The sequence below is a fragment of the Dendrobates tinctorius genome, unplaced genomic scaffold (assembly GCF_039654945.1).
Source record: "Dendrobates tinctorius isolate UK_male_01 unplaced genomic scaffold, ASM3965494v1 ptg000154l, whole genome shotgun sequence".
Taxonomy (NCBI): Eukaryota; Metazoa; Chordata; class Amphibia; order Anura; family Dendrobatidae; genus Dendrobates; species Dendrobates tinctorius.
In genome coordinates this window covers 2390515-2534693 of record NW_027361821.1, presented here as the reverse complement: position 1 = coordinate 2534693, position 144179 = coordinate 2390515, and the positions used below count along the sequence as shown (strand labels likewise).

Genomic DNA, 144179 nt, shown 5'->3' with positions numbered 1-144179 from the left:
TATGGTGAAAATTCACCAATCAGAAACCCTCTTCCATATACTCAGCACATGGCCCAATAAGAACGTAATATGGCATTTGCGCCAAAACAATAGCCAATTACTGCATAGGGTACTAACGGTGTACACCGCAATAGCCACTGATAACTCACATTAACGTTGATGTGGCACCGCGCGGCCAAATGATAGGCGGTGACCGGATGTAGTCTCGCGATGCATCACCGTTCGACATCCCGCCAAGGGGTCCAATGTGGCTCCTACTTATGCTAATATCTATATGGCGGTATTCGAGGACCAGCATGTGTACTGTTCCAACTAATGGCGCCATGTCCGGGACTGGTGGCGCTACATCCATGACATTTTTTGCATCTGGGATGGCAGTATTGGTGATCTATTGAGCTTCCGAGATGAATTGAATGGAATATTTTCCAAATTTACACTGACATACTCTATTGATAGAGTTCAATTTTTGGACATTATGGTGTATAAACATGAGGGGGTCTTGCATACTGATCTTTTCGTAAAGGAAACAGATAGAAACAGTCTTCTTTGTTATAATAGTAACCATCCAAAGAAAATGGTTGAATCCTTACCTTGGAGCCAAATGTTGCGTATTAGGAGAATTGTGAAGGATGAAGGTAGAATTGATTCCAGACTTGAAGAAATGTGTGACAAATTTATTAAAAGAGGCTATCCACCTATAGGTGTCAAGCGCTATAAAGATAAAGCTTTGGCGTTAACACATGATCAGGTCTGTCACAAACATGACAGAGGGACAAACAAACGTGTTCCGTTTGTATCCACCTATTGTCCGGTGAGTAATAAGATTGGTGATACCTTAAATAGTCACTGGAATCTTCTACAAAAAGGTCTAACACAAATTATTGAATTTACTAATAGACCGATTCTGTCATAATTTAAAAGATAAACTTTTTAAATCAGATGTGGGTCCTACCAGAGGTCTTGTCCAGCAAACAATTTCTCCACCAAGGTTGGGGAACTTCCCCTGTTTGGGTTGTACCAGCTGTGATAATATGTTGAAGGGGGACAGCTTTAGACATCCCCATTCTGGGAAAAAGTTTCTTATAAAGGAAAGATATACCTGTTCTTCTTATTCCATTATTTATCTAATTATCTGTCCTTGTGGGCTTTTGTATGTGGGAGAGACGTCCATGGAAATTAGAGCGAGGATCAGTAAACACAAAAGTACAATTAGAACTAAACTTCTAGACTTACCTGTGCCGAAGCATTTTATTGAATGCAAACATTCTGTTAATCAATTGCGCTTTAGAGTGATAGATGGAGTCTCTCTATTGAGGCGTGGAGGAGATAGGGTTAAACTTTTGAAACAGAAGGAACTTAGGTGGATATCCACATTGGATACATTACAGCCGAGAGGCTTGAATGTAAACTATAATTTACATATTTGTACCAATAAATCTTCTCTGTCCTCGTATTGCATTGACTTTGTCCTTTCTAGTCAAGTGTATACTAATAATTGATTTTAATGTTTTATAATTTTTTGTAATTTTTTGTATTTTTGTGTCTTAGGTGGTGCATTGGGAAGGACTGGAAGTCATAGGGACTGAACAGCTCCGGAAGCACCTATATATTTTGTGTGATGTATTGCTTTGTCCGATCCCTGTGCCCTCTGTTTTTTTTCCCTATATACCACTAATGCTATGACTGCTATAATAAAGGATATTATCCATTTATATGTTGTTTTTTACTGGTGTGGCATTGATATCGCCATGGACTTGGCTATATTGTTTCCAGAGATTCTGAGATCCGTGCCTTGGCAGTGTTGTCCTGTCAATGCTGGGTTGCTTTGTTTACTTGGCGGGTCATGTGATCTGTCATGTGACAGGCTTCCCTGTCTGATTGGCCACCATTGTTTGGCCGGTTTCTGTCCAAGTCATGGACTATGCCTTTTACCAGCAGTGGACGTCTGCGCAGGCGCCAGTTTGTAGGATGTGGGCTGGACTTTGCCTCGCTGATGACGTCCCGTCGGTATGGCCACGCACATGCGCGGGATGTCGAACGGTGATGCATCGCGAGACTACATCCGGTCACCGCCTCTCATTTGGCCGCGCGTTGCCGCATCAACGTTAACGTGAGTCATCAGTGGCTATTGCGGTGTACACCGTTAGTACCCTATGCAGTAATTGGCTATTGTTTTGGTGCAAATGCCATATTAGGTTCTTATTGGGCCATGTGCTTAGTATATGGAAGAGGGTTTCTGATTGGTGAATCATCACCATAGTGACAACTATGCAATACAGTGGTTGGGCCATTATCACATGGGTAGTGTTTACAAAGTCTAATGTGCACTGTATTATATATATTTCTGTTTTTGTATACTCACATATTGTTTTATATGTAATGTATTTTTTATTGTATGAGTTTGATTGTTTGTTTGACCATTCTTTATGAATTTCTATGGGGGGCGTAACCTCAATGGTCATTGGTTTTTCCATACCATAAATGACCGCTCCTCTTGCCATGACTTGTACTTGATAAAGGCCTCAATAGGGTTGAAACGTTGTATCTGATGATGGCAGAATAAAAGCTTCAGATTTTTTTCACCTGGAAACGGATGCTGTTCCTTCCTTTTCATTGTGCATGTATTGTTGGACCCGAAGGACCCGGGACCCTTGGAGCGTGCATCCTATGCATCTGTGTGCTGTTGGCTGTTTTTTCTATTTACAGCCATTTCTCAGCGCCTTCCCATTCCATCAAAATCGTCGTACAGATTTGATCGTTCACTGGAAAAGCCTGATGAATCCGTGCTCTTAGGCCCCAAACCTTTTGTCCTGGACTGACTGAGGTTTGGGGGTTTCCTCCATCTGCATTGTGCTTATCATGGCACTCAGCAGCTCGTCTGTGTTACCTCAAGAGGTTCTGAGGTGATCTCGCCCTTTTCCTCCAGGTCCGAGCTTAGTGATTAGACCTCCTCATATGGGGATTGCTCAAACTCCCACCTCAGTATCTTAGGACGGGGTCCTTGATGGGATGAATGAGCAGGTAGGAGACCTGAGACGGAGGCCTGAACCTCTTCTCTGACCATGGTATGCAGGGAAGCTTTTTCGCCTCTGATATCTTTTAAGGGTGCATCCCTCACATAGGTGTTTTGCCCATGACTCTAGTAGCCTGACGGAACAGATGGCACACTTCTTGGATTTCCCCAAGGATTTGCCCGATTTCTTAGACGTTGGTGCCATAGATACTGGTGCCGCATCCCCCTAATGTAAAAGCAAAGGAAAGTTTTTAATAAACTCCTGTCTTTTCTGTCTCCAATAGGTCAAGCCCCTTTAAACACACTTACAGTCATTGGTGGTTTAGGGTGATCACGGACCTCACTGTGTCCTCCATATCCGCCTGTTGTATGCAGTACCCCGTCCGAGGGGTTAAGATAGCTTTATATGTCCTACCTTCCCTTGACTGAGCCGCCTGATCCTCAGTCTTCAGCGGCATGCCAGCTCCTGCCGCGTCTGACGTCACCGGAAGCACCTTCTCTTACTTCCGGTCCTAATGCGTTCCAACCAGAAGTTGCTGTCTGTGGCGCCTGAAAGTGAATCGGCGGCCAGTGGTGGGAGCCGAGAGCCCCCACTGGGAGGGAAGCGGCTCCAAGTCTCAGACAGATTGTCGGCCTCAGACCTCTTGATAGGGAGAAGGTAGAGTTGGAGCCCCCGATCCCCCTGAGTCCGCAGGGTAACGATGGACGCGCCGGAGCTCTTCTCTGACTTTCCATAACGTCTTTCGTGCCAGTTCTTACACGGACAGGAAAAACACTGGAGTTGGGGAGTGGGAGGGGACCTTTTGTGCATTTCCTGTCCCTATAAGGATGGAAGGACAACCTCCATGGTGCTGTCAGGGGGGACGTCCTGGAAAATAGTAATGCTAATAACTAGCAGACAGATGGTGAAAGCTGTCTGCAGACACTCTTTTTATCCCAACAGAGGAGATATATTGACTATACCCCAATAACACTACTCACAAGTTTATCAGGGAAATGATATTAATAATTTGTTTTATAGTCATTAAGAGGACAAAGACGCTCGAAGAACACTCGACGCATTTCCCCTATATCAGGTTCATCAGGAATGAAGATGATGAGAGCGGAACTAATAACAAGAAAATATTACTTAGCTCACAAAGTTTCTGCTGTTGATTAGCCCATTATAACACCACAGATATGGAAGCAAGAGGATCGATCCTTCCTGATGCTGTGCTGGATGATGCATTGCAGTAGTAGTGTTCTTGGGGTATAGTCAATATATGTACTCTGTTTGGGTAAAAAGAATGTCTGCAGACAGCTTTCACCATCTGTCTGCTAGTTATTAGTATTACTATTTTCTGTCACACTGCTGGTTATGACATATCATTAGGTTGCTAATCATCCCTATCCCCTGCCCCTTGTTGACATTTGGAAAGATAGATTCCTACAGGTTTATTTATAGTCTCCATAGGGATAAAAGGGACAGCCACCGAGAGCGGGAGGTGCCATTTTGCGCAGGTTCATAGGGCGCCAACCCCCGCTGACAGGCAGGGCACATGAAGGGTATTCAGACCCTCCCCAATTTTTAATCCTTTTCTTTCATTCCTGCTATTACACTTTATAAAAAATTAAGTGCAATATTACTGACCAAGCTGACAGCAATACGAGAATTCTTGATATTGTATTACATTTAAATCTGGGCCCATAAACTTGAGATCTAACATACATATACATTCTTTTGTCTTTCTCCTCCCTCTGATCCCAAGATCCCAATAGAGCCAAGTATGGGTAGAAGGGACAGCCACCGACGAGCGGGGGCACCAGTGCACAGGTTTTAGGGTGCCAACCTCCGAAGTTAGGCACGAAGAGTACAGCAACCGTATAGGATCAGGCACATTCCTGGTTTCTCTTTTTTAAGGGTCATGGTGGTCCTTTTTCTGTTTGTGGTTTATGTCACGTAACGTTTTATTATTAACTAGCTGAAGAGCCCGGCGCTGCCTGGGCATAGTAACTAACTGTGGTTAGTTATAACAAATTATAATTATCCTCCATCCCATAGTCCCGTGCCCATATACCCATAATACATATCCACGATCCCATAGGCCCGTGCCCATATACCCATCATACATATCCTCCATCCCATAGTCGAGTGCCCATATACCCATCACACATCCTCCATCCCATAATCCCATGCCCATATACCCATCATACATATCCACCATCCCATAGGCCCGTGCCCATATACCCATCATACATATTCTCCATCCCATAGTCCCATGCCCATATACCCATCATACATATTCGCCATCCCATAGTCGAGTGCCCATATACCCATCACACATCCTTCATCTCATAGTCCCTTGCCAATATACCCATCATACATATCCTCCATCCCATAGTCCAGTGCCCATATACCCATCACACATCTTCCATCCCATAGTCAACCATTATGACATCATAATGAGCGGCGGGGCTTGCAACCTATGATGACATCAGCGTTGCCATGGCAACCATTATGACATCATAATGAGGGGTGGGGCTTGATACACACACACTTTTTCCCCATTATGTAGATAGGGGCAAAATTGTTTGGTGAATTAGAACGCGCGGGGTGAAAATTTCGCCTCACAGCATAGCTTAGGACACTCTCGGGGTCCAGACGTGTGACTGTGCCAAATTTTAAGGCTGTAGCTGCAACGATGCGGATGCCAATCCCGGACATACACACACACACACATACATACATACATACATACACACACTGAGCTTTATATATTAGATATAAATGAAGGTTAATATTTAAAGCATTATAAAGTACAGAGGTTAATACAGTGAATTTTCTTTGAAAAATCTGTACAGAGATAACTTGTTTGAAACTGTGAAATATGCAGTTAGCTGAAGAAGCCTACGCCCATGAGAGTGGTGCTCACATTGGTGCTGAGAAGACCTTTCGGTGGTTGCAGCGGCTGGTGTATTGGCCCCAACTGCGACAGGTGGAGGAAGAGGTCTGCTGAAAATGTCACAGGTGCGAGATGAACAAACCTCTGGAAGAGAGAGTCCCTATCAGGGCTGGACTGGCCATTTGGCAATTCTGGCAAATGCCAGAAGGGCCTGTCTGGTTGTGGGCTGCCTTGTCTGCTACATTGATAGCAGAATCTGTGTTCTCAAGACACCCATACTGCTAAGAGTTGTGATGGAACACAAAGTCGCTGACTCCGTCACTTACCAGTAGGCCACGGGTATCATTAGAAATATTGGTCTTATAGTAAATCTTGCTTTCCTCCAAGAAGGGTAATATTAGAAATATATCCCCATCTGGTGCTTGGGGATGGGTTCTACATGGGTCTGTGTGACTTCAAATGCCAGGGCTGAATTTCAGCCCCAGTCCATACCTGGTCCCTATCCAAGCCTTCCAAACCTTCATGTCCCTGGATGTGTTGATGATGGACTACTTGATGATCGATTTCACAATGGGTACGAATATTGCTTGGTGATGACCGACCACTTCACCAATTTTGCAGTGTTGACCCCAATCCAGGACCACACAGCAGAATTGGCAGCCAGGACCATCTGTTGGGACTTCATTCACATATATAGATGCGCGAAGACGATTAATTTCAACAAAGGGGACTGCTTCTAGGGAAAAGTAATGGCAGGGCAGCACTATCTCTTCGGAAATGATAAGTCTCGAACCACACCATATCACTCACAGGAAAACTGGGCTTGCGAACGATTCAATTAGACCTTGGTGCGAATGTTATGAACCTTTGAACATGACAAGAAAAGGAAGTGGCCTGAATTAGTCTCTGAGTTGGTATGGTTCTACAACAATCGGGTTCACAAGACTACCGGTTACATGCCCTAGATGTTGTTGTTTGGGTGAAGAGGACATGCGATTACTGAGCCGGAGCTTGACCTTGGAAGACCCCTACCCGGGTAATAGAATACCTGGATTCGAGAACTTCGGCACCAAGCGGTAGCGGTAGCTGGAATCCCAGCGGCGGTTGGGATTGCAGCGGAGGCCTGGATCTGAGCGGCGGTCGGGATCGCAGCAGGGATCCCAGTGGCGGTCGGAATTGCAGCGGCGTTCAGGATCGCAGCGGTGGCCTGGATCCGAGCGGCATCACTTGGGTGTTCCAAAATGGCGGTCTGTGCACTTCCGGTGCGGTGGATTGTGGGATTCGGGGACATCCAGACGGAAGTGGATGACAGACAATTTAAGGCAATTATATATATAGATGGGCTTTACTTCATGGTTCGTGCCGAACCTCCTGTACCAGACAATACTTTACGGATTCTGTAGGGGATTGGTTGTTTTGTGCGCATAGCAGTTCCTACCTTGGCGGGCAGGAGCCTGTTATGGTGTACCATATCTATTGGCACATTTGTCCTGACTCACCCCAGGGGCTGTGGGATACTCGGTACCGGGCCGGTTAACTTCAATTGGAAATGTCACAGTGGCAGTGACCCGGTCCGTGGCCCCAGGCGGTCATGTAAAAGGGGTAAAATTGAATGGGGATAAAGTTTATGAAGTGATTCGTGTCACCACCTGTAGTTTCTGGTCAGTATGACCAGCGCTGCAGTGTTGCTTTTCAGGGACAGATGTTATGGGCAGCAGTGATGTTAAAGCTCTCCACTGGTAGAGCTGTAGTCCCAGAGCAGTAGAGATGAGTGGGTAGATGGTGAGGTAGTGTAGAGAGGAAGATGTAGCAGAGCTTGGTGAAAGGCGCAGGGAAAGAGACAAGGAGTCAGCTGAATGCAGTTCCAATGGCTTTACTCACAGTTCTGTTCGCGATATAGATGCCCACTTCAGTGCTGTGCTCTCCAGGTGAGGGGCCCAGCCAACTTCCAGATAAGATGAAATGCACCTTTCCAGCTTTCCCTGTCAGTGTGTGCCTTTCCTGGCCGTTTCCAAACAATATGCTGCTTAAAATCCTTCCTTCCACTCCAGCACTTCACAGTTATCGTTCTGGGCCAGCAGCTGTGAATCCTGTTCAGACAATGCCTCACCGTTTCTGTGATTCTATTTAGTCGCCTTTCCAGTCGGACTAACCTTGGTAGGGGCGATGGTCCATAAAGTAACCAAAGCTATCAGCTTGCTAGTAGCACTCTGAGGAATGGGAACTAGGCTAGGGTCTGTTCCCTTTGTTGTGGCCTGGTTTCTTCCTCCACCTGATGGCGGTCAGCGTGGAATGTTCCCCACGGGATACACTTTCCAACCGTGTCTCTAGAAGAACCAATACTTCCAACGGAGAACCTTCCGTTTAAGTCCGCTCAGTCCAGCAACTCCTGGTGCAAGTCAGGAGCTGCGCAGAACACGTCCGCCTACTTCTCTCCCTCTGAGGGAACTAACCTTGCTCTTAATCCTAGGATTCTCCCTCCTAACTACGCTCTGCCCACCTCCCAGAACTCTTCGTGTTCCAAGCAGGGAGCCATAAAGGGTGCTCTGCTACACTACTGGTGTGTGTGGGATGTGGGTGTTGGAATCTGGTCGGGTGCACTCACCTTTCCTGGTTGTGGGGTACCACACCTCTGGGTGATGTGCAGTAGCTCTGTCGCAACTGGACCCTCAGGGGCGCCACAGTCCCTTATGTAAGGAATGATGGAGCTAAACCGACGTTGTACGACCAGTCTCATTGAAAGATTTACCTGTTATTCTAGCCCTGCTGGTGCGCTTTCATCTTTGGAACACACTCAGGTTTACCACATTGCCCTCCATATTTTGAAGCCTTTGAACTTCACTACAGAACAGTTTATTTTCCTGCTACAATATATGCAATTGCATGACAACTGTTTTGTTAGAAAGACCAAGTTTTATAATCTGCAAATATGTTTTAGAAGCATGCCTCCCTTTGTGAGTAATAGTTCCTGGAATGATTTTCTTGTTTGCTCAATGTCTCTGTAAGCTTTGAATGAGTCCTGGAATTCCATCGATTTTACCCTAAAGACCAAATGGTGCACCATCTATTATTATAGGCACAGCTGTGTGTCCAGTACTCACATTGGTGTCATATTGGATGTATATCTGAGTACTGTAAAAACTAGGGGAATAAAAATTTCATAAAAGACAGCGAAAAAAGCAAATTGTAATTTTTCAAACTTCTGTTGCATCAACTACATAAAAAATGGTGATATCAAAGTACTCACTACCTCACTAGATAAATACATTAGAGGGCATAAATTACAAGAAAATACATTTATGGGGGTTTTCTGTTGAACCACAATGGGCTCTGCAAATATGACAATCCATTCCAAATAGAGCCAAATTTGTGTTCCACAATGCTAATAGTGCTTTTTTCGTTCTGAGCCCTGCTGTTTGTCCAAACAGAAGTTTTTGACTACATGTGGGGTATCACTGAGCTCATAAGAAAGTGGGTAATAAACATTTTGGTGTTACCATTTGCAAAAGTGAAAACAGTGGGCCTAAAGCAACATTTTTGTGAAAAAAATGAAAATTTTAAATATGACCTAATGTTCTCACGTTCTTTGTAGTACCTGTGGGTTTAAAATGTTCACTATACCCCTGGATAAAATCCTTGATGGGTATAGTTCCACAATGGGGTCACTTGTGAGCGGTTTCTGCTGTTTAGGCATCTTAGGAGCCCTGCAAAATGTGACATGATGACTACAATCTTGGGACGCCCTCCCAGGGCTGTGGGGTACTCGGTACCGGGCCGGTGTCAGGGAAAGGTGGCACGGCAGCTGTGTCCCGGTCCGTGGCCCTGGTCACCCAAATCAATGGTGGTTTGAGATATAGTCTATGTGATAGTTCGAGACGCCACCTGTGGTGTTTGGCAAGCAAGATGTTAAGCCAACGCTGCGTGCAGATCCTCTGGGGCTTATGGTGTGTTGCAGCATAGATGGTGTAGCTCCCCACAGGTGAAGCTGTAACCCCAGGGCAGTGTATAGGCGCAGGCGGTGTGAGGAATGTTGGTACCCAGATGTAGCAGTGCTGACGGTGTTGGCGCACTAATGAATGGAAGACACCAGGGCTTGCAGTTCCAAAGCTTTACTCACAGTTCGTGGTACACACTGGTGCCTGCCTCCGTGCCGTTTCCTCCCGGGCAGAGACTCAATCAACCTCCCGGTCAAGTCAGGATTCTCCTCTCCAACACTCTGCCAACATGTACCTTTCCTGAATGACTCCTCTATTGCGCCTTGTGGTGTGAAGAGCACCAGTACCGTGGTACTCTGAAGTTCCTCCTGTCAGATGTTCCTAACAACTCTACTTGTATGACAGACAGCTATAGCCTCTCTCGGGGACTCCCTTCTCCGGAGTCCTGGCTCTCTATTCAGTTGCTGTTGTGCCCCAAGTCTTAGATGGGAGTAGTGCATTTACAGCCAACTACTCCACCGGTGTCTGCTGCAGAACCATAAGTGTCCATACAACCTCGGGGACCGGGCCCCAGCCTTGCGCTGAGAACCTATAGGCAGGGTTCCTCTTCCAACCCACAACTCCTCTCTGTTCTCCTACTCCTTCGTTGCGCACTGTTCCTTCTCTCTCTTATGGAAGCTTAGGTTGCAGTTCTACGTCTTTCTCCTTCTGTTCCTTTCCCGTGCCAGCTGGCTCAGGTCTCTGAGGCAGCTGCAGCACTCCTTCCTCCATCCCTTCGTCCAGGGATCCCCACTCCTCCCGAGTGGCTTCCTTCCTCTCTCTGACCCTCTGTCAGACTAACCTGTAATTCTAAAACTTCCCAACCTTTTATATGAATCTCAACTCCACCCACCTCCCAGCACATCTCGTGTTACGAAGCAAGGACCCACGAAAGGTGCTCTGCTACCCTCTAAGCATGGAGCCGCAATGAGGTCCTTTGCTGAACTATCCTGTGTGTGGGGTGCAGGTGTTGGAGTGTGGAAAGGAGTTCCCAACTTACCTAGGTGGTGGGGCACTACACCTTAGGAGAAGGTGCAGTACCTCTGTGGCGACTGAGCCTCAGGGGCGCCACAATCTATTTCATCCAAATTTGTGTTCCAAAATTCTAATAGTGCTCCTTCAGTTCCAAGTCCAGCCCTTTGTCCAAACAGAACTTTTTGATTATATGTGCTCTCACCACGCTCATAAGAAAGTGGATAACAAATTGTTGGGTCCATTTTTTGGTGTTACCTCAAGTGAAAGTGAAAAATTTGGGGCTAAAACAACTTTTGTGAAAAAAAAAATTCATATTTTCAATGTCACCACCTAATGTTCTCAAATTCTGTGTAATACCTGTGGGTTCACAATGCTCACCATACCCCTGGATAAAATCCTCGAGGGGTGTAATTTATAAAATGGGCTTACTTGTGGGGGGTTTCTGCTGTTTACACACCTTAGGGGCCCTTCAAATGCAACATGGTGCCCGCAATCTATTTCAGGCAAATTTTTGTTTCAAAATTCAATCAGTGCTTCTTCCTTTTTGAGCCCTGCCATTAAAGTACATTTAAATCTGAATAGGTCCCTAAAGAAACAGGTTTTGTAAATTTCTTGAAAAATAAATGAGAAAATGATGCTAAATTTTTAACCCTTCTAACATCCTAACAAAATAAAATGACATTTAAAAAATGATGCAGATGTGAAGTAGACATATGGGAAATGTTATTAATTATTTTGTACAACATGATTACAAAATTATTGCCAAAATTCCAATATTTTCACAAATAAACGCAAAAAAATTGACCTAAATTTACCACTAACATAAAGTACAATATGTCACGAAAAAACAATCTCAGTATCACTGGGAAACGGTGAAGGGTTCCAGAGTTCTTACCCCATAAGGTGACACTGGTCAGATTTAAAAATTTGTCCTGGTTATTACAGTAAAAATTGGTTCTGTAACTAAAGTGTTATTATCGGGTTATTCACAGGTTCCCTAATGGATCAGTCCAACATGTTGTATCCAAGCTCTTAGACCTTCATTGGTGTGATCTTCTAAGTTCTAGCATTGTTTAGTTGAATGTAAAAAAAAATAGCTAAAATACTTACACATAAAAATAGTTTATGAACCGAAAAAAACCTGAAATGTAAAAGTGTTAATTAAAAGTTTACATCAGAAAATGAGTTTTTCTCTAAGTTCATGCCATGAAATCAGGCCTTGTATATTATGACTAGAAGCACTTTAATTCCCTCTGCAGTGAGCCATGCATGGCCATTTCTTGCTGAGCACTGCACAGTTACAGCAATCTCTTTAATTATTCAATATAGTATTGAATGCAATTACACAGTAAAAGTGACCTTGTCGTCTTACTAGTTTCAGGTCATATTTGCATAATAGAAATTCATTTTATCGATTTACAGTATGGCTGGATCTGATCTTGCCTCGTTCCTCCACCACTTCAATTAAATATACAACCTATTGGCTCAGTTGAAGCTTAAAAAAATATTCACATTGCAATAAAAATTGCCAAGAGAAGCTGAAGTGGAGATCAGTAATCTTTAACTGTTAATTTGTAAAAATTGCACCCTTGAAAAAATAAGGATGAAAGACCCTTCCATGCTCACTGAGGCTGAACTAATTAACCCAAATTCTACTTCATCTAAGCAAAGATATACCCTCCAATTCATCAAACAGGTATTGCAAGAATTCTGGTGTAAAACTGATTGAAGTGCCACCACCTTGGAGTTGAGCAAAAATGTTGCTGCTTTGCTTATAGCCAGTCCCATATGGCTTTTTGAAAAGTGGGCAGAGCATTGCCTGGAGTGGGTGTGATAAATTACAACAGAAATTTACTCCAGTCCCAGAATGAAGAACATTTCTTGAGATGGCGCACAACTGCTGAAATATACACCAAATTCATTAAAGCACAATCCTCTGAACACATTCCAAAAAGCAGCCAATTTTCATTTTTGAGATGACATTTTTTTCCTCCCCTTCTTCCAAAGACGATAACTTTTTTACTTTTCCAACGACATAGCCATGTGATGGCTTTTTCTCTATTCAGAATGAGTTGTAGTTCAGAATAATACCTTTCATTTTGTCATACAATGTACTGAAAAATGGGAAAAGAAAATTTCAACTGAGATGAAATTGCAAAAAAAGTAGGAATTCCAACATTTTTATGATGTTTTTTATGTAAAAATAACCTGATATCATAATTCACCATATCAGTACAATTACAGTAATACCAAACTTATATATTTTTTATTATTTTATGTGACACTGAGTCACTTCTCACGGCCAGCCGTGAGACGGGATAGTCAGGAGTCCAAGGTCAAAAACCAGGAGGGTACATCATAAACAGAAGGAAGAGACAAAGGTGTTGTCAGGTAAAGTACCAAAGTCAGAATACCAGGAGGATAATGGATCAGAGCAGAAGGGGTTAAGCAGACGGATGTGGGTCGCCCTCCCAGGGCTGTGGGGTACTCTGTATCGGGCCGGTGTCAGGGGGATGTGTCACAGCAGCGGTGACCCGGTCCGTGGCCCTGGGCACCCAAGTAATGGGGGATGTAGTTAATGAAATGGAATAGTTCGTGACGCCACCTGTGGTGTTCGGCAAGGGAGATGTTAAGCCAACGCTGCAGACAGCTCCGCTGGGACAGATGGTGGGGTGCAGCAGTGATGGTATAGCCCTCCACAGGCAGGGCTAGTGTCCCAGGGCAGTGTAGCGGTGGTTGGCACAGTGATGTAGCAGTGCCGTAAGGGTAGGAAGCAGACAAGACACAGCTGTTGTGCCCCCAAGTCTTAAGTGGGAATAAAGTGGTGACAACTTCTATTCCTCCGGTGTCTGCTGCAGGACCATTAGTATCCATACAACCTCGGGGACCGGACCCCGGCCATGTGCTTAGAACTTGAGGAAGGGCTCCCCTCCGACCCTAGTCCTTAGTTCTCTTCTTCTCCTTACGTTCCGCACTAATCTTTCTTCCTTCTGGAGAGTCAGGCTTTCTATTTATCTTTCCTGTGCCAGCAGCTCCAGGTCACAGGTGTGAGGAACGGCGGAACGCACTAAATAAAAATATAAATAAGGTGCGTTCGCTGCTCGGGGTCCACCGTGCAGTAGGTGATATAACCTCTGCTAGATGGTGGCAGAGACAATATGGCGATTATGCACACGGGTTAAACTTCACCCGGAGTGTGCAGGACGGGCTCTGTTCACACCCAGAGGTACCGTAACAAAAAACACAAAACACTGAACCTGTTTGTGACACAGGCTTCAGGTAGAATACACATAGGACGGTAAAAGGTCACTGGAGTAGTCCAAGATGCTAACAGCTGACATGTTGCGGTTTTGAGGTGGCCTCACCGCCGGAGCCCACCTCAAAGCGGGGGACCTTACCGATGACGTACTATTACTTCATCGGTAAGGAAGGGGTTGGGCATAAAAATTTAAATTTTGAAAATTGCTCAAATTTCGCCATATTTCCGTTTTTTTCATAACTAAACACAAGTCATATAGAAGAAATTTTACCACTAACATGAAGTAAAATATGTCACAAAAAAAAATCTCAGAATCAGCAGGATCCGTTAAAGCGTTCCAGAGTTATAACCTCATAAAGTGACAGTGGTCAGAATTGCAAAAATTGGCCTGGTCATTAAGCTGCAAAATGGCTCTGTCACTAAGGGGTTAATTCTGATATAATCATACTAGTTATGAACCCGTTCTACGCCCGGGTGGCGGGCATTTTTATTGGTATATGGTCTCCCCTCCTGGTATGTGCTGCACCCCTCATCCCTATCCTGGTATGTATGGTACCCTCACCCCCCAATCCTGGTATGCATGGTATCCCCTTATCCATATACTGTTATTCATGGTTCCCTCACCCCCCAATCCTGGTATGCATGGCATCCCCCCTCATCCCTATTGTAGTATACATGGCATCCCCCTCATCCCTATCGTGGTATGCATGGTACCCCCTCATCCCTATCGTGGTATGCATGGTCCTCTCACCCCCCAATCCTGGTATGCATGGTCCTCTCACCCCGCCAATCCTGGTATGCATGTTCCTCTCACCCCCCAATCCTGGTACACATGGTCCTCTCACGCCCCAATCCTCATATGCATGGTCCCCTCACCCCCCTATCCTGGTATGCATGGTGGCCTCACCCCCCAATCCTGGTATGTATGGTCCTCTCACCCCCCAATCCTGGTATGCATGGTCCCCTCACCCCCCTATCCTGGTATGCATGGTCCCCTCACCCCCCTATCCTGGTATGCATGGTCCCCTCACCCCCCAATCATGGTATGCATGGTCCTCTCACCCTCCAATCCTGGTATGCATGGTCCTCTCACCCCCCAATCCTGGTTTGCATGGACCTCTCACCCTCCAATCCTGGTATGCATGGTGCCCTCACGTACCTATCCTGGTATGCATGGTCCTCTCACCCCCCAATCATGGTATGCATGGTCCCCTCACCACCCTATCCTGGTATGCATGGTCCTCTCACCCTCCAATCCTGGTATGCATGGTGCCCTCACGTACCTATCCTGGTATGCATGGTCCTCTCACCCCCCAATCATGGTATGCATGGTCCCCTCACCACCCTATCCTGGTATGCATGGTCCTCTCACCCTCCAATCCTGGTATGCATGGTCCTCTCACCCCCCAATCCTGGTTTGCATGGTCCTCTCACCCCACAATCCTGGTATGCATGGTCCTCTCACCCCCCAATCCTGGTATGTATGGTCCTCTCACCCCCCAATCCTGGTGTGCATGTTCCTCTCACCCCCCTATCATGGTATGCATGGTCCTCTCATCACCCAATCCTGGAATGCATGGTCCCCTCACCCCCTTATCCTGGTATACATGGTCCTTTCACCCCCCTATCCTGGTATGCATGGTCCTATCACCCCCCAATGCTGGTATGCATGGTCCTATCACCCTCCCAATCCTTGTATGCATGGTCCTATCACCCCCCCAATCCTGGTATGCATGGTCCTCTCACCCCCTATCCTGGTATGCATGGCCCTCTCACCCCCCTATCCTGGTATGCATGGTCCCCTCACCCCCCAATCCTGGTATGCATGGTTTCCTCACCCCCTAATCCTGGTATGCATGGTCCCCTCACCCCCTAATCCTGGTATGTATGGTCCTCTTACCACCCAATCCTGGTATGCATGGTCCTCTCACCCCTATCCTGGCTTGCATGGTCGTCTCACCCACCCAATCCTGGTATGCATGGTCCTCTCACCCCCCTATCCTGGTATGCATGGTCCCCTCACCCCCGAATACTGGTATGCATGGTCCCCTCACCCCCCAATCCTGGTATGTATGGTCCTCTTACCCCCCAATCCTGGTATGCATGGTCCCCTCACCACCCTATCCTGGTATGCATGGTCCTCTCACCCTCCAATACTGGTATGCATGGTCCTCTCACCCCCCAATCCTGGTATGCATGGTCCTCTCACCCCCCTGTCCTGGTATGCATGGACCTCTCACCCTCCAATCCTGGTATGCATGGTGCCCTCACGTACCTATCCTGGTATGCATGGTCCTCTCACCCCCCAATCATGGTATGCATGGTCCCCTCACCACCCTATCCTGGTATGCATGGTCCTCTCACCCTCCAATACTGGTATGCATGGTCCTCTCACCCCCCAATCCTGGTTTGCATGGTCCTCTCACCCCACAATCCTGGTAAGCATGGTCCTCTCACCCCCCAATCCTGGTATGCATGGTCCTCTCACCCCCCAATCCTGGTATGCATGGTCCCCTCACCCCCCTATCCTGGTATGCATGGTCCTCTCACCCACCAATCCTGGTATGCATGGTCCCCTCACCCCCCTATCCTGGTATGCATGGTCCTCTCACCCCCCCAATCCTGGTATGCATGGTCCTCTCACCCCCCAATCCTGGTATGCATGGTCCTCTCACCCCCCAATCCTGGTATGCATGGTCCTCTCACCCCCCAATCCTGGTATGCATGGTCCCCTCACCCCCCTATCCTAATACGTATGGTCCTCTCACCCCCCAATCCTGGTATGCATGGTCCTCTCACCCCCCTATCCTGGAATGCATGACCTCCTCACCCCCCTATCCTGGAATGCATGGTCCCTTTGCCCCCCTATCCTGGTATGCATGGTCCTCTCACCCATCAATCCTGGTATGCATGGTCCCCTCACCCCCCTATCCTGGTATGCATGATCCTCTCACCCCCCAATCCTGGTATGCATGGTCCTCTCACCCCCCAATCCTGGTATGCATGGTCCTCTCACCCCCCTATCCTGGAATGCATGGCCTCCTCACCCCCCTATCCTGGAATGCATGGTCCCTTCACTCCCCTATCCTGGTATGCATCGTCCCCTCACCCCCCAATCCTGGTATGCATGGCACCCCCTCATTCCTATCGTGGTATACATGGCACCCCCCTCATCCCTTTCGTGGTATGCATGGTACCCCCTCATCCCTATTGTGGTATGCATGGTGCCCTTACCCCCAATCCTGGTATGCATGGTCCTCTCACCCCCAATCCTGGTATGCATGGTCCTCTCATCCCCCAATCCTGGTATGCATGGTCCTCTCACCCCCCAATCCTGGTATGCATGGTCTCCTCACCCCCTATCCTGGTTTGCATGGTCCTCTCACCCCCCTATTCTGGTATGCATGGTCCCCTCACCCCCCCTGTCCTGGAATGCATGGTCCCCTCACCCCCCTATCCTGGCATGCATGGTCCCCTCACCCCCCCCCAATCCTGGTATGCATGGTCTCCTCACCCCCCAATCCTGGTATGCTTGGTCTCCTCACCCCCCAATCCTGGTATGCATGGTCCCCTCACCCCCCCAATCCTGGTATGCATGGTCCTATCACATCCCCAATCCTGTTATGCATGGTCCTCTCCCCCCTTATCCTGGTATTCATGGCCCCCTCACCCCCTATCCTGGTATGCATGGCCCTCTCACCCCCAATCCTGGTATGCATGGTCCTCTCACCCCCAAAATCTGGTATGCATGGTCCTCTCACTCCCCAATCCTGGTATGCATGGTCCCCTCACCCCCCCAATCCTGGTATGAATGGTCCTCTCACCCCCTATCCTTGTATGCATGGTCCCGTCACCCCCCAATCCTGGTATGCATGGTCCTCTCACCCCCCCAATCCTGGTATGCATGGTCCTCTCACCCCGCCAATCCTGGTATGCATGTTCCTCTCACCCCCCAATCCTGGTACGCATGGTCCTCTCACGCCCCAATCCTGGTATGCATGGTCCCCTCACCCCCCTATCCTGGTATGCATGGTGCCCTCACCCCCCTATCCTGGTATGCATGGTCCCCTCACCCCCCTATCCTGGTATGCATGGTCCCCTCACCCCCCTATCCTGGTATGCATGGACCTCTCACCCTCCAATCCTTGTATGCATGGTGCCCTCACGTACCTATCCTGGTATGCATGGTCCTCTCACCCCCGAATCATGGTATGCATGGTCCCCTCACCACTCTATCCTGGTATGCATGGTCCTCTCACCCTCCAATCCTGGTATGCATGGACCTCTCACCCCCCAATCCTGGTTTGCATGGTCCTCTCACCCCAATATCCTGGTATGCATGGTCCTCTCACCCCCCAATCCTGGTATGCATGGTCCTCTCACCCCCCAATCCTGGTATGCATGGTCCTCTCACCCCCCTATCATGGTATGCATGGTCCTCTCATCACCCAATCCTGGAATGCATGGTCCCCTCACCCCCTTATCCTGGTATGCATGGTCCTTTCACCCCCCTATCCTGGTATGCATGGTCCTATCACCCCCCAATGCTGGCATGCATGGTCCTATCACCCCCCCCCAATCCTGGTATGAATGGTCCTCTCACCCCCCCAATCCTGGTATGCATGGTCCCCTCACCCCCCCAATCCTGGTATGCATGGTTTCCTCACCCCCTAATCCTGGTATGCATGGTCCCCTCACCCCCCCAATCCTGGTATGTATGGTCCTCTCACCCCCTATCCTGGCTTGCATGGTCGTCTCACCCCCCCATCCTGGTATGCATGGTCCCTTCACCCCCAATCCTGGTATTCATGGTCCTCTCACCCCCTATCCTGGTATGCATGGCACTCTCACCACCCTATCCTGATATGCATGGTCCCCTCACCCCCCAATCCTGGTATGCATGGTCCTCTCACCCCCCCCCCCAATCCTGGTATGCATGGCCCTCTTACCCCCCAATCCTGGTATGCATGGTCCTCTCACCCCCCCATCCTGGTATGCAAGGTCCCTTCACCCCCCAATCCTGGTATGCATGGTCCTCTCACCCCCTATCCTGGCTTGCATGGTCGTCTCACCCCCCAATCCTGGTATGCATGGTCCTCTTACCCCCCAATCCTGGTATGCATGGTCCTCTTACCCCCCAATCCTGGTATGCATGGTCCTCTCACCCCCCCATCCTGGTATGCATGGTCCCTTCACCCCCCAATCCTGGTATGAATGGTCCCCTCACCCCCTATCCTGGTATGCATGGTCCCCTCACCCCCCAATCCTGGTATGCATGGTCCCCTCACCCCCCAATCCTGGTATGCATGGTCCTATCACCCCCCCCAATCCTGGTATGAATGGTCCTCTCACCCCCCCAATCCTGGTATGCATGGTCCCCTCACCCCCCCAATCCTGGTATGCATGGTTTCCTCACCCCCTAATCCTGGTATGCATGGTCCCCTCACCCCCCCAATCCTGGTATGTATGGTCCTCTCACCCCCTATCCTGGCTTGCATGGTCGTCTCACCCCCCCATCCTGGTATGCATGGTCCCTTCACACCCAATCCTGGTATTCATGGTCCTCTCACCCCCTATCCTGGTATGCATGGCACTCTCACCCCCCTATCCTGGTATGCATGGTCCCCTCACCCCCCAATCCTGGTATGCATGGTCCTCTCATCCCCCCCCCCCAATCCTGGTATGCATGGCCCTCTTACCCCCCAATCCTGGTATGCATGGTCCTCTCACCCCCCCCTATCCTGGTATGCATGGTCCCTTCACCCCCCAATCCTGGTATGAATGGTCCTCTCACCCCCTATCCTGGCTTGCATGGTCGTCTCACCCCCCAATCCTGGTATGCATGGTCCTCTCACACCCCCAAATCCTGGTATGCATGGTCCTCTTACCCCCAATCCTGGTATGCATGGTCCCTTCACCCCCCCATCCTGGTATGCATGGTCCCTTCACCCCCCAATCCTGGTATGAATGGTCCTCTCACCCCCTATCCTGGTATGCATGGTCCCCTCACCCCCCAATCCTGGTATGCATGGTCCCCTCACCCCCCAATCCTGGTATGCATGGTCCCCTCACCCCCCTATCCTAATATGCATGGTCCCCTCATCCCCCTTTCCTGGTATACATGGTCCCCTCACCCCCCTTTCCTGGTATACATGGTCCCCTCACCCCCCTATCCTGGTATGCATGGTCCTCTCACCCACCAATCCTGGTATGCATGGTCCCCTCACCCCCCTATCCTGGTATGCATGGTCCTCTCACCCCCCCAATCCTGGTATGCATGGTCCTCTCACCCTACAATCCTGGTATGCATTGTCCTCTCACCCCCCAATCCTGGTATGCATGGTCCTCTCACCCCCCAATCCTGGTATGCATGGTCCTCTCACCCCCCAATCCTGGTATGCATGGTCCCTGCAACCCCATCCTAATATGTATGGTCCTCTCACCCCCCAATCCTGCTATACATGGTCCTCTCACCCCCCTATCCTGGAATGCATGACCTCCTCACCCCCCTATCCTGGAATGCATGGTCCCTTTGCCCCCCTATCCTGGTATGCATGGTCCTCTCACCCACCAATCCTGGTATGCATGGTCCCCTCACCCCCCTATCCTGGTATGCATGATCCTCTCACTCCTCAATCCTGGTATGCATGGTCCTCTCACCCCCCTATCCTGGTATGCATGGTCTTCTCACCCCCCTATCCTGGAATGCATGGCCTCCTCACCACCCTATCCTGGAATGTATGGTCCCTTCGCCCCCCTATCCAGGTATGCATCGTCCCCTCACCCCCCAATCCTGGTATGCATGGCACCCCCCTCATCCCTTTCTTGGTATGCATGGTACCCCCTCATCTCTATTGTGGTATGCATGGTGCCCTCACCCCCAATCCTGGTATGCATGGTCCTCTCACCCCCCAATCCTGGTATGCATGGTCCTCTCACCCCCCCAATCCTGGTATGCATGGTCCTCTCACCCCCAATCCTGGTATGCATTGTCCTCTCACCCTCCTATTCAGGTATGCATGGTCCTCTCACCCCCTATCCTGGAATGTATGGTCCCCTCACCCCCCTATCCTGGTATGCATGGTCCCCTCACCCCCCAATCCTGGTATGCATGGCCTCCTCACCCCCCTATCCTGGTATGCATGGTCCTCTCACCCCCCTATTCTGGTATGCATGGTCCCCTCACCCCCCAATCCTGGTATGCATGGTCCCCTCATCCCCCAATCCTGGTATGCATGGTCTCCTCACCCCCCAATCCTGGTATGCATGGTCCCCCTCACCCCCCTATCCTAATATGTATGGTCCCCTCACCCCCCTTTCCTGGTATACATGGTCCCCTCACCCCCCAATCCTGGTATGCATGGTCCCCTCACCCCCCTATCCTGGTATGCATGGTCCCCTCACCCCCTAATCCTGGTATGCATGGTCCCCTCACCCCCTAATCCTGGTATGCATGGTCTCCTCACCCCCCAATCCTGGTATGCATGGTCCTCTCACCCCCTAATCCTGGTATGCATGGTTCTCTCACCCCCCTATCCTGGAATGCATGGCCTCCTCACCACCCTGTCCTGGAATGCATGGTTCCTTCGCCCCTTTATCCTGGTATGCATGGTCCCCTCACCCCCTAATCCTGGTATGTATGGTCCTCTTACCCCCCAATCCTGGTATGTATGGTCCTCTTACCCCCCAATCCTGGTATGTATGGTCCTCTCACCCCCTATCCTGGCTTGCCTGGTCGTCTCACCCCCCAATCCTGGTATGCATGGTTCTCTCACACCCCCCAATCCTGGTATGCCTGGTCCTCTCACCCCCCTATCATGGTATGCATGGTCCTCTCATCACCCAATCCTGGAATGCATGGTCCCCTCACCCCCTTATCCTGGTATGCATGGTCCTTTCACCCCCCAATCCTGGTATGCATGGTCCTATCACCCCCAAATGCTGGTATGCATGGTCCTATCACCCCCCCAATCCTGGTATGCATGGTCCTCTCACCCCCTATCCTGGTATGCATGGCCCTATCACCCCCTCAATCCTGGTATGCATGGTCCCCTCACCCCCCCAATCCTGGTATGCATGGTTTCCTCACCCCCTAATCCTGGTATGCATGGTCCCCTCACCCCCTAATCCTGGTATGTATGGTCCTCTTACCCCCCAATCCTGGTATGCATGGTCCTCTCACCCCCTATCCTGGCTTGCATGGTCGTCTCAGCCCCCCATCCTGGTATGCATGGTCCCTTCACCCCCAATCCTGGTATTCATGGTCCTCTCACCCCCTATCCTGGTATGCATGGCACTCTCACCCCCCTATCCTGGTATGCATGGTCCCCTCACCCCCCAATCCTGGTATGCATGGTCCCCTCACCCCCCAATCCTGGTATGCATGGTCCTCTCACCCCCCCCCAATCCTGGTATGCATGGCCCTCTTACCCCCCAATCCTGGTATGCATGGTCCTCTCACCCCCCTCTATCCTGGTATGCATGGTCCCTTCACCCCCCAATCCTGGTATGAATGGTCCTCTCACCCCCTATCCTGGCTTGCATGGTCGTCTCACCCCCCCAATCCTGGTATGCATGGTCCTCTCACACCCCCCAATCCTGGTATGCATGGTCCTCTTACCCCCCAATCCTGGTATGCATGGTCCTCTCACCCCCCCCCCCATCCTGGTATGCATGGTCCCTTCACCCCCCAATCCTGGTATGAATGGTCCTCTCACCCCCTATCCTGGTATGCATGTTCCCTCACCCCCCAATCCTGGTATGCATGGTCCTCTCACCCCCCAATCCTGGTATGCATGGTCCCCTCACCCCCCTATCCTAATATGCATGGTCCCCTCACCCCTATTTCCTGTTATACATGGTCCCCTCACCCCCCTATCCTGGTATGCATGGTCCCCTCACCCCCCTATCCTGGTATGCATGGTCCTCTCACCCACCAATCCTGGTATGCATGGTCCCCTCACCCCCCTATCCTGGTATGCATGGTGCTCTCACCCCCCCAATCCTGGTATGCATGGTCCTCTCACCCTCCAATCCTGGTATGCATGGTCCTCTCACCCCCCAATCCTGGTATGCATGGTCCTCTCACCCCCCAATCCTGGTATGCATGGTCCTCTCACCCCCCAAATCCTGGTATGCATGGTCCTCTCACTCCTCTATCCTAATATGCATGGTCCCCTCACCCCCCAATCCTGGTATGCATGGTCTTCTCACCCCCCTTTCCTGGTATGCATGGTCCCCTCACCCCCCAATCCTGATATGAATGGTCCCCCTCACCCCTATTAAACTGCACACATTTAAAAAAAAAACATTGATACTCACCTTTCTTCCCCGTGTCCTGCACTGTCCTGTTCTGGGCATGTTGTGGTGCCAGTCCTCGCTTTCCGCCGCCATGCTCTTGAAGACACACTGCAGTGTGTCTTCAAGAAAATGTCGGCGGTAAGCGCGGACTGCGCAGGCGCCGATTCATGTCTGCAGTGAGCGTGTTGTGGCACCGGAATCAGCGCCTGCACAGTCCTCGCTTTCTGCCACCATTTTGTAGAAGACACACTGCAGTGTGTCTTCAAGAAAATGGCGGCAGTAAGCGCGGACTGCGCATGCGCTGATTCCGGTGCCACAACCCGCCCTCTCCTGACGTCACATGAAGGTGCAAGACCCCACGGCAACAGCAACACCGGCTCGGTAAGGTGTTGCAGAGATCGCGGTATGCGTAAGCACTGAATGCATACCGCGATCTCTTGGTGGGTCTGCGTCACTGTGTGGGGGATGTGTCACTCTGTGCGGAGCAAGAATGCGCAGTACGCAGCTGCATCGTGCTTGCGCAGTCTATAGAGGCTTCAGACAGAGTGACCCTTAGCCTGTATTATTATAGATATAGGACTGTTAGAAATGCGGCAAAACTGAGCTTTTTTGTCTTTTTTTTGTATTGGGAAAAGTAGGTTAATTTAAACTTTTATATTTTTTGTATTCTTTAATTTTTTTTTAATAACGTCCCCTCATTTGTCCAGCCCACATAGGGAACTTGAACTTACAATAGAGATTGGAGGTAGTACTAAGAGTGTGCAAATTAAAAGTCCTCTAGTTCCCATGGTAATCCACCCCATGAATGGGTCTCATGCACATCAGAACCATATAAATAGTATATAAGACACTGAAAGTGGTATCTAAATGGTTGAATTGTGCAATCAGAGCAAGCGCTGGTGTGGCGCCCCTGAGGGTTCAGTCACCACAGAGGTACTGCACCTTCTCCTGAGGTGTAGTGCCCCACTATCCAGGAAAGGTGGAGACACCTGACCACACTCCAACACCTGCATCCCACACAACATAGTAGTGCAGCAAAGCACCCTTTGGTGGCTCCCTGCTTGGAACACAAAGCGTGCTGGGAGGCGGGTGGAGTTTAGTTTGCACTAAAAGAGCGTGAAGAGGATAGGATTTAGACAGTTAGTCACAAGAGTCTGACGAGGTCAGTCTGTGAAAGGACATCCCCTGAGTGGGATGGATGAAGGAAGTGCTGCAGCCGACCTCAGTGAGCTGGGTCCGCTGGCACAAGAAAGGAACATTAATAGAAAGCCTGACTCTCCATAAGAAGGCAAGAATTAGTATGGAATGTGAGGAGAGGAAAAGAACCAAGGATCAGGGTTAGAGGAGAACCCTTCCCAAGTTCTAAACGCAAGGCCGAGGTCCGGTCCCCGAGGTTGTATGGATACTAATGGTCCTGCAGCAGACACTGGAGGAATAGAAGTAGTGACCACTTTATTCCCACACCAGACTTGGGGGCACAACAGCAATGTGTGTGAGCCGGGACTAGGTAGGAGTCCCCGAAGCAGGCTACAGCTGTCTGCCATACAAGTAGAATTCTTAGGAACATCTGACAGGAGGAACTCCAGTGTAACTCAGTACTGTGAGTACTTCACTAAAAGGCGCTAGGCGTTCAGAAAAGGCACATATGTTGGCGGAGTGTTGGAAAGGTGTACTTCATCTTGCCTGGAAGTTGGCTGAGCTCCTGCCCCGGAGGACACGGCATGGATGCGGGCACCTGTACCACAACAGACTGTGAGTAAATCTTTGGAACTAAATGCGCTGGTGTCCTCCACTTATTCCTGCGTCAACCTGCCCGACACGGCTACATCCCTCCTGCGCCCGACACTACACCATCTAAGTGTCACTTCACCTACTCTGCCCTGGGACTACAGCCCTGCCTGTGGAGGGCTATAACATCATTGCTGCACCACACCATCTGTCCCAGAGAAGCTGTTTGCAGCGTCGGCTTAACATCTTCATTGCCGAACACCACAGGTGGCGTCACAAATCACTTATAAACTTTCACCACCATAAGCATACTGAAACAACCCCTTTTGCAGTGGAGCCCCAGGGCCACGGACCAGGTCACTGCTGCCGTGACAACTCCCATTGAGAAGATCAACCGGCCCGGTACCGAGTACCCCACTGCCCTGGCATGTGAGGGCGCTCCACTGGTGCTGATGTAAGAGGTAAGAGTTGGCTGTATAACGCAGCTGACACAATTTGTACAGCGAGCTCAGTTAATGAGATAGCTCCATGTATCTACACAAATCGGTCGGGAAATGGTTACACTAAAAATTATTTTGCTGATAATGCAGTAACACAGGTAACAATACTTTTACTAAACCAAATAGAAATACCTGTGCGCCTGGTGGACATCCCTGTAACTACCTAGATGCAGGAGTTTTCCAGCATCAGCTATTTGGGTCAGGCTTGTATTAGGTGACCAGGCTCGACACAGTAGTAACGGACAACCAGTTTACAACACCTGTTCATTTGTTGGTAATGGTACTAAGTCACAACGATTGTTGTGACCACAGCCCTGGGAAGAGAGGTTGAAAAAAAATGAATGTTGTATTTGTTCTACAAATGTTCATCCAGATGAATATCCATGGACGCAACCGATTCCAATAACTTCTTTCATATAATCAGAAAGTCCAGATGAAAATGAAAACAGAGGTTGGTCATTCCATTATGAGTGAATATCTCAATGACAAATTCACACAAAACTCTTCAGCAGAGAATTATCTTTAGCATAAGGATTGGATCTTACTTTCCACAAATACATTCATTGTGTAGTAGTCCTAATGCCAAGCGCAAGATTACTGTAAGTTCTAGTTAGTCTGGAGAAAGAGCAAAAGGCCCTAGTCTAAGGACCACCTTGACGCAGGGATATAAGACCCATGGACGTAGTCCGAACTCTGTAACTTTCTTGGAAAGTGGCTAAGTCCTTTAGTTTGACAGAAACCCTTTCTCTGACATATGGAGCTGCTGCTGCTTGGGTTTAAATGACTCCTTGGTGTCAAGGTCTCTCAACATTGAGAATCAATTATGTCTGACTTTACATCTGATCAACCACCACTTAGAGGTGATTCATATTGGTCAGTTATTCTGTTCTTTATCTGTGAACTCATAAAATCTATGCCATGGGTTTACCATGACAGAAAGGAGCCAAAAGACTGCAGTGTCTGATTTCTCCTACACTGATTACAAGCACTTCACCTTCATATTAAACAGTGTTACTTTTAGCAGTGCAGGGGTTAATCTGCTCAGTTGAATGCTCCTGGAAGCTTTCCTGTGTTAAGGCTCTCAGCTGAGCACTGTTAGCCACTTCCATCTTCTAGATAATCTGGCCCTGGCTAGCACTCATTTCCAGAGTAGCTTTTGCTGCACGGCTGGTGGTTGTTGTTGGTTATTGAAGAAGGCGTTTGGTGAATTTATGTGACTGTTGCTAGGTTTTGAGTGTGTGGTAATTCCCTTCTCCTACTTTGGTTTAGCCCCATCCTCCATTCCCCGATGCATTACTCTGTTTTTGTATGTATATTTGTATGATTGGTATATGTTCCTTTATCCTTGTTCGTATTACCTTGTTAGTCAGGTTCGTGTATTACGGTACATGTACACTATTCCCCTCTTTGATGGGTGGGGAAAAGGTACAGACTGAGGGCGGATTGAGGAGCCAAGGCAAGGTACGTGGCCCTGGTGTCTTCACCGTCAGACATAATATGGGGAACGGGGCAAGCAGCTGCTTCATGGATCTTTTTTATGACCACAGATGTGATCCATTTGGCCTCCTGATGAACCTTTTCCAGGGAAACACGTCGAGGCGTTCCATGGGAGATAAGTAGACCCATTTAAACAGTTTAATAGCCTGTTCTGTGCTGAGTTTGGCATCTTTATGTTTTTCTTTCTTACATTGTTTCATTTTTGAGATTTGGCGCATATATGGCATAGGGATGGGGTTTTTTCAAATCAGTAAGCTGCTACCTCCTATATTATAATTGCATAAAGTGTAATGCACTTTGCTCTATATCAATAGATATGCCAGTCTCTAGCAAGCTACTCAGCGATATGCCACTCAATGAAATGATTTGATACTGGACATGCCACTCAGCGATATCTATGTAATTTTATTCAACACTTTGTCTGATATGATGTTATGGTGTTGACAGTGTTTTGGATTCTTTTGCATTAAGCATGTCAGTCCCAATGTTTTCATTAAATAGCATGATATGATATGCATTTACAACTGTGATATGTGAAGGACCATCAATCACATGGTTCCATTTGATATCTCTATGCATGGCCATTATGTCATTTTTATTATAGGGTTTTCTTCCAAATTCCATTCTTTTGCTTAGAATGTAAAGAATATATCATTTTTTGGCTATAAACTGAATCTATTCCCTTTTGCTTGTCTTTACTGACAAGTTCAGGTTATATGGATTATCTGATAGTCTAAACTAGGGACTTTATAGGGTCTCACTCAGGAACAGCTGCTGTGGAGTGGGGGTGCCATTTCTCGTACATCAATAGGGTGCCAACCTCCGCTGTTAGGCAGGCAAAAGAATAGGGGAAATTTAGTATATTAATAGGGTCAGATTTACATGTGTGTGTTTTTTTCTTAATATATTTAATAAAATTGTGGATTTTAAGGTTTTTCATGTATTATGTGTTTTTGGGTTTAGTAAAGGCATTTCATACTTTTTGCTGTTGAAATCATCAAGCTGGTACCTCAGTTAAGATGTAACTAATAAGAGTAATATCTTTTGAAGAGAAAAATAGTCTTTCTTGTTTGCATCAACTTCCTGTTGCTGCAACATTTCTTTTGTGAAAGAGCAGCTCACACCTTAACCTCAATCTTAGGCTAAGCACACACTGTATTTGTGTACTTACCAAAAGGTTTATGTCAAGAGCATATACAGGGTGGGCCGTTTATATGGATACACCTGGGTGGGCCATTTATAAAGATGAAATCCAAAATGGACGCCATGGTCACCACCCATCGTGAAAAGTTTTCCCCCTTCCATATACTAATGTGCCACAAACACGAAGTTGATATCACCAACCATTCCCATTTAATTTAGGTTTAACCATATAAATGGCCCACCCTGTATTTTAGCGTTACCATTGACCCTGTGCCTACAGTGTCTCCCCAATGTGCATTTGCATACTGCTTTGTCTTACAGTATAGAATAGTGGAGCCGGCATATTACATGTTTTTCAACGTTCATGCATGTGCACTTTCCACTGAGCTTGAAGTTAATGGATGTAGGGGGTCGAGAGGAAGTGGTCAGCTGGCAGAGTGTGGCCAGCATTAGGGCTTACGGAAAAAAATGTAATTGCTTCAGTTCCCTGCCTCATTAAGAAACCTACATTGAGACAAGGTATTGAAGCAATAGGAGATCTGTTGAAAAAAAAATCACTATAGTGTGCTGACTCGTATGGCTCTTATAGTGGGAAACGCGGCGGACACAAAGGGTTTTAGTGCCTTAGGCAACCATACAAAATGTATGGTTCTGAGGAAGGAGTCAGTGGACTCTGAAACGTGCCGACAATAAACATGCAGTTTTATCCACTATAACTTGTGTCATAATTCCAGAGAGCGCAGAGACACTTCCAATCCGATTACCTCTATAATCACAGCAATTGACAGACAGTAGCAGCTTTAACTATTTTATCATTTATGGATGGGCCCGAGCGACCGCTGGCTAGCAAGAATGTAGTGCACTCCCCTGAAACAACTAGAGCCCACTGTGCGGCAGCATTACCATCACCACCACCTCCCCTTATGTCAGCGCCACACAAAGATGAGCACAACACTTACAGGACTCTGCCACTCTGATACAGCTGTGAGACTCAGATGCACAAGCTGAATGGTGGAGCAGGGACCTTACAGCTCCCTCCTCCACTCTTGTGCTCAACAGTAACTGTCTCTGCCAGTAATGCTCCAAGTCACTGGTGTGATATAGTGATGTCGTTGTGCGTGCTACAATGAGACTCAGGCACTGAGAGAATGGTTGAACAGGGACCTGAAGGCCCCCACCTCCTCCCTTGTATACAACTGTATCTACCACTAAAGCACCACAGCAGGCATGATCTTGTGATGTCATCGTGTCTGCTGTACTGAGACTCACAAGCTAAATGGTGGAACAAGGAGCTGAGAGCTCCATCCTCCATCCTTGCATACAACTGCATCTGCCACTATTTCCAGCACTTTTGTGGGCCTCAGTTTGTTGAGTACTGTGCTGCTATTTAACTTTTCTCTCCGAAATCAGCAGGTTGAATGGATATTCATCTAAAGTGAAACTGTATCCTCTGTAAGGTGACTTCCGGACACATAGTTGATGGGAGGTATGCATCACGGAGGTGTTTGTCCTCTGTGATATAAACCTGGGGTAATGATCTCGTGCACATAGTACTAAGAGGCTTGTTTTGTGCATCTGGGAAAGATTTTACGGGCAGCCTGAGACATGGGCGGGTCTGGCTGCCCACATACTCCACCTCTGGGTGTGGTTCACAAGGTAAAATGGTGTCTGTTTGACACATGGTCTGTGTGTGAAGGTTAGAAGACCTTCTGTGTGTTATCTCCAGACTGAGTCGGTATACTGGATGCTATTCAGCCTGTGTGATCTGGACCGTCTCTAAAGTAACTTTGTCAAGAACTGTTTACTGTGTTTTGCTTGCACTCATGTTTGCGGCATGATTTATGAAGTACCAATAAACCAGTATGGACATTTAAATGGAAACGGTTCCTGTGGTACCTCACCCACCACGCACCCAAGTGAGTAGCATTCCCACACCCTTAACAATATGTCTTCTGTATAGGTTACCAACTTACCAAAAAATCATGGACAGACAATATTTTTTACGGACATATTGGAAAACCGTAATAAATCATTATGATTATAAGTGATACATGTTTACAGCTAATAATTCTGATATAAAGAAATTATCTGCAATCACTATAAGCTGTAAAGTGATAATAATTACGGTCAAAATATGTAAAAGTTTTGCCCTATTCAAAATAAAACAATAAATAAAAAATACACATATTTGGTATTGCCGTGTTCAGAATTGCCAGATCTATAAATATAAAAAAAGAATTAACCCGATCGCTAAATGGTGTAATGAGAAAAAAAAAGTCAAAACGCCAGAATTAAATTTTTTTGGTCGAAGCAACATTGCATTAAAATGCAATAGCGGGCGATAAAAACATCGTATCTGCACCAAAATGGTATTAAAAACATCAGCTCGGCATGAAAAAAATAAGCCCTACCCAACCCCAGATCACGAAAAATGGTGACGCTACGGGTTTGGAAAATGGCACAATTTTTTTTTAGCAAACTTTGGAACTTTTTTTCACCACTTAAATAAAAAAGAACCTAGACATGTTTGGTGTCTGTGAAATCATAATGACCTGGAGAATCATAATAGCAGGTCAGTTTTAGCATTTAGTGAACATGGTGAAAAAAACAACAGTGGAATTGCACTTTTTTTGCAAACTCACTGCACTTGGAATTGTTTTCCAATTTTTCAGTACACAATATGTTAAAATCAATCAAGTCATTCAAATATACAACTCGTCCCGCAAAAAATAAGCCCTCACATAGCCATTTTAACAAAAAAAGTTATGGCTCTGGGAAGAAAGGGAGCAAAAAACAAAATCATCTCTGATCATTAAGGGGTTAACAGCACAGAGCAAGAAGAGGCATCTAATTTATTTGTTAAAGTTTTGAAATACCGTATTTTTCGGACTATAAGGCGCACTTTTTCCCCCCCAAGTTTGGGCATCCTTGAAATTGTTCCAGAAAATGAAGTATTTCTCCCAGAAAATGTATACAATTACACGTGTTTTGTTACACACGTTTATTTCCTTTGTCTGTGTTGGAACAACACAAAAACAGTGAAGAAAAGGCAAATTGGACATAATGTTACTTTCTGCAGAGACAACTCCTGCGCTGGATGAAGAGCAAAATAAAAAATGAATGAGTTAATTTGGATGAATTAATGGTAAACCTCTGGATTCACCTGTACTATATCCACTACGATCTACAGAAACCCTGTGTATAATGTCACTAGTAGTAATATTAGTGTTAGAACTGTGGTTCTTGATAATAATCAGTATGGTGATATAAGGCTGGAGTCACACTAACCTGCGCAAAATACGGTCAGTATTTTACATGCGTAATACGGATGACAGACCCCTAAATAGTGCTCCGTATGTCATCCGTAATCAAGGTGTGGTCGCGTATTTTGCGCATGTGAGCATCCGTATGTAATCCGTATGGCATCCGTATGGCGAGATTTTCTCGCAGGCTTGCAAAATGGACATATAATGGAGCCCTATGACAGTTTTAATAAAGAAATGAAAGAATAGATATAGACACATAGAATGCATATATATATATATATATTTATATATATATATATATATGTATTCTATGTGTCTATATCTATTCTTATTTATATATATATATATATATATGTATTCTATGTGTCTATATCTATTCTTTCATTTCTTTATTAAAACTGTCAGTGTGAGTTTACTGTATCGTGCACTGAATTGCCGGCTTTGGTAAAAGACACCTGGTGCGTATTTCTCGCAAGTCACACGTGTGTTCCGTGTGTAATCCGTATTTTTTGCGCACCCATAGACTTGCATTGGCGTACTACGGGCGTAGTACGCTGATAATCGCAGCATGCTGCGAGTGGCACGGAGCGTAGGATACTGAGGAGAAATATACGGCTGGTGCGAGGGACCCCATAGAGAATCATTGGTCCGTGTGTAATGCGTGCTTTTAGCGCCTCTCACTCTCCCGTATTCCTCGCCAGTGTGACTCCGGCCTAAGGGTCCCATCACACCAAACGATGCACCAGCGATCCCGACAATGATACGACCTGGTCAGGATCGCTGGTGCATCGCTACATGATCGCTGGTGAGCTGCCAAACAGGCAGACACACCAGCGATCAGGACCAGCGAGGACACTGGTATCCAAGGTAAATACCGGGTAACTAAGCGCGCGGCACTTGGTTACCCGCTGTTTACCTTGGATAACAGCTCCCAGCGCAAGCACGCTGGTATCCAAGGTACACAGTGGGTAACTAAGCGCCGCGCGCGCTTTGTTACCCGATATTTACCTTGGATACCAGCTCGCAGTGTCTACTTACAGCGCTGGGAGCTCGCTGATCGTTGGTTTCCCGCTGCCACATGCCCAGGACATTCCTGCACGATCAGTGATATCCGGCGGGGGGGCCGGTCAGTGATGCGTGCCACACACATTGAGATCGCTAGCGAGATCGCTGATGTGTCACAAAATCAGCGATCTCGCTAGTGATCTCGCTATGCGTGATGGGCCCCTTAGTCAATTACTATGTGGTGTTGTTTTCCTTGCTCTGTCATGGCAAAGGTTAATCCGTTCAGTTGATCTCCTGGAGCGCTCCATCCTGAATTGTCTCAGCTGTTCTGTGTTGGCCACTCCCCTCTAGTATATATGCTTGCTACTGACACTTGGGAGTTGCCAGTGATAGTTCTACTTCCTTGTTTGGTGGTGAAGGAGAAAGTTCGGTGTTTGGAGTTGGCGGGTGGAGAGTTTTTCTGGATATTGCTGCGTGGAGTTGGTTTGCGTGTTTTTCTTTATCCTCTCACATTTAGTTTCCACTTCCTATACCTTCTGTTCCCCCCTCTGTTGTTTTATAAGTGTATTTGTAAGAGTGTAGTTTTCTTTTATCCCTGTTTATTAACCCTGTGTGTTTGGGTAGTGTTTGTCACTCTATACACTTCAGCCCCTCAACTCTTCGGGTGGAGGAGGGATCAGATAAGGGTTAAGATAGGTGCATGTCCGTGAAGTCAACCAATTCCGATCATAGCCTCACCACACCATAGAAACAAGAGGCATGTGACTTCTCATTAGCGGTCACGTAATTCCAAATGAATGAAAATATTGCATATGTCCAAATAAAAGCACATCAGAGAAAGGGGAAAAGGTAGGAGGAGGGGACATAAGTAAGCAGAGAATAGACAAGAGAGTCAATAATTATATCTGCCTCTGCTTGCTTAGTTTTTATCTATGTTGAATATTTGATTCTGTGGGTTGGGTCTTTGTAGTGATTGGTGTAAGCAAGTTTGTAAACCACACTATATAAGCCTGCCCCCATTGCACTATGTCTGTGCTAGGGGGCCGGATTGGGGGGGTGGTCCACTGCTTACTGCGACCAGACGATGCAAAGACGAGACGGAGGCAGATTTCAGTTGTAACAAGTCCGAGTTTATTGGCCGTCCTCCTGACGACCATAGCCATGCACCGCAGTTCCCTTACAGCTCTCCTTTTCCAGGCCCGGGTACCTTTCACCTTTCCTTTAGTCGTGATGACGTCCCTCGCGGATCTTTCGCTGGGGCTGTCCTAGACCAATCTACCGCCAGCGCTTCACCTGCGCGAGGTCATCGTCCAATCTGTACCCCCAGGGCCTCGTCTGTCCTGCGGTACGTCGTGTCAGGGCCACCCCCCTGACTGTCTTCTCCTGTCAGTCCCCAGGTCGAGCTCTTCACCGCTCTCCATCTTCTGTCCTGAGTCTTCTTCTGCTGAGCTCCTCCCGGGAATAACCTCTGGAACCCCAACCAGTCCTATTTATCCCCTCTCTCACTGGGAATTTCCCTCCTGAGTTCCTATCTCCCCGCCCCCCATGACTAAGCAGTTTCTATAGCCATAAGCTGATGTTAAGTCCTGAACTACACTCCCCCCTGCCATGTTGTGGTCAAATTTCGGTGCTGCACTCCCTTTTCTGTCTTTCCCTGCTGTTACCTTTCTGTCATTGCCAATCTCCGTCTGTAGTGCACAAATCGTCCCCTCCTACTTCCAGTCAAGTCTGTCCGTCAAGTCACCTTCCCCACATGTCCGTACTTGAAAAAGACCTACTACAGGTCGGAACATTGTTCATGTTTATGACAGAATAAGCTTTGCTATAATTTAACCCCCTGGACTTGGACTCTGTGTACTGCGCACGTATTGAGATTTGTGGCATGGTGCATGCCACTTTTCAGGCGCGAGGGTACATGTATGTTTTTACAAGATCAGAAGGCTATAGGGGCCCATACCTCTGACCAACATGATGGGCCTCTGCACTAGGGCGCATAAAATTCGGATTATGACTCTGGAAGGGGCCATTTTTGCATGTTATTGGAGGTACTAGTGATGCACAATGGAAAAAAGGATCAATAAAGAATCACCAACCTACGACTCTCCTACTTGGATACATAATACTAAAAGAGCAATCACCGCAGAACAGGGCCGGCCCGAACGTATAGGCGAACTAGGCGGCTGCCTAGGGCGCCGACCCAAAGGGGGCGCCAGAGAAAAAATAGAAAAAAATTATAAAAAATCTTTTCAAAAGGCAAAAAGTTTTAGAGATGGAAAGAAAAGCGTACATATTTAAGGGCAAATATGACGCAAGAGAGGTTGGTTGGGTTGGCAACAATTTCGATAGAATCTGAAGTTGCTAAACAAATTAATCTCGGTGACTTAGTGTCATCCTTTTAAAAAAAAAAAGGCAATGAAACAAAAATTTTAATTACCTATGGTCGTTTTTGTTTTGTGTTATTGATTACTTTGTATATATTTGTCCTATACAACTTCTCAGAAGATTAAAGAGTTAGGAGAGAGTTAATTAATCATTGTTGTTGTGGTTTATTTTGCTCCTAAATTTATATCCCAAGTTTTCATCTACTGCCAAGAATAGTAGGGGCGCAACAAAATAGTTTTGCCTAGGGCGCCGTAATCTCTCGGGCCGGCCCTGCCGCAGAAGGACATCATTGTCGTAAGAATAGATGGTATAAGGAAGACCGCAACTCGATGGTTTGTTACTATCGAGATAACGGAGGAGAAGACCCTGGTGGACCTATCTAGTCTTGCATAAGATCGATTTGTGCTACACATTCCACAGGTTACCGACCACCTCTGCAGTCTATCAGTGGGGTCTCGTGGTGCTTACAAGTGCTACAACATAGCATGTGAGATCTGCGCTGTAGCTGGACCCAGCAATCCCCAGCGCCCTTGTGCTCCTCGGGTCCCATCTGTATCAGACAGCACCCAGCTCAGACCAATGGTGTCAATCACGAGCAGACGCCCCAGCAACAGGAAGCTGGGGGGCAATGGGGCGCTGTGCTGCTGAAGAATAGCCCTATAAGGAGGCACTCCAGGTGCATTTATTTCAAGGCACAATATTTGGTTTAGCAGGCACAATACTGGCAGCCCACCCTACATCACTAACAATCAGTCATGCAGATGCTTTAGGAAAATGTGTTTGGTCATTTTTTGGCACTGCAATTAATCCATTGTGACTGATCTCTCCTGACAGTGCTGCCGGACAAAGCTGCCCTCTCTGCTCCTCAGTTATTCCTCCTGGAAATATCTACAAAGACAAAATGTAAGCAGACTACCACGTCACAACCTTCAGCCTGTCCATACGGTCTGTACTGCTGTGTGCTTGGCCGCGTTCACACGTTCAGTACTTGGTCAGTATTTTACCTCAGTATCTGTAAGCCAAAACCAGGAGTGGGGGATAAATCCAGAAGTGGTGACGTGTTTCTATTAGGCTATGTGCACACGCTGCGGTTTTGGCCGCAGCAGTTCTGCAGACAGTGTACAGTAGCATGTTATCCTATGGGATTTACTATTTTCTGTGCACATGCTGCAGATTTTTAACTGCGGAAAAGCTGCGGTTTTGAATCCGCAGAAAGAAATGACGTCAATTCTTTTCTGCGGATTCTGCTGCGGTTTACCATCTCCTCCATTGTCCAGGTGTCAAACCGCAGGGGAAAACCGCAGACCAGTCCGCAGGTCATTTTACCTGCGGTTCCGCTGATACAAATCCGCAGACCAATCCGCAGCGTGTGCACATAGCCTTATACTTTTCCACTCCTGGTTTTGGCTTTCAAATACCAATCGAGGCCTAACACGGTAATTCTGGATTTTCTTTGGTGATAAAACCATTAGCTCTGGGAAACAGTCAGTAAGGAGGGGAGCGCGCGCCGTCTCATGGGATTTTCTCCCAGATTTGGGGAGGCTGAACCCTTAAAGCCACATCTGCAGCATTATCTGTAATCCTGAGTGACCAGGAGTCACCGACAACAAGCAGAAATCCTGAAGTACCACACAGGTAGGAAACCTGTCTGCCTTGCCCATAGCGACCAGATTGCCGCCATTTGTGACACTGCTGGAGGAGCGGGCCGCCGGCAGGAGTGCCCAGGTGTACAGCCGGCTGCCGTCTCCATGGCGACGCACCTGTGTACAGGAAGTGCTCGGCGTTTCCAGCTGTCGCCACTTTTGTTGTGGGTGGTCACGTGAGGTCAGCTGACAAGGAGGCGGCGGCCAGGAAGATGGCGGGCGCTGTGACAGCACGAGGGGCGTGGGGCGGCAGGAGGTGAGGAGCCAGGGGCAGACGACCATGGAGCACATCTCCACCCCGAAGGTGAGGGCGCCCCTGTGTGTGAGTGGGCAGCGCGCAGTGATAAAGTTCTGTCCCTGGCAGGAGTAGTAGTGATGCTGGCAGAGCTGTGACACACCTAGTGTCTGGTCTCCTCCCTGCTGTGTGGCAGTAGCCCTGGTGCTGCTGTTGGGGGTGATATATACGAGACCCCTCCTGTGTGTGCCCCGATGGCTCCCCAGGTGATGTGGTGGAGGCGCTCATGGTGGAGGTCACCGGGGGAACGTATAGACCTGTCCACTGTCACGGGTCGTGTGTGGGCGAGACCTGGGCACCGGGACTGTACACCCTCCGAGGGCGATCACAGTGTGCGCTCATCACATGCAGTGTGGTAAAGCTGGACGTGCGATGTTGGGGGCTACAGGGGATGCGCACGGGACCCTGAAATGGCAGCGACACCCTGCAGCATTGGATGTGATGACTTCCTCCGGAGTTGTGAGTGACGGAGTCCTGTTTTTATCTGTGTTGGCTTTTCAGTCACTGGTGGGCCAGAACTTACCGGGCGCCCACAGCATGTTGCCTCACTGCGACATACCTGTCCGGAATAGTCTGACCAATATAACGCGTCACCGTGTAGCCCCAGCCTTACGGGGTCTGCATTCTGGAGATGAGGACGGAGCTCGGAGACCATGCACCAGTCCAAACATTCGGATCCCACCATATTGTCATGCGGGGATGTGACGGGAGCGCCGGGATATGTCCCCGGATCTCCAGCTTTGATTTCTCGTCTTCCTCTTTTCCTAGGTGGAGAATGTGAAGTTATTGCACAGATACACAAGCAAGAGGCCTGCCAATGGGACCCTATACCTGACTGCCACCCACCTCATCTACGTGGACGCCACTGCTGGTGCCCGCAAGGAAATCTGGGTAAGTAGCTCAGGCTCTGTTCACATGAGCAGTCGGACATTCTCTTGTCTGCTCCAGTGTAGGGCTCGGTCACATGAGTGTACGATACGTTGGCCATGTTGTTTGTATCCACTGCTGTTGGATACCATTGCAGCCTGGTGCACTAGTCATGTAGGTGGAAGCACAAGGACGCATCGATGGTTTTAAGCTGATTTTTGTTTGGTGTACGTTTTTTTTTAAATGGAAAAAAAAGTGTTAAGAATTTTTTCCTTGTTCTGTAAATGGCACACCAAACGGAACCAGTGTGGACCCCATAACACTCGGTGGGCCCCTCTACATTTACATTACTAGTGCCTGGATATCCTTCCAGGGCCACCTGCTCTCATACAAGTGGTGTCTGAAGGTTTCCAGACCCTAATCGCTGGGAACTCATACTGTTTTTGTTGTGCTCCGTATGACAAGGAGTGGAGAGATGCGCAAATACCATGGGGTAATTCATGAAGACTCGCGTAGTGCACATAGCAATCTTAACCCCTTTACTCCCAAGGGTGGTTTGCATATTAATGCCCGGGCCAATTTTTACAATTCTGACCACTGTCCCTTTATGAGGTAACTAGCTGAAGAGCCCGGCGTTGCCTGGGCATAGTAACCAACTGTGGTTAGTTATAACAAATTATAATGATTATATTGCACATAACATTTCACATCATATATTCAACACTACAGATTTGCAACACAAATTAACTAAATGATTACCCAAGTACTGATAGTATTTTATTTTCAACTCATTCAAGATTTTTGGTTTTTCCTTTCGGTGCAAAGATGAACAGATTTTTGGCAGTTTCAACTCTTGAACAGACCATGTAAAGTTGACCATGAGAAAAGCAGGGAGATTGCAAATCGATCCCTACTACTTTCAAGGACTGTCCCTGAGCATTGCTAATGGACATTACAAATAGCAGTTGAACTGGAAACTGGAGGCGTTTAAAATAAAAAAAACAAATCAGATGGAATGAGTGGAATTCTTGGAATGAAAATGTCCTCTCCTTTGGCACATCCTGTTTCTGAGCTGTGTATCTAATCCTACCCTGTGTGATACTGACTGCTGAGCTGTGTATCCAACCCTATCCTGTGTGATAATGTCTGCTGAGCTGTGTACCTAATCCTCGCCTGTGTGATACACAGCTCAGCAGAAAGTATCTAATCCTATTGTGTTACTGACTGCTGAGCTGCGTATCTAATCCTATTGTGTTACTGACTGCTGAGCTGCATATCTAATCCTATTGTGTTACTGACTGCTGAGCTGCATATCTAATCCTATTGTGTTACTGACTGCGGAGCAGTGTATCTAACCCTATCCTGTGTGATACTGACTGCTGAGCCGTGTATCTAATCCACTCCTGTGCGATACTGACTGCTCAGCCGTGTATCTAATCCTGTCCTGTGTGATACCGTCTGCTGAGCCGTGTATCTAACCGTATCCTGTGTGTTACTGACTGCTCAGCCGTTTATCTAATCCTATCCTGTGTGTTACTGCTCAGCCGTTTATCTAATCCTATCCTGTGTTATACTGACTGCTGAGCCGTGTATCTAATCCTGTGATACTGACTGCTGAGCCGTGTATCTAATCCTATCCTGTGATACTGACTGCTGAGCCGTGTATCTAATCCTATCCTGTGATACTGACTGCTGAGCCGTGTATCTAATCCTATCCTGTGATACTGACTGCTGAGCCGTGTATCTAATCCTATCCTGTGTGATACTATGTGCTGAGCCGTGTATCTATTCCTATCCTGTGTGATACTAACTGCTGAGCTGTGTATCTAATCCTCTCCTGTGTGATACTGTCTGCTGAGCCGTGTATCTAATCCTATCCTGTGTGATACTGTCTGCTGAGCCGTGTATCTAATCCTATCCTGTGTGATACTGACTGCTGAGCTGTGTATCTAATCCTATCCTGTGTGATACTGACTGCTGAGCCGTGTATCTAATCCTATCCTGTGTGATGCTATGTGCTGAGCCGTGTATCTAATCCTATCCTGTGTGATACTGGGCTCCCCCTGCAGTCTGTGTCAGAGGGTGGTCTGTGTTGGCACGGTAATAAATTGTGTTATTTCCAGCTTTACAGAAGGACGATAACACCATAGAAATGATAAGAATAATAGGCCAAATTGTTTGGTGAATTGGAACGTGCGGGGTTAAAATTTCGCCTCACAACATAGCTTAGGACACTCTCGCGGTCCAGACGTGTGACTGTGCCAAATTTTGTGGCTGTAGCTGCGACGGTGCAGATGCCAATCCCGGACACACACACACACACACACACACACACACACACACACACACACACACACACACACACACACACACACACACACACACACACAGCTTTATATATTAGATAACTCTGAAACGCTTCCATGGATCTCGGTGATTCTGACAGTGTTTTCTCGTGACATATTGTACTTCATGTTAGTGGTAAAATTTCATTCATATAACTCGCGTTTATTTGTGAAAAAAATGAAAATTTTGCAATTTTCCAACTTTTTTATGCTCTTAAATCAGAGATATGGCACACACAAAACTTAAGTAACATTTCCCAGATGTTTACTTTACATCAGCACAATTTGGGAACCAAAATTTTTTTTTTTGTTTGTAAGTTATAAGGGTTAAAAATTGACCAGCGACTTCTCATTTTTACACCATTTTATTTTTAGGGACCACATCACATTTGAAGTCACTTTGAGGGGTCTATATGATAGAAAATACCCAAAAGTGACACCATTCTAAACTGCACCCCTCAAGGTGCTCAAAACCACATTCAAGAAGTTTATTAAGCCTTCAGGTGCGTCACAGGAATTTTTTGAATGTTTTAAAAAAAAAAAAATGAACATTTAACTTTTTTTCACAAAAAAAATACTTCAGGTTCAATTTTTTTTATTTTCCCAAGGGTAACAGGAGAAATTGGACTGCAAAAGTTATTGTGCAATTTGTCCTGAGTACACTGATACCTGATATGTGGGGGGGAACCACTGTTTGGTAAGAGCCAAAAGGATGGAGGGCACCACTGTAAGGGATCACCCATACATTCTAGTAACAACATATAACAACAAGAAGAAGATGCATGTACACACCAGGGATCACCAAGCTCTGATAACATTCACCTTTATTAGGACACTACAAAAACACACTGGATTAAAAACATTAAAACTGCAAAAAAGCAATCAGAACAATCCACATACCCACAATAGGGTTACAAAAGGACCCCTGTTTTCACCCACCACAAGAGCAGTCCGTGCACAATTCCAAAGTATATAAATACCACAATTACATCATAAAGATATGCCCATATTGATGAAGTGTAAACCTGCAATTATCACAGGTAAATGAAGTAAAAGAACAGAATAATCCAGCTCACCGCACTGCCTTGCTGGTAGGATCCAAATCCTGCGCACAGATTTGACTAGGCAGTCAATCAATAGTAGAAAAAAGGGAAGAAAGTTCCAGCGCCAGGAATGGAAAATTAAAAATCCATTTTATTGTGCCAATGCATATTAAAATTCCAGCAGGTACAGCATATCAGTCGGATGACTGCAGAACAACGCGTTTCGACGCCTCAGGTCTTAATCATGTTCTGACATTAAATGCAACCAACTTCCTTATGTTGGATTCTCCCACCTCCAATAATCTATGGTAAATAAAAAAACATTTACCATTAAAAATTTAATAAATTGTAATTCCTCCTACATTGTATATTTAATATCATGCAGAATTTGTAACATCCAATACACTGGTTGCACCACGGGACCCCTGAAGGTCAGAATCAGGAGGCATCTCTCAGATGTGTCTAATCATAATGCTGTTGCGGTTTCGGCAGTTTCAAAGCACTTTGCCACAGTTCACAAGGGGGATGTTAGTGGCTTTTACTTCATGGGAATAGAACAGGTGCACAGACCGATTCGGGGTGGAGATCACAGAAGGAAACTCTTGAACAGGGAGTCCTTCTGGATCTTCACCCTGGGCACAAGATATCCAGATGGAATGAATAGCCGACAAGATCTTATATTGCATTATTAAATATGTTTATCCCAGATTTTCATTCAGGGGTTGTAATATATTGTATGGATCGTTTGTTGTGTATTGGTTGGGGTTTTCTCATTTAGAGATTTATTAAATATTTTTATATAAAATAAAAAGAAAGAAAGAGAAAAGAGAAGGGAAGGAAAAAGAGAGAAAAACATTTTTGGAGATTTTTTTTTTTTTTTTTTTTTTTCTTCCCTTCATATTAATCTGATAAATAAAAATAGGATAAAGAAAGGAATGAGGAAAAGAAGAAGGGGTAGGAGGAGAGAAATAGGGAAGAGAAAAGACTGCTCTTTGATACAGTTCAGATGATGTGATTTTTGTGTATCCAGTAGACATCATACTTATTTAATTTGGATAAAAAATCTCTCAGGAATTGCTCCTAATAATGATGGGATGATGTCTTGGTGGATATTGAATTTACCCATATATTTGATTGTGTTTTTTTTTTTTTGTACATATCCTTTTGTAGTATAATTTATGGTACATTATTTATGGGACATGAATATGTGATATGTACTTTAAAATATGTTGTTGCAATTATTGATTTTCATATTCATCTTTTTTATTTTACATTAGGAGTTTTCATATCTCCTTTTAAAAGGAAAAAGGGAGAAAGAGGGGAAAGGAAAGAAAGAGAAAAAAAGATAAAGAATATTATATATTATGCATGTTATTTATGTTATGTTGTCTACACTGACTGTTTTTCCTTCCATTCTGTTTGGCTCTCCTACCATTACCATATCAGGAGCTCCTTTGGAGCAGTCCACACATCTGTTTCTGATTATTGGAGGTGGGAGAATCCAACATAAGGAAGTTGGTTGCATTTAATGTCAGAACATGATTAAGACCTGAGGCGTCGAAACGCGTTGTTCTGCAGTCATCCGACTGATATGCTGTACCTGCTGGAATTTTAATATGCATTGGCACAATAAAATGGATTTTTAATTTTCCATTCCTGGCGCTGGAACTTTCTTCCCTTTTTTCTACTATTGATTGACTGCCTAGTCAAATCTGTGCGCAGGATTTGGATCCTACCAGCAAGGCAGTGCGGTGAGCTGGATTATTCTGTTCTTTTACTTCATTTACCTGTGATAATTGCAGGTTTACACTTCATCAATATGGGCATATCTTTATGATGTAATTGTGGTATTTAATACTCAGTTTCTTCCTGAAAATGATTGCGCAAACAAATTCTTTGTTATTATTATCTTCATTTAATTTGTCTTAAATGAAAAAACACAAAAAGAATTGTCCTAAAGCCAAATTGGATATAATTCCACACCAAACATAAAAAAGAGGGTGGACAAAAGTATTGGCACTGTTCAAAAAATCATGTGATGCTTCTCACGAAGGTCCCCGCCGCCATATTGGATCCGGGGACCTGCAGGGAAGGAGATCCCCGGAGCAGCACAGCACATTGCGCTGCTCCGGGGGTCTCAGGGAAGCATGGAGGGAGCCGCCTCCCTGCGCGCTTCTCTCCTATGCTTCCGGTGCACTTCGATCATATTTGATCGCGGTGTGCCGGGGTTTAACGTGCCGGGGGCGGTCCGTGACCGCCCTGACATAATGTCGGGTGTCAGCTGTGATAAGAAGCTGACACCCGGCTGCGATCAGCGGCGCTCCCCACGGGGGGCACCGCTGATCTCTATGATGTACTATTCCGTCCTTGGGACTTAGGTCCCAGGTCACATGGACGGAATAGTACGTCTAATATAGGGAAGGGGTTAATGAAGAGCTCGCTGAAGTTTGCCAAGTAATGAATCTGGCGCCTCTTGTAGCTCCATCACCGGAAATATGCGCCTGCACTTTAGTGGCTTAACTTATGATGAATTTGACGGGCGGTTGTGGCTATACGCTATTCCTAGCCATGTATTGGTATGACTGGCATAAAATTTCCAAAATTCACAATATTTTTGTGCAGCTGCGGAGTTAAGGTGTTTATGCAAGATTTCTGGCGCCAGCACCTTAACGAATCCTGCCCCATGCGCCTCACATGTAGTTTTCTTGAGGCCAAAAACAGCATGTGACTTGTGTCGTTTGTTAGCTATAGGTATTAATGTAGTCCAAATCTGCTCGAGTGCTTGTTGTACTCTCGATAAAATCAATGTTTTATCATCAGGAGATTATCACTAGAGGACTAGTTGCCTCATGCCATGTATAACTCCTGCTCTGTGTAAAAAGGTCATTGATTGGCAGCTTTCTGCCTATGCACAGTGTCCACAGAAAGCCACCAATCAGTGGTGTGGATGGGGTAATATAGAGCTCAGCGGTCAGAGGACTGCTATATCTGCAGCAGAGAAAACTGTGATTTTTATCAAAACTACAGCTAGCAGCCCAGTAAGTAATACATCACTGGAATTAGCGTCTTTGCACCTACATTGTGCTACTCTCATATAGCAGAAACCTGGTGACATATTCCCTTTAACGTGTGTGGATGGGCCTCCGGCCTCTTCCCTAAAGACAGCAGCTAATTTTATTTATTTTCCTCGCTTCTAAAGGACCATCATATTCATCACCACTGTCCCCATTGGGGCTCATAATTTTGGTTCTATATCAGTATGTCTTTGGAGTGTGAGAGGAAACGGGAATATCAAGAGGAGAACATACAAACTCCATGTAGAGGTTGTCCTTGGTGGGCTTCAATCCCAGGAACCCGGCACTAATCCCTGAGCTACTGTGGTGTCCTGAATTTCTCCCTTTGTCATGTATGTGCAGCTGAGCTGTTTTGTCATTATGGCACCTTGACAGGACCCTATAGAGAAATAATGGTGTGAACCCGGTTCATGGTTTCCCCCTGTTACAATGTTACCTGTAGCTTTCATTATACTGCACTAAAGCTCTTTCTTTCTTGCCTCTCAGATTGCCCACCACCACATTGCCTCCGTGGAGAAGCAGGCTCTCAGCACCAGTGGATGTCCACTTACTATTCATTGCAAAAATTTCCGAGTGAGCCATTTTGTCATTCAACGAGAAAGAGATTGTCATGAGGTGTATTCATCACTGATCAAACTGTCACAGCGAGGTACTTGGATTTCATCTCTGGGTAATCATTACATTGTGTGGGGTGTAAATGTTCCTGTCAAACAGCCTCCTCCAATTAGAAAACACTGCCCATGGAGCGCTGTTTATCGGAGGTGGCTGACGGCCCGATCGGGTCACATTCCCTTCTACCAGCAGTCGTGAGGAAGGAGAAGAATCTGTAATATTGGTATATTTGTAAGGGCCTCGAAATCCTGTTATTAAAGTAGTGTCCAACTCCTTTAGAAAAGCGTACGTGTCATTTCTCCTAATGCCATATTAAAGGATGGTCTTGCTGTCCTCATCCACCACAAGTTTAAATTACGTTTGTGACACATACCAGATTGAAATGTCAAGTTTTTCTTGCACCGTAACTTTGCAGCTACTCTTGGGCTGTTTATTGCTATATATGCTTTCTGCCAGCACCATAGGTACTGGAACTAGTTTTCCCTCACTTCCCAGCATGCAATGCACCTGCTATTGTAGGATTCGAATGCCCTGAGACTTCTAGGTTATACCTGCCTGTTGGCCAGACAGTCAGGCGTACAGAAGCAGAGACATCGCATCTCACTTCCTGCAATCCATCTTGATGTTTTCTGTAGACTGATTACTCTTGTTAGTAGCAGCAGATTGTAAGTTACGCAAAAGTGATACATCTAGTAGCCAGGATTTTGGCATGATTTTTCGGACTGAAAACTACATTTTTTTTTTTTTTTTTTTTTTTTTTTGGTAATTAAAGTACTTGGCCATTATGCCACTGGTCATCAGATGAGCCTCAGTTTATTGAAATGACTCTTGACTACTACTTCATGTGACTGGACTTGCTGGACCATACAGCTGCTTACGCGTGGATTACAAGTCCTTTCCTTTATGCAATCCTATGAATCTCTAATCAATACATAAAGTGACATCCAGTCCACACTAAAAAAAGTATATGATTCTTGTCAGCTTGTGGGTCATGGGGTACAGCAGATGAGCAAAAACAGAGCCTTATACAGACCATACACTGCATTATCCTGTAGGACCACCTATGTTTGATTAGCGTGGGTCTGGCCCCTCTTGTCTACTTTGTTTCACAATACCACAATGAAAACTGTAATAAACTACCATTTCCTTATACGAAGTAAAATAGAAATGATACAAGTCTAAAACTAGCGTAAATCCCACCCTGATAAAGCTGGCTGCATCAGAACTGTCTGCCTGGCCGGGATTTGGAAATATACACACAATTACACTTTTTACTGATATGAGAGTATAGTATGCCATTGTTTTCAGCATGCTTTGTTTGTATGTTTTATCAGTAAAATATGAAGACTTGTACGCCTTCTCCTACAATCCCAAGCCTGATCAGGACGAGCGCCTTATGGAGTGGAAATTAATTGACCTGAAAATGGAATATATGCGAATGGGGATCCCCAATAACTACTGGGTGCTGAGTGACATCAACAAGGATTATAAGGTCTGTATCCTACATAAACCTATTTCTCTTCAGTGTAAAATATTACAGCACAAGTCGGATCACAGGGAGCAATAATTGTAAAAGAGCTGAAGAGTGTGGATCCGTTTATATTTTCCATACCGCTGTGTAAAGTGCTGCATTAATAATAATAATAATATTATTATTATTATTATTATTATTATTATTATTATTATTATTATTTCCATGGTGCCGTACATGAGAAGGGGGGTTAAATACAAAGTTATAGATATCGTTAACAGTAAACAAATTTATAATGACAGACTGGTACAGAGAGGAGGGGACCCTGTCCTTGCGGACTTACATTCTACGGGATAGTGGGGAAGAGACCAAAGGTCAGGGGTGCAGCAGCTCTGGTGGGGATGAGGCGGTAGCTCAGGCGGTGGTGAGGCGGCAGAATGGTTATTGCAGGCTGTAAGCGTTCCTGAAAAGATGGGTATTCAGGTTCCGTTTGAAGGATTCGAGGGTGGTGGATAATCGGACGTTTTGAGGCATGGCATTCCAGAGGATAAGGGATATTCGGGAGAAATCTTGGAGGCGGTTGTGTGAGGAACGAATAAGTGTGGAGGAGAGTAGGAGATCTTGGGAGGATCAAAGATTACGTGAGGGAAGATATTGGGAGATTAGTTCAGAGATATAGGGAGGGGAAAGGTTGTGGATGGCTTTGTAGGTCAATGTTAGTAGTTTGAACTGGATTTGTTGGGGGATTGAGAGCCAATGGAGGGATTTGCAGAGGGGGGAGACAGGGGAGTAGTGAGGAGAAAGGTGGATAAGTCGGGTAGCAAAATTGAGGACAGACTGGAGTGGTGCCAGAGAGTTAGCAGGGAGGCCACAGATGAGAGTGTTGCAGTAGTCAAGGTGGGAGATGATGACATGTACAAGAGTTCTAGTAGATTGAAGACTGAAGAAGGGATGGATTCTGGAAATATTTTTGAGTTGGAGGCGACAGGAGATGGAAAGAGATTGGACGTGTGGTTTGAAGAACAGGGCAGAGTCGAGAGTTACTCTGAGGCAGCGGATTTCACGTGCTGGAGAGAGCATGGTGCCGTTTACCATAATAGATCGGGGAGGAAAGATAATGAGTTCAGTTTTGTCTACGTTGAGTTTTAGGAAGCGAGGGGTGAAAAAGGTGGATATGGCTGATAGACACTCCGGGATTCTGGACAGCAGAGAGGTGACATCTGGGCCAGAGAGGTAGATCTGAGTGTCATCTGCATACAGCTGGTACTGGAAGCCATGGGACTTTGAGTTGTCCTAGGCCAAGAGTATAGATGGAAAAAAATAGGGGCCTTAGGACAGAGCCTTGGGGGACTCCAACAGAGAGGGGGCGGGATGAGGAGGTAGTGTGGGAGTGGGAAACACTGAATGTGCGGTCAGAAAGGTATGAGGAAATCCAGACAGGGCAAGGTCTTTGATGCCAAGGGAAGAATCTGTAGCAGTAGGCAGTGGTCAACTGTGTCAAAGGCAGAGGACAGTTCGAGAAGGAGGAGGATGGAGAACTGTCTTGCTAGCTTTGGCTGTGAGTAAGTCATTAGTAATTTTGGTCGGGGCAGTTTCAGTGGAGTGGTGGGGGTGGAAGCCAGATTGCAGGATGTCAAGGAGGGAGTTAGATGAGAGGTGGGAGGAAAGTTGAGCATGGACATGCTGTTAAAGGAGTTTGGAAGGAAACGGGAGCAGTGATATGGGGCGATAGCTGAGCATAGCAGTTGGGTCATGGTTTGATTTTTGAGGATGGGTGTTATGGTGGCATGTTTGAAGGCAGAGGGGAAGGTACCAGAAGTTAGGGATAGGTTGAAGAGATGGGTTAGGGAATGATCATGTTGTTGAGGTTGGGGAGCAGGTGGGAAGGGAATGGGGTCAAGTGCACAGGTGGTGAGGCGTGATTTGGAAAGGAGATTAGTAAGCTCTCCTTCAGTGATGTTGGAGAGGGAGGTTATTAGGGAAGGGCAGAGGTCTGGTATGTGGAGTGGTTGGGGTGGTGGAACAGTAAAGGTTTGCCTTGTTTGGTCAATCTTGTTTTTGAAGTAGGTGGCAAAGTCCTCAGCAGAGATGAGGGGAGTTGGAGGTGGCAGTGGTGGGCGGAGGAAAGAGTTGAATGTGCTGAACAGTTGTTGTGGGATAATGAAGATACAAGGTTTGTGAAATAGGTCTGTTTAGCAGAAGTGAGGGCTGATTTAAAGGCAAGTGTAGCTTGTTTGAAAGCAGTGAAGTCGTCTGGCAGTCGTGTTTTCTTCCAATGCCGCTCCGCGACCCTGGATGCTTGTCGAAGTTTTTTGGTGAGGTTGTTGTGCCAGGGTTGCCTATTGGTTTGTCGCACTTTGCCATGCATGAGAGGAGCGACTGAGTCTATGGCTGATGTGAGGGTGGTGTTGCAGAAAGCGGTGGCACTGTCCGTGTTCGAGGTTTCTGCGAGGATGTGCTTGTGGCTGGAAATTGGGGTGCAGGTGAGAAGGACAAGGATGAGAAGGTGAGTAGATGGTGGTCAGATAGTAGGAAGGGAGAGGTTGTGAGATTACATAGGGAACAGAGGCGGGTGAAGATGAGGTCTAGTGTATGTCCACCTGTGTGGGTGGCTGTGGAGGACCACTGAGTAAGTCCAAAGGATGAGGTAAGTGACAGGAGTTTGGAGGCTCCTGGGTGGTGGGTGTCAATGGGGATGTTGAAGTCCCCCAAGATGATGGTGGGGATGTCAGCAGAGAGGAAGTAGAGGAGCCAGGTGGAGAATTGGTCGATGAAGGCAGTGGCTGAGCCCGGTGGTCAGTATATAACAGCCATTTGGAGATTAGAGGGAGAGTAAATATGGACAGAGTGAACCTCGACAGAAGGGAGGATAAGGGAGGGTGGGGGTTGGATAGGGTTGAAGGAGCAGTTTTTAGAAAGGAGGAAACCACTCCTCCACCATGTCTGTTGCCAGGGCGAGGAGTGTGGGTAAAGTGGAGTCCGCCATAACTCAGTGCGGCCGGGGAGGCCATGTCAGGGGGTGTCAGCCAGGTCTCAGTGAGGGCCAGGAAGGAAAGGTTGTGGGAGGTAAAGAGGTCGTGGAGCTTGTTGCAGATGGAGCGAGCATTCCAAAGTGCTCTAGAAAGAGGGTGTGGGAGGGAGGGGGTCAATGGCACAGGTTTTAAGTGGGAGGGATTGTGGTAGTTTATCTTAGTGTGAGAAAGATAGGGGTGAGGAATAGTGGGATGTATGAGGCAGGCGGGGCCAGGATTGGGGAATATGTCACCAGCAGTGAGAAGAAGCAGAGAAAGGGAAATCAGGTGGGTGAAGGAGAGTGATTGTGTTGTATTGTATTTTAGTAGGAGAGGTCTGAGGTTAAGGAGTATGTCTGCAGATAAAGCGAGGTGGGGGGGTAAGAGAGAGGAGGAAGATAGTTATTTGGTTCGAGGGTGCAGGGGTTTTGGGGTAGCGAAGGATGTTCTCAAACATTACTGCATAGTATAACAGCTGCACAACATAGCTGAACTCCTAGAGAAGGCAGAGATGGTTTATTACTTTTTCTGCTTTCCTGATCGCTGTATACACAGCGCTGAACCAGAGATCTGTATACAGTAATAGGAATTGCTGACAGTGCTTCCTCCTCCAGACCCTGCAAGGATTTGCTGGGGTCTAGAAGAACCAGCAGTCGCCCCTGCTGTGCAAGCAAGAGTCTGAATTTTCTGTTTTAGTGAGGCTAATATACCAGCCTCTGTTACAGGGGAAATCAAATTACAAAAAGAAAATAGTATTTCAATGTTGAAATGTCACACCCCAAAGAGCTCAACTCTAAGCCAACATTTCTTAAGGGGAACCTGTCACCAGGAATAATGCTGTTAACCTGCAGATATGAGGTTAATCTACAGGTTAACAGTGTTATGATGCTGTCCGATGCCTGCACGTAGCTGAATGCAGCGGGGAGAAAACCACCATGGTTACTTACCGGTAGCCGGTTTTTCCGGAACCCATGACAGCACCACATGAGAGAGGGATCCGCCCCGCCAGGACAGGAACCTACTGAGACATAAGGGGCGGCACCTCTCCCCCGCTTCAGTTGGGTTACAGAGCATTGAGAGGACTTCCCGGTTAGTTACATGTTTATCCAACACCACAACACTCAAAACACCCTACTAATTGTGCACACCATACAGTGAAAAAGGGGGGGAATGTACGGGTGCTGTCATGGGTTCCGGAAAAACCGGCTACCGGTAAGTAACCATGGTGGTTTTCCCTTCACCCATGACAGCACCACATGAGAGATTTTTGGAGACTTCGAAACACCTTAGGGAGGGACCACCGCTTGCAGCACCCTTCTACCAAAGGTTAAGTCAGCAGAGGAGGATAGATTTAATCTATAGTGCTTAAAGAAGGTTGAAGGTGAGGCCCAGGTAGCGGCCTTACAAATTTGTTCGATTGATACCTCTGCCTTTTCAGCCCAGGAGGTCGCCACGGCTCTGGTGGAATGAGCCTTGATGCCGTCAGGAATCGGGATACCACTAGCTGAATAGGCTACACTAATGGCTTCCCTGATCCATCTAGCAATAGTCCCTTTTGAAACCCCATAGCCTTTCCTGGCACCCTGAAAAGCTACGAATAGGGACTGTGACCTCCTCCACTGGCTAGTGGCAGATATATATTCTACAAGAGCTCTTTTAACATCCAGACTATGGAATTTTTCCTCCCCCAGATTTTTTGGATTTTCGCAAAAGGATGGAAGAACAATTTCCTGACCCCGATGGAAATCTGACACTACCTTGGGCAGATAACTGGGGTCTGTTCTTAACACTACCCTATCCTGAAAGACTTGCGTATAAGGAGGATTTACTGAGAGAGCCTGTAAGTCGCTTATCCTGCGGGCTGATGTGAGGGCTACCAACAGGATCGTTTTTAGGGTCAAAAACTTTAGGGGTAGCTGATGTAATGGCTCATACGGTTCTTTTGTAAGGGCTTCTAACACCAGGTTTAAATCCCAGGGGGCTATTCTAGGTATTGGAATAGGTCTAGCTCTATGGCAGGATTTAATAAATCTGGCTATCCACCTATCTGATGCCAGTTTGCAATTGTAGAGCGCCCCTAGTGCCGACACCTGAACCTTAAGTGTGTTTACTGCTAACCCCATCTGCAACCCAGATTGTAAGAACTCTAGGATGTCATTAATCGGAGGTTCTTTCCCTAACGGCTTACCCAAGAACTGTAGGAACTTATCCCATGTTCTGCCGTAGATGTTAGTAGTCACCGGTTTCCTGCTTTTTTGCAGAGTGGCCACCAGCCCAGGGGAGAACCCCCTATCTATTAAAAGCGACCTTTCAAATTCCACGCCGTCAGATGGAATCCTTTGACCTGAGCGTGTAATATTGGACCCTGAACTAGTAGGTCCGGGATTTCTGGCAGAACCCAAGGATCGGAGAGGGACATCTTCCGTAGCAGAGCGAACCAGGGCCTTTTTGGCCAAAATGGAGCTATTAGAATCACCCTGGCTTGATCGTTTCTGATTTTTCTTACCACAGTCGGGATCAGAGCTACTGGGGGGAACGCGTAAGCCAGTCTGAAGTTCCACTGGATGTGCAATGAGTCCACTGCCCATGGGTTTTCCCTTGGGTTTAGAGAGCAGAACCTTTCTGTTTGCCTGTTGTGCTTGTTTGCAAAGAGGTCTATCACCGGTTCCCCCCAAAGCTGAATTAACTTTTGAAAAATGGATCGGTTTAGTGCCCATTCTCCTTGCCTCAGGGTATTGCGACTCAGGAAATCTGCCTCTGTTTTCTGCCCCTTTTATGTGTAGGGCTGTCACGGAGTGTAGGTGATCCTCTGCCCTGCTCAGAATGTTTGTTGCTGCTTCCATTAAGGAGTGTGATCTTGTCCCTCCTTGGTGGTTGATGTATGCCACTGCTACCTTGTTGTCTGACATGATGCGTACATCTTGACCCTGGAGTAGCGGAATGAAGTGGTTTAGGGCCTTGCCCACTGCCCACAGTTCTCTCAGGTTGGAGGATGCCTTCCTTTCTTGAGGTGTCCAGGAACCCTGACCTATGAGGCCCCTTAGGTGTGCCCCCCACCCCGAGGAGCTTGCATCTGTTAAAATTATATCTGTCGCCTGTCTGTCCCATGGTATTCCTAAGGTCAGATTTGTTTCGTTCAACCACCAGTTGAGAGAGTCTCTGGTTTTTAAGGAAAGCTCCAGCTTTCCTTCCAAACGCCCTCTTAGCGATCTTTGTGCTCTTAGTATCTCCTTCTGGAGTTGCCGGGTGTGAAACTGAGCCCACCTGACCGCCGGAATACAGGATGTTAGGGTACCTAGCAGGGACATTGCTTTTCTTAATGTCATACATGGTTGGTTTCGGCCCGCCAAGGCCAGATTTTGCACCTTCTCTATCTTGGACTCTGGGAGCAGACACTCTTGCCTTTCTGAGTCCAGTATAAATCCTAGGAAGGTCTGTTTCTTTAGGGGTTGTAATTTTGATTTTTTGAAATTGACTATCCACCCTAACTCTTGCAAGGTGTTGATCACCTGAGTCAACTGTGCTGTACAGTGGTCCTCTGAACTGCCCACTATAAGAAAATCGTCCAGGTATGGTATTATGACCGTATCGTGAATCCGGAGAAAGGCTGTCACTTCCGCTATGACCTTGGTGAAGACCCTCGGGGCTATGGATATGCCAAACGGAAGAGCCCTGAACTGAAAGTGCCTTAGTGTGCCCTGAATATAAAGCGCTACCCTCAGGTATTTCTGGTAATCTGGATGGATAGGGATGTGGTAATACGCATCTTTTAAATCGACTACGGCCATGAAGCAATCTTGATGTAGCAGCTTCACTGCCGTAGTTACTGATTCCATCTTGAAGGTCGGGTTCTTTATCCATAGATTGAGGCGTCTGAGATTTATGATTGTCCTGAATGACTGATCCGGTTTTTTTATTAGGAAAAGGGGCGAATAAAACCCCTTTCCTTCCTGTAAGCGTGGCACCTCGGACAGTACCCGCTTGTCTATCAGGCTCAGGATTTCTGTTTCTAAGGCCAGTTGTTCTTCGGTCATCTTCCTGATAGGTGTGATGACGACCACGGATTTTGGCTGACGAATAAAGGGGATTTTCAGGCCTTCTTTTAGGATGCTCAGAATCCAGGTGTTGGAGGAGATCTTTTCCCAGGCCTGGAAAAAGAGTGCCAATCTCGCTCCTACTGGAATACTGGCGTCACTGTGGTGACTTTTTGGAGGTGGAGGTGCCTCCACCAAACATAAACCCTGATTCTTTCTTCTTTTTATCCTCCCATCTTCTCCTGTCAGCGGGAGGACGTCCTCTATTGAATCTTCCCCTCCGAAAGGGCTGTCTCCTCTGATCCATAGGGAATCTGGGGAAGCCTTTTTTCTTATCGCCTGCTTTCTCCAGAATATCGTCCAAGTTTTTGCCGAACAGGAATCGGCCATCGCAGGGGAGAGAGCACAATTTGGCCTTGGACTGAAGGTCACCCGGACAGCCTTTAAGCCATAACGCGCGTCTAGCAGCATTTGATAGTGACGCTGCTCTGGCTGTTAATCGCATAGAGTCCGCCGAGGTATCTGCCAGAAAAGCCGCTGCCCCGTGCAAGAGATACATGTCTGATAAGATCTTCTCTCTTGGGACCCTTGACGCCAGCTTCTCTTCTAACTGCTGCAGCCAGATCATGAGGGAGCGTGCCGTGCAGGTGCCCGCTATCGCCGGCTTAAGACCTCCTGCTGTTGCTTCCCATGCGTGCCTCAAATATGAGTCCGCTTTTTTGTCTAGCGGGTCTCTAAGAACCCCTGCGTCTTCCAAGGGCAGGGCCGACCTTTTGGAAGACTTGGACCCCGCTGCATCTATTTTTGGGACTTTGTCCCATATTTCCGTATCCTTGTATTCAAAGGGGTATCGCCTCTTAGAAGCGGATGGAAGGGCCCCCGATTTTTCAGGCTTTTTCCACTCCTTCTCAATAAGCGCCTGGATTTTTGCGTTTACTGGAAAGGTTCGTTTTTTCCTCTCCTGAAGCCCCCCAAACATGACGTCCTCTAGGGTTTTGGCCGCCCTTTCTTCCTGTAGGCCCATTGTGGTTCTACTGGCCTTTAGGAGGGCATCTGTATCTTCTACAGGGAAACATTGCTTACCCCCTGTGTCACTATCTGAGGAGGATGATTTTTCCGCCTGAGATGATACTGATGCGGAATCTGAGGGGGAACTAGGGAAATCCTTCCTGTTTTTTTTCCCTTTTTTCAATAAGGACTTAATTGAGCCTTCCATTTCTGACCTGAGGGCAGATATTAGATTGGCTGCGAAACTAGGCGCTTCCTCCGCCATAGTTCGCTGAATGCATGAAGCACCTAGATCTTTTGCCAGTCTCTTGCTAGGGGAGATTTACATATAGCACAATCCCTATTCTTCTTGCTTCCTGCTTTTCTGGGCCTTTCCTACAGGGTGAAGCATACAATAGAAAAACCCCCTATTAATATACTGACATTCACGAAGATCACTCACCACCCGTAATCAAGGGTACCGGATTTGGAGGCTGCGTCGGAGCACCTGACCCGCGCTCTTTGGACCTTGAGGAGTGCCCCGACCTGCGGCTGGGGCGACTGCTGCTTGAATGGCTTCCATGCTTTCTGCCAGAGGGCTGAGAGGGAGGCAGGGACGCTGAACGTTCCTGCTCGGACTCCATCTTGCACCGCCGATCTACCGCTGTCTTCCCCTTTTAATTTGCATCCCTCCGCCTGGTGAGCGTCTTCCTCCCCTCCCCCCTGCGACCGCCGGCCCAGCGCTTCAGAAAGCCGGCCGGCGTCGCACCCGGCGCCATTACACCGTCGCCTTCTGCTGACGTCAGCCGGCGCACCCAGCATTCCAAGCGCCGCTGACGTCAGCGGCCGGAAGACGCCAGCGTCTCTCCCCTGCCACGGGGATCGAGATGTGGCGTGCGCGAGGGGAGGGCGGCGCGGTGGGGGCTTCCCGGAGCCACCGGGATCCCATCCACGCCCGCACGAACCCGGAGCCCCAGGGACCCCGGGGACTGCGCTTCCAGGACCCGACGGCCGGCGCTACAGGTAAGCTACCTGTTCTTCCCGCGCCGGGACGGGCCTGGGTCTTTTTTCTCTTCGCCCATGACAGGCACCGCCACAGTGGGATTCCTTCCAGGACAGGAACCCAACTGAAGCGGGGGAGAGGTGCCGCCCCTTATGTCTCAGTAGGTTCCTGTCCTGGCGGGGCGGATCCCTCTCTCATGTGGTGCTGTCATGGGTGAAGGGAAAATGATCTTTATTCTCATCAACAGCATTCAGTTTCAGTCGTAGGGGCGGGGTCTGTCAGTTACCGCTACTCAGAGCGGCCGCTGTAACCACACCCCGGACCCTGACTGACAGCCAGGCACAATGTAGAGCCAGTGTCAGTCGGGAGCGCAGTTATATCGGTTGCTCTGTATACTCAGAGCGGTAACTGATAGGCACCGCTCCTATGACTGAATACCGAATGCTGGCGTGGGGATAAAGATAATTTATTCGGACTCCCATGACAGCACCACGAGAGAGGGGATCCGCCCTTTAGGAACAGGAAACCTACAGATACAAAAGGGCGGCACCTCTCCCACGCATCAGTTGGTTTCCTGTTCCTGAGGGGACGGGATCCTACAGAGAAACCGGATCCCAGGCCGGCCGATACAGGTAGCAAGGGGGTCTCCTACCTCGGCCTGGTGCGGAACTCCTGGAGGACGCCACGGTGGGCCAGGATGGGTGGCACGGCGGTGGCGTATGCAGCAGGGAGCGGCGTCCGGAGGAGGTCCGTCTCCAGGGTAAGGCCGCCGCCGGTGAGTATGCGCCCCCCGGGGGGCTCCCGGCTCCGGTGGCGCAAGTGCGGTGGTATCGGGGGGCCGGCGCGGCTGCGGGGTGCTGAGGCCGGGGAGCGCTACATTCCGGAGCGCCCGGGCGTCCCGTGTGACTTCCGGTCACGTCGGGGTCGCGGTGACGTCAGGGGGCGGGCGGAGGATGCGCTTCCGGGTCAGCGGCGCCACTGCGCAGGCGTGAGGAAACCAAGATGGCGGCGCCCATCGAAAACGCCGGTAAGCGTCGGCTCTCCGGCCAGGTGCGGCGCCAGCTGGGGAAGGGAGCCCTATTAAGGGGGGAGGGGCGCGGCAGGAATACTGCTGTCCGGAGGAGGGGTATATAGGCAGGACCCTGGCAGGGTGCCTTGCCTTGGCCTCATTATTGCGAGCAGTAATGGAGAGCGATCAGGAGCAGCGGCAGCAGCAACGTCGGCAGCAGCGACAAGCATCTCTGCCGCCCCTGGATGACCTTCGGCAGGTCAAGCAGAAAAAGAAAGAGTCCCGTGACAGTAAGGAACGTGCGGGACGAAGTGACCAATCCAGTCATAAAAGCTCCTCTAGGCAGACAGGAGCATCGACTGAGAAGAATCCCCCTCATTCTCCGGTACTTGATTGTGGCACTGGTAAGTGATCTTTGTGAAAGTTCACTGTGACGGGACCCCCCTTCTGTGTTTTATTCTAGGGGAAGAAGGCTACAAGTAAAACTAAACACGGAATGCGCACTCTGTGCATGCCCATTACCTGACTCATGCCCCCAAAAATTGTGCCCCCCCTGTATTCAGCAGACAGTGGCGGAAGAGTCGCCCGCGGTAGCGGCGAGTTTAAGGGACATAGTCAGGGAAGAAATGAAGGAAACCCTAAAGTCTTTGTCCCAGCCGGAAAGTCTAAGGGGCGAGGTCCCGGTGGAGTCCGATTCCTCGGCAGAATGGAGGAGAAGTAGAGACTCCCAGGCTTCATCTCCCTCGTCCTCAGGAGAAGAGGGATCGGGGCGGTTTTGTCTGCCACTTGACCGAGTAGTCAAGCTGGTCAAAGCAGTCAGAGGGACAATGGAAGTAGAGGAGCCTAAGCCCCAGTTATCCATGCAGGATGTCATGTTCGGGGGCCTGGAACAGAGGAAGCTTAGAGTCTTCCCATTAAATCAGAAAATCCAGGATCTGATCCACAGAGAGTGGAAAAAACCAGATAAGAGAGAGTCGCTACAACCAGCCCTCAAACGCAGATATCCCTTCGACGATCCGGCAGTGAATACTTGGGACAAGGCCCCCAAATTAGATGCAGCCATTGCGAAGGCATCGAAAAGATCCTCGCTACCCTTTGAGGACATGGGATCCCTTTAAAGATCCCCTAGACAGGAGGGCAGATACCTTCCTTAAGAATACCTGGGAAATGGCTGCCGGGTCCTTAAGACCAGCAGTGGCATCAACATGCACGGCCAGGTCCATGATGGTCTGGTTGGACCAGTTGGAGTCACAATTAAAACAGGGTACATCGAGGCAAACAATTCTTGGGGCCCTACCAACAATCCAAGAGGGAGCAGCATTCTTAGCAGATGCCTCAGTGGATGCAGTAAGAATGGCCGCCAGGGCAGCAGGTCTTTCTAATGCGGCTCGTAGAGCCCTGTGGCTGAAGTGCTGGCAAGGGGACATTCAGTCCAGGGCGAAGCTCTGTGCTATTCCGTGTGAGGGTGAATATTTGTTCGGCGCAGCCCTGGACGAACTGCTTGAGAAAGCTGGGGACGACAAGAAAAAATTCCCAAATCTCTGGTCTGCGTCCTACCGACGTCCATTTGGTAGAAGGAGATTCGGTCAGGGGAGAAGGCGCAATTCTTCGCCTATTAGAGACCGTCCCAGATGGGAAGATAGAAGGAGAAGAGGTACGGGCTACATGTTCAGACGCTCGTCGAGAGATCAAAAGAGACAGAATCAATGACTAGTAATTCCCGTGGGGGGGTAGACTGTCATCCTTCCTCCCGGCATGGTTACAGATTACAAATAGTGACTGGGTGCGCAAGGTAATATCCACCGGGCTTAGATTGGAGTTTACCCAGGTCCCGCGGGATACCGTTAAAGCAACTCCTTTAAGATCTTCACCCCTCGAACAAGCAGCCTTAGAAGCGGAGGTCTTAAGCCTTTGCCAGAAAAACGTCCTCATTTACGGGAAGTGGACATCTTAATTGTTCCATATTTAGATGATTTTTTGATTGTGGGGAAATCAGTGGGCCATTGTATATCCCAGATAGAAAGAGCTAAATCAAGGTTAGAAAACCTCGGGTGGATATTAAACTACGAAAAATCCCGACTCCAGCCCTTAAAGATACAGAAGTTTCTAGGCTTACTATTAAATTCAGAAACTCAGCAGTGTCTATTACCATTGGATAAATTGCAAAAGATACAGCAGCAGGTTCTTCGGGCGATTGATAATCCTTCTATGACCCTCAGACAGGCCATGTCCCTGTTAGGCTCTCTAACCTCATGCATCCCAGCAGTCAGGTGGGCACAATTCCATACTAGAGCCCTTCAGAAGGACGTCCTGGTTAATAGCAGAGCCTTGGGAAGCTCCTTACAGGGTCGAGTGTTGCTAAGCCCCTCAGCTGTTACGTCGCTTAGATGGTGGCTCGATGACAAGAACCTAGCCTCAGGGGTGCCCTGGGTAACGCAGATAACCCGTATTATAACCACAGACGCTAGTCCCTTCGGTTGGGGGGCCCATATGGGGAACATAGTGGTACAGGGACATTGGGATTCTGATGCTGAGATCTCATCCAACCAGAGAGAGCTATTGGCGATAGAGCGGGCAGTCAAAAAACTCATTATGTACCTACAGGGCCATCACGTGAGGATACTCTCGGACAACCAGGTAGCGGTAGCATATGTCAACCACCAAGGTGGAACCCGCTCCGACGCCCTGATGCGGATAACAGAACGTCTCCTTCAGATAGCAGAGGAAAGTTTTCTATCTTTAACAGCCCTCCACATCAAAGGAAAAGACAACGTGAAGGCAGACTTTCTAAGCCGCAAGGCTCTAAAGCAAGGAGAATGGGCTTTGAACAGGGATATTTACCACCAGATTGTCAGCAGATGGGGTCAGCCAGAGGTAGACCTCTTTGCCACCAGAGAAAACAGAAAAGAAAAATCGTTCTGCTCTCTGAATCCCAGGGAAAATCCACTGGCAGTGGATGCCCTCCTGATAAGATGGAACTTTTCTCTGGCATACGCCTTCCCACCATTAAATCTTCTACCTCTGGTAGTGAGGAAGATCAGGGAAGATCGGGCAAGAGTCATATTAATTGCCCCCTTTTGGCCCAGGAGGACCTGGTTCGCATGGTTGAGGACCATGTCGGTATGCGATCCCTGGGTACTGCCAAACCTTCCGGATCTCCTCTACCAGGGGCCAGTCAGCCACCCGCAAGTAGCGGGACTCCATTTGACGGCGTGGTGTTTGAGAGGACACTATTAAAGGATAGAGGGTTCTCCAAGAATTTAATTGATACCCTCCTAAAAAGCAGAAAACTAACTACCACTAACATTTATGCTAGGACCTGGAAGCGATTCCTGTCCACCTTTCAGTTTGATGTCAGAGACGGAATTCCCACGGAACATATTCTGGAGTTTCTCCAGAGGGGTCTCGAATTGGGTCTCTCCACAAGTACATTAAAAGTACAGGTTTCAGCCTTAGGAGCCTTGTTTGCATGTGATATTGCCAATAACTATTGGGTAGCAAGGTTCATCAAAGCAGCGGCTAGATCGAGACCCATACACAAAGACAGATGTGTGCCTTGGGACTTAAACTTAGTCCTTACAGCCATGACAGAGAGTCCGTTTGAACCTTTGGATTCTGCCTCATTAAAGATTATATCTCTTAAGGCAGCATTTCTAGTAGCGATAACATCCGCACGTAGAGTGAGCGACATACAGGCACTTTCCAGATTGCCCCCTTACACAGAGTTCTTACAGGATAGAGTAATCCTAAGGCCAGATCCAGCATACCTTCCCAAGGTAGCATCACAATTTCACAGGACACAAGAGATAGTTCTGCCTTCCTTCCTCCCTAATCCGACCAACCCTAAGGAGCAAAAACTTCAGGCATTAGATATTAGGAGATGCTTACTTAAATATTTAGCAGCCACGGATCCTTGGAAGAAGGAGAATGCATTATTCCTATCCTTCCAAGGTCCCAGGAAAGGTTGTAGGGTATCGAAACGCACATTAGCAAGGTGGATTAGGGAGGCTATCTCTCTTGCCTACACAGCAGGTGGAGGTCCGGCTCCGCAGAACCTGAGGGCGCATTCCACTCGTGCCATGGCATCATCTTGGGCAGAAAGATCTGGAGTGTCAATTGATCAGATATGTAAGGCGGCCACCTGGTCATCTCCTTCCACCTTTTTTAACCACTACCGGTTAGACATGGGTGCCTCCTCAGATCTCACCTTTGGGCTAAGGGTGCTGCAGGCTGTAGTCCCTCCCTAAGTTAGTTTACATCTCTGTAATTCTCTCGTGGTGCTGTCATGGGAGTCCGAATAAAGTATTAAGTTACGTACCGGTAACGGTATTTTTCGGAAGCCCATGACAGCACCCTTAGTTCCCTCCCTTGTTCACATATAGGGGTGCACTCCTTTAGAAGATTGTCCACAGTTTACTGTATGTGGGAGATGGTATAAAATATTTCTGGTAAATAGGGTAGATAGGTTGTATATATTATATGTTGTGTACTAACCATGGTAGCCTCTCAAGCTCTGTAATCCAACTGATGCGTGGGAGAGGTGCCGCCCTTTTGTATCTGTAGGTTTCCTGTTCCTAAAGGGCGGATCACCTCTCTTGTGGTGCTGTCATGGGCTTCCGAAAAATACCGTTACCGGTACGTAACTTAATACTTTTCTCCCTGCTGCGTGCAGGCATCGGACAGCATCGTAACGCTGTTAAACCTGCAGATAAACAGCATTATGGGGACAGGTTCTCTTTAAATGAGTAAGACCTTTAAGGCAGACCCGATTCTCCATGCTCGGCACCACAGGAGCTGTGGATATTTGCATACTCATGAAGATCTCCACTATTTGCTAACTTAATCTTTGATTTTATCTATGGGTGACGACATAAGTCAGTACATTACTATACTATTTGTGATTTTCTATGTATTTGATATTTTGGATTTCTGGATGTATAGTAGTTTACCTTTTGTATTATACACATGTTGATTCTGACATCTGTCTCTGTATTGTTTCGCCCATTAGCCTCCTTAGTGGTATAGCTACCCTCTTACCAGTATAACGTTTATAGATATTTATTGTTCTATTTGCTTCCTTGCTTTTTGTGGTGTCACTTTTTTTTCTTAATTTTAAAGAATTTTTTTCCACTTTGTTTTCACTTTTTATGATATTTTGGTTCTTTTTAGGTTCATTTTGTTTTCTGTAGTAACTGTCTTCTCCTTTCTGTGTAATTGGACAGTCTGTCTTCAATGAATACAGATTTTACCTGTGAAATGAGATTATTTTTTTTTTTTTGGAGTTATCAGTCCTGGCAGAGAAAGATGAAGATTTCTCTGACATATATTATAAAGTTTCTTGTTTTCACACATACTATTGATTTTTGAAATTAAAATTGAAATAACTGTATAACTGTTACTCTTTAAGCTGGACATTCATTTTAGATGGCTGTCGACCTTCCTACCTCTTCATTCACATGTACGCAAACTCAAGGCAAGAATGTATGTGTTCTGCATGGGAGGGCAATTATCTGCTGGCAGACAGCATAGTGGTGGCCCGATCTCCCTTTTTCATAATAGGCACGTTGAAATTACACAGCCCTCATATTTTTTTAATCCCTACATATCCTTTAGGGGTAAGGCAGCACGGTGTCTGTGGTTAGCACTGTAGCCTTGCTGTGCTGAAGTCGTAGATTCCCACTAAGGACAACTTGTGCAAGTAGTCTGTATGTTCTCCTCGCGATCATGTGGTTTTATTCCAGTTTCTTCCCACACTCCAAAAACATACTGATAGTGAATTTAGATGGTGAGCTTCAGTGGGTACAGCGATGGTAATTTCTGTTAAGTGCTGCGGAATGTGATGGTGTTACATAAGAAAAAGGAGTTACGTGTCTATACACTTCATTAAAGATGCACACCCTCTTAATATCTTGCAGTCATATTATATAGCTCTGTGTACTTACAATTGCTCATTTTGTCTTTCTACCCAGCTAATTCTTCTCTTTTCCATTAGGTCTATGACATCATGTGATTAAAAACTGACTATGTGAATCCTTCTAAGCTCTGTCGAAACAGGAGGTCAATTTTTCCTGCATGAGTCATCACTGTAAAAGTCCCTGGTGAGGGGAGGAGGCAGCAGCTGGGACAGGAGGTGAGGAGGGGGATGATAAATGCAGGAACAAGAGACTTCCTGTTTCTACATACAAAATAGTAGATTTATCTGAGTAGAAAGGCAAAATGAGCAATTGTAAGTACACAGTGTTATATAATATGACTGCAATGTATTGAGAGGATAAAACTTTGCTGGGAGGAGGAGTGCGTCTTTAACCTCTTTTAAATCAGCTGTTAGCGATTTGACAGAAGTGATTAGCAACATACAACCATGCGACGGCAGTGGGCTACCATGTTATTCAGGGGGCTTCTGCAGTATTTGGAACGTGGTCAGAGGATCACAGCTTCATATCTTTTGGGAGAATAGTCCATCTTTTCCAGTATGAAATTAAATAAAGCTATAAAAGAATAGATTTGATATGACCACATCCATAAAAGTTAAGTTTTGTGGCTGTTTGGCACAGATGCTGGCTATGTTATATATCCAGCATCAGCCGTGTGTGGAGGAACTCCTGAGCCCTCCCCATACATGGTCACCTCAGTTTAGGATACACAGTTAAATCCATTTGCAAGGTGGGGTTAAAAGTAAAATTCAATCAAGTACGTGTGATAAGTGTGAGATGTCTGTGCACTTACAATATGTTCCCCTCTTTACAGGTGTGCAGTACCTACCCAACTTGTCTGGTTGTACCTAAAGAAGCCTCTGAATCCACAATTATTGGAAGCTCAAAGTTCAGGAGCAGGGAGCGGTTCCCCGTACTATCATACTATTACAGAGACAACAATGTGAGTCACATGCCGTACAAACACCGACTCCCTTATTATGTGGGCTACCACTTAGAAAAGTTAGCGTAGATATCCTGATCACAAAAAACAGGAAACTGATGTCATCTGATATTCTCTGCCAGCTAGTAATATGTTCCAATATATAGCAGAACCTTCATTTCAAGGATATTACCGTGCACGTGTTCTCCTTAAAAATAAGTAACCCCTCGCAGGTCAGATAATTGGCTGAGTGGACTGCCAGGAATAGCAAATGTTTAAGAACAAACTCCCAGTTATTGAATAGTTAAAGGGCGAGTATACAAGTGTCTATTGAGTTTCTGTAGAAAAGTATTTAGAATTGAGTCTTCAGTGGTTGATACCTTTTAATGGCTAAATGAAAAGATGGTCACAGATTGCAAGCTTTCGAGACTACTCAGGTCTCTTCATCAGGCTGAACTAATACAAAATCTGAAGAATCACCTATTTATAAAACAAGTGACGTGAAGCAGAATTGTCATTATGGGAGAGGGAGAAACATAAATATTGGACCAGTTCATAGATAAGGAGTGTGAAAGTTTTATTGTCCTCTGATTGGGGTCTGGGAGTATAAATTTATGACAACTTTTGACACACTCGGTGCAGGAATGAATGTGTCGCATGGATTTATGACTTTTTACATCAATTAAGGAATTTGCTCTTCAGACCTTCTGGGGGCATCACACAACACTGAACCAGACCCCAATCAGAGGACAATAAAACATGCAGACTCCTTTGTTTATCCCTCCCCCATAATGACAATTCTGTTTCACATCACTTGTCTTATCTATTACGTTATTTCTGTGCTGTTTGCGTATAAATGTGATTCTTCAGATTTTGCATTAGTCTAGCCTGATGAAGAGATCTGAGTAGTCTCGAAAGCTTGCAATGTGTTACCATCTTTTCAGTAAAGGGACTGTCACACTAAGCGATATCGCTGTAACGTCACTGTTTTTTGTGACGTAGCAGCGATATTGCTAGCGATATCGCTATGTCTGATACTTAGCACCGACGGCTCTCCCACTGGTTATCGCTGATCGCGCAAGAACGTCCTGGGCCGTTTCTCGTCATCAGCTTCCTGCTGTGGAGACGAGCGACGCATGGACGCGGGCGAGAGGACATCAGGATCGCCTCGTCTGACAGGTAAGTAGCGACCCCTGACCCCTGCTATGTCGCTGGTGAGATCTGCCTGTGTGGCAGCTCACTAGCGACCGCTTAGCGATGCACCAGCGATCCTGGCCGCGTCATATCGCTGGTCGGGATCGCTGGTGCATTGCGAAGTGTGACAGTACCTTTAGCCATTAAAAGGTATCAACCACTGAGGACTCTCAATTCTAAATATTTTTCTATCTACTGGCTAACACAGTACAAAGATATATATCTTTCCTGTATTGACTTTCTGTATCATTGATCAACACACAATAAGGTCAAATAATTTTCCCTGTGTAAAAGGAGCCCTAGAGTACTACGTGTGCGCTTTATATTGCTAACCAAAATATAGTATTTACATTGCAAGAACATATGCAGTGTGTAATATATGGAAAAATATAAACCTAACTTTCCATGCAAAAATGAGGGCAGGGTCATCACCAAATCGTCTTTTATAAAAATTAATCAGCCCATTTGACGAGTTTGGATATGTTTTCTCTCCAAATGATTTTGGAGTGCTGGCAACATTTGTGGAATATACATATATAATTTAAAACAAAATCGTGCAGCAAAAAAAAACCTCTGGAAGTTGACTCGCTTTTAAAGGGGCTATCTGGGCCTTTTTTTTTTTTTTTTTTTTTTTTCCCCTCTTCCGGACTAATCCGTTATTGGCAGATGATTTTTAACTACCTGCCTGTTCAGCCAGGCGATGATGTTTTCTGGGTCAGAGACCACTTCTGCCAGCAATGCTCCTACTTCCTGTGAAGTCAACAGAACAGGTCCTTCTCTCCCGCTCTGCTCTGTCAACATGGCGTCACTGCTGACATCATGTTGATTGACAGTCAGTTCAGCCTAACACAGCGGGGATCGGGCTGTCAATCAACGAGTCAACAGAGCAGGAGAGAGAAGTGCTCCATGAAGCTGACATCACAGCTTGTGGGAGAACATCCAACAGTAGCGGTCTGTGACTGCTCTGAGCCAGGAGAGATCATCAAAGGTCCGAACAGGCAGGTAGACTGCAACTGCCTGCTAGGAAGTCCTTATTCCATATTAAAAAATAAGCTCCCGGATAATCTCTCTAAATATGACCAATTAATGAAGATATTATCTATAGAACCCTTATTTTCCAAATCAGACTCATAGGGACACTTCTGCAAGCAGGGCGGGAAAGCTTCTGGAACAAGTCTGATGCCTGTCGGGTATCATAGACGTGTGCACGGTTCCTGCTGGGTGTCGGCTTTCTCAGGGTGCAGCATCATCCTAACACCCAGCATTGAAATTTTAGGTACTGCACAAACCCCTATAGATCTGTAGAAGTGACTGTGGAAAGCCTGTGGTCTACCACAACATGTAGTCTGCTGTGCACCTCCAGTGTATGATCACGAGGAGGTTTATATGACCTGTAGCTCCAGCATCCGCAGAGTCACATTATTACATTCTCACAAATCACCAGACCATAACTTGTGACTGCCATTACTGTCTGCTCAAAGATCATTCCTGAAGAACTCGCTGCATCCACAAAGTTACTCTTCATAACCATGTAATAAGTAAGCTAAGGAAAGAGACACTGGTCCATTACTTTCGGCCCATAGAGAGAGTCGGGGTCATTTCAAGTCCTAATTGAAAAAGAACCTTGCTGTCTACAGTGATGGAAGGACAGCAGAAAATGGAAACATAGCATCATTAATGTATCTACACCATTATTGTGTTAGAAACATATATACATGTTGTGTTTTGTCCCCAGGCTGTGATTTGCAGATGTAGTCAGCCGCTGTCAGGCTTTAATACTCGCTGTGAGGAAGATGAGAAGATGCTCGAGATAATCAGCAAAGCCAATCCAGCCAGTACCTTCATGTATGTGGTAGACACAAGGCCCAAGGTATCAAAATGCAGAGACTTGATCATGTTTGGGGGGGGGGGGGGGGCACGCTGTTGTCTTGGATAGTTTCAGGAAATTTTTTCTACAAGATTAAATTCCAACCTCTAGGCCCTGTTCACATTGTTACACTTCTACGCCAGACAAGTCCCTGGGGTCTATTCACCTAGAGTAGGCCTGAAGAGTGCTCTTTTGACCTCTGCCAGGCTGGTATACATCAGTGTACTTGACAGGACTTTTTTTTTTTTTTTTTTGAGCAGGGACATACTGCAACAAAAAATTTTCTTTTAGAGGGAGTTTGAGTGAATTCTATACTTATGTCTATACCAACAACTAGATTGTAATGGGCATGTAGAATAGAAGAAAGCTTCTGACCTGCAGTAAGATGGTAGATGAGGATTGATAAATCAAAGTGATCGGTTAAATTGATCACTAATGAGATCTATACTAAAACGTCTTTCTTGACATTTTTAGAATTTAGCAGTTGGATGTGGGATGTCCCTAAGAGAAACATTGTATATGTACCCCTCAAATCCACCCTTTGCTCCAGCGCTGCCACTCATCTGACCCTGCAGTCAATCAGTGGCCTCAGTATTCACATGATTGATGGCCCTGACATCAGTTGTTCTGGGTCCGTGGAGTGAGAGGGCAGAGGGTGAATATGCCTTTTCGGTTGTTCTTAAAAGCATCCTCATTCACTGTCAAATTTAGAAAAGACAGTAAAAAAACCCTTTAAACTTGTAAACTCGTTCCCGCCTATTCAATATTTCAGAAATATCTCAATAAGACTATGAAAATAAAGAAACCTCTTATAAAGTGATTGTTTTAGTTAAACAAACCCCAGTTCATATGCGTAATTATAGAATATGCGGGGATCCGTGGCTTAGGCATCCCTGTATATAAAATACTGAAAGGTAAATGAACATCAAAAAGTAGCCTATTTGTTTAAATCAGATTTTTTTTTTTTTCCATAATAGTAGTAGCAGCAGTAGTAATAGTTATCAATCTGTATTAAAAATTAAATAGAACCCTTCACCAGTTTGAGCATGATAACCTGGCCACATGATGGAATAGTGGTTTTAGAGCTCGTAAAAGGCAGTTTTTATTTGTTACATTTTACAGATCTGTTTGGTGAAGATATTTCACCTTCTTGCTTGGCCCTTACAATCCAGAGAGAGCTGCCAGAATCTATATCTCTTAATACATTTCTACATACCCCCTTAGTACCTCCTCTGTTAAGCAAGAATTCACTATGTGCAGGATTCTCATCTTTTGCCCAGACTACAAAGTGTTCCTGTGTTACCTAGGGAAGCAATTAATTTTGAATGAGCGCTGTGAAAAAGCCCCCGTCACACTCAGTGACACTACACCGATCCCGACAACGATACGACCTGGTAGGGATCGTTGCTGGGGCGCTATGTGGTCGCTGGTGAGATGTCAAACAGTCAGATCTTCCCAACGACGCAGCAACGATACGGCGACCCCTAGCGACCTTTGTAACGATGTCGGCGGTCGTTGGGACCCTGTCACATAGCAGTTACTCTGACGATTCAAACCTCGAATCCACGCCTGTGTCTCGCTTCTGAGTCGCTAACGAGGTCGTTGGTAAGGTGTCAAACATACCGATACATGCTACCCAGCGGGACCTCAACAAACAATGTGCAGGACATTCCGACACGACCAGCGATCTCACATCAGCGGCCTGGTCGCTGCTACCTGTCAAACGTAGTGAGTAGAGTTGAGCGACTTTGGTCGGATCAGGTTTCATGAAACAAAATTTGTTTCTGATGAAACTGGTCCGACAAGGGCAAAAAGTCGGAGTTTCATCCGAAACCCGACCCCAATGCAAGTCAATGGGGAATAAAAGTCGGCATTGAGTGGATGACTGTCATCTGCTCAATGCCGACTTTTATTTCTCATTGACTTGCATTGGGGTCGGGTTTCGGACAAAACTCCGCCTTTTTTTTGCCCTAGTTGGACCAGTTTCATCTGAAACAAATTTTGTTTCATCAAACCCGATCCGACCAAAGTCGCTCAACTGTAGTAGTGAGATCGCTGCTGAGGTCGCTGTTGCGTCACAAAATTTGTGACACAGCAGCGATCACGCTAGCGATCTCGCTTAGTGTGACAGGGGCTTAATGCTAGAAGGTAATCTCTCAGCATGATTTCCCTCCCAAACTAGTTATATGTACATTGTTCTATTGGAAAGACAAGTCCAATTATACCTTTAGCTACACCATCTGTTCCTTCGTTACTGAGCAAGCCAAACTTAAATCCATGTGCAAATGAGGCTTAAGTGCTTTCTACAGAATGAAGCATTTCCCAAGCCTGTGTCACTCCAGCTCTATTCCCCTCCAAGCACTGCCGCCTCTTCCTCTATCTACAGCCTCTATGCAATATGACTTCAAGGAACAGAGCCATCAGTCAAGCAGGAGAAAGCAGTGCTGGGAATAGAGTTGGGGAGACAGATGCTTGGGAAGTGCTTCCATGTGTCCAAAGCACATCGGCCTAATTTGCATATAAATTTTAAATGAGATTTCTCAGTAATGGAGGAACAGATTGTCTAGCTAAAGGTATGACTGGATTTGTCCTAACATTAGTTACATGTGCATATAAGTATTTTGGGGGAGAAATCCTGCTGACTGATTTTCCTTTAAATACCCCTGTGGTGGCACTGCAGGAAAATGTAAACACTACTAGGTTACCCCAAAAATGACTAGTCACTATGTAAGCAGCTTATCACAGTTAGCACAGAAATAGTGCGTGACTTTGTAGATACTGTGTCCACTTGCACGCAATCTTTGCTCATCTGACACTAGACGTCTTATTGAAGTCTATAAATGCCGTCCGTGGATCTGCAAACAGTCTCATGTGGACATTGGTGTGGTATTGGCACATTGTCCCAGGATCTCTGGGACTGCAGTGTATTCTCGCTATATACCATTGTGTTATGTGGTGTGTTAATTACGAGTCTGCTCAACTTCCCCCAACAGCTGAATGCCATGGCAAACAGGGCTGCAGGGAAGGGCTATGAAAATGAAGACAACTACCCCAACATCCACTTTCAGTTTATTGGCATAGAGAACATCCATGTAATGCGAGGAAGTCTGCAGAAGCTATTGGAAGGTATGCACACTGCTCACCAATGATTTAATTTCTACAGGAAAATATGTCTTTGACAATTCAAACACATTAATACAAATCTACAGTTGGTATAAACATTATTATGTAATTTCTTAAAAATGCTAAATTAACCCCTTACCTACAATGGACGTAATATTCCGTCCATGTGACCCTGGACCTAATTACCATGGACGGAATATTACGTCCCAGCGGTCAGCGGCGCCCACATGGTGAGCGCCGCTGATCGCGGCCGGGTGTCAGCTGATTATCACAGCTGACACCCGGCACAATGTGTCAGGGGCGGTCACGGACCGCCCCCGACACGTTAACCCCTTGTACACCGCGATCAAACGCGATCGCGGTGTACCGGGGGTTAAAGGGAAGCATCGGCAGGGAGGGGGCTCCCTCCTTGCTTCCCTGAACCCCCCACAGCAGCGCAATGTGCAGCGCTGCTGCGGGGGTCTCTTTCCCTACAGGCCCCCGGATCCAAGATGGTGACGGGGGCCTGTAGGGAGCTGACTTCCTCACTGCCTGCAAAGTGCAGGCATGAGGAAGTCTGCAGAACTGCCTGTGACAGATTGCTGATCTGTCACAGTGATCTGTGATGTGACAGATCAGCGATCTGTCACAGGACAGTGATGTCCCACCTGGGACAAGGTAATAAAGTAAAAAAAAAAAAAGTGTTAAAAATAATTTTAAAAAAATCGCTAAATAAATTGGTAAAAAAAAATGTTCCCCAATAAATCCATTTTTTCAAAATAAAAAAAACAAAACAATAAAAGTACACATATTTGGTATTGCCACGTCCGTAGCGACCCGCCCTATAAAACTGTCCCATTAGTTAACCCCTTTAGCGAACCCCTTAAAAAATAAAAAACGAAGCAAAAAATGATTTATTATCATACCACCGAACAAAGTGCAATAACGCGCGATCAAAAAGACGCAAATAAATATCCATGGTACCGCTGAAAACGTCATCTTGTCCTGCAAAAAACGAGCCGCCATACAGCGTCATCCGCAAAAAAATAAAAGTTATAGCTTGCAGAATAAAGCGATACAAAAATAATTATTTTTTATATAAAATTGTTTTCATTGCAAAAAACCGACAAAACATAAAAAAAGACCTAAATGAGGTATTGCTGTAACCATACTGACCCGAAGAATAAAAACGCTTTATCAATTTTACCGCACGCGGAACGGTGTAAACGCACCCCCCAAAAGAAATTCATGAAACGCTGGTTTTTGTTCATTCTGCGTCCCAAAAATCAGAATAAAAAGCGATCAAAAAATGTCACGTGCCCGAAAATGGTACCAATGAAAACGTCAACTCGTCCCGCAAAAAATAAGACCTCACATGACTCGGTGGGTCAAAATATGGAAAAATTATATCTCACAATATGTGGTGATGCAAAAACTATTTTTACAATAAAAAGCGTCTTTTAGCGTCTGACAGCCGCCAAACATAAAAACCGCCATAAATAGTAAATCAAACCCCCCGTTATCACCCCCTTAGTTAGGGGAAAAATAATAAAACTAAAAGAAAATGTATCTATTTCCATTTTCCCGTTAGGGTTAGGGCTAGGGTTAGGGCTAGGGCTCAGATTAGGGTTAGGGGTGTGTTGGGGTTAGGGTTGGAGTTATAATTGGGGGGTTTCCACTGTTTGGGCACATCAGGTGCTCTCCAAAGGCAACATGGCGTCTGATCTCAATTCCAGCCAATTCTGCGTTGAAAAAGTCAAATGGTGCTCCTTCCCTTCCAAGCTCTGCCATGCGCCCAAACAGTGTTTTACCCCCACATATGGGGTATCAGCCTACTCAGGACAAATTACAAAACAACTTTTGGGGTCCAATTTCTCCTGTTACCCTTAGGAAAATAAAAAATTGGGGGCAAAAATATCATTTTTGCGGGAAAAAAATGATTTTTTTATTTTCACGCCCAGGCGTTATAAACTTCTGTGAAGCACTTGGGGGTTCAAAGTGCTCACCACACATCTAGATAAGTTCCATGGGGGGTCTAGTTTCCAAAATGGGGTCACTTGTGGGCAGTTTCATTAGTTTAGGTACATCAGGGGCTCTCCAAACGCACATGACACCCGCAGACCAATCCATCAAAGTCTGCGTTCCAAAACGTCACTACTTCCCTTCCGAGCCCTGTCGTGTGCCCATACAGTAGTTTTCTCCCACATATGAGGTATCAGCGTGCTCAGGACAAATTGGACAACAACTTTTGGGGTCCAATTTCTCCTGTTACCCTTGGGAAAATAAAAAAAAATGGGGACTAAAAGGTGATGTTTGTTGAAAAAATACGATATTTTTATTTTCACGCCCGGTCGTTATAAACTTCTGTGAAGCACTGGGGGGTTCAAAGTGCTCACCACACATCTAGATAAGTTCATTAGAGGGTCTAGTTTCCAAAATGGGGTCACTTGTGGGGGGTTTCCACTGTTTAGGTACATCAGGGGCTCTCCAAAAGCAACATGACACCCACAGACCATTCCATCAAAGTCTGCGTTCCAAAACGTCACTACTTCCCTTCCGAGCCCCGACGTGTGCCCATACAGTAGCTTTCTCCCACATATGAGGTATCAGCGTACTCAGGACAAATTGGACAACAACTTTTGGCATCCAATTTCTCCTGTTACCCTTGGGAAAATAAAAAAATTGGAGACTAATTGATCATGTTTGTGGAAAAAATACGATATTTTTATTTTCATGCCTGGGCATTATAAACTTCTGTGAAGCCCTTGGGGGTTCAAAGTGCTCACCACACATCTAGATAAGTTCCTTAGGGGGTCTAGTTTCCAAAATGGGGTCATTTGTGGGGGGTTTCCACTGTTTAGGTACATTAGGGGCTCTCCAAAGGCAACATGACACCCGCAGACCATTCCATCAAAGTCTGCATTCCAAAACGTCACTACTTCCCTTCCGAGCCTTGACGTGTCCCCATACAGTAGTTTTCTCCCACATATGGGGTGTCAGTGTACTCAGGACAACAACTTTTGGGGTCCAATTTCTCCTGTTACCCTTGGGAAAATAAAAAAAATGGGGACTAAAAGATGATGTTTGTGGAAAAAATACGATTTTTTTATCTTCACGCCCGGGCGTTATAAACTTCTGTGAAGCACGGGGGGGGTTCAAAGTGCTCACCACACATCTAGATAAGTTCCTTGGGGGGGTCTATATTCCAAAATGGTGTCATTTGTGGGGGGTTTCCACTGTTTTGGTACATCAGGGGTTTTCCAATCGTGACATGGTGTCCGATCTCAATTCTAGCCAAAAACGTCAAATGACGCTGCTTCCCTTCCGAGCTCTGCTATGCGCCCAAATAGTCATTTACACCCACATATGGGATATCAGCGTACTCAGGACAAATTGCACAATAACTTTTAGGGTCCTGTTACCCTTGGAAAAATAAAAATAGGGGTGAAAAGATCGTTTTTGTGGAAAAAATATGATTTTTTAATTGTACCGCTGTACGTTATAAACTTCTGTGAAGCCCTTGTGGGTTCAAAGTTCTCACCACATATCTAGATAAGTTCCTTGGGGGGTCTAGTTTCCAAAATGAGGTCACTTGGGGGGGGGGTTTCCACTGTTTAGGTACATCAGGGGCTCTCCAAACGCGACATGGCGTCCGATCTGAATTCCAGCGAATTTTGCATTGAAAAGTCAAACGGCGCTCCTTCCCTACTGAGGTCTGCCATGCGCCGAAACAGTGGTTCCCCCCCACATATCAGGTATCAGCGTACTCAGGACAAATTGCACAATAACTTTTGCAGTCCAATTTCTCCTGTTACCCTTGGTAAAATAAAGAAAATTGAACCGGAAGTATTTTTTTTGTGAAAAAAAGTTAAATGTTCATTTTTTTTTTTAAATATTCAAAAAATTCCTGTGACGCACCTAAAGGGTTAATAAACTTCTTGAATGTGGTTTTGAGCACCTTAAGGGGTGCAGTTTTTAGAATCGTGTCACTTTTGGGTATTTTCTATCATATAGACCCCTCAAAGTGGCTTCAAATGTGATGTGGTCCCTAAAAATAAAATGGTGCTGCAAAAATGAGAAATCGCTGGTCAATTTTTAACCCTTATAACTTCCTAACAAAAAAAAATTTTGGTTCCAAAATTGTGCTGATGTAAAGTAAACATGTGGGAAATGTTATGTATTAAGTTTTTTGTGTGCCGTATCGCTGTGATTTAAGGGCATAAAAATTCAAAGTTGGAAAATTGCGAAATTTTCAAAATTTTCGCCAAATTTCCGTTTTTTTCACAAATAAACGCAAGTTATTTGAATGCAATTTTACCGCTAACATGAAGTACAATATGTCATGAGAAAACAGTGTCCGAATCACCGGGATCCATGGAAGCGTTTCAGAGTTATGACCTCATAAAGGGACAGTGGTCAGAATTGTAAAAATTGGCCCGGGAGTTAACGTGCAAACCACCCTTGGTCGTGAAGGGGTTAAGGAAAAAAAACAATCTCAACATTAAATATGCAATTGGCCACAAGTTTCACCTGCATCGGCACAAGCCATAAGGCTATATTGTTGTATTGCTGCCTGAGGAATATAGCCTTGTCCCAACCTGAGGACACCTGCCACTCCTCCCCCTTGGCCCTATGGACACGGTCTCATTGATAGCCCTATGTACAAGGTCTCATTGATATTATATAAAGTAGTTTGTTTGTTTTTGTAACCCGTTGGCCATACACCTTTCATAACTGTCTAAACTAATGTCTGTTTGCCAGCATCTGAACGCATATCTCTTCCATGAGAACAATGGATTGAACATGTTCAAAACCAGGAAAGGTCCCTCTCGAAATTGGTTGTCCACTATTGATGGCATATCAAATCGGTGTGGACAAACCCCGTCGGTGCTCTCGATGTTCAGCTGTTATCATCTGTCGACAGTTGTGTGTTAACAGCTTATGGAGCTGAACGGCACGGCTCCGTACATTGTGTAGTGACTGCTGAAAAACTCAATCTAAAGCACATTAGTGTGAACACAAGCAGATGTCAGACTCCTGCCCCCATATGGAAGTATGCTGATGCTGGTGTTGTAATGTGTCGGTCCTTATTTGGCCATTATTAGGATTATAGCAGTTACAGCCACCATCCCTGACTCTACTGCAGATATCGTGAGGACTTCCGTTCTGTCACCTATGGAAATTACTGGGAGCCTAATGTCGTAGATCGTTCATTGAGAGGTCTGCTGCACAGAAATATACGGTAACACTGTTTTAACCCCTTTCTGCCATCTGACTTACTATCCCGTCCACGGTACCCGTGTATGACCAGGGATGGGATAGTAAGTCATGGCGAGCAGTGGCGCTCACGCAGTCACGGACCACCCCCCCGGCACACTGCGATCAAACATGATAGCAGTGTACCGGGGGCACAGAGAAGAAACACGCAGGAAGGAGGCTCCCTGCGTGCTTCCCTGGACCCTCAGAACAGTGCGATGTGATCGCTCTGTTCCGAGGGCCTCCTCTCCTGCAGGCCCCCGGATCCAGTATGGCCGTGGGGGCCTTCGGGGTCGTGCAGGGAGGCGGCTTCCTCAGTGCCTGCAGATCGCCGATCTGACACTTTATTATATTGTCCCACACCGGGACAATACAATAAAAAAATTTAAAAAATCATATGTAAATTTTTTAAAAAAAATCCTAAATAAATAAAAAATTTCCCCAATAAATTCTTCTTTTTTTTTTTTTTTGTAAATAAAAAACAATAAAAATACACCTATTTAGTATCGCCGCGTCTGTAATGACCCGCCCTATAAAAATGTCCTACTAGTTAACCCCTTTAGTGAACGAACCCCTTAAAAAAAGGCAAAAAAAACAAATGCTTTATCATACCGCCGAACAAAAAGTGCAATAACACGCTATCAAAAAGACGTATATAAATAAACATGGTACCGCTGAAAACGTCATCTTGTACGCAAAAAACGAGCCGCCATACAGCGTCATCAGCAAAAAAATAAATTACACAGGTCAACGAAAAAAATTTTTTTTTCTGGTGTCCAAAATATTTTAATGAATTTGGGGTATTTTTGGGGTGCTGATTCTGAATATGTCATCAGTTTTGCCAGATTGGCTCAAGTTTTTGAGATTTTTGGTATCTTATTTATAGCACTTGTTGGTAAATGCGACGCATCATCTCATTAATTTCTTTGGATTAGTACTTGAACTGAGCAGTTCTCAATATAGTTTTGTGTTAATTAGTGTTCTAAAAGTTTGTTCATAGCTTGATTTTTGCACTAACTTTATGTTGTTGTCTGTTTTCCAGTGAAAAGCATGAACTCATCATGAAGAAGTTGTCTTAACGATCCAGACTCATTCTGTTACATTTGTGGTGAATATACACTGCCAAAACATAGAAGAAACATAACACACTTCGTAAAAAAAGTGTATTTTGCCTATTTTGGGGTTATGCTTGGGGACCAAGACAAGTTTTGGGCACCACACATAGTGTGCAAAGCATGTATCGAATTATTACGAAAATGGAGCAAAGGACAAAGAAAAAGCTTCAAATTTGGTGTTCCAATGGTGTGGAGAGAGCCAAAAAATCATCATGATGACTGTTATTTATGGTAAACACAGGTACAGGCACATCTTCACAATGAGGGACAGGCCTTCTTGCAGATTCCATGTTACTCCCATTTTCGTTTCTTATGCTTATTGAATCCTTGCACTTGCACTGCACAGAAATAACAGTCATCATGATGATTTTTTGGCTCTCTCCACACCATTGGAACACCAAATTTGAAGCTTTTTCTTTGTCCTTTGCTCCATTTTCGTAATAATTCGATACATGCTTTGCACACTATGTGTGGTGCCCAAAACTTGTCTTGGTCCCCAAGCATAACCCCAAAATAGGCAAAATACACTTTTTTTACGAAGTCTGTTATGTTTCTTCTATGTTTTGGCAGTGTGTATTCACCACAAATGTAACAGAATGAGTCTGGATCGTTAAGACAACTTCTTCATGATGAGTTCATGCTTTTCACTGGAAAACAGACAACAACATAAAGTTAGTGCAAAAATCAAGCTATGAACAAACTTTTAGAACACTAATTAACACAAAACTATATTGAGAACTGCTCAGTTCAAGTACTAATCCAAAGAAATTAATGAGATGATGCGTCGCATTTACCAACAAGTGCTATAAATAAGATACCAAAAATCTCAAAAACTTGAGCCAATCTGGCAAAACTGATGACATATTCAGAATCAGCACCCCAAAAATACCCTAAATTCGATGAAATATCTTTGGCACCAAAAATGCTGTTGACCAGTGTTATAGCTTGCAGAATAAAGCGATGCAAAAATAATTTTTTATATAAAATAGTTTTCTCCTACGCCTCATTCGGGGACACAGACAGTGGGTGTTATGCTACTGGCCACTAGGAGGACCTAAAAAAAACAGAAAAAAGTTAGCTCCTCCCCTGCAGTATACACCCTCTCGCGGGCTGAGATTTCTCCAGTTCTTGCTTAATGTCTATAGGAGGCACTTGGGTCTGGTTTCAGACCCCACCGTTTTTATTTTATTTTTTGAATTTTCTGTAAATTTTTTAATTAAGAGTGAAGGGGGCGACGGTTCCTTTCTACGGCCCGCTCTCCCCCGAACCATCAACAGGCAAGCACGCGGAGTATACCTCCCCGTACACTTTCCTGCGATGAATGGGGCTGATTCCTCTGACGATGGTTCCCTTGCGGTCGGTACCCCACGGATACAAGGGCAAGCGCAACAGGACGAAGCACAGGAGTGCATGGAGAAGACTTGAGCAGTGCTTTTCGGATGCCCTGAATCACCCCCAGAGCTCTCCATCCCCCTGCCACAGGGTGGATCGATTGAGCAATACCCCTTTAAGACCTCCTCCAGCTCTGCTACATCGCCCGGAGGATGAGACACCTGCAGCTGGAAACCCCGGATAGCGCGACCTGCCTGAGCACAGGAGTGGAGGTATGGAGTCGGGTCCTTGTCCCCGGGAGAAGCGCTGACTTAGTGTCAGCGGCGCAATTTGAATAGCGCCGCCCCCTCCCTGCCCCCGGCGCCTACCACGGGTAGGCCAAAAATTTAGTCCCCGGCTTTTCCGGCCTACTAGGCCTCAATTTGAGTAGCGCCGCCCGTGCTAACGTCACCGCCCCCTCCTTGGCGCCTCTCATTCCTTACGAGACCGCAATTCTAATCTCGGGGGCCATGTCTTTTACCTCAGCTGCCGTTAACCCTTTCAGGAGCGCTATGCCTGCTCTGGACAGCCGGATACTGGGTGACACTACAGTGCCACCGCTTTCTCCCCGGGGGACACAGCACAGGACCATGGGTAAGCTGCATCTGCCCTCAGATTAAAGCTTAACCCCTTCCCGGCACATTCCCAGCAGCTGCAGACAGACTCTGCCGTTAACCCTTCAGGAGCGCTATGTCTCAATCTAAGGAGGCTAAACGGGCTGCTAAGAAGCACACTGCGTTTTTTACCGTGTGTACCACCTGGGTGGGCTGCGTCCCTGTCACGGTCGGTGGAGTCTCAGACCCAGGCCATATTCTCCTTCCGGGAGGACTCTTTTTAAGTCAGAAAGTGTCCTTGCCTCCCGAGGAGGGCTCTGGTGTCGGCCGGGAACCATACATCAGCAGGGGCCATACTCGTTCAAGGGATGGTTAAGTCTCTAGAAAGCGGGCCCATGACTCGTCCCCTCGTCACGTTCGTGCCTCAGCATCGGCGACTCCTGTCTCTCGCTCTCCCTCTCCTGAGGTTCACAGCGAGCACGACTCTGAATTCGAATCTGACACGTCAGCCCCTCAGAATCCCCCCAACTGATCAAGAGTCGCTTGATTCTCTTATATAATCAGTCAACAGTCCATCAGTCAAATCAGGCTCCAGTACACCCTATCTCATTTAAGAAAACCAAGCGTGTGCGCAGGTTATTTACCAGCCATCCAGTGTTTAAGGAAATTGTCCAGAAACGTAGGGATCGGCCACATAAGCGGTTCACAGGGCAAAAGTTTACTCAGGCTAAATACCCTTTTGCTCCAGACCTAATGAAAGATTGGTTACAGTCCACTTCGGTGGACCGTCCTGTATCGCGTCTTGCTTCTAAAACGCTCCTATCTGTTTGAGGGTTCCTCAGTCAGAAACCCCTCCGATCGTCAAATTGACTACCTTGCCCATTCAGTTTTTTTGAAACTTCAGGAGCAGCGCTTTTTCCATCGTTCACGGCAGTTTGGGTCACTAAGGCAATGGCCGCTTGGGCAGAAGTCTTGATTACTTCCTTCCAGGGCACCAATCTTCCTCCGGAGGCAACCACTGTCGCCAGGCAGATAATTCACGCAGCGGACTTTGTAGTAGACGCTTCTTTCTCCTTCCCCACCACGGAGAGAGAGGGGATTCACCCCACGGGGACAGGAAACCTACCGATAAAAAGGCGGTACCTCTCTCCCGCATCAGTTGGTTTCCTGTCCCCATAAGGAACCGACTTACCAGATGCTGGGGCCGACCAGTCTGGAGGATGGCAGCGGGAGCCCCCTGTCCCAGCTGGGGCGTTTACCCGAGGCGCCACCGCTGGGGTCAGCGGGCCTCCAGGGGTGTGCGGGGGGGAGAGACGACAGCAAGAAGATCCGTTCTCCCTCAGGATGGCGTCCTCCATGACGGCCGGAAGCGGCCCTGGGCCGGAGCAGTTACCGGGGTGGGAGAGCGCCAGCGGGCGCAGGTATCCCCCTACGTGCGCCGGCAGAGCGTGTGACGTCACACACGGGCAGGAGGAGACGCCGCCGCCCACGCAATGCACCACTGGGAGCGACGGTGGTGTGTGGGGCGGAGATTGCGACGTCACACGCCGCAAACCAGTTGGCCAGGTGCAACAAAAAAAATTTTTTTGGAAACTTGCCCTCACTTGGCTTAAAAGTGCTCAGGGTGCATAACGCAGCCAGACACCTGGAGCCATGAGCACCGAGCCAGAAGAGCAGCAGCTGTTGGACTCGTCCTCAGACACATGACACCAGCAGCAGCCACGGAAGTCACCGCTGCAGCACCGTAAGGAGACCAAGGAGCAGTCGTTCGGAGTCCCGACGCAGCAAGGAGTCCGGGGGGGCAGGGGTCCCAAAGGACAAGCCGCGTGCAGATCCGGGGCCCACGTCTGATTCGGCATCCTTCTTTGGTCTGGCGGGTAAGTGGACTACGTGAACGTATATACTGTAATTAGGGCCTGTCCTCCTCTTATAGGGGAAGAAGTGCACACAGAAGTCCCAACCACAAGATATGCCCACTTTGTAAGGAGGAGCTCCCCACGGCATGGGGAAAAAGGCTCTGCCAGTCCTGCATTGAACATACAATATGCAAGGAATCCCCAGGGTTCGCTTCTGACCTTAGAGCCCTAATTGCCTACCAGGTAGAGAACACCGTCAAAACCCTCCAGGGGAAAAAAGCAAAAAGCATAAGAAACCCAAAAGAAAGGAACCCAAGTCAGATCCTAGTGAAAGGGAGAGAGGATTTCTTCATCAGACACAGCCCGTCATCCAGGCTCCTCGTCCTCTGCGGATGAAGGTCGCAGCTGCTTCCCTGTAGAAGAGACGGATAACTTAATAAAGGCTATCAGAACCACTATGGGGCTAGTAGACACCAGGCCTAAAAGAACCATCCAGGATGCCATGTTTAGTGGGTTGGAGCAGAAGAAGAGGAGGTTTTTTCCCATGAACGATAAAATCCAGGCGCTCATATAGAGGGAGTGGAAAAGGCCAGAGAAAAAGGGCCTCCTAGCACCAAAAAAGGAAATACCCCTTTGAGGAGCCAAGCTGCTCGTTTTGGGACAAAGCACCGAAAGTGGATGTAGCCATAGCAAAAGCCTCGAAAAAATTTTTCTCTGCCGTTCGAGGACATGGGGACACTGAAAGACCCTATGGATAAAAAAGCGGATACATTCCTAAAAGGAGCCTGGGAAGCAGCCGAAGGTGGACTAAAACCCGCTATAGCTGCCACTTGCACAGCCAGAGCCCTGATGGTGTGGCTGGACGACCAACTAAGGAACAAAACGCCAAGGGGAGCAATCCTGGACTCCGTCCCGTTAATGAGGAGCAGCGGCATTTCTAGCGGACGCATCCGCGGATTCAATCAGGTTGACAGCCAGGGCAGCCTCATTCTCAAATGCAGCACGAAGGGCTCTATGGCTCAAGTGCTGGACGGGAGACCTGCAAACAAAAACTAAGTTGTGCTCCATCCCCTGTGAAGGTGAATTCCTTTTCGGGTCTACACTGGACAATTTCCCCTTCAAACGGTTTCGGAGCAGGAAATTTATCCAAAGGAAGCCACCTAAAAACTCCCAGGACAAGTGAGAAGATAGAAGAGGCAAAGGGAAGGGGTTCATGTTCGGGAAACCGGCAGACAAGAAGCAACCCCAATGAAGGTGTCTCCCAGGTAGGGGGAAGATTGAGCCTCTTCTTCCCGACCTGGGAAAAGATATCAAGCAGTTCCTGGATCCTAAGCATCGTAGAAACAGGTCTCAAATTAAAATTCCACACCTCACCCAAGCCCTCTTTCGTAGTGACCCCACAGAGGCAGTCGATAGAAGAGCAAGTTGCAGTACAACAAGAGATTCAGACCCTGGTGGAGAAAGTAGTGTTGCAGGAGGTTCCCCACCAAGAAAAAGGAGAAGGCTTCTATTCCCCTATCTTCTTGCGAAAGAAACCAGATGGGACGGTCAGGACGATAGTGAACCTAAAAAGGTTAAACAAATGCCTAGTGATTCCTCCATTCAAGATGGAAACAATAAAATCTGTATTAAAGATATTGTTTCCAGATTGTTACATGACGCTACTCGACTTGAAAGACGCATACTATCACTTCCCCATACACACGGACTACCGCCGGTTTCTCAGAATAGCAGTCACAATAGATGGAGAAATAAAGCACTACCAATTCAAAGCCCTCCCATTCGGGCTGGCCATCGCACCGAGAGTATTCATGAAAATCACATCGGAGGTTATGGCACACTTGAGAGAACAGGACGTCCTAATAGTCCCATACTTGGACGACTTCCTAGTAGTAGGCAACTCCCCCGGTCATTGCAGAGACCAGTTGAACCAGACTATGAAATCTTTGTCCAACCTAGGATGGCTGCTGAACCTACGAAATCTCGGTTAATTCCGAGCCAAGTGCAAGAATATTTGGGCATAACCATAGATTCCATCAGGCAGGAGTGCCGCCTCCCCGAAGGGAAAAGGCTACACATAGAACAGCTAGTAACAGAAGCAATGACACGGACACTAATGACACTCAGGAAGGCCATGTCCTTGCTCGGCTCAATGACAGCCTGCCTACCAGCTGTCCAGTGGGCCCAAGCTCATACAAGAGATCTCCAGTGGGAGATACTAGAGGTGGGAATTTTAGAAGGGCAGTTAAACATCTCATCCGTAACAGCTCGCTCTCTACAGTGGTGGACGAAACCAACCTATCCAGGGGGGTTCCTTGGGTGATACCGGTCTCTCAGATCCTTACTACAGACGCAAGCCCCAGGGGGTGGGGGGCTCACTGGGACAGCCAGGTAGCACAAGGAGCCTGGACAGAAAACGAAAAAACAGCCTCCTCGAATATGAAGGAGCTATTAGCTGTGAAGCGCGCCCTCCTGTTTTTTCTAAACTCCGTCAGAGGCCACCACGTAAGAGTGTTCTCGGACAACAGCACTGTAGTTGCTTACTTAAATCATCAGGGGGGCACGAGATCCCGTACCCTTACGGAAGTGACAGTCAATTTTCCACTTTGCAGAGGGGAACCTAGGCTCACTGACGGCATTACACATAAAAGGGTCAGACAATGTGATGGCAGACTTTTTAAGTCGCACACAGCTGAGACAGGGCGAATGGGAGCTGAACCAGGAAGTTTTCATTTAGATCACAAAGCTATGGGGAGAAACCCTACATAGACCTATTCGCCAACAAGATCGAATCGAAAAGTGAAAACATTCTGTTCCATAGACCCATCCGGGGACCCGATAGCCCCGGACGCCCTTATGATCCCCTGGCACTTTCCCCCTGCATATGCGTTCCCGCCAATAGCCTTAATTCCATCAGTTCTGAGGAAGATTCGGGAGGACAAAGCAAGGGTAATATTAATAGCCCCCTTCTGGCCGAGAAGGACGTGGTTCTCTTGGTTGAGGAGAATGTCCATCTCCGATCCTTGGGTCCTCCCAGATATCCCGAACTTACTCTCCCAGGGCCCAGTACTGCACCCTCAGGCGGAGAACCTACATATGACGTCCTGGAATTTGAAAGGGCTCTATTAATCAACAGAGGCTTCTCCCAAAATTTTGTATCCACGCTACTACGAAGCAGGAAGCCGTTAACCACTAGACAGTACGGGAGGGTCTGGAGGAAGTTCCTTTCAGTATCAAAGGCTAGTTTAAAGGGGAAGGTACCCATATCAAAGATCTTAGAGTTCCTACAAAGGGGCTTAGAGCAAGGCCTAGCTACCAGCACACTAAAGGTTCAAGTGGCAGCCCTGGGGGCCCTATACAACTTTGACTTGGCAGGGAATCGTTGGGTGTCCAGGTTCATTTATGCAGTCAGTAGATCCAGTCCTGTGTCTTCCCTAAACACCCCTCCCTGGGATCTAAACTTGGTACTCTCAGCCCTGACCAAGCACCCCTTTGAGCCTTTGCAGGAAGCACCGCTAAAATTAATCTCTCAAGACCTCCCTCTTGGTAGCCCTCACATCGGCCCGTGGAATTAGTGACATCCAGGCCCTGTCAGCCTTTCCTCCATTCACAAAGATTCTGGATGACAGGCTGGGTCTGTCCTAAGTACCACCCTATCTGCCGAAGGTAGCGTCCCAATTCCACAGAACTCAGGAAATCTCCCACCCCTCCTTTTGCCCCAATCCCAAAAACAAAGGAGAAGAGACCTTGCACACATTAGATGTCAGTAGATGCCTAATGAAATACTTAGCGGCAACCAGGGAGTGTAGGAAGGATAGGTCTCTTTTTGTCTGCTTCCAGGGGCCAAAGAAAGGCATCAAAGAGCACGCTGGCGAGGTGCCATCACCTTGTTGTACTCGTCAAAAGGCGCGGACATCCCAGGCAGAATAACGGCCCATTCCACAAGAGCGGTGTCAACTTCCTGGGCAGAAAGAGCAGGCGTCTCCATTGAGCAGATATGTAGAGCCACTACTTGGTCCTCTCCTTCAACTTTCTTCAACCACTATCAGCTGGACCTAGCCACCTCCTCAGATCTAACCTTTGGTAGAAGGGTGCTGGAGGCAGTGGTCCCCCCCCTAATAGTCTCTGCAATTCTCTCCGTGGTGCCGTCATGGAGGAAGGAGAAAATCGTAGTTACTTACCGTTAACGGTATTTCTCTGATCTCATGACGGCACCCTTATATTCCCTTCCTACACCCGTGGGGTGTGCACTTATTGTAAATATGGTCAGAAAGTCACGTGGTGTCTCCTCTACGCAGTTTAATAATTATAGATATTCCCTTTTCTTAAAGTGTTGTGTTAAGGTACTGTCACACTAAGCGATATCGCTAGCAATATCGCTATAACTTGTGACGTTATAGCGATATTGCTAGCGACGTCGCTGTGTGATACTTACCTACGACCGGCTCCCCTGCTGGTTATCGGTGATCGTGCGAGAACGTCCTGGACCGCTTCTCGTCGTCAGCTTCCTGCGGCGCTTCCTGTGGAGAGACGAACGACGAGCGTGGACGCGGGCGGGAGGACGTCAGGATCGCCTAGTGTGACGGGTAAGTAGCGACCCCCGTCCCCAGCGATGTCGCTGGTGAGAACTGCCTGTGTGGCAGCTCACTAGCGACCACTTAGCGATGAACCAGCGATCCTGACCGCGTCATATCGCTGGTACATCGCTAAGTGTGACAGTACCTTTAGTATTAGGCTGAAGTTCCATTAATGCTCTGTAAAACAACTGATGCGGGAGAGAGGTACCGCCTTTTTCTCGGTAGGTTTCCTGTCCCCGTGGGGCGGATCCCCTCTCTCTCTGTGGTGCCGTCATGGGATTAGAGAAATACCGTTAACGTTAAGTAACTACGATTTTTGATGCCGCCAATTGCGCGGCTCAAACTGCCGCTATTGCGATCTCCATTAGAAGAGCCCTATGGCTCCGCGGCTGGCGGGCGGATGCCACATCTAAAAGATCGTTGACTTCTCTTCCCTTTCAAACGGGTCATCTTTTTGGAGAGAAACTGGACCATCTCATTTCTGATACTACTGGGGGGTGAAAAGTAAATTCCTTCCTCAACAAATGGCTGTTCAGCCGTTTCGCAACCAACAGCCGACGCGTTTTCGATCTTTTCGCAACAATTCCGGTTGGTCCTCCTCTACCTTCTCTTCCAGATCAGGTCGGTCCCCGCGCGGAGACACAGGCTCCCAGGTTTCATACAGACCTATCTGCTCTTGGAAACCCAGGCCTTGGGCTTCTGGATCTAGGGGAGCCAGATCTAATAGATCTACCCAATGACTTGTTGCGGTATCCGGTGGACACTGACAGTTGTCGTTCGCCTACTTTCCTTCAGCCACACCTGGCTTGCGGTCGTCCACAACAAGTGGGTCAGGGAGCTGGTGTCCTCCGGATACAAGATACAATTTTATTCTCCCCCTCCAACTCGGTTTTTCCTTTCCTCTCCCCCCAAGAAAAAGACAAGAGCCTTCCTTCGGGCTGTTCAGGCTCTGCTAAGGGGCAGAGTCATCATTCCGGTCCCTCATCACGAATGGTTCAGGGGATTTTATTCAAACCTTTTTGTGGTTCCAAAAAAGGACGGGATGATGCAACCCATTCTGGATCTCAAACTGTTAAATCAGTTTGTCAGGGTACAGCAATTCCGAATGGAATCTCTCCAATCAGTTGTCGCTTCCATGGAAAAAGTAGAGTTCCTAGCATCCATCGACATCAAGGACGCTTACCTTCGCATTCCGTTCTGCCCGTCCCACCAGCAGTTCCTGCGTTTTGCAATTCACGAGGAACACTTCCAGTTCGTTGCCTTGCCCTTCGGACTCGCCACCGCCCCCAGGGTCTTTACCAAGGTCATGGCGGCTGTCATGGCCATTCTCCACTCTCGGGGAGTGGTGGTGTTACCGTATCTGGACGACCTGCTCATCAAGGGTCCGTCCCTTCCAGCCTGCGAGGAATCTGTGGATATAACAGTAAATACACTTTCTCGCCTGGGGTGGAAGAAACTTCGAAAAGTCTTTCCCAAAACCGGCTCAGCAGACTTCCTTTTTAGGAATGATCTTGGACACTTCCCGCGGGTTGGTCATTCTCCCTCCAGAAAAGACCCAAGCCTTACAACAGGCAGCGCGGACTCTTTCCCGACCGGTTTCTCACTCCATTCGTTTCAGCATGAGAGTTCTCGGAAAGATGGAGGCAGCAATGGAAACAGTTCCATTTGCACAGTTCCACCTCCGTCCCTTACAACATGCGTTGCTGTTGGCTTGGAACAAGAACCCATTCTCTCTGGACCGTCGGATCCTTCTGTCCCTGCGGGTCAGGCAAGCCCTCAGGTGGTGGACACTGAGGTCCTTCCTGAATCAAGGGAGGTCTTTTCTCCCAGTAAGATGGTTGGTAGTAACCACCGACGCAAGTCTTCTCGGCTGGGGTGCGGTCTTTTGTCACCACACGGCACAGGGTCGTTGGTCAACCCAAGAGTCACGTCTCCCCATCAACATTTTGGAGATGCGAGCGATCAGATTAGCTATACGGAGTTTCCACCATCTCCTCGCAGGTCAGCCCATCAGGATCCAATCCGACAACGCCACGGCTGTAGCATATATCAACCACCAGGGAGGTACCTGGAGCAGGATGGCCATGCACTAAGTGAGTCACATCTTCCATTGGGCCGAGACCAACCATTTGCCCATCTCAGCAATCCACATCCCGGACGTAGAAAATTGGGCGGCAGATTTTCTCAGTCGCCAAGGCATTGCCTCAGGAGAGTGGTCTCTTCATCCGGAAGTCTTTCAGCAGATTAGTCATCGTTGGGGGACTCCGGACGTGGATCTCATGGCCTCAAGACTAAACGGGGTTCCTCGGTTCATTGCCCGATCCATGCGCCATCCGAGCGGCCGCCCTAGTTCTGCTATGGCACCGGTTCCCCCCCCCCCCCCCCTCTTCCCTTGCTTCCGAGGGTCATCAAGAAGATCAGAGCGGAGGGAGTACCAGTGATCCTAGTCACGCTAGATTGGCCACGCCGAGCATGGTATGCAGAACTGATACAACTAGTCGCCGACATCTCCTGGCGCCTTCCAGATCGCATGGAACTACTCACAGGGCCCGAGTTACCACCAGAACTCCAGGGCCCTGTCTTTGACGACGTGGCCTTTGAATCCTGGTTTTTAGCACATGCTGGGTTCTCTCACGAAGTGATTTCCACCATGATTAGTGCTAGGAAGCCTGTGTCCATGCATATCTATCACCGTACCTGGAAAACCTTCTTTTCGTGGTGCAAGGATCATGGTCGATCACCTCTGGTGTTTTCCATTCTGGCCATATTGGAATTCCTTCAATCCGGATTAAAATCAGGCCTCGCGCTTAGCTCGCTCAAGGGCCAAATTTCGACCTTGTCAGTGCTTTTCCAACGCAAAATTGCCACCAAACTTCAGGTCAAGACGTTCATTCAGGGAGTTTCCCACGTGGCGCCTCCTTATAGAAGGCCATTGGAATCATGGGACATTAACCTGGTTCTTGAGGCCTTACAGAAGGCTCCTTTCGAACTGCTGCAGGACGAGTCACTAACCGTCCTCTCTTGGAAGGTGGTCTTTCTAGTGGCAATTACGTCAATCAGACAAGTTTTGGAATTGGCAGCCCTGTCCTGCCGTTCTGTTTCTGAATTTTCATCAGGACAAGTTAGTTCTCAGGATGTCCCCCGTCCTTCCTGCCTAAGGTCATCTCCTCTTTCCATCTCAACGAGGAAATTGTTTTGCCTTCCTTTTGTGAGTCCATCGCATTGAAAAGGCCCTCCACACCCTGGATTTGGTTAGGGCGTTGAGATGGTACATCTCGCGGATGGCTCCCTTCCACAAGTCAGATGCCTTGTTCATGCTTCCAGAGGGGCATAGGAAGGGTCTAGCCGCGTCAAAAGCAACACTAGCCAGGTGGATTCGCTTGGCGATTCAGGAATCCTACCATGTCAGGAACACGCCTGTCCCAGCGGAGTTTAAGGCGCACTCTACCCGGTCAGTGGGCGCCTCTTGGGCCATTTGGCACCAGGCCTCGGCAGAACAGGTCTGCAAGGCTGCGACTTGGTCCAGTCTGCATACTTTTACAAAACATTACTAAATTCATTCTCAGGCCTGTCCACAAGGCTGCGACTTGGTCCAGCCTGCTTACCTTTACAAACATTGCCTAATTCTCAGGCCTCTGCGGATGCAGCTCTCGGTAGACACAGCCTGCAATCGGCAGTACCTCAGTGTTGACTCAGTGGTACATGGGGTATTAGCAGATGTATGCTCCCCACCCAGGGACTGCTTTAGGACGTCCCACTATCTGTGTTCCCCCAATGAGGCGTAGGAGAAGGGATTTTTGTGTACTCGCCATAAAATTCTTTTCTCTGAGCCAATCATTGGGGGACACAGCACCCACCCTGTTTGGCCTATTGGCTCACTGTAGCATTCTTAGGTTTTGACATAGTTATGGTTATTGTTGACTGTTTATGCTCCTGCTTTTTTCACCGAACTGGAGAAATCTCAGCCAGCGAGAGGGTGTATACTCAAGGGGAGGAGCTAACTCTTTTTTCTGGTCTACTTAGTGTCCTCCTAGTGGCCAGCAGCATAACACCCACTGTCTGTGTCCCTCAATGATTGGCTCGGAGAAAAGGGTTTTACAGTGAGTACACAAAAATCCCTATTTTATTGTATAAAATCACCAAAACATAAAAAAGATATAAATGAGGTATCGCTGTAATCGTACTGACCCGAAGAATAAAACCGCTTTATCAACTTTACCACACGCGGAACGGTGTAAATACCCTCCCTCTGCCCCCCCCCCCACAAAAAAAGGAAATTCATGAGATGCTGGTTTTTGTTAATTCTGCGTCCCAAAAATTGGAATAAAAAGCGATCAAAAAATGTCACTTGCCCGAAAATGGTACCAATAAAAACGTCGACTCGTCCCGCAAAAAATAAGACCTCACATGACTCTGTGGGTCAAAATATGGAAAAATTATAGCTCTCAAAATGTGGTGATGCAAAAACTATTTTTACAATAAAAAGCGTCTTTTAGTGTATGACAGCTGCCAAACATGAAAACCCGCCATAAATAGTAAGTCAAATTCCCCTTTATCACCCACTTAGTTAGGGAAAAATAATACTTTTTTTTAGTTTAATTTATTTCCATTTTTGGGTTAGGGCTAGGGCTGAGATTAGGGTTAGGGTTGTGTTGGGGTTAGGGTTGGAGTTAGAATTGGGGGGTTTCCACTGTTTAGGCACATCAGGGGCTCTCCAAACACAACATGGCATCTGATCTCAATTCCAGCCAATTCTGCTTTGAAAAAGTCAAACAATGTGCCTTCCCTTCCAAGCTCTATCATGCGCCCAAACAGTGGTTTACCCCCACATATGGGGTATCAGCCTACTCAGGACAAATTGCACAACCACTTTTGGGGTCCAATTTCTCCTGTTACCCTTGGGGAAAATAAAAAATTGGGGGCAAAAATACCATTTTTGTGGGAAAAAAAAAATATATATTTTTTTACGGCTCTACATTATTAACTTCTGTGAAGCACTTGGGGGTTCAAAGTGCTCACCACACATCTAGATAATTTCTTGGGGGGGTCTAGTTTCCAAAATGGGGTCACTTGTTGTGGGTTTCCACAGTTTAGCCACATCAGGGGCTCTCCAAATGCGATATGGCGTTAAGCCAATTTTGCGTTGAAAAAGTCAAACGGCGCTCATTCCCTTCCGAGCTCTGCCATGCTCCCAAACAGTGGATTATCCCCACATATGTGGTATCAGCGTACTCAGGACAAATTGCACAATAACTTTTGGGGTCCTGTTTCCCTTGGGAAAATAAAAATTGGGGATGAAAAGATCATTATTTTTGGAAAAAATGTTTGTTTTTTTTTAATTGTATGGCTGTATGCTATAAACTTCTGTGAAGCTCTTGGGGGTTCAAAGTTCTCACCACATATCTAGATAAGTTCTTTGAGGGGGGGGTCTAGTTTCCAAAATGGGATCACTTGTGTGGGGTTTCCACTGTTTAGGCACATCAGGGGCTCTCCAAACGTGACATGGTGTCCGATCTCAATTCCAGCCAATTTTGCATCAAACTGCGCTCCTTCCCGTCTAAGCTCTGCCATGTGCCCAAACAGTGTTTTACCCCCACATATGGGGCATCAGCATACGCAGGACAAATTGGACAACAACTTTTGGTGTCCAATTTCTCCTGTTACCCTTGAGAAAATAAAAAAAATTGGTGACTAAAAGATCATGTTTGTGGAAAAAATTTATTTTTATTTTCACACCTGGGCGTTATAAACGTCTGTGAAGCCCTTGGGGGTTCAAAGTTCTCACCACACATCTAGATAAGTTCCTTGGGGGTGTCTAGTTTCCAAAATGGTGCCATTTGTGGGGGGTTTCCACTGTTTAGGCACATCAGGGACTCTTCACGTGGGACATGGCGTCTGATCTGAATTCCAGCCAATTTTGCGTTGAAAAAGTCAAACGGCGCTCCTTCCCTTCTGAGCTCTGCCATGTGCTGAAACAGTGGTTCCCCCCACATATCAGGTATCGGCGTACTCAGGACAAATTGCACAATAACTTTTATGGTCCAATTTCTCCTGTTATCCTTGGTTAAAAAAAAAAAAAAAAATTGGACCTGGAGTAATTTTTTTTGTGAAAAAAAAGTTAAATGTTAATTTTTTTTTAAACATTCAAAAAATTCCTGTGAAGCACCTGAAGGGTTAATAAACTTCTTGAATGTGGTTTTGAGCACCTTGAGGGGTGCAGTTTTTAGAATGGTGTCACTTTTGGGTATTTTCTATCATATAGACCCCTCAAAGTGGCTTCAAATGTGATGTGGTCCCTAAAAAAAAAAAAAAAAAAAAAAAAATGGTGTTGTAAAAATGAGAAATCACTGGTCAACTTTTAACCCTTATAACTTCCTAAGAAAAAAAAAATTTGCTTCCAAAATTGTGCTGATGTAAAGTAAACATGTGGGAAATGTTACTTAAGTTTTTTGTGTGCCGTATCTCTGTGATTTAAGGACATAAAAATTCAAAGTTGGAAAATTGCGAAATTTTCTCCAAATTTCCAGTTTTTTCACAAATAAACGCGAGTTACATGAATGATATTTTACCACTAACATGAAGTACAATTATGTCATGAGAAAACAATGTCAGAATCAACGGGATCCATGGAAGCTTTTCAGAGTTATTACCTCGTAAAGGGACAGTGGTCAGAATTGTAAAAATTGGCCTGGTCATGAACGTACAAACCACCCTTGGGAGTAAAGGGGTTAATAACCACTTGTGACAAATTGCCCTTGCAATGAACAGTGAACCCCCATTGCTCGTATACGTGACAAGTGCCAGAGCTCTGATGGTTTCTGTCTGTTGTACAATATTGACTTTGTGCGGCTTGAGGAACCCACGTATTACTTCCCTTTAACCCTTCTACAACTGTGCTAAATAGGCGAGAAAGTATAGGATTATAATGTCCTGACGCTCCCAAAATTCTACAGGCCTTGTCTATACGTATTTTATCTATCGGGCTTGGAAAGTAATGATCATTAGTCAAGTGGGACAAACATGGATATTGATTTTTGTCCTTCCTCTTTACTCACCTGCAGTCTAAAAAATGGATAAGTGCAAGAGTTCAATAGGAGGATAAGTCTAAGAATTATTGCTTAATTATTAGACCGCTATATTGTATTCCAATAATGAGACTTGCTTATTGGCCGTTGGGCTACTTACGTGGTACGTTGCTTAAGAGACAAAGACAAGTCGTCCTGTATATCAAATGCGATATTGATGTATGTTGGTTATGTTTTTAGTTTGTGGGTTTGACGTTTTGCCTGATATGCATGTTTTCGTAATTGTATATCTTTATCATATCCTTTACTTGAACATATGTAGTCTGCGGGAGAATTCAGGCCCCTCTCTCCGAATTAGGCTGTCATTCTGGGTTTGCAGTGTTTGTTATATACACTTTGTTCACAGTTAGTAGGCAATTTGTATTTTGATTAATTTATATTATTGAACAGCTTCAGTGCTGTCTGTCACTCATAAAGGTTAAACCTGAATATTTAAGAAAGTGAAAAGTGAGCTTTTATCTTTCTTAGGAGAATATCTGCGTACAGAACTATTGAGCAACTATCAGGCCTTATTCATGCGTAGGATGTTCTCATAAGAGTGCTATCCTTGATTCACTCGTTCGTCATTTTTCCGGTCGACAGAAAATCGTGGGAAATGTCCCATTTTGATTCAAGCGCCCTGTCCAAAATCTGCAATGCAATTCTATGAGACTGTGAATAAAATAGGACTGCTCTCGGATGCCATTCAAGTGCAATCTGATTTTCACAGGTTGTAACATAGAAGAAAGTGGAGAAGCTTTGTTTCTGAAAAAAGTCATAAACTCCATTCATGGACTCTGTCAGTTTCTCAATCTGTTCACAATCCACTTTTTGGGCAGCACCAACCTCAGCCTCCCAGACACTGTTCAGAGAGATGGACTGTCTTCCTTCACTGTGAATGTCCCATCCATTCATGGAGGCCCAGCAAGTTCTCAATAGGGTTTAGGACAGGTGAGAATGGAGGTTATGCAGGCAAGCAGTGGAGACGTCGATGCTGTGATGAAGCCCTGTTTTTCACAGAAATCATGGCTTTTTTGAAAGATTCAGACGTTTTCCTGTACCACTGTTGAGGAAAGTATCCTACAAAACCTGTCAGTAGGTTTGGGAGTTGATTTTGAGTCCATCTACAACAGGGGTGGGGACCTTTTTTCTTTTTTTTTCTTTTTTTTTTTTTTTTCCCCTTCCGTGGGCCGTTTGGAATTTTATAATAACGTTCAGGGGCCGTATAAAATTATTAACTTAAACATTAGCCAACTATATTTATTCAAACATTTAAATAACTCCCACCTAATGTGATGGCTGGAATGACTTCTCTTTGGTGAGGCATGCGATGTTGGGAGGTATTGATGATGTTGCTACTCGCAACTGGTTTTTTAAGTTTGCATCAGTCAGTCTTGAGCGAATCCTGCCCGGTACCTGCACATTGAACCCCGCTGAACTTTAATTTTCCCAGCAGTGTTATGGTTTCCGTTATGGTTTCCGTCATGGAGGTGGTTCCCTGCGGATTCAGTTACCACCCTCTGTATGGAGAGCAGCGGCTGTAACTGCAGCCTCCTGCACTGGCTGACAGCTGCCCTGTATTGAAACCCTTATGTGGGGGGGCCCAGTTACAGCCGCTGCTCTAGATTTACAAAGCCGTGACTGAACACTGCCGGTAGGATTGGAGTTCATTTCCTCCCAGCAGTGAGGTTTTATATGCAGGAGCCAGGCAGGTTCAGAACGCTACTAACCTGCAGATTAACCCCATTTCTGGGGCCTGAGGTATACAGCACATTGGGAGTACACAGTGCCTGAGGCATACAGCACATGGGTGGTACACAGGGCCTGAGGTATAAAGCACAGGGGAGTACACGGGGCCTGAGGTATACAGCACATGGGTGGTACACGGGGCCTGAGGTATACAGCACATGGGGGGGTTCACGGGGCCTGAGGTATACAGCACATGGGGGGGTTCACGGGGCCTGAGGTATACAGCACATGGGGGGGTTCACGGGGCCTGAGGTATACAGCACATGGGGGGGTTCACGGGGCCTGAGGTATACAGCACATGGGGGGGTTCACGGGGCCTGAGGTATACAGCACATGGGGGGGTTCACGGGGCCTGAGGTATACAGCACATGGGGGGGTTCACGGGGCCTGAGGTATACAGCACATGGGGGGGGTTCACGGGGCCTGAGGTATACAGCACATGGGGGGGGGTTCACGGGGCCTGAGGTATAAAACACATGGGGGGGTTCACGGGGCCTGAGGTATAAAACACATGGATGGTACATCCCTGCTCAGTAGCAGGGTACATCCCTGTATATTAGTAGTTTGCTTCCAACACATTTGTAAATATTACACCTAAGCAGCTGAATTGCTGTACTAGAGACCATGCAGTGGCTACAGCAGAACCTCCACCATCATCATTTCCTCTGCAGTATAAGGTGCCCCCAATTACTACCAGCAGCGTGGCCTTGCTTGGAGGACCTCGGTGATAGCAGGGATACAAGGAGGTGACGAGTACAGATGATCCGTCTTCTGTGGACCAGTCACACTCCGCACCGAGCAGTCACTGCCACAATTATCTCAGCACACCCTACAGAACCGGCGGTTCGGCTCCATTACACGCCGCAGTGCACCGGTTGTGCTCAGCTAGTAGTCCGGCTGCCCTCCCTAGCCCGGCAGCATACCTACAGACTTCCTACTCTCCATCTTGCTTGCTCTCGCTCCAACGCCGAGTCCTCCTACAGCAGCACCTCAGCCTTTCTCCATTCATTCTTCTATGACATGCAGAACGTCAGACATAATACAGCGTGCACCTCTGAAGAATTAAAGGGCCCACGGTAAAAAAAAAAAAGGCAAAGTGGCTGCGGACCGCACCAGATAATATCGGCCCGTGGGCCAGACGTTCCCGCACCCCTGATCTGCAATCTGAAAAGGTCCAAATAGCTCGTCTTTAATACCAGCCCATAGCCATATCCCACCCCTTCCGTCCTGGCATTTGAGTTGAAGTGGAGGTCTGTGCCCGTTACTGATCAGCCACAGCCCCATCCACTGGTTTGTCAAGTCACACTCCACTCCTCAATCCATAAAACCTTTGAACTTTCTGTCTGCAGATATTTCTTGGCCCAGTCTTGACATTTCAGCCTCGGTGTTTCATTCAGTGGTGGTAGGGTTTCAGCCTTCCTTGCTTTGGCCATGTCTCCTAGCACCTTGTTCTTTTCAGCACTCCTGGGGGGTTTCAGTTCTAGACTTTCTAGAAAAAGAAATGGACTGGCACCACCTAAATTGTGGATGCCTACAGAAACTGCAAAGTGGCATTTGTCTGAGTGGAATGCTCCACCAGAAATTATCAACTCTAAATGCCTACACAGGGTAAAGGATCGGTAGGGTAAAGATGAAACACACCACCGCATATGACAAAGAAAGGCAGCCTAAAGTAGTGCAAGCACATATGTCATGTAAGAGCAAAAAGTGATATGCATATCTGAGCGGAGTGCACCATAGAGGTTCTGGAGATTCCATTAAAATAGAAATAATCTTACTACTACATACCCATGTGCATTGAGATATGAGGCATTTTAACAAACAAAACACCTTTTTCCTTACAGTTGTGAAATATGACCGCACTGGAGGAAAATTTGTTTCTGGTCGCTTCACGTTTGAATCTTCAGTCCTTGGCAGTTAATGGGCGTCTTTTTTTTTCTCAACACGTCTTTTCGTCGTGACCCTGTTGACTATTTGCAACAAAATGATAGGTTCTTTGATTCCCCCCCCCCCCCCCCCCCAATATCTTAGCAATTTCAGAGCGCTGCATCCCTCTTCTGAGACTTGTGAGAATTTCTGACTCTTCAGAGTCCGTTAAAGCTCTTTTTAGACCCATTTTGGCCGACGAAAACAAGCTGCCTAATAATTCTGCACACCTTTTATAAAGGGCGTTGTATCCTTAGGCCTCACCCTCTTCATGACACAAATACATCAACTGATCTGCTTCATCCAATATATACAGCTTGGTGATGGAAAATCTGCATAGAAATGAAGCTATGGGAAAAATGCTCACGTGCCTAATTCTGCACACAAGGAATGTCTCCAGTACATGGCTACATAGCTTATCATTCACTAGATAAAAGTCAAGAGTACGGTATTTTTGTTGTTGTTTTGGCCGGTAAGCATTAATGTCACTATTTTTGGTATATGGAATAGTAAATTGGCCTCTACTCCATATAGTTGTAAAATATGTGCACCACACTAATATATTATTTATTTATTTTTTTTTTACAAGGATAAGTCATTGGTGGCATCTGTAAAGTTGAACATTTAGATTTCTTGAGTGATTGCTCTGTGCTACCACTGGGGTATGATCACATTGTGTTTATTTTTTTCCACCATCCATTCTTTGTGCAAAAAGTGCCAGAAGAAAGCACAGCGCAAATTCTCAAAAGGGTTAAAGGATTCTTTTCTGTGTAAAAGCTTTCCATATGTTCATGTTCAGGCTTTGAAAACACAAAGGTGTAAAAGCCTTGAAAAGTCATATGTTTTGCACACAACACGGAGTTGCGCAAATATTTTGCGTGTTTGTTTTTAGGTAGTGCGTGGCCATGTCTGCCTGTCAAATTAAAAGAAATTTTTAACACATTGTACACGTTTTCCCCGACTGGCGTAGCATTTGTGGCACAGAAAAATGCTGCTGTATGAATATTCTCTAATGGTGGTCACTAACCAAGAGCAGAGTTCAGGGGGCCCCCTGCTTATTTTAATTTGCGCTTTGTTAAAATATCTGCAAACTGATTTCTAGAAAGCTAGACCTAGCCACCAAGAATTTAAGATGGAGAAGTTAGAAACCAGAAGTCTTATATCTTTCGATCTCCTCTCTATGTAGGAGTATGTGAATAGTAATTTTGTTTTTTTTAATCCTTTAGCTTGTGAACTGAAGAATCCGACCATGAGCAGTTTCCTTACAATCTTGGAAAACTCCGGTTGGCTGCGGCACATAAAAGCAGTATTGGACGCTGCCGTTTTTCTGGCAAAGGTAGGTTACGTGTTTTTCTTTTGTCATATGTGTTACCTTCATGTAAAATGCTATAAATGGTGTGAACGTTAAAACTGCCAATATACTAATGGTCACTGTCATCTTACCTTTGAAGAAACCTAAAAACATAATTCAAAATCAAAAATAATCCGTTCTTCACCTTTTCCAGCTCCGTAATTTTCTCACCTGGCTTTTAGAAAAATAATGATTAGAATGTGGTTGCTATGGGAACACCACTGTTCCATTATTAATTCTGTTTCGCCGCTGTCCCCCTTGTATGATTTTATTTGACACTATTGATTTACCTATAATGTTGCTATCATGACAGTGTGGTTCCCTTGTCTCCCAGTTCGAGAGAAACATATAGACTCGCACTGCTGTATCCACGTAACACAGCCCGTAATAATGCTCTGCCTGAAAAGACAGTGTTGCTGACTGCCTCATCGACCTGCTCTCTTCTCCGCTAATGGTTTCCTTGATGATGAAAATTGGAGCCGCAGTGATGGAGGATTATTAAAAAGTTGCAATGCTGGAAGTGGCTATGTCCAGCTGTAATAAAAGTGAAATAAGGGCGATATTGGACCTTAAAACCTAGCAGATGAGACCTGAGAAATGTGGAGATTGCATTAAAGGGGTATGCTTCTCCGAGAAAGGGATGCCATATTACTAGAGATATGCCATGACTTTATAATCTGGGGGTGGGCTTCCCTCTGGGACTCCCATCAATGAACAAGATGATACGCAGAGTGATAATGAATGAAGCCCCATAAACTCCCGTTTTCCCCATGTACTTGAATGGAGCTGGGCTGGAGTGCGTAACCTGGTAATGTGCAATAGCTTGCCTAGATTTCAGTCATTAATCTTTTCAGTCTTGTTCTTGACAGGCGGTTAAAGATGATAATACCAGCATCCTGGTTCATTGCTCAGATGGTTGGGATCGCACAGCACAAGTCTGTTCATTAGGTAGTCTTCTTCTTGAACCATTCTACAGAACAGTTAAAGGTTTCATGGTAAGACTGCTCACTGTTATACATTTTGCTTTTGCCAAATTTTTCCGTTACGGAACCATGTAATAATACATCCATACACTTAGAGAGTCACCTGTTTTTTGCCACCTAATGTGAGAACAGAATAATTTCAAGACAGATACAATGATTACAGTGATGTGACACTGGCTGCTTGCTGTAGATTTGATAATCTCCTGTTGATAACATTGAATCACTAGCGGACTAGTAAACATGCTGCCAGGTATTTCTCCATATTCATGAGCTCTTTATAACCCAGCCCCCAAAACTGATTAGTAGTTTTCTATCTATGCACAGAAAGCTGACAATCTGTGGTGGGGGCAGAGTCGTACTGAGCTCAGCATTCAGAGAACTGGTATATCTGTAGAAGACAAAACTGTGATTTTATCAAAACTGCATCAAGCAGCCCAGTAAATGACACATTGCTGTAATCAGGGTCTCTGACTATAAATTATGCTGCTCTCAGATGGTGTAGCAAACACCAGGTGACCGATTTCGTTGTTGGCTGACCTCACATAGGAGACACTGAGACTGCTACATATACATCACATAGGAAACACTGCTGTATATACATCATGTAGGAAACGTGAGACTGCTCTATACATCATGGGATCCACTGAGACTGTGGTACAGAGACTCTCCTAGATGTCGGATAAGGAAAGCTATAGACAAGCAATGTGAGCGGGACAGAATGGTGGAGCTTCTTAACTCCCCTCCCGCAAAGAGCTGGGTTGGCACTGGTTAGTGTTGAATTTAATCCAGTCTACGGCAATGTCCAGAACACTGTGTGCATGCTCACAATTCTCACCATAGATTCGCTGTTACCAACGACTGTTTCAGTAAATATTTTAAAAAAATGGGCACGGTGGTGTGAAATTTATCCTTGATTTTTTTGCTCATGAATGTGTCTCTCTTTATCTGTAGTATGGTTTATGTAATACTCTTGTTAACTAATTTTTAGTAATTTCACTATATTGTGTCTTACAAATATTATTGTAATACCTTACATATCAATGTATTGTCCTTTCCCTTTCCCCAGTTATCCCTACCTTACCCCCTTATAACCACCCTTCCCACCCTTCTCGAGTGTTTTAAAATGTTTAAAAATGTTAATAAAAATTATTGGAAAGACAATTCTCTCCATAAAAATTAAAGGGCTGGCGGCTTGAACAACTGGGCCAGCGGCTCACTATGCATTTAAATACTGCATCTCACTGGAAATCTTTTTGGCCACATTAATAGCCATCCTGGGCCTCGTGGCCTGTGGGTTGGACACCCTTGATGCAATATGGAAGGCGGGCTCACAACTCATCCCCGACAAATGGCAAGGATTGAGCAACTTGAATGGAAATGTCTAATCGATTTGTTCGTGGAGACAAGTCCCCACCCATACTTTTGCTTTTTTTTTTTTTTTTGCTAGAAGTATTTTTAGTGGCCCCTTTTAATACGAAATAGACGTAACATGACTTCTCAGTCACTTGTGCCGTGCAGGATTTTTTTTTTTCTCTTAGTCTGCTTTATCAGCTTTTTGGGGGACACAGAACCAGAAGTGTGTGAAAACTTAAAGGCAACTTGTCACCTGTTTTGGCCACTAAAGATGCAGCGGCTGCCTTTCAGGGCTTCTCTATAGCATTCTATAACGCTGTAGATAAGTCCCCGGTCCGACCTGTAAGAGAAGAAAAATAACTTTTGTTATACTCATCGGGGGGGGGGGGGGTTTGGTCTGATGCGGTTCGGTCCGATGGGTGTCACAGGTGCGGGTCCAGCGCCTCCCATCTTCTTGTGATGCCGCCCTCCTGTTGCTTCATTGCTCCCCAATGTTGCGCTCCTGCGCAGGAGTACTTCTCTGCCCTTTTGAGGGCAGAGTAAAGTATTGCGGTGCGCAGGTGCCAGGAAAGGTCAGAGAGGCCCTGGGCACTGCAGGAATTTGCTCTGGCCTCAACAGGGCAGAGAAGTACTCCTGCGCAGGAGCGTGATCCTGGGGAGTGATGAAGCAAGCAGGAGGGCGGCATTACAAGCAGATGCTCGGGTAAGTATAATAAAACATATTTTTCTTATCTTGCAGGTCGGACCATGGGCTTATCTACAGCATTAAAGAATGCTGTAAATAAGCCCTGAAAGGCAGTGACCGCATCTTTAAACATTACGATACACACTTGAGATTTCTCCCGGCAGGCAGTACAAGGACTGTGGTCCTATCTGTACAAGCATTTACTATACACAAAACCGTTTTATAATGCATCAGCTGCCAAAAAAAAACAGATTGGAAACTGTTCTGATAATTTTCAGAAAAGAACAATCCAAAAAATGGGTAATTAAGAAAAAATAGTTAATTTATCTCCATGTTTATGGCCAGCTTTAGTCGTCTTGTCAAATCTTTGTTTTTGCAAGACGTCTTGGCTTATGTTGGCGTTTTGATATTCTTTTTATTAAAGGTTTGCTCCGATCTTCGTGCATGAATATTGTTGGATAGTCCTTATAAAAACAAGCACTTTTGCAATTTACTGCTTATTAAAATTTGCAGCTGTTCTTGAGATTGTACCACTTTTGTTTGCATCGTGTTGTCTAGGAGACCGACCACTGCTATGTAGCAAGCTCCATAGAAGAGGGGTGTGTAAGCACTGCGCATGTTCTGCTGTTTAGCAGCAGTGGTCGGTCTCCAAAAAGCAGAGCTAGAAACAAAAGTGTTAATATCTCAAGAACGGCTGAAAATGTCAATCAGAAGTAGATTTAGAAATTGCTTGTATTTGCGTTCACTATCTGACTTTTACTATTTATGAACTTGGGAATACCCCATTAAGTAGGACAATATACAGATTATTGAAAATATTTCCACATTATTTCCATAGGTACTTATTGAAAAGGAATGGATTTGCCTAGGGCACAAGTTTTCTCAAAGGTATGTATTTAAAGTAGACCAGTCAGCATTTCTGACATGCCTGCTGTAGCAAATATTAAAATAAATCAGGAGTACTATGTCTTTTCCATCATCTTGTTCTTCTTTAGTATTGCTGGAAGTGTATTAAAGAGTAAATGACGCAGAAGTGCTGGTATACAGTAGCTTGCAAAAGTGTTCACCTCCCTTGGCTTTTTACCTATTTTGTTACATTACAAAAATGTAAACACCGGTTGTAATCTGATTTGGGTGTGCTGCATCAGCACTAAATAATCTAAGTTGGTGAACTTGGAAAAATATAGGCATAAATTAAATTTATGGGATCAAATAACTAAAAATTGACATGTTGCATATGTATTCACCCCGTTTGCAATGAAACCCATTAAAAATTTCTGGTGCAAGCAATTATCTTCATAAGTCACATGCTTAGTGAAAGGAAGTTCACCTGTGTGTAATCAAAGTGTCACATGGTCTGTTGGTATATACACTTTACCTTTTCTGAAAGACCACAGAGGTTGCAACACCATTAACAAGAGGCCCCACTAACCAAACACCATCATGAAGACCAAGGACATCTCCACACAAATCGGGGACCAAGATATTGAGAAGTACATGTCAGGGTTGGGTTATTAAAAATAAAAAAATGAATCCCAGTTTCTGATGATCTACCCCCCCAGAGCACCATTGAATCCATTATCATCAAAGGCATAGACCCTGCAACTATCACAGGAGTGTGAACTCTGTGCAGTTACCAGCCAACTGGCTTCCTTTGTTTGACTCAGGCTGCCATTCGGATATTGTGGCACCACAGGTCCCAGGTTCCCAGCGCAAGGCTCTGAGATGTTGAATCTAGAAAATGACCTATATTAAAAGAATGCAATATCTCTGAACCTAGGCGAGCACATAATCGGAATCTACATTCCTTTCCCCACAGGCCCATATCATGCAGCCACCTCGAACTCTGCGTTATTGAGTTATAAAGCATAGCGACCAGGAATTAAATACGGCAGCTGTATTATTTGGTCTCCCTGCACAGATAAAATCCAGCAGAACCCAGTGGCGCCGCTGCCATCCCATTTAGAGCTTCTTGCGGAAGGATATGGGCATCCACGGTTCTGCCTGGAAAACTATACACTCAGATATGGGAGGAGAGGATATATGGAAGGGAGCAGCCTAGGGGATAATGGGTAGCTTCTCATTTTGGACTCAGTTTTTCTACTGGCAGGAGGCCCGTTATCTGACGCGGCCATAGAATCACGTAACAAAGGTTTGGACCTGTGATCCATCAGCGCCTTCCTGTGGTCACATTCTACATAACATGATAATTGTAATCTATCTGTACCCTACACTCCGGACCGTACCTCTATCTTTCTAGTGCGCCTTTCGGCGATTAAATACAAAATTAATCTTGGGCTGCTCTTTTATCTCAATCCACGAATCCCCACGTCCGCACGCTCGGTTGGTTACTATACGCTACCCCAGGGTTCGTTTCTGACCCGATATAAGCCTGTTGTCTGACGGGGATTATAGAAAACGAGAAACTGGTGGCAGAATACCGTACTGTTAGTGTGGAACTGACAGTGACAGCCAGGAAGTTTACATACAGCTTTGGCAAAAATTAGGAGACCACTGCAAAATTTTCATTTTGTCTGATTTTTCTCTTTATAGGTATATTTTTGAGTAAAATGTAAATTGCTCCTTTATTCTATAAACTACTGATATGTCTTATTTTCCAAATACTAAATTTTGTATTTATTTTCAGAAAACGAGAAATGGTCAAAATAACAAAAATTGCAGTGCCTGCACGCCTCAAATTATGCTAAGAAAATAAGTTCATAATAATTTAGAAACAACAATACTAATGTTTTAACTCAGGAAGAGTTCAGAAATCAATATTTTGTGGAATAACCATGATTTCTCTAATCCCCTCCATGACAGCACACAGGAGGTTGCCTCCCCATCCTGATTAGGTGTCAGGAAACAAGATATTAAATAGCCCTCCCCTTCCTCTAATCCCCAGTGTTGTTTTCCTGTCCCTAACAAGAATGAAGAGGTTCTATGTGCTCCGTGGATGGGGCCGGCGAGATCCCAGAGTTTTCCCTTACCGTTAGCCGGGCAGCTGGGGTCGATCGTCCCGCACCTTCCTCCCCGTACGCTGCTCAAAAGAGGGAGAGCCAAAAGGTAAGTGGTCCCCCCGGGAGTAGGGACAAAAGGCAAAGCTTTGCAGAGTCGGTCCGTTCAGTATGCAGCATGTAGGGCAATGACACAGCACCCACCGCGGCTCCATAATGCTCTCCCTCTTTTGAGCATTATGCAAATGACAGCAGTACAATACATAGTACTGTGATGAAGGTCAATGTGACCGAAACGTCTATACTGTATGTACTGTATATTAAAAATCACTTTTTCACTGGAAATCATATATACTGTGTGTGCCAAGTTTCTATATTCATATGATTACGGACTAGGATCCTACTTGTTGCACCACCACTTTATAGGTGTGCTAAACAGTTTTGTGTTATATGGAAATCCAGTCGTCCCTGGCTACCTTCTTCCAGTCATTCGGAGGGGGCCCTCAACCTCAAGGAAGAGGAAATACGCCCCTGAGGACATCTCAGATTCAGAACCCGAGTCATCGGTTTCAGCGGACTGGAGGGAAGAGGGTGAATTAACCCCAACCCAGTCAGAGGATGATAAGAAATGGTTCTTTTCCTCAGATGATATGGAGGAACTACTCTCAGCAGTCAGGAACACAATGGGAGTAGAAGCTGGACCACCCTGCTCAGTGCAGGATGACCTATTTTGCGTCCTGAAATCCAGGAAGAAAATCGTTTTCCCTATCCATGATAATATCCAGAGTCTAATCCTGGAAGAATGGGAACTCCCGGAAAAGAAGCTAAAGATCCCGGGCGAAATGAGGGATTGATTTCCCCTGGACAAAGAAGCCGCGAAACCTTGGAATGAGATTCCAAAAGTGGATATCCAGGTAGTTAGAGTAGCTAAAAAGACTCCGCTACCCTTCGAGGACTCCTCGCAGCTTAAAGACCCGCTGGACCGGAAGATGGATAGCCTACTGAGGAAGTTCTGGGAAGCCTCAGCAAGAGGCAGGAATATTTTTCAAGACTCCCGTTCAGACCGAGATAAAAAATGATGCCAAGCAAGTAGGGGGCAGAATCGCGGACTACTTCCTGAGCTGGCAGGAGATAACAACGAATCAAAGAATCCTGGACTCGGTCAGATGGGGAGAAAAAATAGAATTCTCCTCCAGCCCCCCACAAAACTTGGAAGTTACATATCTTCTTTCAGCAAGACTTCAAAAAGTTCTACACTCCGAACTCCAAAAGATGCTATCATCAGCGGTAATCTCTCCAGTCCCAGATCTGGAACAGGGTCAGGGCCACTACTCCTGGCTGTTCTTAGTGAGAAAGCCAAGTGGGGAAATACCGGGTCATCATCAACCTGAAGAAGCTAAACCAACATGTCCGGTACCAACGCTTCAAGATGGAATCGATAAAGACCACGATACCACTGATTGGACGAGACTTTGCCATGGCCACCATAGATCTCCAAGAGGCCTATTACCACGTTCTCATCCATCCATCCCATTGGCAATATCTAAGGTTCGCAGTCACTCTAGACACAGAAGTACACCACTTCCAGTTCAGAGTTCTACCCTTCGGCATATCTTCGGCACCCCGAACATTTACAAAGGAAATGGCAGAAGTGGTAGCATTCCTCAGAGGGAAGGATATATGTGTCGTCCCTTACTTAGACGACCTCCTGTTCTTGTCTCCCTCCAACACCATTCTAAGGCAACACCTACAAACAGTCCTGCAGACCCTGACGTCCCTGGGCTGGATGGTAAACATGGAAAAATCAGACCTGAATCCCTCAACCAGGAAGGTTTTTCTAGGGATCCTCCTAAATTCCCACAACCAAACATCCTTTCTTCCGTCCACCAAGCAGGTAGGCGTGAGATCAAAGTTCGGACTCTAGAAAGTCAAACGGTGACCATAAGGTTTGCCATGTCAACATTGGGGTCAATGACTTCTTGCATCCAAGTGGTTCCCTGGGCCCAGGCCCACTAAAGGATTCTCCAGAGATATATCCTATCCTGCTGGAACAAAGACCTGGACACCCTCAATACGAGAATCTCCCTACCCCAGCACGTAAAGCTGTCTCTCAACTGGTGGCTCAACCAGGGAAATCTAGCAAAAGGGACACCCTGGATACAATATCCCATGACATCGATCACAACAGACGCCAGCAAACGTGGCTGGGGAGCAGTATCACCTCAGGGAGTCTTCCAGGGACTCTGGCCCAGAGAGATGGAAAAACAATCTTCCAACTACAGAGAACTGAGAGCGGTAGAAGAAGCTCTAAAGGCAGCAGAAACATCAGTCCAGGGAACCCATGTCCGGATTTACTCCGACAATGACTACCGTGGCCCATCTACGTCATCAGGGCAACACAAAATACGGAAGTCTGCAAAACGTTTCAGCACGGATATTCAGCTGGGCAGAACACAATCTCCAGTCCCTTTTCAGCTTTCCACCAAAAAGGATCTGACAACATCGAGGCAGACTTCCTAAGCAGGACATATTTAGATCCAGGGGAATGGAGCCTCAACGTCCGAGTATTCCATACCTTAACCAAAAAATAGGGTCTCCCAGAGGTAGACCTATTTGCGAACCGGGAGAATGCCAAAACAAAGCATTACTTCTCCATAGGTTCAAACGAGAAACATTCAAGGGTGGACGCCTTCGCTCACCCGTGGAACTTCGTACTGGCATACGCCTTTCCACCAATTCCCCTAATACCGAAAACTCTGCAAAAGGTCAGGACAGACGGGGTCAACACTATCCAGATCGCCCCTCTCTGGCCAAAAAGGAGCTGGTTCGGAGCCCTAAAACTGATGAACTCAGAGGGTCCCCTGATCCTGTCCGTGGACCGCGACCTTCTACATCAAGGTCCCATCCTTCACCCGGCTCCCCACAGCTTAATCTTGGCAGCCTGGTTTTTGAAACCACAATCCTGAAAGCTAGAGGCCTCTCAGATGCAGTGATATCTACCCTACAAAAAAAGTAGGAAACCAATCACAAATGCCATATATTCCAAAATATGGAAGACTTTTTCAACATGGTACGGATCCACTCCCATAGATCCCTTCCACCCCAACTTGACAAAGATCCTAGACTTCCTACAAGACTGCTTATCCAAGGGTCTGAAACCAAGCACCTTGAGGGTCCAAGTATCAGCCCTAAGTTCTTTCTTCGATCAAAACCTAGCAGAGCATCGATGGATCAAAAGGTTTGTCAGCAGCTTCCAGAATCCATCCAAATAAATCCAACATGGTCCCAGCATGGGACCCGAATATAGTACTAAAAGGTTCAAATGGAGGGTTCATTAGACTCCTCGACCAGGCCCAGATAAACTATCCTGGAAAACAGCACTACTCGTAGCCCTTGAAATGGCAAGAAGAGTGGGCGAAATTCAGGCTCTGTCCATCAGAGAGCCCTATCTAAGAATTCTGGACAATAGAATAATTTTCCGGCTAGACCCTTCCTTTGTGCCAAGTGTCTTTGAATTTCCACAGATCCCAGGAAATAATACTGCCCTCCTTCTGTGATAACCCGAGGGATGAGAGAGAAATGGGATTCCATTCACTGGATGTACGGCGAGCAGTCCTGATCTATTTGGAAGAGACAAAACTCTGGAGGAAAGATCAATCTCTTTATTCAATATGGCGGACCGAACAAGGGGAAGAAAGCATCCAAAAGCTTCCTAGCTAACTGGATCAAAAAAGCAATCACGGCCGCTTATAAAAAAAACAGGATCTACCTCCTCCGGTATCCCTGAAAGCCAACTCCACTAGAGCTGTCTCTGTCTCCTGGGCAGAAAAAGCTAATGCATCCATTGAGCAGATCTGCAAGACTGCGACCTGGTCTTCAGTCCATACCTTCACTAGGCATTATAGATTAGATCTTATGTCAGTACGAGATCTAGCCTTTGGCAGGAAAGTCCTGCAAGCCGTGGTCCCTCCCTAAACCATTATTGTTTGGTATACCTCCTGTGTGCTGTCGTGGAGGGGATTAGAGAAAATAGAACTACACTTACCGGTAGTTGGGTTTCTAAGACCCTCCACGACAACACAGGTGATTTCCCCCCCTAACCAAATTTTGTTCATGTGACTTATGTGAATAAATAATATTTCAAGCATTCACTCTGTGGTCCCTGGAAAACACTGGGGATTAGAGGAAGGGGAGGGCTACTTAATCTCTTGTTTACTGTCCCTAGTCAGGATGGGGAGGCAACCTCCTGTGTGCTGTCGTGTAGGGTCTTAGAAACCCAACTACCGGTAAGTGTAGTTCTATTTTTTAATCACAGCTTTCCACCATCTTGGCAAGCTTTCCACCAGTCTTTCACACTGCTTTTGGGTGACCTTATGCCACTCCTGGTACAAAAATGTAAGCAGTTCTTTATTTGCTGGCTTGTAACTATCAATATTCCTCTTGATTACATTCCAGAGGTCTTCAATGGGGTTCAGGTCTGGAGATTGGGCTGACCATGACAGGGATTTGATGTGGTGGTCCTTCATCCACACATTGATTAACCTAACTGTGTGGTATGGCACATTGTCCTGCAGGAAAAACCAGTCCTCAGAGTTGGGGAACATTGCCTGAGCAAAAGGATAACTTTGTATGCGGATTGATTCATACGTCCTTCGCATAGATTAACCTGACGAATTCCAGCCTTGCTGAAGCATCTCCAGATTATCACCTATCCTCCACCAAATTTCACAGTGGGTGCAAGACACTGTGGCTTGTATGCCTCTCCAGGTCTCTGTCTAACCATTAGACGACCAGGTGTTGGGCAAAGCTGAAAATTCGACTCATCAGAGAAGATTACCTTACTCCAGTCCTCTATGGTCCAATCCTTATGGTCTTTGGCAAACTTCAGCCTGGCTCTCCTTTGGTTCTCATTGATGAAAGGCTTTTTTTCTAGCTTTACATGACTTGAGCCCTGCCTCTAGGAGCCTGTTACTAACTGTTCGTGCCATGCACTTCATCCCAGCTGCCATTTGCCATTCCTTTTGTAGGTCACTTGATGTCATCCTGCGGTTGCTGAGTGACAATCGAATAAGATGACGGTCCTCTCGGTCAGTATATAGTCATTTTTGCCCTCTGCCGGTCTGTAACTTTGTTGTCCCCAATGTCTGCTGCTTGACCTTGTTGTAATGAACTGCCGTCTTAAAAATGTTAAGGATGGAGGCAACATGATGCTCACTGTATTCCTCTGCTTGTAAAGCCAGAATTGAGCCCTTCTTTTCCTCACTCAAGACTTTTCTTTTCAACTCCTTTTGGCATGGTTAAGTTATTTTTTCATTTCTATTATTTTTGGGATATTACTAGCACTTGTTTTGCCATCCTGCTTGTCCTATTTCAAGAGGATTGTGAAAACCACGACAGGGTTTTTTATACTTTCCTTCGTTAAATAAGATTTGGTTCAGGTGATCACCTAATCAGAAGCACATTAAAGGGAATCTGTCACCCCTTTTTTGAGATGTCGTATAATGATATCATTCAATTGTGTCACATAAGGATTCTCTTAGTACTTTTGCTTCCCCCTGACCCTGCACCTTTCAAGCATAAATACCTTTTTTATATCAGTTCAGATGTATTTATGCATGAAAGGTGCGGGGTCAGGGGGAAGCAAAAGTACTAAGAGAATCCTTATGTGACACACAATTGAAAGATCTCATTATATGATATCTCAAAAAAGGGGTGACAGATTCCCTTTAAGTAGAATGAAGTGTACCCTGGTTGGAATTCAACTGACACTGGAATGGAATGTCTGTCAGACATGTTGAGAAGCTGATTTTTATAAAACTGTGCAGTGGTCTCTTAATTTTTGCCAGAGCTGTATATATCCCCAGCCTCACTGGGAGCTCCTCAATAACTCGTACCTATAAGTGAAGCCTCTCCGGCGACTGTTTGCCCTTGGTGCAGTTCCCTGACTGACCTGGGGTAAGTGGTGGTGCCAGAAAGCCGATCCCTGCTGGGTCATTCTCTCCCCTCCCCAGAGGCGAGTGAAGTCGACACACCCCTCCCCCTGTGCGATCCATCACACCACCTCTGCAATCTCAGCGGTGACTGATCTCCTAGGCAAGGAGTGCAGCACTCATATGCTCTTTCCCATGGAGCTTGTAAGCACTAGTTTGAAGCTGGCTGGATCCTTTGCTGCAGAGGCGAAGCTGCCTCTTCTTGCAGCATCAGAGAGTGCATGGTTCTGACCAGCAGCGCTATTGTTCTTGAACGGTCAATCGAGCAGAAGTGCAGCCTCTAGCACACAGGAAGCTGGGAGAGGGGAGCGATATGATCCTTAAAACACTTGTTGAAATAACTCTTTAAACGTCACTGTGCTGGAAAAGCAGAACTATCATCACAGTATGGACTCTAGTATCACAGCAGAGGTGCAATATGCAGGTAGTTCTGTTTTTCACAACTTAACCTCTCAACATCCATTGATGTTCATAGCCCGTCATGGCAGGATGTAAGTTCCCGCACCATGACGGGCTATGCCTGTCATGCATTTAAACTGTCACTGCGTGTAAGCACGCAGTGACCGTTCAGTGCCAACAGCTGTCATAGACACCTGACAGGCACGACAAGAGGTGTAGGGACCCATACCGTCGATCCCCGCACCCAGAGCGCTGTGATTGGCCAGCCAATCTGACTGACCAACCACAGCATGAGCGGGCAGGAGATGCTGAAATTTCAGCATCTCCTGCCGGTTAAGTGCAGGAGCTCAGTGCTGCGGTGGCTGAGCTTCCTGCACTAACAGCCAGGAGCGGCTTACGTGCTGCCCCTGGCTGTTAACCCCCTGGATTGCTGCGATCGGGCACGATCGCAGCGTTCAGGGGTGAGGCAGAGGGTCGGGGGCTCCCTCTGCCTTCAGATTGGCGTCCCCACGATGTAATTGCAGGGCCCGATCTGTGCCATGATGACCCGGAGTTGTCATGACAACCCCCGGGTCATCCAGCTAAGGAAAGCCTCTGAGACCATGCTCACAGCATTGCAATGTATTATAGCTGCAATGAAAGTGAAAAAGTGAGAGTCCCATAAAGGGACAAGGTAAAAGTTACTTTTAAAAAAAAAAAAAAAAAAAATTTAACAATAATGAAAAAAAATTCCCCTAAAATATATACATTTTTATGTAAAAAATAAAATAAACAAAAAAATACACGTTTGGTATCGCCACGTCCGTAAAAATCCCATCTATAAAAGTATCACCCTAGTTAACCCCTTCAGTGAATGCCGGAAAAAAAAAACAAAACACAAATTATACTTTTTCCAAGCGGTATCATCAATACCGCTTGGAAAAAGTGAAATAAAACACAATTAAAAAAAACAAAAAGAATGGTAATAAATATAGTAAAAAAGCATTCTCAGAATTCGCGGGATCCGTTGACGCGTTCCAGAGTTATAACCTCATAAAGGGACAGTGGTCTGATTTCAACATTAAGGCCTGGTCATTAACCTACAAAGTGGCTTGGTCCTTAAGGGGTTAAGCTCCTATTTTAAAGCATTACTGGTTTTCGCCCATTCAGTAGATAACCCCTTCAAGGCTTCTAGCGTATATACACACACATGCGGCTCATCATATGGCAGACTAGATATGCAGCCTCACCGGATCTGTCTTTTCTACTGCAGATGCCATCATTTAGAGTTTGATCCCAAAGAAGTGTCTCCTGTGTTCACACAATTCCTGGAGTGTGTGTGGCATCTTATGGAGCAGTTCCCTTGTGCCTTTGAGTTCAGTGAAAAATACCTACTGGAAATTCATGATCATGTTTATTCCTGCCAGTTTGGAAACTTCATTGGGAACTCCCAAAAAGAGCGTGAAGAACTCAAGTCAGTATCTGACGGAATTTGTTTGTTTCTTATGTGTTTTGTGTACTTTGAATGCAGTTATTTTCAGTTTGTGTGGACTTATCACATCTGAAGATTCCTGGATAGGAGGTTACCATCCGGTTCTACATTGCACTTTTTGCTTTAATAATCAATTTACACTTCCAAATTCAGTTCAGTAGATGATACATTTTGTATCAAAGGGGTCGGGATATACCTTCTGATCAGTAGATTTGTTTCTTGTCATTGCTAATATGCAGAAGCTCAAGCATGAAGTCACACAATCCACATTGTACAATTATTGTTTGTCTATGGATTGTAGTGAGTGGTTCAATGACTTTACTTGGCACTGTCATACAATGCTGCCCTAGGTAGAGGCACTACTGCAGCTGCTCAGTCAGGGAAGGTGGGACTGCTGCTACTGCTGGGGATATCACAGGATCTGCTCTGACTGCTAGGGGAAAAGAGAAATGAATGGTGGCTTGAAGTTGAGCATTTTCTTGTGTAATATGTCCTTAGGCTGTGTGCCCACATAAGCGTTTTTTTTAAGCGTTTTTTCCATGCAGATCGCTTAAATGCATACATTAATCTTCCCATTCTTATCATGCATTCTGCAATTTTTGTGCCCATGATGCATTTTTTCTGCATAAAAAATGCATCGCGGTAAACGCAGCATGTTCATTATTTTTACCATGAAAAACGCATTTCCAACTATATTCTATGAGACTGGGGATGCTCTGGGAAAAAAACACGTATTTCCTGGGAAGTCTTATTTCTGGCTCCTATTTTTAGGGTCTGACTACTGTAATCAATGGATAGTCTATAGAATACAGTGTTAAAATGACCTTTAGTTGCTAGTATTGTGCATTTCGTAAGTATCCTTAGACTATATATTTAAATGTGTGTGTGTGTGTGTGTGTAATTAATATATATTATAGTGTGTGTGTGTGTGTGTGTGTGTGTATATATGTATATATAATTTTATTTATTTTTTTCTTCCCTCAATCCTACCTTTTTTTTTTTTTTTTTTCTCTTCAACAGAATTTTTGAAAATACTCATTCCTTGTGGCCGTTTCTTCTAAAAAGGAAGCAAGAGTTTATGAACCCCTTGTATATATCAAATGTGTATGAAACACTCCAGCCAAATACCTACCCATTCTGCTTTAAGTGAGTAAAAATAACATGGTCACTCCTGATGATTGCCGCTCTCAGCAGCTCATTAAAGGGAATCTGTCACCCCTTTTTTGAGATGTCATATAATGATATCATTCATGTGTCACATAAGGATTCTCTTAGTACTTTTGCTTCCCCCTGACCCCGCACCTTTCATGCATAAATACCTTTTTTATATCGGTTCAGATGTATGTAAACTGCCGCGGTCCGGTCCGCTGGGCGGGGCTTATTCAACTGCTCCCCCCTCCCTGTCTTGCTCTACACAAGAAATGCGTAGAGCAAGACAGGGAGGGGGGAGCAGGTGAATAAGCCCCGCCCAGCGGACCGGACCGCGGCAGTTTACATACATCTGAACCGATATAAAAAAGGTATTTATGCATGAAAGGTGCGGGGTTAGGGGGAAGCAAAAGTACTAAGAGATGAATTTCCCCATAACTGTAATGGCAACTTAGTTGTACTTTTTCTAAAGCCATTTTCCCTTAAAGGGAACCTGTCAGCAGGTTTTTGCTACCTAATCTGAGAGAGCATAATGTAGGCAAAGAGAAGCTGAATCAAACGATGTATCACTTAGTTTACTGGGTGCAGCCATTCTGATACAATCAGATCTTTTAGATTTGGCATGAAGCAGAGCTGAGAAGCTAACTCGCCCACACCAGCATCTCTGTGTATACAATGTCCATAGACAGTGAGGTGCTCATCACAGGAGGGGGCGGATCGGACTAGCGGCGCTGCTGTATCCCAGCAATGATAAGCTCCTGGTTCTAAAAGAATCATTGTAAGCAAACAAAACCATGTAGCTTGAAAAGATAGACATTGCTGAAATCTGTGTTTTAACCCCTACATCATGCGGCCTTCACATTACATAGCAAACACCCGTTGACAGATTCCCATTAATACATGGCTAGTCAGCTTCTCCTTTCTGCCCTGCCCTGGCTTTTATTATTTTACATTTTTATAGCGCCATTTATTCCATGGCGCTTTACACGTGAAAGGGGCAAATATAGACAAGTACAATAAACATGACCAAAATAGACACACACAAGTACAGAAGAAGAGGAAGACCCTGCCCGCGAGGGCTCACAGTCTACAGGGATGGAGGAGGATATACTAGGAGAGGATAGAGCTGGTCTTGCGGCCTTACAGCAGGATGAGGATCACTGCAGGTTGTAGGCTTCTCAGAAGAGGTCGGTCTTCAGGTTCTTTTTGAAGGTTGTACCCTCACTTGTCTTCCCTTCTTTTGAGGTTCATGCCGTCAGACTCTACACCCCCTTCTCCATGCAAGTGGCGGTGGTGTATTGTCCTCCCGGCCCCTCCCATCAGTTCCTGGATCATTTTGCCACTTGGCTTCCATATTTTCTCTCCTATGACATCCCTACCCTCATCATGGGAGATTTCAACATCCCCATTGCTCTTCCCCTCTACCCATCTGCTACTCACCTTTTATCTCTAACCTCCTCATTTGGCTTTTCGCAGCTTACTAATTCTCCAACGCATGAAGACTGAAACTCCCTCGACTTGGTCTTCTCTCGGCTTTGTGCAGTGGATGATTTTGAAAACTCCCCTCTCCCGCTCTCTGACCACAATCTTCTTTCATTCTCTATAAAGAACTGCCAGGCTGCTCAGGTCACCCCCACTGTCCAGACTTATAGAAACATACAGGCCATTAACACCCAGAAACTTCTGAAGAACTTGCAGTCTTCATTGGCCCCTATCTCCTCCCTCTCATGTCCTGATTCTGCATTGAAGCATTACAATGAAACACTTCAAAGTGCCCTGGATGAATTTGCACCCCCTATAAATAGAACACCACAACACAGACGGCGACAACCCTGGCAGACGGTGCAAACACGTTTCCTGCAGCGGTGCTCCAGGTGCGCCGAACGTCTGTGGAGAAAATCCAATTTACACGAAGATTTCATCCATTTTAAGTTTATGCTTAGAACATACAACACTGCCCTTCACCTCTCCAAACAAACCTATTTCAACACCCTCATCACCTCACTGTCCAATAACCCGAAACGTCTCTTTGACACTTTTCATTCTCTACTCAATCCAAGAGTACAGGCCCCAACCACGGAGCTCCGAGCTGACGATCTGGCCAATTACTTCAAAGAAAAAATTGACCAGATCCGACAGGAAATTATCTCCAAATCCCCTCATACCATGCACTGTCCTCCCTCCCCCACTGCATCTAACTCACTCTCTGATTTTGAACCAGTCACAGAAGAAGTAAGCAGGCTCCTTGCATCTTCTCGCCCAACTACTTGCACCAGTGACCCATTTCCGTCACATCTCCTCCAGTCCCTTTCCCCTGCTGTCACCTCTCACCTAACTAAAATATTTAACCTCTCTCTCTCTTCTGGTATTTTTCCCTCCTCATTTAAGCATGCCATCATACATCCACTACTTAAAAAACCATCCCTCGACCAAAACTGTGCCGCTAACTATAGACCTGTCTCTAATCTTCCCTTCATCTCTAAACTCCTGGAACGCCTGGTCCACTCCCGTCTTATCCGCTATCTCTCAGAAAACTCTGTTCTCGACCCTCTCCAATCCGGTTTCCGCTCTTTACACTCCACTGAAACTGCCCTCACTAAAGTCTCTAATGATCTGCTAACAGCTAAATCAAATGGTCATTACTCCATGCTAATTCTCTTGGATCTCTCTGCAGCATTCGACACTGTGGATCATCAGCTCCTCCTCACTATGCTCCATTCCATTGGCCTCAAGGACACCGTTCTCTCCTGGTTCTCCTCCTATCTCTCCGACCGCTCCTTTACTGTTTCTTTTGTCGGTTCCTCCTCCTCTCACCTTCCCCTTACTGTTGGGGTTCCTCAGGGATCGGTTCTAGGCCCCCTCCTCTTCTCCTTGTACACTGCCCCTATTGGTCAAACAATCAGTAGATTTGGTTTCCAGTACCATCTCTATGCTGATGACACCCAATTATACGCTTCTTCTCCTGACATCACGCCAGCCTTTCTAGAAAACACTGGCGATTGTCTAAACGCTGTGTCTAATATCATGTCCTCACTATATCTGAAACTGAACCTGTCAAAGACTGAACTCCTGGTGTTTCCTCCCGCTACTAATGTACCTATACCCGACATTGCTATTTCTGTGTGTGGTTCCACTATTACTCCCCAGCAACATGCCCGCTGTCTTGGGGTCATACTTGATTCCGAGCTTTCCTTTGCCCCCCACATTCGATCACTGGCTCGCTCTTGTCATCTGCACCTCAAAAACATTTCTAGAATTCGACCTTTTCTTACTTTTGACTCTGCAAAAACTCTTACTGTTTCTCTTATTCATTCTCGTCTCGACTATTGTAACTCTCTTCTAATCGGTCTCCCTCTTACCAAACTCTCCCCTCTCCAATCTGTCTTGAATGCTGCAGCCAGGATCATATTCCTCACCAATCGTTACACTGATGCCTCTACCTTGTGCCAGTCATTACACTGGCTACCCATCCACTCCAGAATTCAGTATAAACTTATTACCCTCACCCACAAAGCCCTCCATGGCTCAGCACCACCCTACATCTCCTCCCTTGTTTCAGTATACCACCCTACCCGCGCCCTCCGTTCTGCTGGTGACCTGAGGGTTAGTATCCTCAATAGTCAGAACCTCCCACTCCCGTCTCCAAGACTTTACACGTGCCGCGCCAATTATTTGGAATGCACTTCCCAGGTCAATACGATTAGTCCCCAATCCCCACAATTTTAAGCGTGTCCTGAAAACGCATTTATTCAGACTGGCCTATCGCCTCAACACATTAACCTAACCTATCCCTGTGTGGCAGAGCCAAAAGTTTTACCATAACCAGGTTCCCAGCATCATGTTCCCACATGCTTTATTTATCCATTAGCCCTCTGTGTCTGTACTGTTACACACTTAACATTATGGCTGGTCCATACAATCAGAGCAACTGTTACCACCCACCTTTCGTGTCTACCTCTTTCCTCATAGACTGTAAGCTTGCGAGCAGGGCCCTCACTCCTCTTGTTATTTGTTATAATCTACTGTATGTGATTATTGTTATGCTGTAATGTCTATTGTCTGTACAAATCCCCTCTGAAATGTAAAGTGCTGCGGAATATGTCGGCGCTATAAAAATAAAATTTATTATTATTATTATAAGGTTTCCGTGATAGGCAGAAGCCTAATGTGTTGGGGTAGAGAGTTCCAGAGTATGGGGGAAGCACGGGGAAGTCTTGTATGCGGTTGTGGGAAGAAGAGATAAGAGGGAAGTAGAGAAGGATATCTTGAGAAGATTGAAGGTTGCGTGTAGGTAAATACTGGGAGACCATGGTCACAGATGTATGGAGGAAACAGGTTGTGGATGGCTTTGTATGTCATAGTTAGGGTTTTGAACTGGAGCCTCTGGACAATTGGAAGCCAGTGAAGGGCTTGGCAGAGAGGAGAGGCTGGGGAATAACGGGGAGACAGGTGGATTTGTCGGGCAGCAGAGTGTAGGATGGATTGGAGTGGTGCAAGAGTGCTAGAGGGGAGGCCAGAGAGTAGGAGGTTGCAATAGTCGAGGGGGGAGATGATGAGGGCGTGCACTAGTGTTTGGTTTTTTTTGTTTTGTTTTTTTTGCTGTTTCTTGGTCAAGGAATGCACGGATGTGGGAAATATTTTTGAGTTGGAGTCGGCAGGAGGAGGCAAGGGCTTGGATATATGGCTTGAAAGAGAGGGCAGAGTCGAGGATCACCACTAAGCACCAAGCGTGCGGGACTGGGGCTAGAGTGTAGGTTGGCCATGATGGATTGTTATGGCGAGTGACATCAAGACCTCACAAGTCATCACATGATTTAGTAATAACCCTTTCAGTTTAAGAAATAAAGTGACTGAAACAAAATCTGTGATACAGTTTCCACTCGCACTGATGGCCTAACATTAAGATGGCAATCTTATATGGCGGCCACGGACTTAGGCTGGGTTCACACGTAGCGGAATTCCATTCCGCGGGAAAATCGCATTTTAAATTCCCGCGATTTTTCCGTGGAAAAACTAGCATTTTGCAAGCGTAATTAGCTTGCAGAATTGCTAGCGGTTTCCAAGCGATCTGTAGCATTGCTTGGAGAACTGATTGACAGGTTGGTCACACTCGTCAAACATAGTGTTTGACGAGTGTGACCAACTTTTTACTATTCAGGCTGCCTATGCGGCATCAATAGTAAAAGATAGAATGTAAAATATAATAATAAAAAAAAAATATTGTTGTTCTCACCTTCCGATGTCCCACGCAGCCTTCCTGCCTCTCTCCACGCTCCCGGTCACAGTAATCCTTTGCGACAATTACCGCGATGACGTCCGTTCTCGCGGTCATTCGCGATAACCTCGAGACTTCGCAATTCCGCGAGAACGGACGTCATCGCTCGCAAAGGATACTGGGATCGGGAGCGTGGAGAGAGGCGGGAAGGCTGCGCGGGACATCGGACGGTGAGAATAACAATATTGTTTATTTTAAATTCTATTTTTTACAGGGATATGGTACCCAAAGCCCGGAGGACAGTCTCCTCTCCTCCGGACCGTGGGTACCATCCGCAAATGTTCTGCTTACTTTTCGCATGGTGGGCACAACAGCCACATGCGTAAAGTAAGCAGAACAATGCATTCCTATGGGTGCGGGATCGCCGCGATTCCGCAAAATTAATGAGCATGCTGCGTTTTTTACCGCGAAGTGATTCCGCCGCAGTAAAAACCGCAGCATTAGGCTGGTTTCACATTTGCGCTTTTGTGCGCAGCGCATCGTGCGCACCCGTGCGCATGCGCACTGCGCACCTATGTTTAACATGACGTGCGCATGTTTTTGCGCACACTTGCGTTTTCGTGCGCATGCGTTTTTTTGTCTTTTGCGCCAGGTGCGCCAGACGCAACATGTTGGATTTTTTGGTGCGCCCTGTCTCGGCAAAAAAACGCATGCGCACGCTTGCGCACGGAATGCGCAAAAACAACACATTGATGTCTATGGTAACGCATGCGTGCGCATGGTCTTGCGCACGGTTGCGTTTTTTTACGCATGCGTTTTTGAGTGAAACAAGTCTAGAATGTTCTCTAGACAATGGAAAAAACGTCACACTTAAAAACGCATGCGCATAAAAAACGCCAACGCATGCAAAAAACGCATGTAAAACGCAAACAACGCTGCGTTTTTTTTACACATCAGCGTGCGCATGACGTTAAAAAAACGCGCGTTTGTTTTGCGTTTTTCTTTGCGTTTTTTTATGCGCCCGATGCGCTGCGCAAAAAAACGCTAATGTGAAACTAGCCTTAGCACAGCATTGCGGAATCCCATAGGAATGCATGGGATCCTTATTTTTTGCGTTTTCACGGCAAAAACGTTCGGAAAAGCGAAAAAAAAATGGTACGTGTGAACGAGGCCTTAATCCCATGCTTCCTATACCAAGCAGCCGATCTTTTTCTCCTGCCGTACAGAGTGATTGGAGACGTGACTGTACAGTGTCTTCATTGTACAACTCTTTATGTTTGTATTTTCAGATTCTGGTGTGGAATGTATAACCGATTTGACAAGGGCATGCACCCGCGGCAATCTGTCCTGGATTACCTGCTTGAATGTATGAACAGGAAGGCGACTTTGAAAGCTGATAAAACTGACATGGAGGATGTAAGTGAAATGTTTGGCTTCACCAGTTCAGGACCTGGGCCTTTTTTTTTTTTTTTTTTTTTTTTCCCCCCCCTTTCCTGACCAGGCAAATTGTGGGGGTTTATCATACTTGCACCTTGAATGTTTGGAGCTAAAAATATTTTTTCTTCACATATTCATATAATTTTTTTACTCCTATTTTTTGTGATACAAAGGACTCAGTTTGTCATTTTTAGTATCTTTCTCTCTGCTGATAATGAAAAGGGGTGAGTTACATGGGGGGAGGAAACCAAAAAAGTAAAACTGTGTCTATTTTCTAAGGCTTGTTCTTTGTCTGTATTTATTTTTTTATTCCATACCTCATGCCCCTCACAAAGTATTAAGTGTGATCAGTAAGGCTGAGGTGGTTGTGAACCATGTCTGCCTTCTCTTTGGGGAGTTTGGCTGTGTATGACAGACAGCTCCTTTCACCCACAGCTGCGCCATCTCATACAAACAGGTTATTCTACTCTCTGCAGAGATGCTTTATAACGACAGTGCAAAGAGCGGACCGCCCGGAGATTTACAGTGTCTGCACACTTTGAATATTTGCAGCAGATTTTTCTGCACCAAAAACTAGAGTGTTGGAAGAAAAAAAACGCTAAGTAAAATGCTCTCGATTTTTACTTAAATTATTTTCCAATTCATTTAAATAGATGAAAAATGCTGCATAAACACTAAGAAATTGACATGCTGCAGATTGAAAAAAAAAAAAAAAAAAAAACTTTGGAGGTTCAAATTTGCAAGGAAAAAAATAATTACCAGCATCATGAGATTGAAGAAAGAATGCAGCATGTAAACAAGCCCTTAAAATATTTTGGTGGTCCAGAGCTGGTTAAGGCCCCCTATAAACATGAGACAGCAGTTGGACAAACAATTGTACAGCCGACTGCTCTCTTGACCAACTCCCCCATATACTGGCTCGGCTGCTCACTCCTATGAGTGGCAGCGACTGCTCTAGGGAGAAATAAAGGATCGGCAGCTGAAATTCATCAGGCACTGACAAATGTTAGGGAAGAGTCGGCAGGCCCCCATACACATTAGGCTGGCTGCCGACCCCGGTGAGAACGATGGGTCCAGCTGACTTTAGCCTAATGTGTTTGGGGGCCCTTTAGCAGACCCATTTTTGCTTATTGTATCTGGTAATAGAATTTAACAATTTGTTCTGTTCCAAACCAGAAGCTTCCCAAACCGAACACCCTTCCAGAAGATACTTGCTCCTTGATTGACTGTTTTGAAGATACTCCAGCAGTGACAGAACTGTCTGATGAGCTGCTTCCAGAAGGTGGTAACGAAGAAGTTCCTGCTGATTTTTCCAATAGTTCTGTAACAAACAGCGATCTGTGCTTAAAAAGGGAAATAAATGAGGAAGAGCATGGGCCGAGTATCCAGAACCCCCCTCATAAGTATTCCTCTGACAGTAAGACACCACCTGCCACTGAATAACTGGAAATGGCGATATCCTTGCAGCACAACAACCATTAGGGATGAAGAACAAAATGGATCTGTTTTTCATCACTGCTTAAAGGGAATACAAAATGGTAAAAGCTCAGACACAATGAGCCATTCTGATCATGTAGGTGCCATGGATGTCTCAATCATGCACAGGCTGTTAGAAATCGTTAACACATCAGCCAAATCTTCATAAACTTCATTCGCACACAATAATTTGGCTAAAGGCTGCTACATCGTTGGCATCATAGGTAGGTCATTTGGGTATCGGGCAGGATTTGCAGGGCGGTGAAGAGGGAATGTCCTCTTCCATGGGTTCCCCTATAATTCACCTGATGTTTTGGTCAGCCGCGTTCTTCTCCATTTGTGAGATGGGTCATTAGGTTGTAGGTATAATGGCAGAGGCATCAGAACCTTTATACCGTTGTTCGTTCGGTCTTGACTTTATATTGAAGCTGATACATTTGCAGTATTTATCCGGGAGTCGGGCAGCATTTGATGCATCAAGCAAAAATAACGACAAGCTTTTTTTATTTCCATTTGTGAAATGTATGATTACCTCTAAGCTCATCCCTGGTAATACTCCTTGGACTCGTTTGATTGCACTTTTACCTGGCACCGGTAGGATTTCCGGTTTTTAATCCAAGAGCACTTATGGGAATGTAAAGGTCAATGCATCTCGATTCATGGTTTGTATAATGTTAAATGCATAAGATTTTTTTACTTGGGCAATAAAGGACAAATACTGTTAAATTATGCAAAAAGCAAAATCTTGTTGCCATTTATCCAATGTTTCGCCACCATTCCATCAGGTTCTGACTTCACTCCAATTTTGTGTATTCACTTTGATGTCAGACACTGAGGACCTTCAAAAGGGAAAGACAAGATTGTACACTTGGATCTTACTATTTTCTGGTCTGATGATGGCTGAATTTTTAGTTTACATTAACATTTTTTGGGAAAAATTGTTGTGCAAATTCCTGATCATTTGGACCCTAATGTGAGAATGTAGACATGTAAGTCTATGTTCTGTGCAGTACATTGCTGTATACTGTGACACGTCATGGTTACCTCTAACAATGATAATTGTGGATCTGTGCGGGGGGACGGTTGTCCCCTGCACACCCTGGGGTGTATAATATGCACACATATAGTAGCAGATCTGCTTATAGAAGCTAAGCTGCCACTCATCTGGACATGGTTATGAAATAAATGGAGGGGCACTGCTTGTTGCCAGAAGCATCAATGTTTTTTCTTGGTGCTGGTTTTCATGCATGATCCCGCCATAACAGGGATTTTTTTTCACGGTAGCTAAAGGGAAATCAATTTAGTTGTCCATTTAGGCAGTCAGATTTGCCATTGTTGCCCATGTGACATAATGTTATACTACTAATGTGACATAATGTTATATATACTACTTCAGTATCTACAGTGTTACGTACTTTTTTTTTTTTTTTTGTTACACATTGTAAAGTAAGAAAAAGTTTATTAACGTAGATCTAATGCTATAAAATGTGTTTTCTGAATTTTGTTAATTTATTGTCACTAGTTTAATTAAACCAATTTTGTTCCCACTGTAGCAATGCTTTCTGGTTACTTTACTGACCATGTCGAAGATTACAGGGAACCTGTTGCTTGATTCATGCTGCCCAAACCACGGGCAATGTGAATGCGAGCCTGAACGCACAATTACAGCCAGGTATGTATTTCTTTTGAAGAGCTGGCTGGGCACTATAGGAATAGATGGGACTAGGCCGGCACCAATGGACGGCTTCTCCCTAGAACTGATTTAGTTGATTGACAGGTTTCTACTTATGTATACACGGGAGAGACTTTTCAATCACCTAGAGGTGTACGAGGCGAAGCGGCCGAGGGGCTTCATACTCGGAGAAAAACGTTTCTGACTGCAATTGCACAGCCAGGCTCTGAGCAATGCTTCCCATGGGGTGGGCAGCACACAGGTGACGGGTTCCCCTTTAAGCATGGTATAAAGTAGAAATGCTCCTTTTGTGTGCAGACTTGTAAGCATTTCTAATAGTATCAGAAAGAATCCCACTGATTGCTAGAATGAGGGTGCTATGGCCATCTTTCTCCATTATCTTTACTTGGAAGCAGGGCTTTCATGGTTATGAGTCAGTAGCCTCAGTGTCACTTCTAATAGAGCTTAAAGGGAATCTGTCAGAAGGATTAATCCTCATAAGCCGTCTATTTGGACAAGCAGGTAATAGAGCATTAACTAAAATGATGCATTGATATCAGTGATCCAATATCTTATTCGAAGGAAATCCTTGTTTTTTTTAATATGCAAATGAGAAGTTAAGATCTACGGGCGGGACAGAGCTTTTCATGAGTCCGCCTCCAGAGCTTATTTTAATGTTTAGCAATGCCCCTGTGTTTTATTTGAGCTCCACGCTTCATGTGTGATATCCGATTCTATTCATGAGACTTCGGGCGTGCACAGATCGCCACTGTTCTGCTCTTCTATTGGCGCTGACTTCCTCCTGGGCGGCGCCTAAGTGGAAAGAAGTTAAGTCCATGTCCCCATAGAAGGGCAGAAGCGAAGACAGTGGTCACCCTACATTTCATGAATAAAGTCTGATATCACACCATGAAGCTAGGGCATCAATTTACATACAGAGGCGTGGCTAAGAATTAATATTAAGCTCTGGAGGCGGACTCTTGGGGAAATCTCTGTCCGGCCCAGAGATCTTAACAGTTAATTTAGAAAAAGGAGGATTTCTCTGCAATAAGTCATCAGATTGCAGGTATCAATGTATCATTTTATTCAGCTTCCTTTGACCTATGTGCCCATATAGACAGCTTAGGAGGGTTGATCCTACTGACAGATTCCCTTTTTAAAGGCATTCTCCAGGATTTACCCCATTGATAGGACATCAGTATTGAAGTACTAAACATAAAATCTGCGGGGGTCTGATACTGACCTTCCCCACTAATCAGCGGTTTGTGGGTCCTGTGGCAGCCGGAGGTAAATGATGCATGGAGTGCATTTACTCCAAAAAGAGCTGAGCCGCAATACCCCAGAGAACCAACAATGCAGTTTATGGCATCTGCTCCGCACATGGTTTGCAGGTGACTAGAGGTAAACGGCTGATTGGTGGAGGTTTCTGACCCCCCACTGATGTGATATTGATGGCCTATCCTAAGGACGGGGAATGATGCTTTGAGGATTGAGGAGGATCTGTTCACGTCATGGTTTTGGTATATGGCAGAGGTATTCCCTGACACGGGTCACCGTATAGCTATTCAGTGGCAGGCATTGACTGCAGTGTTACTAACCAGTGTGCTTCCATACATAGAATGTGTCACTACAACAGAGGTCTAAAGTGAATTCTTCTGCCCTCTATCTGGTGAACTGGGGCCCGTGTGTATGCATCGGGCACCCCGAGACTTAACTTGCTAACATGGCGTGACATGAACACAGCCGGATTCTGTTTTCATGGATGTTTTGCCACAACAGATGCATCCTGTACCCCAAAGGAAAAGGTAGAAATGTGATCTTTAGCCTCTGGCTCAGACGCCGTAGACTTTGTTAGGAGTGAAAAGTTACAGGTAATAGAAGTAGAAGCTTGGAGACTTGGATTGTTATCTTCTAGCGGCCTTTAATAAATGTGCAGCATGCAGATGTCCTGTAGTGTTTGCTTCTCACACTGTGACGTTAGATGTAACAAAAAAGCTGTTTTATGTTTAACGGCACTGAATGTCTTTATGCAAAATGTGAATGAAAATATTCTGAAAGACCTTTTCTCGAAGCAGCTTCATAGATCTAGAAATGTGATCGTCCTACAAACAATATCTTAGTATGGGTTCTCTGGGATTTAGAAACTGGTGAATGTATCCTCAGTGGAGAGAGTAAGGGCCTCACTGTATGGACGTGTATACGGGGGGAGTGCCAGTATAGAGGATATAAGGGAATTGGGAATCACAGAAAACTCTGGTTTTGACTGGAGAAGGTCATTTACTATATGGGTTCACGTCCTGATCCATACAGGATTATGTACTGAGTAAGCATAAGGGGTCACTTCTACCCCATACAACGCAGATCCTGAATTCTCAATTTATTATTAGGTGATTTTGTCAACATATATGGGGAATATTGAAATAAATTTTCTCGTTCGCCTTATTGGGGGACACAGAGACCTTGGGTGTATGCTGCTGCCACTAGGAGGCTGATACTATGCACAAAAAAAAGATAGCTCCTCCTCCGCAGTGTACACCCCACCGACCGGCAGAGAATTCCTCAGTTTTAGCTTAGTGTCAGTAGGAGGTGGACACGGGTCTTTTATTAGACCCATATCTACCTCGTCGTGCGTCGTTCCTTTTCAGGTTCTACGGAGGGATACAGAGTGAAAAGTCACATCTGTACTCCCACATGGAGTCTGCAAGTACGGCGTGTACTGCCACCCCGTATCCTTGCAGTTCTCCGCGGCAGGACCAGCCAGACGGACGCCGACACCAAGACGTGCCAGCGACTCCAGGGGTCCTTGTTGCCAGTCTCCCTCCCACTCGCCTACCAGAGCCTGTCGGTTGGATGAGACGCAAGACTTCTTCAGACAGGTAACGGATCGTGGATGGGTGAGTATTAGGCCCCGGCTTCATATTTATTTACCTGGCTGCCCATTCCCGACGGTCACCTCTTCATGGTAACAGGGGTAGGCGCTGCGGTCGCTCGCAGTCGCCACAAGGCTATAGGCAGCTCAATGTTGCTGGGCATCCCCCCCCCTTTCCCTCCCCCCTTTCTGGGTACAGGGAGCACAGGGTTTTTTCCCATTGGGAGCGACTTGCGACTGCGGCGTCCCACTTTTTCGGACCTCCGCGCCGACCCCCTGCTGACAGGCGGCCGCCGCAACTAATTTAGGCCCCGGCTTCAGTTCGGGCCTACCGCTGCGTCGCGGCCACGCCCCCCGCCCCTTTCTTCTAAGCGGGCTTCTCTCCCGCTCTTCCCAGGCCCTCCCACCGCCTGTCCTTCACCTGCCCAGCCTGTCATTGGCTAGATGGCGGTGAATCGTTAACCCTGCGTGGTGCTCCGCCCTCCCTCCTCTCCTAAGGCGCGCTTTTTCTCAGGACGACGCCATTTTCCCAGCCTGTTAGCCGGGCACCAGCTCCTCACTGGACACATCTTCAGCTGTTTTTTTTCAGGAGGTCTGTCGGCCGGATTTCGCTCTGACCTGCATCCACTGACCAGTCGCAGAGCATCGCTTCTGGGGACACCGGACCGTGAGTAGCTCTGCACTGCAGACTGACCATTCTCCGCCCTCTGTCCCCCAACCTTCCGGCATTACCTCAGCTTTTCACTATGTCTAAGTCTGATCGTACCCGCTCTACCGCCCCCCCCTGCACTTTAGTCAAGTACTTTGCATGTTCTTCGTGCAATCGCAAACTTCCCTCAGGCCAGTCCACTCCCCTCTGCCTGGATTGTAGCAATCCAATTCAGCCTGACGCCGTCCAGGAGCCATCTGCGGCCCCAGGTGAGAGTGAGCCCCCCATGCCTGGCTGGGCCTCCTCGCTATCTCAATCAGTGGCAGACCTCACCAGGGTGTCTCAGTCCCTGGTGGCCGTTCTTGATAAGTTGCCCCTGGACTCTTCAGCAGGGCCAAGCAGGTCCCAAATTGTTCCATCTGAATCAGCCAGCGGTAGTCGCAAAAGACCCAGGCAAGATTCCCAGCCGGAATCCTCTCCTAGTCCCATCTCACCGCATAGCCCTTCTCACCAGTCTCCCTCTCGGGCCTCCTCTCCCGAGTCAGGGGAAGCGCTTTCGGACAGGTCATCTGAGGGGATTTTAGAGCTGGATTCAGACCAGGATGCAAGCATGAAGGTCACAGTGCAGGACCTCATTGCTGCGATCCATCATACCTTCGATATTGATGACTCCCCTGCGAAATCCTCAGATCAGGAGGTTTCATTCAGACGGGCAGAAACTCCCTCCAGGGTTTTTCCTTTCCATTCCCAGTTTGGGAAAATTTTTACGAAGGAAAGAGAGGATCCGACCAGACGCTTTCAAAGAGGAAAACGTCTCGGCATACTCTACCCATTTGCTAAGGAGCTCACGGACAACTGGTCGGCCTCTCCCTCGGTCGATCCGCCCGTGTCCAGGCTATCCAATTACACGGTTCTCCCGCTTTCAGGCGTGGCGTCCCTAAAGGATTCTAATGACAGGATTATAGAATCCCTGGCGAAGTCTGCCTTTGAAGCGGCTTCAGCGGCGGTGTGTCCAATCTTTGCCTCATCCTGGACAGCAAAGACCATAGCCACGTGGGCAGACGACCTTCGGCAGGGCATCTTAGATAAGGCGCAACCGGAGCATTTGGCCAATCTCGCCAATCAGATCTCCCATGCTGGGGACTATCTTCTCTCCGCTTCCTTGGATGCTGCATCCTGTGCAGTTCAGGCGTCAAGCAACGTTATTGCAATTCGACGTACACTTTGGCTAAAGGCATGGCAAGCGGACTTGTCTTCTAAAAAGTCCCTCACTAACCTGCCTTTTCAGGGGGTGCGCCTCTTTGGGTCCCAATTGGACCAGATTATTAAGGACGCCACCGGAGGCACGAGTTCACTCCGCCCTCAGTCCAAGCCTCGCAGACCCCCACTAAGGCGTCAGTTTCGACCCTTTCGGACTTTCCGCCGTTTCAATACGGCGGACAACTCCTCCAGCCAACAGAGACCGCAGGCTCGCCAGGAGAGAAGGAAAGTTTCCTTCAGACCCACTCCTTCCTGGCGACCCCACTCCTCCCAGGGCAGACCGTCCAGATCTAGATCTGGACGGTCTACTTCAGCATGACTATCATCGGGCACGCGAGGGGCCTTTCCAATTGGGAGGTCGACTTCTTTCCTTCAGGGACGTTTGGCTGGCCGCCGTGGAGGACGCCTGGGTCAGGGAGGTCGTATCCTCAGGATACAAGATAGAGTTCGTCTCTCTCCCACGGGGTCGTTTCTTCGAATCCCGGCCTCCAAAGGATCCAGCCTTGATCCCGGGGTTCTCTACAGCTATCGCCGCTCTCCTCAGTTCCGGGGTGATTGTGCCCGTTCCCGAATCGGAGCGCTTCACGGGGTTCTACTCGAACCTCTTTGTAGTGCCGAAAAAAGACGGCGCAGTTCGACCCATCTTGGATCTCAAGCTGCTCAACAAGAGGGTCCGCCTTCGCCACTTCCGCATGGAGTCGCTTCGCTCGGTCATCGCCTCCATGGAGGAGCAGGAATTCATGTGCTCAATAGACATCCAAGATGCCTATTTACATGTTCCAATTTTCTCCGGACATCAGAAGTTCCTGCGCTTTGCGATTCGACAGCACCACTACCAGTTTGTCGCACTGCCCTTCGGTCTTGCCACCGCTCCCAGAGTCTTCACGAAGATCATGGCTGCGTTGATGGCTTTGTTGAGAGTCAGAGGCCTCGTTCTTTTCCCGTACCTAGACGATATTCTGATCAAGGCTCCCTCATTCCAACAGGCTCACCAAAGTTTGTCAATCGTCCTGGACACTCTTTCCAATTTCGGGTGGATCGTCAACAGGAAAAAGTCCTGTCTGGTTCCTACCCAACGCCTGGTCTTTCTAGGTCTTCTGTTCGACACTCGTCGGTCAAGGGTCTTTCTCCCACAAGAAAAGATTCTCTCTCTGCAGCAGGAGGTATGATCGCTACAGACCTCGCGATTCCCATCCCTCCGTACAGCCATGAGGGTCCTGGGAAAGATGGTCGCGGCAATAGAGGCAGTTCCCTTTGCCCAATTTCACGCCAGGCCTCTCCAGCAGGCCATTCTGTCGAAGTGGAACAGGTCGCCTCGGTCCCTGGATCGCCCTGTCCATCTTTCTTACCGTATCAAGCGGTCTCTCAACTGGTGGTTGTCGTCACCTCTCATTCTATCGGGTCGATCCTTCCTTCCCATTCACTGGCAGATAGTAACCACAGATGCCAGTCTCCTCGGTTGGGGTGCTGTGTTCCGCAACCACACTGTTCAGGGTCGATGGTCGGATCGGGAATCGGCGCTACCGATCAACGTTCTGGAGATTCGAGCGATCCATCTTGCTCTGGTCCACTGGGAAAGGCTCCTCAAGGGACTGCCGGTACGGATTCAGACAGACAACGCCACAGTGGTGGCATATGTCAACCGCCAAGGGGGAACACGGAGTGTTTCAGCCCTGGCGGAGGTGTCCAAGATTCTTCGTTGGGCGGAGATTTCCGTCCCGACAATTTCCGCGGTTCACATTCCCGGCGTAGACAACTGGGCCGCCGATTTTCTCAGCCGCGAGGGTGTTGCGGCGGGAGAATGGTCCCTACATCCGGAAGTGTTTCATCTGCTCTGCCTTTGGTGGGGAACACCGGATGTAGACCTCATGGTGTCTCGCCTCAACAGGAAAGTCCCACAATTCGTGTCCAGGTCTCGGGACCCTCTGGCAGTGGCCGCCGACGCCCTGGCCGTTCCTTGGTCCCAGTTCGAACTTCCCTACCTGTTCCCTCCTCTGCCTCTTCTTCCCAAGCTGTTGAAGAAGATCAAGGCAGAAGGACTTCCGGTCATTCTCATCGCCCCGAATTGGCCCAGAAGGTCTTGGTTCGCGGACATTGTCAACCTTCTCGCGGACGCCCCCTGGAAGCTTCCAGACAGAACAGATCTGCTGTCTCAGGGTCCGATTTGCCACCCCAATTCTCGGCCGCTCAATTTAATGGCGTGGCTGTTGAGACCGAGGTTCTGAAACCAGCAGGATTTTCCGACCATGTAATTCAGACCATGATCCGAGCCAGAAAGCCATCATCTTCCAAGATTTACTACCGTACTTGGAAGGCCTATTTCACTTGGTGTGAGACCAATGACGTCGCGCCCATGTCCTTTTCGCTCCCTTCAGTCCTAGCGTTTCTTCAGGCAGGATTGGATGCGGGGCTTGCCCTCAGTTCCCTGAAGGGTCAAGTTTCGGCGCTGTCCATTCTGTTTCAGAAAACGTTGGCTTCCCGTCCTCAGGTTAAGACCTTTCTTCAGGGCGTGGCTCACACGGTCCCGCCGTACCGGGCGCCCGTGGATCCATGGGATCTTAATCTGGTTCTTGAGGTTCTGCAAGGTCCGCCCTTTGAACCCCTCAGGGATATTTCCCTTTCTCTCCTTTCTTGGAAGGTAGCCTTTCTGGTGGCCATCACCTCCGTCCGGCGCGTGTCGGAATTGGCAGCTCTTTCGTGCCGCTCTCCCTTTCTGGTTCTCCACCAGGATAAGGTAGTTCTGCGGCCTCCGCCCTCGTTCCTTCCGAAGGTGGTGTCCTCGTTTCACCTCAACGAGGATATCGTGCTCCCGTCCTTTTGTCCGAATCCAACTCATCCCCGAGAGCGGTCCTTGAACAAGCTGGACCTGGTTAGGGCGGTAAGAGTCTATCTGTCTAGGACGACTTCCTTGCGAAAGACAGAGTCTCTTTTCATTATCCCTGATGGAGCGCGGAAAGGTCACCCGGCGTCAAAAGCCACCATTGCTCGCTGGATCAGATCGGCTATCCTGGAAGCCTACCGTGTTAAGCGTCGCGGAGCCCCTCCGGGTATCAGGGCCCACTCTACTCGAGCAGTGGGTGCCTCCTGGGCGGTGCGCCACAGAGCTTCCGCACTGCAGCTTTGCAAAGTTGCAACATGGTCATCGGTTCACACGTTTGTGAAATTCTACAGAGTCCACACCTACGCTTCGGCGGACGCCAGCCTAGGTAGACGGATTCTGCAGGCCGCGGTGGTGAGTCCGCTGGCCTGATGGAAGTTTGTTTCCCACCCCAGGGACTGCTTTGGGACGTCCCAAGGTCTCTGTGTCCCCCAATAAGGCGAACGAGAAAACAGGATTTTTGGGTTGCTTACCGTAAAATCTGTTTCTCGGAGCCTTCATTGGGGGACACAGCACCCTCCCATGTTTTACAGCTCCTGTTCTTACTTTGGTTGAATGGTTACAGTTGAGTTGTTTATGTTGTCAACCTATTCTGTTACTTCTCCTACTGCTTTCTCACTAACTGAGGAATTCTCTGCCGGTCGGTGGGGTGTACACTGCGGAGGAGGAGCTATCTTTTTTTGTGCATAGTGTCAGCCTCCTAGTGGCAGCAGCATACACCCAAGGTCTCTGTGTCCCCCAATGAAGGCTCCGAGAAACAGATTTTACGGTAAGCAACCCAAAAATCCTGTTTTACCAATTTCAACTCCCAGAGATCCTTTTCGGCGGATAGTCCTTGTGGTCTGTATAAATCTTGGCAATAATGTATTCTAATGTGTGATACACTATAAATCGTATAAAACTGCCGCACTGAACAGGGTGAAAAGTATTTATATTAGTCTTAAAAACAGAGTAGTTGAATAAGATTGGAAAAAGTCGTCCTTTTTAACAGAAATGGCGCCAATCTTAAACGTGGCCAGTGCCTGGTATTGCAGCTAAGCTCTGTATAAGTGGCATGTGTGGAGATTAGTGATGAGCGCCAGTGCTAGTTACTGGAGTTTTCCACGGGTGCTCGGGTATGTCTCGACTGAAACGTTCGAGTCCCCGTGGTTGCATGTTTTAAGGCTGTTAGGCTAGTTTCACATTAGCGTTTTTTTAGCGCAGAGCTTCGTGCACAATAGAAACGCATGCAAAAAAACGCATCATGCGTTTTGCATGCGTTTTAACCAGTTTGTAGCCATGTTAACTCTTAAAACGCATGCGATTTTAAACGCAGGCGTGTGCATGTCCATGTGCACACCTGCGTTCCCATAGACTGTAATGTGATTTTTTTTTTTTTTTTTGCGCATGCGGTTTTTTGATACAGGTTGGACAGACCAAAAATGCAACAGGTTGCGTCCGGTGCGCCTAGGCGCACACTGCAAAAAAACGCATGCACACGAAAACGCATACAAACGCGTGCAAACGCTAGACCATGCGCCCCCATGTTAAACATAGGGACGCATGGATGCGCTGCGCTAAAAAACGCTAGTGTGAAACCAGCCTTAGATGGCTCAAACAATGCAGGGATTGCCTGACAAACAGCCACGAAACATGAGGCCATGGGGTCTTGAACATCTCACTCGAGCACCCGCGATACTCCATGCATACCCAAGCACCCTACGCAAACTCCAGTAACAAGCACTTGCGCTCATCACTAGTGGAGTTGCAGTGGAAAACCCCTTGATGAATGGTGCTGCTTCTCGGACACTCTTCTCCAATATCTTACATCTCCTACATCCTTGACTATAATGTTGCACTTGAAATAGTGACTTGCACTGAAATTTCAAAACTACTAGTCTCGCATAGGTATCTACCCAAGTCCAACAGTTAACTGCTCGATTGGGCCAGGCTGGGTACAATGGGCTTGGAGCATATCAGAGCATTAAAGGGAATCTGTCACCCCTTTTTTGAGATGTCATATAATGATATCATACAATTGTGTCACATAAGGATTCTCTTAGTACTTCTACTTCCCCCTGACCCCGCACCTTTCATGCATAAATACCTTGTTTATATCGGTTCAGATGTATGTAAACTGCTGCTGTCCGGTCCACTGGGCGGGGCTTATTCACATGATCCCCCCCCCCCCCCCCTCCCTGTCTTGCTCTACACAAGAAGAAATGCATAGAGCAAGACGGTGGGGGGGAGCAGGTGAATAAGCCCCGTCCAGCGGACCGGACAGCGGCAGTTTACATACATCTGAACCGATTTAAAAAAGGTATTTATGCATGAAAGGTGCGGGGTCAGGGGGAAGCAAAAGTACTAAGAGAATCCTTATGTGACACACAATTGAATGATATCATTATATGGTATCGCGAAAAAAAGGTGACAGATTCCATTTAAGGGGGCGATGTGGGCGCCATTTACAAATAATTATTGGATGGAATATTTTACAACAAATTAAAGCGGATGTTCGCTACTGGAAAACTCCAGCTTAATCACTCAGTGCACAATTTAAAATAAAAACAAGTCACTCTTCCAGATTTTTATGTTGTGGGTCTACTGCATCCTTTATTATTTTGTCTTAGCGGATGTACGCTCTGTGATATTGATGAGCTATAGCCGACGATCAACTGCCGATTGCTGCCGCCCATGTCACGTGACCCCACTGGGAATGGCAGTGACCACATCGCTGGATCGACACTGGTGGAAGCCAATAACCACTATTTTTATTGTAATTGGGGTCACAAAGTGATAAAAGGGGTTGTCTGGTTTAAAACTAAAAGTGTGTAGTCACTCTATGCTTCTGCAGACTTGTGAATTCTCACATTACGCACACTGCGAGTGGTGATCATAAGTATACGATATGCATACTTCCAGTCACAATAGGACTAGACGTGCATTGAGCAAGACCAGAAAACGTTTAGTTGGATTGTGGCCGGGAGTAATACATATTTCATATTTGCAGTCAAGGATTCACAAGTCTGCAGTCACATAGTGACTGCAGACTTGGTTTTAGACTGGAAAACCCATTTAAGCAGGGTTTGCCCAGTGGTGGAGCGTCCCTTTTAATGAGTAGTTCTAGCATTGCATTATATTCTATACCATGAATTTCAAAAATGTAAGTTTTCAAACTAGAGAACTGAATGTTGGGGTTCAGTGCTCCACACCCAGGTGTCCACTGGTTATAAAGAAAGTGAATGTGTTGTCTTGGTGCATGTGGTGCCGGTCCTCCACAGTAGATTTGGGGCATCAGAATGCTACAACCTGAAGCCCCCCCCCCGTAGGTAAGCGTTTGCTTTGATTATGCCAATGCTGTAATGTTTTGTACCAAAGTCTGTACTGTATATCATTGTACTGTTCTGATCCACCCTTGCACTCCACTATTCCAGATCCATTTCATTTGGACATTACTGTTTGTTCTTAACAAAAGTAAATAAATTTTCAGCACTTTTCTTAAACTTGTTGTGATTTTTATTTGGTTTCATTCACTAAATAGCCATCAATATCAGACGAAAATAATATGAAATGTTGAGTCACAGTGTTTGATGGGGGAGAAGCACACGTAGGTCTTGTCACAAGTGCGGAATAAGCCTAGGCGACACTACAGACCCCCGTGCAGTGTCATCCATGTGCGCGAGGCTGTATCCAGTAGAACTCGGATCAATGCAAAGTCCTGGTGTCCCTGACACCGCCTCATGGGTGAGCGTTCTTGGGTGACAACTTCTTTCCCCTATAAAGTAAGGTCCCTCAGTCAGACCACATTGATCACACATTCATTGCGCATCCCAAGGGTACCCTTTTTCTGTCGATCAAGGATCAGTAAGCATTAGGCCAGGGTCAGACTTGCGAGAGCTATGTGAGAAACTCGTGCATCAATACCCGGCACTACCGCCGGCACTTGGGACCAGAGTGGGCGGCTGCATAGAAATACATGCTGCCGCACACTCCTGTCCCGGGTATTGATGCAAGAGACTCGGCGTCGCACTCGCAAGTGTGACCCAGGCCTTATATAGTATACTGGCAAATACTGCGGCACTCTGAGTCTGCAGAGATATATGTAGAATATATGGATTTTGAACTGTATTACTGCTTTTTAGACAATACTTATAACTGAAGCATTTAAGGCTGTTTGAGAAAATCCTAAAAGCCCATCTGCCCTCAACAAAGTGACCTTTTTAGTTTAAATGGGATCCTACTATTCATTACGTCTCCTAGGCCAAGGTCTACAGTTGTAAAATAGCTGGTTGGCTCCACCTTTTAACCCCATCCCAACATCTGCCATACACATACTGAAGGCTCAGGAGCCAAGCCTGCACCGTACCTGTAACCCCGCGCCTATCTCTGCTGGGAATTTCTGACGGTGACATTTAAGGACCGCCATCCCAGGGGTGAGCCTTCCCAGGTACCGATTGGCCTCCTGTGACAGATTGAGGCATGTACAGCCAATATGGAGCCACTTGCCACAAAAGACTCGAGACTGCACGCAGACTGTGTAGACAGCAGCCACTTTAGCGCTATAGTGGAGCATTCCTCACTAGTTATGTCGCATCCTTACAGATTCTTGGTTATGCCAAGTGCTCTAAGTAGTTATCTGTAATATTTGCCACCTGTTTTACCAGTTATAATAATGTATAGAAATACTCAAAGCATTTGTATAATGCTGAGAGATGACAGCTGCAAATGTGTCCACAGAGCTGAAGCTCTTATTAAACTTTGGTATGTTGACACATGTAATATCCAGAATCTCGGGAATATGAAAGCTGTTAAAGGGAACCTAATGACTTCAGAAACATTATTTAGCTGGCTGTCAATGTCCCAGGGAGTGATTGCAGTGTAGTGAGCAGTGACTATAAGGCCTACCTGCACCATGCCCAATGACCTGAAGCTAGCGAATGCAGAGAGAACATAACCTCATTTTCAGTCTATTGCCGCTGCCCCTGTAAGGCAGCCAGACATATTACCACTGTATCTGCAGGTATGGTACTTTAGTGGTTTTTTTTTTTTTTTTTAGATAGCAGATTTCCTTTAAATGTGTTGTTCAGTATGGTCTTGGATGTCTGCAGTCACTTCATGTGCTGCTGAGAATTTCATGCAGCACAAAAGATCATTTCACATGACGAGTGAATGATTGGTAGCTGGCTTAGACCATATGATGACTGTGAAACCAGCGTTCCTAAGAACAATCATGCGTGATAATCATGCATTGTAAATGGCCTTTTTTGTCTTTTAGTGCTACAAAATATATTCAACTAATGTTAGTAAATTAGAAAGCCACAAATAAAGCAATGCAATATAATCCTGCTCTGGTACAAATTATAGAAAAGGCAACTGCCCTTGGCTAAAGATGGATCAATTTGTCGGACTCGGGCCCATCAGCCATGTCATTAGTCTCTGGCCACGGAATGGGAAGTTTGCGAATCTCTTTTGGGCTCCTCAACTCCTCTTTTGATGAGCTAGGGCTGGCGCAATGTTATCTGTGAAGTTGATGCACAGATGATATTCCACCAGCTCAGCTAATCAAAAGCCGCACCAAGGATACTGGAAGAGACTTGCGAACTTCACATTCGGTGACCTGAGATGACTGACCTGGTTGATGGGCCCAAGTCCGACTAATTGATCCTCCCATCTCTACCTTAGATTTCTACTTTCATCGCTTTAAACCTCACCCAAATAGCTGAATGGCATCTATCAAAACCAGGGGTGGGCAATTAATTTTCCAGAGGGACCATATGAGAGACCAAGCTGTGGAGGGCTGAATCAATTCTGCACAATATTAATACTATTAATATAAAATAATTTCACCTAATATTGACCAGAATTAACTAAGATGTCACCCCCCCCATATACTGTATGAGCCCCGCACATAGCCTCTATATATAGAGAGCGAGATCCCATACACATGGAAAAAAAAAAAGAAACATACTCGCCTTGCTCCAGTATCCCCGGTGCTCGGCCTCTGTTCTTGTGTACGGAGTCTGAGCACCAGTGCAACAAAATGACATCCCCGTGTCTGCCGGCTCACACGCTGATTAGTGGAAGATGGAGACAGCGGCCCCTCCTCCACCAGTGTATTTGCCGCTATCTGCATCCTGAGGATGCAGATAGCTGGCGGCTACAGAGGACAAAGGAAGCCTGTGGACCACTGTTTCAGCCCTCTGGCTGGTGCGCTCTGCGGGCCATATTGGGATAGCCAGAGGTCCGGATGTGGCCCATGGGCAGCAGTTAGCCCAGATCTGATTCAAATGATTTCATAACTTGCAATATAATGCTCTCAAAATATCACATTTATTTTGACAGACAACACCAAAAGTTTAAAGGGTTTGTCTGGGATTATATACTGATGACAATCAATATAGGCCATCAATATTAGATCAGTGGGACGACTCCCCCCACAGCCCTCAAAGGAGCAGACTGCTAGCCAAACCAATAGACAGACTGACTGAATGATGTGTGTGTGTGTGTGTATATATATATATATATATATATATATATATGTGTGTGTGTATATGTGTATATATATATACACAGTACAGACCAAAAGTTTGGACACACCTTCTCATTCAAAGTTTTCTTTATTTTCATGACTATGAAAACTGTAGATTCACTCTGAAGGCATCAAAACTATGAATTAACACATGTGGAATTACATAATTAACAAAAAAGTGTGAAACAACTGAAAATATGTCTTATAGTCTAGGTTCTTCAAAGTAGCCACCTTTTGCTTTGATTACTGCTTTGCACACTCTTGGCATTCTCTTGATGAGCTTCAAGAGGTAGTCACTGGAAATGGTTTTCACTTCACAGGTGTGCCCTGTCAGGTTTAAGAAGTGGGATTTCTTGCCTTATAAATGGGGTTGGGACCATCAGTTGTGTTGTGCAGAAGTCATGTGGATACACAGCTGATAGTCCTACTGAATAGACTGTTAGCTGCTTTTTTTCTATCCATAATACAAATTCTAAGTAAAGAAAAACGAGTGGCCATCATTACTTTAAGAAATTAAGGTCAGTCAGTCCGAAAATTTGGAAAACTTTGAAAGTGTCCCCAAGTGCAGTGGCAAAAACCATCAAGCGCTACAAAGAAACTGGCTCACATGAGGACCGCCCCATGAAAGGAAGACCAAGAGTCACCTCTGCTGCGGAGGATAAGTTCATCCGAGTCACCAGCCTCAGAAACCTCAGGTTAACAGCAGCTCAGATTAGAGACCAGGTCAATGCCACACAGAGTTCTAGCAGCAGACACATCTCTACAACAACTGTTAAGAGGAGACTTTGTGCAGCAGGCCTTCATGGTAAAATAGCTGCTAGGAAACCACTGCTAAGGCCAGGCAACAAGCAGAAGAGACTTGTTTGGGCTAAAGAACACAAGGAATGGACATTAGACCAGTGGAAATCTGTGCTTTGGTCTGATGAGTCCAAATTTGAGATCTTTGGTTCCAACCACAGTGTCTTTGTGCGATGCAGAAAAGGTGAGAGGATGGACTCTACATGCCTGGTTCCCAGCGTGAAGCATGGAGGAGGAGGTGTGATTGTGTGGGGGTGCTTTGCTGGTGACACTGTTGGGGATTTATTCAAAATTGAAGGCATACTGAACCAGCATGGCTACCACAGCATCTTGCATCGGCATGCTATTCAATCTGGTTTGCGTTTAGTTGGACCAATGACCCCAAACACACCTCCAGGCTGTGTAAGGGCTATTAGACCAAGAAGGAGAGTGATGGGGTGCTACGCCAGATGACCTGGCCTCCACAATCACCAGACCTGAACCCAATCGAGATGGTTTGGGGTGAGCTGGACCGCAGAGTGAAGGTAAAAGGGCCAACAAGTGCTAAGCATCTCTGGGAACTCCTTCAAGACTGTTGGAAGACCATTTCTGGTGACTACCTCTTGAAGCTCATCAAGAGAATGCCAAGAGTGTGCAAAGCAGTAATCAAAGCAAAAGGTGGCTACTTGGAAGAACCTAGAATATGACATATTTTCAGTTTCACACTTTTTTGTTAATTATATAATTCATATGGGCAGCACGGTGGCTCAGTGGCTAGCACTGCAGCCTTGCAGCGCTGAGGTCCTGGGTACAAATCCCACCAAGGAGACAAGATCTGCAAGGAGTTTGTATGTTCTCCCCGCGTTTGCGTGCGTTTCCTCCTGGTTCTCCGGTTTCCTCCCACATTCCAAAGACATACTGATAGGGAATCTAGATTGTGAGCCCCATCGGGGACAGTGATGATAATGTGTGCAAACTGTAAAGCACTGCGGAATATGTTAGAGCTATATAAATATTATTATTATTATTATTATTCAGAGTTTTGATGCCTTCAGAGTGAATCTACAATTTTTTTTTACTTTGAATGAGGTGTGTCCAAACTTTTGGGCTGTACTGTGTGTGTGTGTGTGTGTGTGTGTGTGTGTGTATATATGTATATATATATATATATATATATATATATATATTATGCAGGGTAACTGGGTGGGCCATTTATAAAGTTGGATTCAAAATGGCCATCGTGGTCACCACCCATCTTGAAAAGTTTTCCCCCTCCCATATACTAATGTGCCACAAACGGGAAGTTGATATCACCAACCATTCCTGTTTTATTTAGGAATATCCATATACATGGCCCTCAGTGTGTGTGTGTGTATGTATGTATGTATGTATGTATACACTCACTGGCCACTTTATTAGGTACACCTGTCCAACTGTGTGTTAAGACTTAATTTCTAATCAGCCAATCACATGGCGGCAACTCAGTGCATTTAGGCATGTAGACATGGTCAAGACAATCTCCTGCAGTTCAAACCGAGCATCAGTATGGGGAAGAAAGGTGATTTGAGTGCCTTTGAACGTGGCATGATTGTTGGTGCCAGAAGGGCTGGTCTGAGAATTTCAGAAACTGCTGATCTACTGGGATTTTCACGCACAACCATCTCTAGGGTTTACAGAGAATGGTCCGAAAAAGAAAAAAAATCCAGTGAGCGGCAGTTCTGTGGCCGGAAATGCCATGTTGATGCCAGAGGTCAGAGGAGAATAGGCAGACTGGTTCGAGCTGATAGAAAGGCAACAGTGACTCAAATTGCCACCCGTTACAACCAAGGTAGGCAGAAGAGCATCTCTGAACGCACAGTGCGTCGAACTTTGAGGCAGATGGGCTACAGCAGCAGAAGACCACACTGGGTACCACTCCTCTCAGCTAAGAACAGGAAACTGAGGCTACAATTTGCACAAGCTCATCGAAATTGGACAGTAGAAGATTGGAAAAACGTTGCCTGGTCTGATGAGTCTCGATTTCTGCTGCGACATTCGGATGGTAGGGTCAGAATTTGGCGTAAACAACATGAAAGCATGGATCCATCCTGCCTTGTATCAACGGTTCAGGCTGGTGGTGGTGGTGTCATGGTGTGGGGAATTTTTTCTTGGCACTCTTTGGGCCCCTTGGTACCAATTGAGCATCGTTGCAACGCCACAGCCTACCTGAGTATTGTTGCTGACCATGTCCATCCCTTTATGACCACAATGTACCCAACATCTGATGGCTACTTTCAGCAGGATAATGCGCCATGTCATAAAGCTCGAATCATCTCAGATTGGTTTCTTGAACATGACAATGAGTTTACTGTACTCAAATGGCCTCCTCAGTCACCAGATCTCAATCCAATAGAGCATCTTTGGGATGTGGTGGAACGGGAGATTCGCATCAGGGATGTGCAGCCGACAAATCTGCGCCAACTGTGTGATGCCATCATGTCAATATGGTCCAAAATCTCTGAGGAATGCTTCCAGCACCTTGTTGAATCTCTGCCACGAAGAATTGAGGCAGTTCTGAAGGCAAAAGGGGGTCCAACCCCTTACTAGCATGGTGTACCTAATAAAGTGGCCAGTGAGTGTATATATATATAATATACTTTATGTAAAAGCGCAGTCTGTAAATCCTCCATACTGCAAAAAAAATATACACAGGCATGCCACACTTTTTTTTTTTTTTTTTCTTGGCGACTATGCTTTTTCCTGCTGCAGACAGAAAGGACAAAGTCTCTTGTCAGCCACCCTATGAATGGAGCCCTATGGACATGGTTGGGGTATACATCAGGAGCTGTTCCCTGAGATTCACACCGAGCATACAGCAAAAATAAAATGGGAACAGTTCTGCAACCATTTTGAATGGAATCGAAACTGGTATCTAGACAGAAACCTGCCATACATGAGCAAAAAGGACATACTTTTGGTATATGCGGAGTCTGCTTCATAGACGTCTATGGATACAGTTCAGTATACATCCAAATATTGCACAGAAAAATGTGGTGTGAACTGAGCCTTATTTGCGCTATTTTGGTAATTTTCGCATATAACAAAATTGCTATTGTTATTTTAAACCGATCACAAACTGTAAAGCGGAAAATAAACTGCTCCATATCTGTGTCTCTGAGTAACAGTCTGGTTATAGCCCAGGCTGGCTGGAGGAGAAGACAGCTGGGTCCCGGCTATCAGATCTGCTTTCAACCTGACATTTAGCAGTCACAGAAGCAAATTCAGCTGTACCTGGCAAATCTCACACCAGCATACAGGCAGCAGCGGGGGAAACATGGCCCGCCTTAGGGGTCCGGTACACAGATTCAGAGGCCGCAGTTCATCATTCGGGATTTATCCAAGTCACTTTTCTTTTTCGGTTTTGTAGTATTCCCTGACGTTTTTTTGCGCCAAATTCTTCAAAATGGTGCACGCCGTTCAAAAATTTGGCCCAAAATTAAAAATATTCTTTCATTTTGTCTTTAACAAGAATTTGCGTCTTATAGGAGGCAAAAGTTGCTAATCCCTTAAAAAGCCACAAAAATGCGCCAAAGTGAAAACTCCTCCAGAAACCTTACTCCAGGCAGGGACTCGAGTAAGATGTGCCCAAAAAATATGCAGCATTTGGTAAAAGTCGCATTTTTTGAATCTGTCTAAGACATCTGGATAAGTAAAATTGTTGGAAAAAAAAAACTTCAGCCTACTTTTATGTTTTCTTTTTTATCTCCTGTAGAACGATGCAATCGTCAGTCCAAAATCAGGCATGTGCGCTTAACATCTCTCACGACCATTACTTGGCTGTTTCCCCCTACACATTAGACAGCTTAACCCTTCAATATCTGTGCGTTCAGCCGACATTAGTTTAATATGTATGGGGGCATTAAGAAAGACATCTGACGGTGTTCAGACCAGCACTCTTTTGTTGCTTACTTCACAGGGATTTCAACATAAGGCCAATTTAACATCCGTGGTTCACAGTCCGAATATGGAGTTATGTATTTTATTTTATTTTTTTGCATATGAGTAAATTACTGGCAAAAAAAGACATACTGGCCAAACTTTAATGAAAATCAGTCCATTTATTTATTTTACGTACGAGAAAAAAAAATTGATACCTGAATGAGGCCTACGGGCGCAGTCAGATGGCTGTATAAATCCACCCTACATGCCGATGCAGCTGTCATGTTTGGGACAGGAATGTCGCGAGGAAAAAAAAAAGCCACAGCGCATTTCCATCGTGTTATAAGAGTATACACCACACAAGGGACATTGAGAGATAGATACAAAATGGAATCAAGGGTAAATAATATGGAATTGCTATCAAATACTGTGTCTGTATAATCTATTCGGACTTATAACCTTTATTAATAATATGGCCATTACATGCCAAGATAGAGGCAGACCTTACAAAGCAGGTAAAAGTGCCCATGTACATGTGACATTTAAATGGGGACTGGTAGACTCAAATGTGACTGGTGGACCCATTGTGACATTTAACTAGAAGAATGGTGGACCCAATGTGACTGTTGGACCAATTGTGACATTTAAATAGAAGAAAGGTGGACCCAATGTGACTGGTGGACTCACTGTGACATTTAAATAGAAGAAAGGTAGACCCAATGTGACTGGTGGAGTGGGACTGGTGGACCCATTGTGACATTTAAAAGGGGACTGGTGGACGCCCTGAGACATTTAAATGGGGACTGGTGGACCCAATGTGACTGGTGGAGAGGGGCTAGTGGAACTGCTGTGACATTTAAATGGAGGCTGGTGGACCCACTGTGACATATAAATGGGGACTGGTGGAAAGGGATTAGTGGACCCACTGTGACTTTTAAATGGGGACTAGTGGACCAAATGTGACTGGTAGAAGGGGACTAGTGGACTCAGTGTGACATTTAAAAGGGGTTCTACTGGGGAACCCAATATGAAGTATATGAGATTGTACATTTAATGGTGTGTTTTCTGAATACTTTACTAGAGACACCTTACAACAGCATACTGTATATAACATATATTTGATCTGCATGTTCCAGGTCTGTATACTTGGACCGTCGGATAAATCAGCTGTCTGCAATAGAGCAGTGTCTAACAATGGCTGTCACCCTGCCCCTTGTCTCACTGTAGATCCCAGCACCAAAACAGAAGAGCACCTGCCAAACCCCTCTCTATATATACTCATCCAGTGAGGTCAGCTATCCAAGAATGGACATGGCGAGCACAGCCTCTCCAAGTAGTATTTTTAGCTCAGTCCTTATCCATTTGTTGAAAGTTTGTATTAATCACTCCCAGTTACTGTCTTGCACTTGCTTGGGTAATTGTTGGACCCTTCTTTGTGGAAAAGGCAGAAGGAGATGTAAAGTTGGCATCGTACGGCTCATAAAGGTAAGAGACAATTACCTTCATGGTGGTCATTTTCAGGGTTTTACCACCTCTTTGCCTGAGAATCCTGTGAGTATTTTGTATCTGTGTGTTTTTAAATAAAGTCTTATAATTTACAGTTGGTAGATCCAGACTAGATAGCTTGGCTATCCAAACCTGAAATGTTTATATATTTCTGAAATTTTCTACAGATTTCTTTTTGAACGAGTTTAAAGATTAACATTTCATTAAATAAACTGGATCCGCTTGAAGGAATGACGGATTAGGTGGAATTAAAATGCAGCATGAGAATGAATTGTTACAGTGCAAGATTAACTAGATAATATAATAATTCCACTGTTACCTTGTAAACGTGACTAACTAATGGGAAATTCACTTTTTTACCAATAAAGATAATTACAAGGGACACAGAACATTTTAAATACATTATATAACAAGTATAATGAATGTAGACCCTCGACCTTTTCCTTCTGCTTTGTTAACATCGTTAAATTAATGAGCTTTGATTTTTGATGATTTATTTCATTGTTTCAAGTGTGTTATCTGCAGCTAGATGGTAAATCAGAATGACCTCACAGTAGACAATCAATAGGACTCATTTATTCCATATCTGTCCATGCAGGATTGTCCACATAGACAGGAATCCGCAAACTTGTTTCCTTATTGTACGTCCCCCCATGTCCTTTCTCATATATGTGATCAACTGTCTAAAGAACCATGAGCTCGATTCCTAACAGGATTTATGTACAAGATAAGACGGTTCCTTCAATTTAATGGATATCTTAGTAATATGAACAAGACGTTATCTGGTGATTCGCCTACATATGAAATCACTAGTCTGGGATACAATGGAGATTGGAGATCGGCAGGTGTAGACGCTGACAGATGTTTCTCCTGTCTGTGCTATGCAAAAGGTTCCGATCAATTGTGATATCAGTAGTTAAGTCTTAGGGCCCCGTTTCACATAGCGACGCACCAGCGATCCCGACAACGATACGACCTGGTAAGGATCGCAGGTGCGTTGTCACACAGCAGCTATTCTAAACAATTTCCCCCCTGCGTTCTGCGTCGCCAACGAAGTCGCTCATCGGCGCCAAACACAGCGATGCGCACTGGCCAGCGGGATGCCGACAATGAAAAAATGGCCCAGGACATTCCAGCACGATCAGCAAGGGGGGGCGGTCGCCGCTATGTGTCACATGTAGCGAGATCGCTGTTGCGTCATAAAATCGGTGACGCATCAGCGATCTCGTTATGTGAGACGGAGCCTTTAAAGGGAACCTGTCACATTTTACATGCAGTCTTATCTGTGGACAGGTTGGTATAGAGACGAATCTGAGCAGAATATATATATATATATATATATATATATATATATATATAATAGGTTTGTAGTAAAAGATTCCGTATAACTTGTGTGTTATTCATTGAAATCCTTGGTGTTTGTATATATTGGAGTCCAGTGGGCGGTGCTATTCATTGACTGACCGCTATCTCTGCAGCACAGTCCTACAGGGAAGACTGTCAATGACTGATAGGACCGCCCACTGGACTCCTATGCATACGAACAGCAGGGATTTCAATGAATAAAATACAACTTTTACTGAAACCTTTCCAACAAAAATGTCTATCAATCTGACCCGCTCCTTCTCCTCTATTACATCCTGCCTGCAGATCAGATATTATTTTCATCATGACGGGTTCCCTTTAAATGATAGAATGGTTACTAGGAATATAGTGCCATGCAACACTGTTTTTTAAAATGTTTGTCAGGTAGTAAATCTTAACTTGCAAGTCCATCTGATTAGCCATTCAGCTGAGTGTAAGGAATAAGACAATGGATGTGATGGGTATGAATTTCCTCCAGTTTTAGGCTTTGTTCACAAGTTGTTTTTGCAACGTTTTTTGCAGCTTTTTTTATGCAGATTTTCAGCTGTGTTTCACAGTACCAGCAAAGTCTATTAAATTTCAGAAATCTTATACACACACCTTGTTTTTTTCCCTGATTGTTTTGTCATAAGAGCTTGGATTTTGCAAAATGGAGCATGAAGCTTCTTTCAGCGTTTTTCACCCATTGGAAGCAAAAACGCAGGTATCAGGTTTTGCTGCATTTTTTATGCTAAAACTTGATGAAGTTGAATCAGATTTTTGTTTATGTACTAAACTTTATCAGCATGTACAAGAGACAAATATACCGTGCCAAAAACACAGCAAAAGCTAAGCAAAACCTGCTTTTTGTAAGAAGATTAAACTTGGCATAAAAAAAGCTGCAAAAACGCAACGTGTGAACAGAGCCTTAAAGGGAATCTGTCACCTGATTTTGGCGGGCGATGAAAACTAGGTCGGTCCGGTCCAATGGGCGGTGTTCCCGATGTGTGCCGCCTCCCCATCCTTGGCCGCCGTCCGCAGTTCTTTGAGGAATAGGAGTAGGTGTCCGCCATTTGTTGCGCGTGCACTAAGTATTCTTGGCTAGCGCATGCGCAGTATGCTTTGCCCAACTGCGGGCAAAGCCGAAAAGCCTGAGTGCGCATGCGCCGGTTAACTAAGCCCCGGAAGTATTTTGCTGTGTTCCGGGGCTTAGTTAACCGGCGCATGCACAGTCAGGCTTTTCGGCTTTGCCCGCAGTTGGGCAAAGCATATTGCGCGTGCGCTAGCCAAGAATGCTTAGCGCACACGCAACAAATGGCGGACACCTACTCCTATTCCTCAAAAAACTGCGAACGGCGGCCAAGAATGGGGAGGCGGCACACATCGGGAACACCACCCATCGGACCGGACCGACCTCGTTTTCATCGCCCGTCAAAACCAGGTGACAGATTCCCTTTAAAGACTCACAGTGCCCTTAAATCTTACAAGTGATGATGGGCCATAATCTTGTACTGATGAAAACTTCCGA

At 46.2% G+C, this 144179-nt stretch overlaps 1 protein-coding gene across 2 annotated transcripts; it reads left to right on the top strand.

Annotated features, from left to right (window-relative positions):
- The first annotated feature begins 36713 nt into the window (after positions 1-36713).
- On the top strand, positions 36714-120822 carry MTMR8 (myotubularin related protein 8). 2 transcript variants are annotated; one of them, XM_073547569.1, is made up of 14 exons: positions 36714-36871; positions 37631-37753; positions 44678-44840; positions 46138-46295; positions 63066-63194; positions 66103-66237; positions 69228-69360; positions 96031-96140; positions 97025-97150; positions 100015-100064; positions 109775-109975; positions 111014-111139; positions 117647-117773; positions 118974-120822. In XM_073547569.1, the coding sequence occupies exons 1-14, from the start codon at positions 36848-36850 to the stop codon at positions 119235-119237; spliced, it is 1869 nt and encodes a 622-aa protein (XP_073403670.1). In that variant the 5' UTR covers positions 36714-36847; the 3' UTR covers positions 119238-120822. The 2 variants fall into 2 exon arrangements, with proteins under 2 accessions (XP_073403670.1, XP_073403669.1); XM_073547568.1 differs by having other exon boundaries at positions 36715-36871; positions 118971-120822.
- The last annotated feature ends 23357 nt before the right edge of the window (positions 120823-144179 follow it).

Bases quoted from the DNA above. Each gene is read 5' to 3' on its own strand.
- MTMR8 (XM_073547568.1), top strand. From the start codon at position 36,848: ATGGAGCACATCTCCACCCCGAAG. The intron at 36,872-37,630 runs GTGAGGGCGCCC...CTCTTTTCCTAG, and splicing joins AGCACATCTCCACCCCGAAG to GTGGAGAATGTGAAGTTATT. The intron at 46,296-63,065 runs GTCTGTATCCTA...CCCTCTTTACAG, and splicing joins ACATCAACAAGGATTATAAG to GTGTGCAGTACCTACCCAAC.